Source organism: Xyrauchen texanus, chromosome 3, assembly GCF_025860055.1.
Source record: "Xyrauchen texanus isolate HMW12.3.18 chromosome 3, RBS_HiC_50CHRs, whole genome shotgun sequence".
Lineage (NCBI taxonomy): Eukaryota > Metazoa > Chordata > Actinopteri > Cypriniformes > Catostomidae > Xyrauchen > Xyrauchen texanus.
In genome coordinates, this window is record NC_068278.1 from 51,119,227 (window position 1) to 51,247,299 (window position 128,073).

At 38.9% G+C, this 128,073-nt stretch overlaps 3 protein-coding genes across 3 annotated transcripts; 1 reads left to right on the forward strand and 2 right to left on the reverse strand.

Moving 5' to 3' along the window:
- Positions 1 to 14,925: 14,925 nt before the first annotated feature.
- On the forward strand, positions 14,926 to 22,440 carry si:dkey-1k23.3 (heat shock protein 67B1). The gene is made up of 4 exons (XM_052100004.1): positions 14,926 to 15,310; positions 18,875 to 18,938; positions 19,058 to 19,241; positions 21,856 to 22,440. The coding sequence occupies exons 1-4, from the start codon at positions 14,926 to 14,928 to the stop codon at positions 22,438 to 22,440; spliced, it is 1,218 nt and encodes a 405-aa protein (XP_051955964.1).
- Positions 22,441 to 23,766: 1,326 nt separating this feature from the next.
- Positions 23,767 to 35,482, reverse strand: LOC127632393 (heat shock protein beta-8-like). Its single transcript, XM_052110960.1, has 3 exons — positions 34,719 to 35,482; positions 32,151 to 32,214; positions 23,767 to 26,471 (listed from the first exon to the last, which is right to left on the reverse strand). The coding sequence occupies exons 1-3, from the start codon at positions 35,107 to 35,109 to the stop codon at positions 26,303 to 26,305; spliced, it is 624 nt and encodes a 207-aa protein (XP_051966920.1). The 5' UTR covers positions 35,110 to 35,482; the 3' UTR covers positions 23,767 to 26,302.
- Positions 35,483 to 41,350: 5,868 nt separating this feature from the next.
- On the reverse strand, positions 41,351 to 120,866 carry srrm4 (serine/arginine repetitive matrix 4). Its single transcript, XM_052100019.1, has 13 exons — positions 120,736 to 120,866; positions 77,564 to 77,704; positions 71,535 to 71,624; positions 67,250 to 67,324; positions 67,108 to 67,134; positions 66,825 to 66,875; positions 62,953 to 63,027; positions 57,001 to 57,139; positions 50,561 to 50,889; positions 49,738 to 49,923; positions 46,980 to 47,084; positions 46,733 to 46,861; positions 41,351 to 41,627 (listed from the first exon to the last, which is right to left on the reverse strand). Exons 1-13 carry the CDS (start codon positions 120,864 to 120,866, stop codon positions 41,372 to 41,374), a joined length of 1,734 nt encoding a protein of 577 aa, XP_051955979.1. The 3' UTR covers positions 41,351 to 41,371.
- Positions 120,867 to 128,073: the final 7,207 nt, after the last annotated feature.

The window sequence follows — 128,073 nt, forward strand, 5'->3', positions numbered from 1 at the left end:
CTGGTTAAAAACCTAATGAACTTAATGAGTCAAAAGATTATTTGATGAGTCAGCCACTAAGCCATTTTTAAAATCTGAGCAATTTCTCATGAAACGCACCGCTGCCAAACTCATTGTACACTAATGCGTACTTCAGCACATTTTTTCCTTAAAAATCTTATATTTACTGTGCATTTATCACATTGAGAATCAATGGGTTCATCCAAAAGGCTTTATATGGAGTTAGGATGAAAATAAGATGCATTTCGAATTGTTCTGAGATTCCAGTGTAGACAAACAGCACACTGGAGATCAAGTCATTCACTAAATAGGGAGCAAAGGAGCATCCTATAACATTCCTATGCAGCCAAATGCATTCATTTCTAAAGTTCAATTTCAGGCTGCAGATGATGTTTGGACCACTCAACATATTTGGCAGACATGGGACAATGGTAATCAGTACATAGATTAAGAATTTATTATTTATTTTTATGGTTGGCAGGGATATGATGATGCTGGCCAATACTTTGAATCAGAATTAATTATGCTATTTTCTGATGTAATGTCTGTTACGTCTCAAAAACATGAATAACCAACACTCCTGGAAACATAAACAATTTGATAAAAAAAATAAAAAAAATCTGAATGTCTATAACTTGGTATTATTTAAAATGTTAAAACATGGTCCCTTTGTCCACATATGTTGCCATCAATTTTTAGGATTTTTTTTTCTTGCATGTTTATTAGGTGCTATTATTTACAAATCAAAAACATTTTCTTAAGACAACGAGAGTTGTGTTTGGCTGTTCAAAACTTGCCGAAATGTTGTTGTGGTGTTGTTTGTTTTTTGTTTCCAGGACATTGCTGTGTATTTGAAACTGAGTGGTTATTAGTGTGTTGCTATGCAGTTGCCAGGGGGTTCTGGGGTCGGAGTGGGTTCGGAAAATCTTCCTAGAAAACAAATTTAGAAAGTTCTAAAGATAAATTACAAGAATTTCTTGTAATTTCAAGTAATGTTTCTTACGTTAGAAAATAATGAGATAAAAGGAGTTAAGAGTGTCATTCTTAAGAATGTTTTGTGAATCCGGCCCCTAGTTGGTTACTTACTGGTCCAAGTCAAAAGAGGCCACTTCCAAATATCTATGATATTCTGGTCCCTAGATATGCAGTAGCTGAAATCCCTCCTTCAGTGTAAGTCAATGGTATTTTTTGGCCTGTTATATCATTCAACAAAAGTCTGAAAGTGAAAAGACAATAAATAAAATGAAAGACATCTCTTTTGCAATCATCTCATAGTTTACTGCACCTCTCTGTATCACTGTCCTCATCTGAACCAGACACAGTGGGAGGTCGAAGCTCAGTGCATCTCAACACCTCCCTCTTCTCTATTTCTCTCCTCTGCTCCTCCTGTTCCTCCTGGAGAAGATGAAAGTAGCCACACCCATGTTTCACAGCAGCAATGTGTAACTTTGAATACAACAAAAGAGAGCAATTGATTAGCTGAGATGATTCTATCACTGAAACATTTATAGTTAAGACTTTGAACATTTAATTTGAATAATATTTGAATTAAAAAAGTTAATAAAAAAACTTTTATGTTTTAAATTCTCTCATCATGCCATCCCAGATGTGCCTGACTTTCTTTCTTCTTTTGAACACAAATTAAGATTTTTAGAAGAATATCTCAGCTCTGTAGGTCCATACAATGCAAGTGAATGGTGGCCAGAACTTTGAAGGTCCAAAAAGCACATTAAGGCAGCATAAAAGTAGTCTATACGACACCAGTGGTTAAATCCATATCTTCCGAAGTGAAATGATAGGTGTGGGTGAGAAACAGAGAAATTTTGAAGTAATTTTGTACTACAAATTCTCCTCCTAGTCCAGAAGTGTGAGATATACACAAAGAGGTCAAATCGTAAAAAATCAAAAGAAGAAGAATATGAAAGAATTTAATTTAATTTAACTTTTATGCTGCCTTTATGTGATTTTTGAACCTTCAAACTTCTGGCCACCAATTCAATTGCATTGTATAGACTTACAGACCTGAAATATTCTTTTAAATATCTTAATTTGTGTTCAGCAGAAGAAAGAAAGTCACACATCTGGGATGGAAGTAAATGATGCGAGAATTTTCATTTTTGGGTGAACTATCTCACCATCATGCCATCTCAAAAATGTATGACTTTTCTTTTTTTTTTTACACATATAAAGATTTTTTTGAGGGATAAATTATGTGTTTTTGTCCGTATGTATATGGACAAGGATTAAACCACTTGAGTCCACTTTATGTCCTTTTTGGAGCTTGATAGTTTTGGACCCCATTGACTTAAATTGTATGGACAAAAACACACAAAAGTCATCCTTCAAAATATCTTTACTTGTGTTCCACAGAAGAAAGAATGTCAAACGAGTTTGAGATGCCATGAAGGTGAGTATATGATGAGAAAACTTTAATTTTAGGTGATCTATTCCTTTAATTTTGGGGAGAACATGGAAAGGTGGATAGCTATTGTCACCATGTTGGCCTCTCAATGCTATTTTGTATAATAAAAAGTGCATTGTTATTGGGTAGGTGAACGTGCCACCACGTAGCATTATTGTGGTAACATATATGCCTTTCTAGTGGCACTGTTAGCTATGACAACCTTTTTTAATTTTAAATTTTTATACATCAGTTGCATATTTAATCAAGGCCCAAAGTAAAGGTAAAAAAATAAAAATAAATAAAAAGAGCAAAAAACTCTTGTCATGTACACGACAACAATAGTTGTCTCAGCCCCTAGGCAGCCACAATGATTGCATTTTTCCTTTCAAAAATGCCAGTCTTCATGAGCCAGGGTATGAATATTTCAGCACACTTGGCTATTGCTATGTCTGTCATAAATGTCAACCATTTTGTGGCACAGAGAAAGAGAAAGTGTGAAAGAGGAAGAGAAAGTGCCCTCTTGCCTGTGGTGACACTATGTTAAATTCCCCCACAAACAAAATGTCATCGTTGATGCCTGCCAGGTTTTAAAGCCATAGCCACTGGGCAGGACACAAAAAGGGAGGGTGGGGTGGGGGAGAGAGAGACAAAGACAACAGATAATAACAGTTCCTGAAGCAAAAATATGCAGTTTATGAACATTTAAATGATTAGTTACATATACATTAAACAGCACTGTGATGGTATCTACAGGGTGCGCTGTCAGGAAAATAATTCAAACATTACATTAAAATGCCAGGACTGGTATTATTATCTTAGATGACACATTGACAGTCCGTTTACTGACCGTCTGATGCATAAAGCACACAAAATTGACTAGAGCTGGCTGAAATCAGCAGTTCCAATCTGATTGGCTGGCTTTACACAATTTCTTGGGGTAGAGCGCACAGGTTTGAATCAGTCTGTCTGGAAACAAATTTGTGTTTACAAAAGTTGATACAGTGAGCGAACAAATCAGTTCTGGATTTGGCAAAGTTTTTGAGTTTTTTTTTTGGCATCAAAAATTTAACAGATGTTTATGAGTTTTGTTTGAGGCACGTAAGTGCAAGTAAACTAGATATCCAAAAGCAGAATATTCAGCTTTGTTTTCTGAGATGTATCAGTGCATTGATTGGTATGTATTACTACTGGGCAGAGTTTTTGCACACAGTCTTTTATTGTGAAATCTATGTGGTAATATTTCAGATTAATGTGCCCCTATATAGCACTTAAAAACAACTGTGTTTAGTTGTGTGATAGGGTGATAGTGCGATCACAGGGAGAATCACACCAGAGAGAAGGAATGGTGTTCCAAAAATATGTTTAATCCATTAGAGGTGCAAAATGTGCAAATAAATAGTGTTTAAAAGCAATAATAAAAACAAGTTTACATAAAAACATTCTAACCTACCCACCTCCCTAAACAATTGAGGCCAGAGTATATTTGGAGACTTATATATCAGCAGAACAAAAATGGGCTTTCCAAATCAGTGGGTATTTTTAAACCATTGAGATTCCCTACTTTCATTGGTTAGTTTAGAAATGCTAAGTGGTTGAGGCTCAGGGTTACTGACCAGAAGGTCAGGGGTTCAAGCCCCACTACCACCAAGATGTCACTGTTGGGCCCTTGACCCTATCTGCTCCAGGGGCGCTGTTTCATGGCTGACCCTGCACTCTGACCCCAGCTAGTTGGGATATGCTAAAACAACTGCATTTCATTGGCTCTGTATGTTTACATTGCACAATGAAAATAACGTTGAATCTTATCTTATCCTGTGATGGAGACCGACTCGCAGGCTCTTCATCACAAGTTGCTTTAAATGTCAGTCAATTGGTTTCTGTCAAACCAAAGTAAGTGCTCTAGGTCAGAATAAGTTGCAAAGAATTTATACTGATAATCAAAAGTCTAGCTATAGGAGACTACTGGCATTATAACTGTTAGTACTGTATTTTTCCCGGCTCTCTATTGTGCTGGTTTGAATTTCCACGTTTCTGTTTATTAACTGATCGATGGTTTTGAGGTTGCACACACAACATTAAATGCAAACTTAAAGGAACCTTCTGGGTTCAATACAAGTTAAGCTCAATCGACAGCATTTGCAGCAAATTGGCCCCATTCACTCGATTTTTGCATTTTGTTTTTTTCAAAGAAAAGGAAGGACGAGTTGAAATGATTTTTTGTGGTATTTGATATTTATGTGTTTAGTTCCTTAGCGGTAAACTGCCTGTACCAAGGCTAATGAACTTTATCACTTGGTGGAAGAATTGTTCATTGTTATCTCACTAATGTGTTTCAAATCATGTAAAACATCGTAAGTGTTGCAAGAGTTAAACAAAAAACATGAATATTATTTGGGGATTTACAAAGTCATTAAACTAAGAAAAAAAAGCATATTGAAAACATGCATATTCATACTGTGTATTGCAAGCAATCCACTGATTTTGTAGGGCTTAACTACAGCACCTAAAAATGTAGGCAGATTCCACCAGCATCCTGATGCAGTCGCACAGAAGGAAACCTAACCTTGTGCGACACAAATGTTTGCGAAGAAACGTGTCCTCTGTTTTCCGAAACCGTGGACACTTAAGTGGCAATTTCTGAAAGATTCAGAAAGATCTTTCAGTTAAGGGTGTGGAAACATCTAATCCCATGACCATGAGTTAATGCAACCTTACTGGCTAGAGATGGGCCTAATTCTCAGAATGTGACATTCCACACAGAACTTGCACCTATTCACGATGAATCTGCTGACTTTAATTAACAAGTTTTTTTGCACCTATGCCGTGCTTTGTCTCAAACATTTCACTCAGCTGCCGAAAGAGGACCAGTGTGTGGAGATATTACATTGGGAACGTGTCAGAGCTCATTTTCCCATGAAGAATGTTGAGGGGTTTTGCGAACAAGATCGTCATCAACTTCAGAGATCTCCTCCTTTGGTGCCTATTAAAAAAAACAAACATCTACAAGTCATTTCAGGATAATTCTACTGCAGTCACAGTTGCATGGGAGTGAGAATTAAAGAGTCATGAGGCAGCCCGCAAAATTGAAAAAGTAAAGCCACAGATTCTTTCATTACAGCACAAAGAAATCTTTCATTGCAATGTTTTTATACTTATTGAATATAGAAATTCAACCAAAAATTTTAATTCTGCTGTTTCAAGGTCATATGACTTTCTTTCTTCTGTGGAACTCAAAAAGGTGACATTCTGAAGACTGTGCTGGGCGCACTTCTCAAAGCAATGATAACGAATGGGGTCTGAAGCTTTCAAGCTTCAAAAATCGCAATGCAAAATTGTGTGATATATTCCAAATCTTCTAAAGCCATATGGTAGCAGTTTAAAATTAAGATGTTATTCACAGAATAATCTGCATGTCCGCGCTAGCAGTCCTTGGCGAGTTAGCAATTGTCCAATTTGTGAATGAATAGTGTTTTTTGAGTCAGCTCCTTTAAAGGGATCATTATAATTTTTCCCTTGAGGTTCACTTTTTACACACTGATGAGCCAAAATATTATGACCACTCACAGGGGAAGCGATTAATGTTGATCATCTCCTAACAAGGCCACATGTCAAGATCTGAGTGGATTAGATGGTAAGCGAAAAATCAGTTCTCAAAGTCAACGTGTTGAATGCAGGAGAAATAGGCAGGAGTAAAGACCTGAGTGACTTTGACATGGGCCAAATTGTTATGGCAGAAGACTGGGCCAGAGCATTTCTGAAACAGCAAGGCTTGTGGGGTTCTCCGGGGCAGCAGTGGTGAGTTCCTATTGACAGTGGTCCGAGGTGGGACAAACCACAAACCGTTGACAGGGTATTGGGTGCCCAAGGCTCATCAATGCACGAGGGCAACGAAGGCTATCCCATCTAGTCTGAACCGACAGAAGGCCAACTGTGGCACAAATCACTGAAAATTTGTATGATGGTTATGGGAGGAATTTATCACACAGAGCATTGTACCCTGCTGCGCATGGGGCTGCGTAGCCGCAGACTGGTCAGAGTGCCCATGATGACCCCTGTCCATCATCGAAAGAGCCACCCCCAGTGCTGAACCTTCTTCCCATGGGTATGAGGCCGACCTGCCTGGTGATTTGGGGAGTTCAATGGGCGCAGTCTCGCCCGGTAAATCCCTGCGGACCTCCCGTTCCCCAGTACGCTCGTTTGCCACCGTTGAGTTCCGAAATAAGACCAGCTCACCTAATGGCCAGCTTAATGCCTCTTTAGGGGCTCACGAGCAGAATGAGTTCTTGATCGCTGCATTGGAGAATACAATGGCGATGTTGTACTCTGAGGACTCAACTGGGCTGCCACCTTTGGGTCTGCACGCCCAGTCTGAGGCAGATGCAGAGCTGACCGCTATGCTTACCCGTGCCGCCGCGAGTGTTGGGTTAGACTGGAACATTCTGTCCTCTCCTGAGCCTTCGCAGCTAGATGATTGGTTCCTGGGTTCAGGGCGCACGGCCATTGTTGCAGGTCCAGGTACTCCCCTTCATGGCAATGGTATTCCATCTATGGCAGTGGTCTCTTTCAGCAGGATAATTCACCCTGTCACACTGCACGCACTGTTCGGGAATGGTTTTACGAACATGATGAAGAGTTCAAGATGTTGCCCTGGCCCCCAAATTCCCCAGACCAACAAGTCTGATCCAAAGTGGCTCCACCTTAAAACTAACTGGATCTGCTACTAATGTCTTGGTGCCAGATTCCATAGAATGCTTTCAGGGGTCTCGCAGAGTCCATGCCTCGGTGGGTCTAACTGAATATTAGGTATTTGGTCAAAATGTTTTGGCTCATCAATGTATATTAGTAAAGTGTTATGCACACAAAACATATATTTGTAAAACATGATAATTTTCTACCCTAGTTCTGTCCCCCTATCAGAAATGCTCGGTGTTGTTGCTGCTTCTCCATTAAGACTTAATAGTAAATGTTGTTGTGTTGGCGGTCAGATGCACATATCTACCACAATGTGACATCACAATGTGGATGCTTGTTTTCAACAAATGCTCTTTTTGCAGTTAGGAGGAAGTTTTGATTTCTGAAACTTATAGTATGTTTTTATAGTACAATGATGTGGCATGGGGGGTGTGGTCGTGTGTCGGTCTGCGGGCGAGAGAGAGAGTGGTAAGGCTTGTCACCTGGGTTTTAATAACCTCTAACACCTGTGTCTTGTTATAGTGATACGGAGAGAGACATTTAAGGAACGCCAAATGTCGAGAGGGGGAGAGAGTGAATGCATGAAACACGACAGCCAGAGAGTGGAGACCTGTGCCCTGTTGTGTACAATTATAACGACGGTTACCGTTGTATCTGTGTCGAAGTACGGAAATTAAAGATACTAACCTTGAACCTGCCTCATTGTCTTTTCCCCCTGAATCGTATCTCAATGGTAACCACTGGATATTTGTGAATGTCACCATGCACACACCTCACCCTCACCAATTTATCTCTATCCAATGCCCCGCCTTGCACCAAGCGTTGGTGGATCGAGGTTTGAGAGCAACCTGTATCCACCAAAGCTTGATGTGTATCCCCTTCACCCTTACCGGTATCGCGATACATTCCTGCCCGATCGAGGCGGCCTGTGGAGCGTCGGGGATTCGAACCAGTGTCCCCACCTCCATCACTGGACACCGCTCCTGGCTATGTCCGGCTTCCCGCAGCTCCAACAGACCGGCCCAGGTCTTCCTTCCGCACTCGTGGGGCGGGCTCGCCAGCCTGGGTAGAATAGCAGGAGAGAGACAGGGGGGTTTGAAGGGGCAGAAAAGGGAAAGGGTCCTCTGGACCGGGGTCGGGGTCTAGGTGGGCCTCCCCACCTCACGAAGAGCGGAACTGGGCGGGATTGAGGGGAGCGGGGAGAAGGGGAGGGAACAGTATGCACAGGGGGTGGAGAGAGGGAGAGAGAGGGAGGTGATACTGCCTCGCCGTCTCCTGGGAGCGCCGCCATGTAGTCCTCTGCCAGCTGGACGGCTCCATCCAACGGCGCCGGGCGGTGGCACTGGACCCACTCCGACATGCCTCGGGAAGCTGGGAGGCGAACTGCTCCAGTACGACCATGTCGACCACTTCCACGGCGTCGCGGGTTCCCCCACCAGCAGCCATTTCCGGCAGGCGTCACGTAGCTGTTGCGCAAAGCGCAAGCGGGCGCCGTCCTTCCCAGCTTAACAAGCGGAACAACTGTCGATTCTGCTCGAGGTGCGACCGACCCGTTGCTGGATGGCTTTTTCAGGTGGCTATAGTCCAGGAGGCTGGCGGGAAGTTGTTGTGCTGCCAGCTGCACCTCCCGAAAGTAGGGGCAGTAGGCGGACCGCCCACTGCTCGGGAGGCCACCTCCATACCTCCGCCGTTTTTCGAACAGGTCGAGGAAGGCCTCCGGATCATCGCTGGCCCCATTTTCGCGAGGGCAAGCGGTGGGGTGGGCACCGAGGAGGACGCAGCACCAGCCCCTCTCCGGTGATCAGGCTCCATGGCGCTTGCCGGTCTTCGGCTTGTGCCTGGAGCAAGACTTGGAAGCGTTGCTCTTGCTCCTGGCGAACCTCCAAGAGGGCATGGTGTTGTGTCTGCTGGATGCTGGTGAGGGCGTTGATGACTTCGGCCAGTGGTGAAGGCTCCATAGCGGCACTCTCCTCCAAACCCGGGTTCTCGGCACCACTGTAAACTGGTTTGGTTGGGGCGATGAGGAGTCAGGAGACAATGAGGCAGGTTCAAGTTTAGTATCTTTAATTTCCGTACTTCGACACAGATACAACAGTAACCGTCGTTATAATTGTACACAACAGGGCACAGGTCTCCACTCTCTGGCTGTCGTGTTTCATGCATTCACTCTCTCCCCCTCTCGACATTTGGCGTTCCTTAAATGTCTCTCTCCGTATCACTATAACAAGACACAGGTGTTAGAGGTAATTAAAACCCAGGTGACAAGCCTTACCGCTCTCTCTCTCGCCCGCAGACCGACACACGACCACGCCCCCCATGCCACAAATGACCTCAAAATATCAAGGAAAATTGTATTCTTCAACTCATGACCCCTTTAAATGAATCAGTTGAATTGGTTCACAAAACCGTCTAAATTATTTGTTCACAAATCAGTTTTGTTCACAAATATCTTTTCCACTTGGATGGTTGTAATTTATTCACATGTACAAATACTGCTCTTAAGTTTGACTTATTACACAAAACTTTTGTCTGCCATGTCCTGACCCCCTTCCCTCTTCTATCTCTCTCTATTTTGGTCTGTATTATCCTGTCAAATAACAGCAAAAAGTAAAAAAAATACTATAAAAATAAATCACAATTCACTGTAAAAGTGCATGGATGTCTAAAAGCCATATTCCCTGCCATATGAAATACCACAGGTTGGTTTCATCCCATAATTTTGGAACAGAGGTAGACAGAGAGAAAAAGCCAAGAGTCAGAGGCTGAAAGAATGTGTCCTTTCGTGGGTGGAGGTCCCTGCTCCAGCCGCCCCCTCACTCCTCTCCACCGTGCCCTTGTTCACATCATATCTGTCCCCTGCTGATAGATGATCTCATTTGCAGTAAATCTGTTTGTGTTTGAGACAGAAATGCCAGAGCTCTCTCTCTCTCCACTGACTGCACACTGCTCCACCCCTACTGTGCCTAAAGCCATAAAATATGAACCGCATTTAAACGCAGTTTAAGGAAGCATTACTATAATGCACAAAAGTACTGCACATTGACCTTACAATCATACTAAAATCTAAAAATATGACAAACTGTTCCTCAACTGGACCATAATGACAATCCACAGAAATACTATTTGGTCAATCTTTCACGAAAACATGTGCAGATTACAAAAAATAGACTTCATTGTCTTAAAGCAAAATATAATTTGGATTAAAGTATGAATTTGAAATATATTCTTGAGAGGTCTCCCAATAATGCACAAAACAAATGCCCATAAACGTTTACATTTAATGTGAAGTTCCTCATGTTACTAAGAATTGCATCATGTAAGACATGCAATAAAGAACAACATGGTGCACCCTCTGGAATACATCAGAATTTTCCATCAGTGATTACAAATGTTGTGCATATGTGCACTGCAATGCTGGTAAGAGAACAGCATGCACCACTGGAGCACACAGGAGCGCGAAGCGCTCACGGTTACTCTGTTTCAACGCAACAGGAATGTGTACAACACCCAGTATCCATGCAGCCTCAGAAAATGCTGCCGCCCTGGTCGCCTCTCTCATTTAATATGAATTGTGATCTTGTGAAGGACTTTTGAGCAGCTCCATGTGCTTAACCCTTTAAGCTCTACCCTTTTTTCCCCCTGATTTTTCAGATTTGACATGATTTATCTCATTAAAATTAGGTTATTCTGGAAAACTTTTTTCCCAATCATGTGTTGATATGACAAAGCAATCAAAAGTTGTAGCATTACAAAAATTATTTATCCTATTGGGGTGTGCAGTGGAGCCAGTCTGTTCATATGACAAAATTATCTGTATCTTTATCTGTATTCGGATAGAACCGGGTGTGGAGTATTACTCATATTAATCAAATATGCCTTGTACGTGCATTTTAATAATAATATCCTAATAATATTAATAATAATAATAATAATAATAATAATAATATACAATTATCATTTAAAAATTTTTCTTATTTTTTATGTATTTGTTCTTACCAGATGAAGATGAAGTTATAGGCTACGTTAACTGTGGAATTTGTTATGGTTTCTCCTGGTATTTCAGATATTAATATCTGCATGAGACAGATATTTTGTTTGTCTCTGCATGTATAACAACATTATTCAGGAGGCAAGAGGTGTCAAGCAAAATGTGAAATGTCAAGCACAAATTTTTGCAGTGAATAATAAATAGAATTTCAAACATTAAAAGAAATTAAAATAAAATCAATATAGCCTACAAACAGGTGAAAGTTCCACAGGTCTATCAGGAATTTTTAAAATAGGACACCATTATTTAGATAATAATAATAACAATAACAATAATACAGTTATATTTATATAGCGCCTTACCAGATTTAAAGAACACGTAACATTTTCAAATTTAGCACAGTTTAAAGAAGAAGAAGTAGTTTAACTTAAGGGACGAATAGATGATGTGAAATCATCTATTCAGGTCAGGAGTTAAACATCACGCTAAGGTTTAGACTATAAATAAATAAATGGGAATCATGTGTGAAATATTAACATAGACATTTCAAGACGTGGAAAGTGTATATGATGTTGTATCTTAGTTAATGTTACACTTAAGCTCCAGAAGCGCACAATTTCATCGAGAGCGCCCCATCTCATCTGAAATAACAACATGCGCATTTTCGTTCATAAGGTTTACACTTTAGTAATATTGGCAGCACATATTCATAAATTTGTTGTAATTTTAGATATGTTTATATAAAATGTCACTTTATACTTGTGCTTTTTGGATAATCAGTCAAATGAATATTTTTTTATATTATTCGGATGAATCCGTTATTTGTATATAAGTCATTATCTGTACCTTTCCAAATAAGGTATTTTTTGGGCACATTCCTATTATCCTATTTTTCAAAAACGTCTCCAAGTGTCCAAAAGCCTCTCCAAATAAATGAAAAATAATAATTGTACATAAGAACTAATAGCATAACAACTAAAGGTATGCTCTCTCTCCAAAGCATGCAGGCATGAGATCTCATTCAGTTCCATTCTGAGTCATTTGAGCCATCATTGAGTCTATATTATGTACTGGGCACCATCTCCTGGTGGCCATATGAACGATCCTCTCTGCCCATATTTGTATGACTCCCACCTCTGGTTGCAGCAATCTGAATCCTAATACGGTTGGTTTAGCATTCCATGATGCTGGACAATGTACTACATAACCTCAGATGAAGTCATCTGATCTAGGAAAGCGAACATGTTTTTAGCCAGATAGCCCATTATGTGCCATGTGCACACTGTGCTACATGTGGATTGTCTAATGATCTCTACATCCAAATAAATTGTTGTTGAATGTTTTAACAGGAATCCCCTCCTCTAAGTAACAGTATGAGATATTTTATGTTCTGTTTACTTTTCGTGAAGTTATAAGCTGAAATGTGGCTTATAAGCAACACCTGTTTATATATGGCATGTACTGTATGACAAAGACATTTATATTTCTCGCTACATTTTTGTCTGTGAGGAAAAACAAATAGGCTTGTTGTATTCTACTCTTTGAGAGCTTTCCAAAAACATTTTGATCAGTTTGATGTGTTTATCGATTACAATAATAGGTACAGTGCAAAGTTTTTAATAAATTATCAAAATGGAACACTTCTGATTTATCTACAGTTTTCAAAGCAATTGTTCAGTTTTGGTCATAATGCCTATATGCATTGTAAAGTACAGCTTCTAAGCTTTAAAATGTTACCTTTATTGTGTTGGTCAAGACTGTAGTTATTCATATTTTGATAATCGTTTTTTTTCTTGGTGGGGCCACTTAAAGTGATAATGAAACCTCATTACAATAATCTTAATGTCACAGTGTAAAAATGGCAGACTGATACTGTATATTCTCTAACTTTTTTAGTCCCCATTAATTCATGATGAGTCTCTCTGGTTCCAGGTGAAGTGGCTCCAACACATCTTCAGTGTAGTGTAGCCTCTACGGGTCAATGACTTCTGTCTTCAGCGAAATCTCTCCCAAAACATCTCAGATTCATATGCTTTTCTTACAGGAAGAGCCATGTATAGTCTGGGAACTAAAGATAAATGGCTTTCAACTGCCACTTTCACTGCTTTATGTTAAGAGTAATTAATACAGTCCATTGAAACTGCAATACATATATCAAATAAAAATCTACTGTTGAGTGCTCACAATAATCTATTGATCATCAAGAATCCTTTTTGCTCCTTATTTAGATATTATAGACAAAACTGCAACACAAAGTTATGCAGTGCAACTGGTGTCCAGTGGTAACAAGACCAATCATAAACCAGTCAGAACCTGCCTTAGGAATAAAGTACTTAAAACAATGCTGGATGGATTGTAAGCTCAGCGGAGTATCACATGTATTTCTAAAGCCATAGGTTTCAAATAACAAGCATCTTGATGAGTTAAGTCAAATAGTATTAAATTATATTGTGACAGGGCAGAGGGCGGGGCCGGGTCGTGATTATACACACCTGGTCCCTTATCAAGCTAATTAAGCCTCCGAGAGGGATAAAGGACGATTGCGGACAGTGGTGCGACGAGAGAGAGATCGTTTACGGACATGTCCGTCATGTTTGTATGTGTGTGTGTGTGTGTGTGTGTGTGTGTGTGTGTGTGTGTGAGTGTGTGTGCCGTCTGCAGGGGGACGGAGGAGCCCAGCTGCCTGGAAATGTAGGAACGGCCACCGACCGCGAGAGGGGAGGGGCTCGCTGCCGACTGCCTGGAGTGGGAGAACCGCTGCCAGGGGCGGGGGAGACCCCTTCTGTTCCCCGAGAATGCGGCAGGGCATTCCGTCCGCCAGCTTAGGGCATGCACTCCCCCAGGGAAAGAGGGGGTGGGTGGGGGGGGGGGGGGGTGTACGTCATGCTGGAGGCTCCCCTGCCTGAGAGAACGAGGGAGGAATGTGACAGGGCTGAGGGCGGGGCCGGGTCGTGATTATACACCCCCGGTCCCTTATCAGGCTAATAAAGGCCGATTGCGGACGGTGGTGCGATGAGAGAGAGATCGTTTACAGACATGTCCGTCATGTGTGTGTGTTTGTCTTTTGTTTAAGTTAATCATTAATATATTGTTTATATCGCCAGGCCGGCTCTCGCCTCCTCCTTTTCATTGAACTCCTTTACATATATGTATATTTTTTAAATTATAGTGCACACCAGGTGCATTTTCCAATATTCAGAATATTAAATAGAACCTGAAAAAAAAACAAATTAATTGTGCAATCAGGAGTTATAAGGGTGTGTTGGCTACACTGGGCCCATTTCAAAGAAGTCCCCTATGCACACTTTTATTCTGATTCCTGGAAATAAAGTTAACAAGCATTTAAAGCCTGTATAGACACTTCAACACAATTAAAGTTTCTACAACACCATTAATGATCACTTCAATGAAACAAAGTTATCTTTGCCTTTCAGGGTCTGAGCAGAACTTCACACAGGGCTGTCCATTCTCAACATTCTTATTTGTCATTAGTTGCTTCCCTTTTAGAACTATAAATATCCTTAATTAGCATCTCCCATAGATCCCCCCTCCCCATCACCAGCAGACTAAACCACCAAGCCATCACTTCATCCCTACATTCTCTTCTTGTAGCATCATGGTTACTGCTTAGTAAGTGCTAAAACACAAGGCACTATATAAACTGAGGCTCGGCTGTCTACTAGCCACATTCTACCTTTTTGCAGTGGTTTCTACAGCATCTTATCTTTTGTATTTTTTGCATTTCTAATTATGTAATTGGCTGGAACATTCAATACCTATCAAATACTCTTCAGAGGTTCTTCTTTTTCGTCTTTAGATTTTATTTTTCAATTTTCTCGCAATGGCAGATGCTATGAAGTCCTCATCTAGGCCCCAATATTGTCAAGAAGTTTCCTGGTATCCTCAGAGCTACAGATGGCCCAGTGTAATCTTTAACCAACACTTTGGCCTAGCACCCTTATTGAACCCCAGAGACCTTAGCTGGATTGAAGACATCATCAGAAGGCTGGGGACATCTGCCTGGCCTGGGTACTTGCGAACAACTGTTCTCAGTCCCTTTACTCAGGCCCCAGGACAGAAAATCTCCAAGCTGCACAGAGAAATGAGTGGAGGGATGTCGGAAGTGGCTGGTGAGACCTGCAAGTGGAAAATAAGTTTGGATGTCAATCACTTTGCTCCCTCCGAAATTACGGCAAAAATACAGGGTGGATTCTTGGAAATTGCAGGTATGAGTGACATTTTTTTTTTTTTTTTTGGTGACTACTAATAAAATAGTATGCAGTAATGAGGGCATGCATTTATAATTGTAATAATTAAATGTTCCATCCATCCATCCATCCATCCATCCATCCATCCATCCATCCATCGTCAACCGCTTATCCTGTGTACAAGGTCACGGGGGGCTGGAGCCTATCCCAGCTAACATTGGGCGAAAGGCGGGGGACACCCTGGACAGGTCGCCAGTCCATCGCAGGGCCACACATAGACAGACATCCACTCACACTCACCTCCACATCCACACCCAGGGCAATTTTTTTGGAGACACCAATTAACCTAGCCTGCATGTCTTTTGGATGGTGGGAGGAAGCCAGAGTACCCGGAGAGAACCCAAGCAGACACGGGGAGAACATGCAAACTCCACACAGAAAGGCCGGGGCAACCGTCCTTCTTGCTGTGAGGCGACAGTGCTAACCGCTGCACCACCGTGCCGCGTATTATTTAAACTAAATAAAATTTAATATCTTTGAGTTATTGATCTAAATACATATACTCTCTCTATATATGTATATTAAGGACGTATAAATAAATATGGTATTTTATTGTATCGCCCACTATACAATACCATATGTATCGTATGATACATAAACAAACACATTATATTGTAATTAATAACAAGCAACGCAACACTGAGAGCTGCAAAAGCAGTCTCCGCCCCGGAGAGGCTGAACTGAGCGCTCACAGGACAACAGATCTGCAGTACAGAGGTGAGAAGATCGATGGCAAATGCCAAGTAGATTGTAATGGTACAGCTTGTCAAATTTATCTTATTCAAAAATCTGAGAATGGAAGAAACATGAGACTTAATATTCTTCTGGGGTTGACATCGAAATGTAAATAGTTATAAGTAAAACACTTGCACAAATGCTATAAGCCGGTAATAACAGCGGTAAAGTTTACATGCAAAGTTAAACAGGATAAGAGGGTAAAAAATTACGTGTGCCGATCGGTTTTTGCTAAAGCCGCTAAATAATATTGGATTATGTACATATTCGTAAAACCAGAGGTCAGGTTCCTCTCTAGTTTTTTTTTTTCACTACTAAATAACATTGAAAGAATTTTTCTTGCTTCAGTCACTTTAGCTCGCTCTCTGGGGGTTTTAAGATATTAAGGTACTCAAGTGACATTTCACCCCACGCTTCCTGAAGCACTTGCCATAGATGTGGCTGTCTTGTCGGCCACTTCTCATGCACCTTACAGTCTAGCTGATCCCACAAAAGCTCAATGGGGATAAGATCCATAACACTCTTTTCCAGTTATCTGTTGTCCAATGCCTGTGTTTCTTTGCCCACTCTAACCATTTCTGTTTAATTTTCTGTTTCAAATGTGGCTTTTTCTTTGCAATTCTCATCATAAGGCCTGCACCCCTGAGTCTTCTCTTTACTGTTGTACATGAAACGTGTTGAGCGGGTAGAATTCAATGAAGCTGTCAGCTGAGGACATGTGAGGCATCAATTTCTCAAACTAGAGACTCTGATGAACTTGTCCTCTTGATTAGTTGTACATCTGGCCTTCCACATCTCTTTCTATCCTTATTGGAGCCAGTTATCCTTTGTTTTTGAAGACTGTAGTGTACAAATCTTCAGGTTATTGGCAATTCCAAGCATTGTATAGCCTTTTTTTGTGTGTGCAATTTATGACCTAATATTGAGTTGAATATTAAGACATGCCAGTCTATTGCATACAGTGGCTCAAAAACAAAAACTCAAAAACAAACACAAAGACAATGTTAAGCTTCATTTAATTAACCAAATAGCTTTCAACTGTGTTTAATATAATGGCAAGTGATTTTCTAGTACCAAATTAACAAGATATCATGATTACTCAAGGATAAGTGTGTCAAATATGTCTATATTTGATCAAAAATTACTTTTTTCATTGGTGTTGTTTTTTACATCAGTAATGTCCTGACTATACTTTGTGATCAGTTGAATGCCACTTTGGTGAATTAAAGGACCAATTTCCATCCGAAACAGTAAAATCTGTACATTATTCCAAACTTTTGGCCACCAGTGTATAAAAATGCTGTATATATATATATACACACCGATCAGCCACAACATTAAAACCACCTGCCGCCAACACAGCACAACCCGCATTTATTATATAGATATATAATATCTATAGCATGCTATTCTTCTCACCACAATTGTACCGAGTGGTTATCAGAGTTACCGTACACTTCGTCAGTTCAAACTAGTCTGGCCATTCTCTGCTGATCTCTCTCATCAACAAGGCATTTACATCCACAGAACTGCCTCTCACTGAATGTTTTTTGTTTTTGGAACATTCTGGGTAAATTCTAGAGAATGTTGTGTGAGAAAATCCCAGGAGATCAGCAGTTACAGAAATACTCAAATCAGCATATCTGTGACTCCAGTCCGGTCTCCTAAGCAACCAAATTGGCCTGGTTGCTAGGGTAGGGTAGAGTCACATGGGGTAACCTCCTCATGGTCGCGATTAGTGGTTCTCGCTCTCAATGGTTTGTGTGTTAATTTGTGGGTGGATCGCGGAGAGTAGCATGTGGAGACTCTACATGCGGAGTCTCCACGGTTTCATGCACAACGAGCCATGTGATAAGAAGCGGAGGCAACTGAGACTTGTCCTCCACCCGCTGGATTGAGGTGAGTAACCGCGCCACCACGAGAACCTACTAAGTACTGGGAATTGGGCATTCTAAATTGGGAGAAAAAGGGATAAAAAAAATATCAGCCTATCTGGCACCAACAATCATCCTTGCGATTATCCAATCAGCCAATCGTGTGGCAGCAGTGCAGTGCATAACATCATGCAGACACACACACACACACACACACACACACACACACACACACACACACACACACACACACACATATTTACATATATATTGTTAAAGGAATAGTTCACCCAAAAATAATATTGGCATAATTTATTTACCCTATCCACATATTTCCTGAGCGATTCAGACTTATTTAAGTGTTATTTGGAATAAAAATTAATTTCACGCTCAACTTGTGAAGTAATTGGCTGTCATAACAACTCATAACAAATGTTGGACCATCGCTTCATTTCATATCCATACTCAGGTGAGACACTGTAAAAAAAAAGATCAACTCAACTCTGTGAAGTATTGGCACTATAGCGCTACATGTTTTTTTTTGGACAATTTCTACAAATACAATACTTTATCCGCTATAAATGCTAGAATATATGCAGGTGAAAACACTGGAGACCAGAAATTGAAAACAGGTGAATAATGGAACACTTCCACATTCAGGGAAAATGAGGATTGTTGTTCCAGTTCTCTTTCTTCCACACAAAGGGTGATTTTAGGCAGAATGTTGGGGATTGACAGCCTGAGTTACCATTTACTTACAATGAAAGTTACAAAGTTGTAAATTTACTTATAACGAAAATAATAAAATTGAATGGTGACATGCTGCCTGGTTTGGAACAACATACAGGTGAGCAAATTATGACAGAATGTTCATTTTAAAGTGAACTATCCTTTTAATCTCTTTGATCAATAGGAAAGCATGAGGAGAGACAAGATGAGCATGGCTACATTGCTAGATGTTTTACAAGAAAATACAGGTAAGTGCAATGTAACATTTTTTTGGGAGTTGTTTGTTACATTTAGCAGCATAAAATTGTGACAAATTGTCATGCAGCTACCATTCAATAAAACTGATGTTTTTTTGCCATTTCCTAAGGCTTCCAGTTGGCGTAGATGCTGAAAATGTCCAGTCACTTGTTTCTGTGGATGGCATTCTTACTGTGGAAGCACCATTAATCAGCATTCCCTTCCCTGCTGATGTCATTATCCCCATCCAGGTATTGATTGGTCCTGGCAGCAGTTTCATTTTTAAACATAGAATAAACTTATTAAGAAAAAGAGCTCAAAATGATATACTGATATACTAAATGCCGATACTGCACTATAGGCTTTTAGGCTTCCAAGGCTCACCGTAAAAGAAATAGAAGAGGGCGGCATTGATTGCACTTGCTTATCGTTTATTAAAGGACATTTTAGAGGGATTTTCATGGTTACAATTAAAGGGCTGGACAATATATTGAATATTAACAATATAGTCACGATGATTTTGCTGACGATATAAAATTCAGGACAAAAAGGCAAAAGCTGTGTCCCAAATGACACACTATACACTTACAAAAAGTACTATGCACTCAGCAATGTAGTGTGTGAATTTTCAAAGTGTAGTTTTGTCCCAAATGGAACACTTAACATTTTTGTACTACACAGAAGCATTTGCCATTTAAAAACGATTTGCCGATATAAAACTATTGCTTTTAGGTTGTTCAATATAAGTATAGAAACAATGTATTTTACATTTATTGCAAAATAGCCTGATATGTACAAATATCTAAGTAGTTTAAGGGTGAAGGAAGACCTACTTGTGGTCGCTCCGAGCCAAGTTTCACGGGTTTTGTTGGATGCCGTTCCCTGATTGGTCGAACTTTCTCTGCTGTACCTTGGGTAATGTAGTTGTTTACCCTGAATTCCAATATCAAACTCGATTTTTAAACAATGAAGTTGAGATAACGTAGACGGATGGCTTCAACTGAAGCATATACCATTGATGAACAACCTCGGAACTCATGATAGGTCTGTGTTATATTTGTATGTTTTTGTTTATATTTTTTTGGTGGGATCCCCCCCTTTCACCCAATTTGGAATGCCCAATTCCCAATGTGCTTTTAAGTTTTCGTGGTCGCATAGTGACTCAACTCAATCCGGGTGGTGGAGGATGAATCCCAGCTGTCTCCGCGATCTTATCACGTGGCTTGTTGAGTGCGTTGCCACAGAGACATATTATGTGTGGAGGCTTCACGCCATCCACCACGGCATCCACACTCAACTCACCACACACACCCACTGAGTATGAACCACATTATAGCGACCATGAGGAGATTACCCCATGTGACTCTACCTTCCCTAGCAATTTGGTTGCTTAGGAGACCTGGCTGGAGTAACTCAGCACACTCTGGGATTTGAACTAGTGAACTAGCGAACTCCAGGGGTGGTAGCCAGCATCTTTACCCCTGAGCTGAAATCAGTTTTTCTATGGGATAAATGAATGGGATTTTTACTTCCGGAACCAGACTGTTACGGTCTATTCCAAACATTAGTAACCGCTACAAGTTATTATTTGAATCTACAAACATGCACAATATAACAGAGTAGATGAAACCTTTTCACCTGATGCGGGACATTGTGAAGGACACGCAACACTTGCCGAGTCAAAATAAAAGCTCCAGATGAAAGTGACATGTCAAAATTAAAGCTCCACCTTGTTCACTCACAAAAAAGTTTTCAGTAAAAAATGCTTTTTATTAAGCAACAATGTATCATTGTAAATAAAATATAAATGTGCATATAATTGTAAATGATTAGATCTAATTATCCCTTGTGTTAATTTAGTGAAAAACTGTAAGAAAACATGCCTTTGTTTTTAAATAGATTTTTATTCGTTGCCCTTAATACATTAAATCTGCTAGGCTACAATGGCTGTTTGGATGAAACGATGGTTCCTCTGATTAAAAAACAAACAAACTTTTGAGATATTTCAGAACAAATACATAATTATCAAGATATATATCGAATATCGTCATTAGGTTGAACACTGTCCATCAAAGACAATGTCAAACGTCACTCTGGTGCATGATTACAATGGAAAACAATTCAAAATAAAAAACAACGTTGATGTAAATACATGTTCAGTGTGAACGTTCCCTTATTCACATGACACAGCACTAGCTGAAGTTAGTTGAAGTTAGTTTTTGCGACCAGCACTTTGTTTGTTCTCTGTATTCTAATGTATCCTGATACTGTTTTACTGAGGGAGAAACTGCTCCAAATGATTCAGTGAGTCGAATTGGATGAATCGGACTGAACTGTTTGCTAATCCGTTTGGCCAAATTCACTGTAAAAATACGAAATCAAAAGAATAATTTATTCACAAATTGGGCATCGGCACGTCTAATTTAACACTGCCGACAAAAAAATGTGTGACTCGCCATACAATATAAGATGTACACATAGTGTGTACAGTTGTACAGCTGCTGGCACCATTGATTAAAATATGTGATGCTTACTGTCAGTCATAGTAAAATGGCACCATTATTATCATTATTGAAACCGATAAATAGATACTTTTGTAGGAAATCCAAAGGTAAACATTGCCCATACATCCAGCAGTTCCTAATTGGTTTTCCATTAAATACGAGCTAGCTATGCCCTGTAAACGTCAGCTGCCGAAGTCAGTTTATAAATTAATCACCCTGCAATTCCAATTACTAGGCTCATAATTGTTCAAATAACCAACAGAGATTAAGTACAAGTACTTATTCTCCCTCAGGGGATGTGTGGCCTTTTTGCACAACCCAGAAAATGTATAATTTTGTGTATAGTGGCCCTGGCATTTTAGGGTCTTGATGTGGCATTTTAAGCTCTTGACTTCGTTTGAAAATAGTTTCACATTTGCCACAGGTGGAGGCACACACCATTGGTGGAAAACAACAGAATGGTGACAAGCCCCAAGATAGTGTTGAAGCCGAGGAGAAACCAGAGTCATTTGAGACCTCAACTGTACCTGGAGAACATCTCGAAGATGCTCAGGAACCTGAGGGATGTCCTGCAGACCAGAAAACTGTATCTGATTCTACCAATCATGAAGCAGACCCATCTGGAGAACCACCAGCTCAATCCATCACAGAGCCAGCACCAGGTACATTGGAGTCTGGAAGACTTGAGGTTGAAGAATCCAGAGATATCATTGAAGAAGGAGTATTTCAAGAGGAAGTTGAAGACATCGAGAAAGCCAGAGAGGAAGTCCATGAGTTTGCAGACAAGCCCCAGGCTCAAGAAACTCCAGATACAGTCATCTCGGAGCAAGCAGAGCAGGCAGAGATTATCCAGAATGAGCAGCCCCTGGAGCTGAAGGGTGAAGGTTATACAGACCCTGCTGTGACAGAAGATGAGCAGTCAACCTTTGGGCAAACCCAAGAGGTGTTCGACCCTCAGCTGGTGCTCCAAAAGGAAATGGATGTAGCGCACATGAAAGTGACCAAGTAGGATTCTGGCCACAAAACAACAACATCCCCTGCTTATTGTTTAGCTAATTAAAGGTAAAGTGTGTTTTGGATTGTCTTATTTAAAATACTTTCGCCTATCCAAGCTTATAAATCTATAATATAAGTAAGCCATTTGAAGGTTAATGCCCCTGAAATGTGTAAACACTATGGCTCCATGGCAGGGTTTCTATCTAAATGTTTCGAATTAAAAAAAAACATTATTTGCAGGATTAGAGCAATTGTACCTCGTATTATTAAATGCTGCCAGGAGACACTGAGTGTAATATCTCATATAACGAGGACTGATATGGCTACGATGCCCGTACATAACCAGCCATGCTCAAAACTGCTCAGGTGAAATTGTGAGGAACCATTATAACAATCAGCTGTGGGTTAACTTGTGCATTTTATCTATGCAAAAAATCCTCCTCCTCCTAGCGCATTAAATTTTAGGAGAGTTTTGAGAATTTATTTGCATGTCAAGCATTTCCATTCAGGATTTCTTATATGCAATTTCAAACTGAGCATAAAAATAATTAGATAGAAACACAGCTTATGGTGCTATCGATCGAGGCTATCTGTTTTTGGTTTACTGGTGATGATGGTTGTGCAAAAATGACTATGATTCTCATAGTTTGTTTTGGAATTTACTGTAATATGCATTCTTTTAGCACTAATAAAAATGTCAGCAAGGTTTTGTGAAGCTGCTTTGTGTGTTGATTTACTTAGATGAGTATATCAGTGAAATATGATAAATGTTCTAATTTATGCATAATTAATTCCAGACAGGGGTCTGTCACACCTACTTGTTATTATGCTAGATGTCTACAAAGAGTTTTAAACGGGAGTTGTATGCAGTGCATATGGTTGCACATTATATACCTTGAACTGTAGTAAATATTGTCTAATTCTGGTCTAACTCGAACGGTTATAATTCCAGTTCCCTTTAGGCATGGTTCTATTGGCAATTCATTAACCCTGAAACTTGAAAATTAGATGAGAAATGCAGAGCTTTGATCGATTTGATGAGAAAAAAATCCAATGGGCAAACAGGCTAGTTAATCAGTTGTGGAAGTCCATTTTCTTCAATATATTCTCTCCACATCCACGTTGAGGAGATTGAAAGTGATCCAAACTGCTCAGAATATTCTCCACACTAATCTGTCACCCAATTACTGCCACCGTGCAGAGACAACTCCCAATGGAGTCACTCCCATAAGCAGCCTGATCGCTTCTAAACACAACCAATCTGCCAAGCGAACACCCAGATGTGATCGAGGACAGAGAATTGAGAAAAAGAGAGAGTGGGAGAGCCCAATGCATGATTTATTACCAGGCCCATACTGATTATGTTTACTTTTTCACATTTTCTCTTCCGATTTTGGGGGGAAATCTGTGGAATTCTGTGGTACAGATTTAAACATGGTAATAGTAAAACAGAGCTCAGAGTACTACACTTTTATTGGTAGCTGAAAACATAATCATATTAGAGAAAATATTTATTAAATAAACACACAAGCGTTGCGGGATGTAGTTGTTCCAATTCTGCGTACATTTCTACAGGCACAGATTCCGTGTGGAATTTAAAATATTTTATATGGGTGAATAGAAACACACAGGTACAACAGTAGAGAACATGACATACTATATGTGTAATGCATTTCATTTACTAACTGCAGAGAAAATAAAAGGCTTGCGTTTGTAAATGTCATTTATTATAAAAAAGCGTAGCATACATACCTACACAAAAAGAAAACGAGAACACGCAAAAAAGAAAACAGAAAAGAGTCAATCCATAACCCTTGAGAAAGAGCTCCAGTACTCAGGCCCAGTTTTCAGAGAAGACCTTTAAGTCCAGCAGGACAAATATTTAGATGACTTAAATAGAGTCTTCTACATTTGTACTCAGGGGCCGAAACAAATTTATTTTAACTGAAAAACTTCAGAAGAAGGCCTTAGGCCTGAAACAATACCTATGCAAGTATGTGATCACAAAAATGTATATCTATGAAAGCTTGATTTAATTTGTTGTTGTTGTATCAGAAAGCAATTCATAACACAAATTTGTGTTGTATTCACAGTGGTGCAACAATAGCAGGCAATTGCATACATTGTCTTGTTTTACAGTCTTTTTTCTCCTTCAGGCCAGCTACTGTCATGGCAGAGCAACAATTGTGAGAATTTTGCTGAGCAAGTTTAAGTTAGTAAAACTGTCAACACGTTACGTAAATAATAATACACCTAGTTACACTTAAAGTCTAATTTTAGACCCTTGAGCCCCTTGAGTACTGAGGTATGTTAACGGCACAGTAATGCACATAGGTACAAAATGCATGTGCTCTGGCAATATGTTGTCCAAGCATTTGTGCCTACATTCACATACTTCTGTAGAGTATGTTCGTGGCCAATTTTGGGCCTTAAAGGGTTAGTTCACAATAACATTTTAATTCTCTCATAATTTATTCACCCTCATGCCATCCCAGATATGTGTGACTTTCTTTCTTTTGTTGAACACAAACAAATATTTTTAGAATAATATCTCAGCTCTGTAGGTCCATACAATGCAAGTGAATGGTGGCCAGAACTTTGAAGGTCCTAAAAGCATATAAAGGCAGCATAAAAGTAATCAATTTGACGCCAGTGGTTTAATCCATGTCTTCTTAAGCGATATGATTGGTGTGGGTGAGAAACAGATCAATATTTAAGTCTTTTTTTAATAAATAATTATCCTCCTTGCCCAGTTGGTGGCGATATGCACAAAGAATGCGAATCACCAAAAAAAAGAAAGTGGAGATTTACAGTAAAAAATTACTTTAGTGATTTGCGGCCTTAAAATGCTTTTTGGACCTTCAAAGTTCTGGCCACCATTCACTTGCATTCTATAGACCTACATAGCTGAAATATCTTTCTAAAAATCTTCTAAAAATGTGTGTTCAGCGGAAGAAAGAAAGTCATACCAGATGTGTCATACAAGGATGGCATGAGGGTGGGTAAATGATGAGAGAATTTTCATTTTTGGGTGAATTATCCTTTTAAACTTATGGGACTGTGGCAACATTTTTGCAAAATTATCTTACATGGCTCCTTACAAGTATCACAGTAGTTCAAGTGTGAAATGTCCACTATGAGGCGCTAAAAGCGAGTTACATTTTCTCCATAATCGATGCTCTGTCAAGTTTTAAATGAGCAAAACCTACCCCCATCCCCTTAACCTAACCGATAGTGTAATAAAAAGCAATTGTGACACGAAAAACGTAATTGCTGAAGCAACCATGTAATTTTGTGGTTCTTATATGACACTTAAGTGTTGACTCGTGCGCTCATCAGGACTCGCAGCACTCTATCAGTTGAGCTACGACACTATTTGATCACTCTCGAATAAGATTGTATATGTAGTTTGATATGTAATACGTTAAAATGTATCACTTTACAACATCATGTAGTATAGTAAAAGTGTCTGTGTGAGGAACAGGGCTATTTTACTTTTGATTTGTGTTTTTGGGCATAAAGGTAATTGTTTTTCACGCCTCTAGCGTTGATTTCAAAGGAAAATTCTGTGATGTGTAAAACGAGCCTCGTAGCAATCATTTTGCAAAAATGTATGTTTTTATGAGACCTGATTGTATTTAATGTATTGACTGGAAGCTCGATTCCATTCGTTTTTTCAACAACAAACCATTTAGTATAACAACTGATATATGGACTGTGGAGCTCATTTAACTAGTTTTGGAGCAAATTAATGACTTTTTGTTTAAGAAAATGTATGAAACTGATCAAACTATGGCACTTGCTTGGAACAAATAACCATGGGCATGCGAGCCACTGTTTGCTCCATGACAGTGCTGCGATTCAAAGAATGGGGTTTAGGCCATGCTGGGTTCCTGAGGTTTAGCCTCTGGTTCTTCCATGGATTCTGCGGGTGTTTCATTGCAGTAGAGGTAGTATGGAGGGGTCTGTCGTGCTTCAATGATGAGAACTCCCTCCGGAGACAGAGAGGCAAACACAGTAAGAGGGTCTACGTCAGTTGGGATCCTGAGAAGATGAGGAGGAATTAAAAACTATGAGAATGCGGACTTCAAAGTAAAAAGCTTTTGGTTTAATTTCTGCAGTTACACCAAAAAACAAAACAAAACATGAAACAAATTCTGACAGAAATCAGAAAAGGTCAGTGAGATGTTAAATTTTAATGCAAAATGTTCTGGATCAATACAGGTTGATGGGCAGCAATATCAACAGCTGTTATTCATCACATTTTCACTTATCCCTCAATTTGTGAAAACAAACAAAAATCATGTTACAGTAAAGCACTGACAATGGAAATCTATGGAGCAAAACATTGCATACATAAATGTAAATAAAGACTGTTTTGGAAACATACTGTCGCCACAAAACTTGGGCCTACATGGGCCCAATTTTAAGAGTGCTAGGGCTAAGCACAGTGCTAAGACATAAGTCATACATGCAAAGTCAATAGACATGGCCATTAACTTTTGGTATTTTAAGTTAAGTCTAGGTGCAAGTGGATTTGGCGAAATTGCACGCTCAAAGCAATAATGGGCTGGGTCAAGTGGAATTTAATTAGGAGGTTCTTCTACGGCACCATCTGAGTCCTATTATATAGTCCATTTCCTGTCAAGCACTAGCGATATAAACAAAGAGAGCACATTCATAAGAAGTTGGTAGTGTTAATGGACTGTATGCAATGAATTAGAAGAATATAAATATGGACTTGTGTTCTTTTGTGCATTAACTACATTCCTGTTGAATGTCAGGCATATTTATAAGACAGTAACACACTCGTTTTATATGCATGAAAAATATGGTTCTCGTCAAGATTTGGCATTATAACTAACGCTCCATTTAGTTATAATGTAAGTATTATTAATAATTTGTATCTACTGACACACAAATCATGGCTAGTAGTAACAGTGATTGTTCGGAACGCATTTCACTTCTACCGGTCGATTTTTATTTGGAAAAATTATAATCATATATAATAAAATAAATCAAATATAATCAAAATAATTAATAATATGAATAATACCAAATCCAAACATTTTACTCTCTCCAACTACTTCCAGTAGCCCTTTTTGCAGTGACATAAAAATCACTCTACGACAACAGGTGGAAAAATAACAATACAAATTAGATCATAAATATAATTGTAAATATAACCATAATAATAATAATAATAATAATAATAATAATAATAATAATAAAATATGAATTAAAGATAGTTTAACACAAATATCATAAATATTTGTTTCATAAAACGGCTACAACAGTGATCGTCATGGGCGGAATTTTATGTTCCACTTTATTTTCAGGGTTTGGACATGAACTTTATTACCATCTGCTGGTGGAATCTCCAAATACAAATTTAGATTTTACAAATTGAGTTTAGATTTTGCTCTGAAAACAATCCTGTTTTATAACGTCTTAGCATAATGACCTACAGTATTTCACATGAAAATACAAAATTGTGCTTTGCACCACAGTTTGCGTGCATACACCCACAGATAACGCAAACACTCATACCCACACTCACTTGCGCTTTACGCTGGCACGATAATTGCCCTTAGAATTAGTGCTCTAACACAAAGCAGATAAGACATTGCGCACTCACAATAGAGCCCAAAATGTGATAACGTGAGACCAGTGTGATAAAATCGCTTACCTCTATATGGCAATTTTTTAATGATACTACTTTTTAAAGCCACTATGAAATGATAAATATTGTAAAAAGTGCTATGCAGACAAAATGAAAATTTTATAAAATGGAGAGGAAAATCAACCACAGTAACAAATATCAAGACGTTCATCTGCCGAGATATAGTCGTCCCACTGCTTAACATTTCTACATTTAACACTTACCTTAACAAGCTTTACATTTCTGCTTTTAAACCCATAGACTTCCTTTCTAAGTGCATACATGTGTAGTTTGTTTATAGAACTCCTGAACAAGTCCAAATTATTTTTATTGTCTATTTTTATTGTGTCCTTAGTACTTAACTTTTGAGACCACAACGTTCCTTTAAGAACCACACGCAGTATAGGCTACTTGTCCAAACTAAACATGACCCAAACTGATTACGGTTACATCTAAGGTTAATATTTACTCAGAATTATGTGAACTGCACACACATGTTCAGTTTTTTCTCACTTTGGTTTAATTTTTAACAAACTTAATTATCTCTCTGGCAGCTTGTGGCTAGTAGTTAACTGTAAGTGCATTTTGTGGTTTTAATTTAAATGTTCTGCCTGCCATCACTTGCAATAAGAGAGAGGTGGGTGCGGGTGGGGGTGGGGGGTGAAGAGTAAAAGGAACCTTGCTCCAGGTGCAGGGCTCAGAAATAGAGTCTGTTGCCAATTATTACAAATCGCCTCCTGATGCAAAGTTTATCACCACAAATTTCAATCCACACACTAGTCTAATCATCCAGCAGGCAGACAGTCTGCAGTATTTTTAATGAGACAAGTTCTCACTTTCTTTCTCTCTCTGTTTTGAATGTGATGCCTTGAAGGCTGGATTACCATAAATTCACATCTACTCTCCAGAGAAAGGGTGGAACTTTTCTGACATGAATGAATATGATGCACAGTCACTCCCTACTGGTCTTCTATTGCAACAAAGTAGAGGTGAAGAACCTTATCCAGTGTTTTGGTGATGCTAGCTTTAAATAATAGAACTTTAACACAGTATTTGGAAATTATTAAAATTAACAATTTCCAAATGCTGTGTTAAAGTTCTATTGCTGGTACTGATAATTTTATCAGTACCAGCAACTGGAGCATTGGACCGCGTGGAATTGTGGACCTGAGTAATAGGGGCCCTCACTTGGGTGGGGGGGTGGGGGGCTCATCAGCAATATATTACAAAATGTTACACTTTTTTTTAAGCACTGGTAATAGATCTGCATTCACTAAAATTTTGCTGTAGTAAATTTGAAGTAAAATTAGGGTTATCAATAGATACATTTTTTTTTTATTAATTTGAAATAATTTGGTTAATTAATATTCAAATATATTAACCAAATTTATCCCAATTAATTGCATTTATAAATATTTGGGCTTCTCAATATACACGAATGTCTGGCGGACGCTTTTGTAGCATCTCCCTTTGGATGCGTTGCATCATAAACACAGCGTTTTAAGGTTGCTGAGTCAAATTAAATGTAGTTGGAAACTTGCATTCTGTATTGCTCTGTTCAGCTGTGTTTGGACAACAGAATGCATTCTGATCTTGTGCTATTGCGAGTGTCAAGCAAGCCTGAGTGTGGTTTGTGGTCTAACCGGGCTATTTTCAGTGCATTTAAGCACTTTGCCAATTCAATGTTAAATTTACATTTATGCATTTGGCAGACGCTTTTATCCAAAGCGACTTACAGTGCACTTATTACAGGGACAATCCCCCAGAGCAACCTGGAGTAAAGTGCCTTGCTCAAGGACACAATGGTGGTGGCTGTGGGGATCAAACCAGCGACCTTCTGATCAACAGTTATGTGCTTTAGCCCACTACGCCACCACCACTCAATGTGGGATACAATGTGGGATACAATGTTTTTAATAGAAGACATGAGACTGTCGTATGGGAAGTCTTCATAATTGCCAAAATACTTGATGGCCCAGCTAATATGGGATGGTTGGCAACCCTACCTAAGGCAGCATCTTAACTCAAGCCCTAATTTAGAATGCCCTGCATAGATAGCAACTCCATGTGTCACACAAATAGTGTAAAAATGAAGTGCGTGAGAGACTCGACTTTAGAGTTAGCATGTTAGCATGATGCTAATTTAATGACACAATACTCTAATGGGCGTAAAAGAAACGAAGCACACATAGTGAGCAGCCTACCTAGAAATCATGCTGGGGTTTGGAACCAAGCTGTTTATGAACAAATTGTACCTTGGGAAAGACAGTCAGAGGACAGAGAGAGAGAAAAAGAGAGTGAGTCCTTGAACTCTGTCTGTCATCATGGCCAAATAAGGTTGGACTTAAGGTTCCACACTTGTTGCCAAGATTCTGTGTTTATATAAACCTAAGCGCATAGCCAGAGCCGACTTCAGTGGCCTGACGCTATTAAATTAGCATGGCAATGCTACAGACCTGCGCTACCATGTGTATTCCAGGGTGTCAAATAGGGTGTAAAAATGAGGGCTGAAACTGCACTCCCCTCTCTGTGCAGTATTTCTGAAAGCAGTGACTCAGACTTCGCAGCTCTGTTACTGAGGAGTGAAAGGCAAAACTTAATTACAAGCAACCATGGTATTGTCATGGTTTTTAGACATGGTACTACAGTAATACCATGTTTTTTTTTTTAATACATGTACCATGATTAAAGTATGCTGTAAATCTTGGTTAGTTCTAAGTGGGGCCAAAACATGATTAGGGGGGTCAACTCATGCGAAATTATTAAGGAGAATCATCCCGACCCGACACCCTAAATTTCAAAATGCCCCCCCCCCTCGAAAGATCACATCCTAGTACCGGCCCTGCTATAAACACTATGATAAATGATTACAGTCGTCATTAACTCTGCTCCAAAATCTAGTGCGCTGCCTACATAGACGCCTACATAGACTGCCTTTTTAGGTAACTAGTTTTAGCTTAATTCAAATGTAATGAAATGTTGACAATCAATATACTTGTTATCATTCAATGCCAAAAATTATCAATAAAAATGTAATTCAAATTTGACTATTTGTGTGTTATGTATTTTCTATGGTTATTAGAGTCTTTGTATCTTTATTTTAGCAACATGCTAACATCAAGCTCTAAGGCTACGTCCACATTAATCCGGATACATTTGAAAACAGCGTTTTCATTTTCGAACCCTTTATACACTGCCATTTTCAAACGTTTTTCAAAAGTAGCTTGTCCATACAATAGAAGATCAAAACTCTTAAAACCCCTTACTACACATGCAAAATATTGCTGTTCCATGTAAAGTCTGAAAGACAATTGTCCTCTTGTTCTGTCGCTGAGAGCAATTCCAAGTAAACATTTTGGCGCCTTAGAAGGAATGCAATGAGTATGCTGTACAAAGTAACATTTACCTTGTAACAACACTATCAAAGTGGATAGCAAGCACAACATTACCGCTACAACATGGGCAGCCATCTTGATTATTTTTGGGTTGAATGGATCACATGACTGTCACATGACAACAAATACATCATTGTTTTGAGATATCTCCATTTCATATCTCCAAGATGACATAGTATTACCATCTGATACCATAACTGTACCATGCTCTAATTCTAAGGGCATTAAACATTCATTGGAAATGTGTAATATTACTGCTATCTCTAAAGCTAGAATACTAAAATGGTCTTGAATTTGTTAAATTAAACTCTCTCTCTCTCTCTCTCTCTCTCTCTCTCTCTATCTCTGTGTCTGAGAAGCAGCATGACAATAAAAATCAAATCACTTTGTCTCTTAATTACTGCAGATATCAGAGCCACATGAAGTCTGACTGTAGCAAGAGTTTTCTCTTTTTAACATTGATTCTTCTCCACTGCCAGACAAAATCCAATTTGATTCTCTAAAGAGCCAGAAGAACAAGCAGAGGTGGGGGTAGGTGGGTCTAGGGAACGATTTGTGCTGCTTGTAATAACTCCAAGTGACATTCCTCACGAAGTTGCTTCATCATTCTGGAAGGTTCCAAATCAGAAAGTTCTGGAAACTTTTGATAAAATTTGTAATACTCACTGAATTTTCTTTGTGAAGTTTTTGGTAACAACTCCACCCTCGTCTTGCTTTTCCTCATGTTTCCCTGGTGAAAAGATAATGGCAGTTGTTAACAAACAGATCGATACTGATCATTTCACCATGCTACACTACATTCTGACATTCTCAGCTTTTTAATAAGATCTGCAGATTTGGAAAATTATTTTGTTTTAAATGCATGTCAGTATTTTAGGTGGTTGAACAAGTACAGTATGGCTTTATCTTGAAATAAAAGTAAGCCCAATTTGCTTGTGAAAATCTATAACATTTGGCACAGAACTGTAACCCTAACTGTAAACCTGAACAGGTTTATTGTATCAGACTTTCTGGCCATGTAAGGGTTTTTGACATTATTGGCCAATTATTTTTGTTCAAAAACAACCCAGAATACTACAATTACTATTATATATATATATATATATATATATATATATATATATATATATATATATATATATATATAATATACAGAATATAGCATGCTATTTGCATGTGTGTGTGTGTGTGTGTGTGTGTGTGTGTGTATAAATATATGTATATATTTTTCTATCAAGAAGGCCTATATAGAAGCTTCTAGGCCTCATTCACTGCAGCTGTTGGTCACTAAATGCCAGTCATGCCATAATGTGTCTTGGCATGGCCCACATATCTACAACAACTGGCTTTTCAGAGCACACCAGGAACACACACACCACACTCTTGATGAATTACTTACAATCAATATGTTCACAATCTGTGGTTTCAACAACAGGCATAATTCTAGCTAACAACTCATTGCCTTAAAAAGACCTCTGACGCATGCTTTTTCCAGCATGTTCTAAGAGCGAACTAAATCCATAACCACATAAATAGCCATTTATCTACTGACATACTGTGCAACAGCCTTTCCCTATTAATCAAAAAAATCTCAAAATATGCCACACCTTTGGGTATAGAGTATGACACCTGTGTCTTTGTGTAAGACACATACATTTATTTGACTATGCTTTCCCTCAGAAAAAAAGATGAACTTAAAGGAATCATTCACCAACAAATTAACTCATTTTCTTACCCTCATTTCATTCCAAACCCACATGACTTTCTTTCTTCCATGGAAAACAAAAGGAGGTGTTAGGCAAAATGTTAGCCTCAGTCACCATTCACTTTCATTGCATCTTTAATCCATAAAATGAAAGTGAATGGTAACTGAGGCTGTCAGTCTGCCAAACATCTTCTTTTGTGTTCCATGGAAGAAATTGTTTTGGAAAGACATGAGGGTGAGTAAATGATGACCGAATTTTCCCTATAATGATTTTCCAGGTGTTCCACATTTTGAAGGACATTGAGAATTCTGTGACAAGGTCTATGTTAAAACAGAGCTTAAAATCACTTTCTCTGTGCGAACACTTTTAGAATGAGGTTGTGTGACGTTACCAAAGTCTTGCTGCCCTCCTTCCCCCTCCCTCTGTGACTGAGTGACCCAGCTGGCATACCAGCAGAGTGCTTATAAAAATCCCGACGCACAGGGCCTCTGCTCTCTCCTGAACCCTGAACTTTTGTCCTGCTATCACAGTCAACAAATATAATTCTGGGGCAGGCAGCAACTGTTCTCTGCCCTTCCACTTTAAAAATGCATAAGCAATTGATGTTTGAGTAATATTACAGAGGTTGCACTGAGATCAATAACCTTTAGACATTTGGAAAAAATAAATAAATAATATATATAGTAATACTTTACAATAAGGTCCCATTTGTTAACATTACTTAAGATTAGTTAACATGAACTAACAACTATACTTTAACAGCATTTATTAATCTTTGTTAATGTTAGAAAATGTATTGTTGTAATAATTGTTAGTTCATGATACCTAATGCATTAACTAATGTTAACGAATGGAACCTTATTGTAAAGTGTCATCAAAATATTTTGGAAAGGAAAAATGGTATAATGCAGAAAGTTGTATACTATGGGATTCTCCATTTGAAGTCTAATTTTGCAGGTTGTTTACGACAGTGTAAGTGATTCTTAGGGCATCTCAGCAGGTAGGTGATTAAATGAGCTCTGGTGGTAATGTGCAAGTCATGTCAAATGCCTTCTGTCCTAAGAGTTTCTGAATTATAGACAGACATACACTATTTTGAGGAGTGACTAGCTGGTATATGAGTACATTATTTGAGATATAAAACTGATACTGAATCAGTTTTGTGTGCTCTATGCTAAAAAAGCATATATACACGGCAGCAGGCTGGTGGTATTAGTTGTCAGTATGGACTTACCAGCTAACGTGTATAAAAAATACTTAATTTACTTAATTTAAAATACATTAATAATACATTTACTTCAAAGAATCCCATGGTAGTCCATGTAAATACCCTGGTTATTCAGTACCATGGCATAGGCAACATAAAGTGCCATTATGTTAACCATCAGATATCACTGTGCCATGGTACTGCCACAGTACAAATGAATGAACATAACACATTTTCTGACATATGAGCATTATATAAGGTCATGATGTTTAAACGTTATTAATTAAACAAATTTAAGTGGAACAAATTTATTTTCCTCACCTGACACCTCTACAAAGCCGTCTTTAGTTTTGATATTAAGCTCCTCTGGTTTGAAGCTCTGCACGTTCACGCACACTTTCCACGGCTCGTCTGGGTTGTTCTGTGGAGTGCTGACCCTGCGAGGGGTCTCGCTGTACATGGAGCTGAAGCCCTGCGGCGCGCCCATGCTCGTCCGCGGGAAGCCCGTGCGCAACGAGCCCGTCCACGGCGCGTCGAGCCGGGTGCTCATTCGAGGTCGAGCCCAGCCGGGCCAGTCCATGGATAAGTCGTCGGGAAAGGGTGACATTCCAAACTCATCGTTCATAAATTGCGACGCGAGCGACTGTTCCCTAAAGGGATCCCGTGGGTTTCTCTGTCGGTTGCCCATAGTGTAGAAATCCCCCTCTGCCATGGTGCAACTTGGGTTCAGATAAGTTTGTGGTCCAAAAACTTTTTTTGTTAGATATCCGAGTACGTGTAATTATTAAAAGGCGCGCACAACTGATTCCGTTATAATTTCACAGCAAAAGCAAAAAACAAAAAAAAAACAACAAAAAACACAAAAACAAAACCCCCAGAAAAAGTTGTCTAATTAAGTTTCCAGTAGCGTAATTACGCACTAAACTATACGCGTATCACAGTGGTAATGTGCGTTTTCTCGAACTTTCCTGACGCTGTAAGTGCTCTTTCCACTGGTTTATATGCGTTTTACCGTGGAGCTGCCGGTCTACAAAGTCCAGAAAGTGCGCGGCGGCACATAACAGCTGACTGAAGACACTCCCTGTCCAAGTTTAGACCCCGGGCTGTGAGTGGATCCACCGGACAGCGATGGGTCCAATCTCACCCTCCCCCAGATGACTCATTCACTTCATAATAGAAAACTACTCACTCCTCAAGGCCAGAGAGGAGTCACACAATTCTATCAAGAACGCTAATAACGTTCTAAACAAAATATGACGAAATACAGCATAGCCTTGCGGCATCTCCTTTCAAACTTGAGATAAGTCGGTGTATTCCGTCATCTTGGGGTTAAGTAGGGTAAAATGAGAGAGGTAACCTAAAGCAACATAGTCTATTTTAGGATGACAAAATCATCAATTGAAAATTACCCAATCTTTAAGAGTCATTGAAATGTTTGTTGAAGCAGAATAAGCTATTTTTAGCATGGCAATTTTACAAGTGCTGAAATTTGACTCCTAAAGTATTCTTTTTCTGCCAAAATTAATTTATTTCCATCTAAGGAAAGAAGCCAAAACAATAAGTAACAATATAATGTTTTATTAAAATTTTTCCAAACAAAGACTTCCAGAGTATAAAGATAGAAAACACTAAAATAGCACCAATACAAGTAATATTAACTGTTTCCCAAAGTCTAGGTGGGAGTTTGACTAATTTAAAGAACTAGTCCCAGCGTAGGCTGCATTTACATAGCAATGGGCAGTAAATATCCACTTTGTTACAGCAATTGTGAGGCTGCATTCATGATTCGCATCAGGGCCTCAGTGCCAGCTTCAAGCACCGCTGTGACCTCCATGTGAAAAGCGTTTGTAGATAGATTTGGTGTGCTTCTGTGGTTATTAAAATGTGCCTTACTTAGGCTGAAAAATGCTTGATTTCTGTCACAAGTTCCCTCTAGGTTGCTTTGTACAACAAATAGCATTTAGAGCTCCTTTCTCCATCATTTTATCACTGACATGGAAGTGCTGATGTGTGTGTGTTGTGAAATGTGCATCAGTGTAATGACTTCATGTGGACACATCGCAAAGGTTCTGCCCTTCCAACAAGTGTTATTGCTGGTTTATGCTGTTTTAATGGTAATTGTATTAATGGCAATTAAGAAAAATGAACGCGTTAAACTTTTTAAATTAATCGCATGCATTAACACGTTAATTCTGACAGCTCTAATAAAAATAGTTAGCAAATTTCCCATGTACTCATAGATATAGACAGCTGGAAAATTCCACTTACTGAATATCTGGTCACATAAAAATCGTGCAGTTGTCTAGATACAGGTGGTGGCTTAGCTTACCCCACTTACCCCTATTTACTATTCAAGACACAAAGGCAAAAAAAATTATAGAAAGAGATAAATAAGGATAAATACAGTCTAAGTAATTACATTTTTAAAGAAGCGAATAATTAAATTATTAGATGAATAATTTATTTAGGATTCTTTGAATATTATTACAGATTCAGATCACAGAGAACCATTAATTTTGAAGAGCAAAGGAGACATTGATATTCTTGTACACATAGACATCATTGTATACATACTCTACTGCAGAATTGGGGAATATTAGGGGATTTAACATTTGCTAAAACAAATACATTTACCTCAATCATATCTTTATCTTTCATTCTGTACAAAAACATGTGAATGCCTAGTCAAAACCCTAGCAGGATATTGCAACAATCCAAAGGACTTTTGTAATTGCAAGAGCCTACAGTAATTAGCATCTTTCTTTTGGAATCATGGCAAAATGTCAACATGTTATGTAATTTATTTATTTATTTTTTAGCGGGAATGAACAGCAAAGCAAATTATGTAAATCAGAAAGCCAGCTTTGTAAACAGTCAGTACCAATACTCCATCTCAATAAATAAAGCCCATGCCTCATTTTGCCGCACTAAATGTTTGCATATTTACACGACAGATTTACATAATCATTTACTAAACTCATTTATGGTTCGAGATGAGAGAACAAGATGAATTCGAGAAGATAAAACATTGTGATACACTTCAAGTTTTCCCCCCATCATCTGCAACTAATAATCTGTACAAGTGTCAGGATTCACAACAGTCAGACAGCTAATAATGTACAGTGCATAGAGATTACCATGCCTTCGGTTAACAAGCACTCCAATAGACTATAGGACAGAAACAAAGAACTTGTCAACATCTGTCATAACGAAGGTGTGATGACTTTTACATGCAATTTCATCAAGCTGTATCGCACACCAAATATACATCTTTGATCCTTTCAATAAGCCTTGATCTAGCCTTTTTGACTGATTTGTTATGACAACCATCTTAATTTCTCTCAGTCTGTAATAGTTTCTTGATTTATCTGCACTGATGTGCAACCAATAAAGAATAGCGAGGCGTTATGAAACATTCACCTTTATAAACAGCACTGTAATTTATGTGAAGTGTGTGATTTAGAGTGTGTGTGACTTAATTAGCGTAGAACTGGATGTGTGTTTTAACTGTGGCGTTTCGAGGAAAATAAATGAATAGAACTAAAATTAAAAAAAAAAAATTCTACATAAATATCAAAGGATTCACCTTATAAATAATTCAAATGATCTGAATAAAAGAAAATTGCAGACCCTGCAAAAATTATAACAGATAAAAATTCTAACGACTAGGACTTAAAAAGAATAAATAATTTAAGATGACTCACGGTTCCTGAAATGATGTAATGGCATACTAATAGTAACAATCAGGGATGCCCAGATACCATTTCTTTGAGAACGAGTACGAGTACCGACACTTTCTTTTTGGTACTCGCCGATACCGCGTCTGATGCCTGCTTTTTGTTTGATTTTTTCTGAAATTCCATATCAACAGTTTATTTACTGTAAATTGTATCATCAAAATGGTGTTTAAATAAATGAATTAATGAACACTTTAATCAAATTTAAATATAACAATTCATTTTAACCATAATATTGTATAATTTTTTATCAAATTACGTGCTTTTATACAGAACCTCTCAGAACAATTCAAAATAAAACTTTAGAGTTATATTTTGTCAGATACAGTGCTGCATAACAGAGCATCACATACAGTATCTCACAAAAGTGAGTACACCCCTCACGTTTTTGTAAATATTTGATTATATCTTTTCATGTGACAACACTCAAACACAAACCTCATGGCAAAGAACTCTCTGAGGATCTGAAAAAAAGAATTGTTGCTCTACATAAAGATGGCCTAGGCTATAAGAAGATTGCCAAGACCCTGACACTGAGCTGCAGCACGGTGGCCAAGATAAAGCGGTTTAACAGGACAGGTTCCACTCAGAGCAGGCCTCGCCATGGTCGACCAAAGAAGTTGAGTGCACGTGCTCAGCATCATTTCCAGAGGTTGTCTTTGGGAAATAGACGTATGAGTGCTGCCAGCATTGCTGCAGAGGTTGAAGGGGTGGGGGGTCAGCCTGTCAGTGCTCAGACCATAAGGCGCACACTACATCAAATTGGTCTGCATGGCTGTCGACCCAGAAGGAGGCCTCTTCTAAAGATGATGCACAAGAAAGCCTGCAAACAGTTTGCTGAAGACAAGCAGACTAAGGACATGGATTACTGGAACCATGTCCTGTGGTCTGATGAGACCAAGATAAACTTATTTGGTTCAGATGGTGTCAAGCGTGTGTGGTGGAAACCAGGTGAGGAGTACAAAGACAAGTGTGTCTTGCCTACAGTCAAGCATGGTGGTGGGAGTGTCATGTATGGGGCTGCATGAGTGCTGCCAGCACTGGGGAGCTACAGTTCATTGAGGGAACCATGAATGCCAACATGTACTGTGACATACTGAAGCAGAGCATGATCCCCTCCCTTCGGAGACTGGGCCGCAGGGCAGTATTCCAGCATGATAACGACCCCAAACACACCTCCAAGATGACCACTGCCTTGCCAAAGAAGCTGAGGGTGAAGGTGATGGACTGGCCAAGCATGTCTCCAGACCTAAACCCTATTGAGCATCTGTGGGGCATCCTCAAACGGAAGGTGGAGGAGCACAAGGTCTCTAACATCCACCAGCTCTGTGATGTCATCATGGAGGAGTGGAAGAGGACTCCAGTGGCAACCTGTGAAGCTCTGGTGAACTCCATGCCCAAGAGGGTTAAAGCAGTGCTGGAAAATAATGGTGGCCACACAAAATATTGACACTTTGGGCCCAGTTTGGACATTTTCACTTTTGTTGTCAGCGGTTTCGACATTAATGGTTGTGTGTGGCAAAAATGTGAGGGGTGTACTCACTTTTGTGAGATGCTGTATGTAAGATATAAATCGATTACTATTGATTTATTATAATATAGTATTATTATTATTATTATTATTAGTGTTACAGTGAATATTACATAGCTATACAGTAGTGATCTATTTCTGTCATACATTCTTTCATTTATATCAAATCAAATCACTTTATTGTGGCAAATCTTTAATTTTGAAGTGTTTCTGTGTGTTGTTGTTTTGACCAAGGAGCTCTGACATTATGACGTTATGACGGTAGCTTCTAATCTGGAAAAGCCAGTCACGATGTGACTCAAAATTATTAATAAACCGCAAAAGGCTGCTATTTAATTAAATAAATATGTATGTGCCTCACTCTACAAAGTGAATTAGCGCTCTACCTGTTGTCATCTGATACAAACAAAATGTGTGATGCTCATGATGGCGTTTTCCGTGTATGAGCCAAGGAGCTCTAAAAAGGTATGAGCACTTTGTGTCTATATGTCAGCACAGCACTTGCTTCACACATTCAGAAGCACTCAAAGTTGAAGTGCACAGCACATGCAAACTATATATTTATCAAATTAAATTGCAGCTTTTGCAGTTAAATGATCTCACTAGGACATTTTAATCAGTGGACTGAATGTTTACATAATAACATTTGTACAGATGGTATCGGAGCATTTTTTCGAGCAGGAGTTCAAGTACATGAGCACGGTATCGGACATCCCTTGTAATAATAAAAATAATATTTAATTGCCTACAAAATATTAAATACGCCAGTACTTTAATCTTGGAATCAGTTGGCCAAAGTCCAAAAATGTCCACTCTTCTTTTGCTCACTCAAAAGAACCTTGAATTCCAAGGATGAAAATCACTTAATCTTGTCTTTTGAGGTTTGCAAGATTCATATGCAATTAATTACAAGATTAAACGTATTTAGAAACACAGTATGGACAGCTGGGCCACAAAGGCCTTCCAACCACTGGAGCACATCCGTCGCATTTTAATTTGTCCACCTTCATCGACATCCCATCATGGCCAATGACATTTGAATTGTTTTCCAGTTCAACAGAAGATAAATAAAGCTGGCATTTAGGCTGAAGGGGTATGTATTTGCCAGTGGGACCAATTCGGACGGCACATTTTTCAAAGTGAAGGTGTGAAACACAGAAGTGGCTGCTCTCAGTAAAAGCTGTTATGGAAGCAATAAATCTTTCTCCTCAAGCACTTTTGACATATCCTATAAACAGAAAACACTACAAAAATACAATAGATTCATTCATCGGATTTCACAGTTAAGGTAATAAGCGCCTTGTGATTGACCCTGCACATGGAGACACTTCCTTTTATCTCCCACAATTGATAAAGGAACAATAACTTCAAGCCTTTGTGCAAACAAGGTATAGCAGAAACTCACTGTTTAGAATATTTCAAAAGAGCCTCTATGATACCTCTGGTTTGGTCCTTTCTACAACAGCAGGCTTTGTGATTGATAGACAAGTTTTCTTTTGAGCGGGGCGGATGAAAGCACACAGTTTAGTACACAACAATATGGAAAGCTTCGGTCTTATCTGACACTGAACAGATGATCCTGTCACTGCCTGGTGTTCCATATCCAAGCACAGAATGTTCTCAGTGCTGGTCCATTTCACTTTCAGTTGCAGTAAGTCCAAGCTTGCGCTGGAGCTCAGCATTCCGGCATCTGGTTCTTCCATAAATTAGCGACGAGCCCTGCTATAGCTCACCATTGAGTCATAGCTTCTGCTACGACTGCGACTGCATCTGCTATATAAAGAGTTCCATGATGAGCTGCGACTGTAGCTCCTGTATGAAGAATAAGTGCGACTGCGACTTTTACTTCGACTGCGCGATCGACTGCGACTGAGAGAAAACAGGCGCCAGGAGAGGAGGCTGGAGGATCGGCTGCTGACGGAAGGGCTGGGACGGTAGTATGGGATAGGTCTCTTTCTGGCACTGTGCAAGAAGGAAGGCATGTAGAGAGAGAATACAAATAATTACTTATTAATGAACGGCAATAAGTTAAAGGAATATTTCGGGTTCAGTACAAGTTAAGCTCAATCGACAGCATTTGTGGCATAATACTGAGTGCCACAAAATAATAATAATAACAATATATATATATATATATATATATATATATATATATATATATATATTGAAAAAAGCAACAAAACTGTTACTGTACAGTAAGGCAATTAAAATGGAAATGAAAGGGGCCAGACCATAAAACTTTAAAATGCACAATAATTCAGAAGTATCCACTTTTTTCATGTATGCGGAAGTGTTCCACGATTCACCTGTTTTCAATTTATGGTCTCCAGTATTTTCACTCACATATGCCTAGATTGTTAGTGTGTAATGTGATGTTTAAAGTATTAAAAAAAAAATGTACATATTTTTTAAAGTGCCTCACCTGAGTGTGTTGATGTCATGAAGTGAGGTTGGGATTCTTTTTTTAGAAATAAGTCTTGTTTTTCTTTGAATGTTAGACAAAAACTTGTTGCTGCTTTTTTTTTAACCTGTATTAGATTATGGTGATCATTCATGCAGAAATGTTTCAGAGTCCGAATAAATCTGTTCATGAATTTGAAAAAAATTTTAACTGTAAAGTCAAGATCAATATTTTAATCTAATTTAACCTTCACAACTAAGAAAAACGTCTAGGTTACGTAGGTAACCTCCGTTCCCTGATGGAGGGAACAAGACGTTGTGTCGAAGAAGCGACACTAGGGGTCTCTCTTGAGCGCCGAATATGCCTCTGCTCTATGAAAAAAGGCCAATGGGAATTAGGCCGACAGTATTTGCGTACCCCGCAAATACGGGTATAAAAGTGGGCAAATACATCGAGTTCATTCAGGATTTTTCTGAGGAGCCGGAAATGGTCCGGCCACTACAGGCCACTACAGGCCATTCTTTTGACGTTGTGTCGAAGAAGCAACACTAGGGGTCCAATTCAAATCACGCCATGCACTGAGCCGTGTACGTGTACTGCTGACACAAGAGCGGGCAGGTTTTTCACGTGCAAAGGCGACCAGTTGTGTCAGACTGCACGTACCCTTCCCCAATGCCCCATAAAAAGCGCCTCTTGCCAATCTGGGAACTGGCCGAGCCTAGCCGGGCCTCTTTTCTCTCTATGTTTCTCTCTATGTTTCCAAAGCGGCTGGGGCCCTTACACGCATCGAGGGAAGGGGGTCTTACCCAATTTCCAATTCTTTCAGGGGGAAAAGACCCTGCGGAGACCACACCTGCCCAGAGAGGGGGAGGTATGTGGCAAATACATCACATGGCCATTCAGGTCACATGTGGAAACATGGTGCGGTGGTAGATCCAGCCTCAGGGAGGGGGGAGTTGCTACAACACGGCGACCGGGGGGCAGCTGGAACTGCCCAAGGGAGATGCGGATCCACTCACAAGGGGACTGTACCGCGGAAAATACACACAGGAGTGCACGCAGGAGTCCCGTCCTGCGGAGCACCTATTCCAGTACAGGGTAGATTGAGTACCCACAGTGGATTGGGTCAGCGAATTCCTCCGCTGAATTGCGGACCCACAAGGCTAGGGAGGAATCGTCCAGGGATCCGAATGTACGGAGTCTCCTGGGAGAGAAAGCGCACCATTTTACCTCAATTGAGGGAAAGGGCGCTAGGTGCAAGTGATCCACCCGGCCAGTCCATCAGCGTGTTACCGAGTTCTACTGGCTTGGACCTGAGAAAACACGGGATGATACTGACTCAACCCTGAGACTGTAAAATCTCGCAAAGGTATTGGGTGTTGCCCAACCCTCTGCTCTACATTTGTCTGCCAGGGAGATCCCCATGGCCAGTGCCCACGAGGACGCAACACTCCTTGTTGAGTGTGCTCGGACCCGCAAGGGGGGGGGGGGGGGCACGGCCTGGGTGTGATAGGCCAATGAAATGGCATCCACTACCCAGTGGGAAAGCCTCTGTTGGGAGACAGCTTTCCCTTTCCGCTGTCCACCAAAGCAGACAAAGAGTTGCTCAGAACGTATAAAGCTCTGCGTGCGGTCCAAGTAGGTACGCAAAGCACGTACCGGACACAGCAACGAAGGGGCTGGGTCTGCCTCCTCCCGGGGCAGTGCTTGCAGGTTCACTAACTGGTCTCTGAAGGCCATGGTATGAACCTTGAGCACATAGCCCTTTCACGGTCTTAGGATCACATGCGTGTCTGCCGGACCGAACTCCAGGAAAGTGTCGCTAACAGAGAACGCTTGTAGGTCCCTGACCCTCTTGATGGAGGTGAGCACGATCAACAGGGCAATCTTTAGAGAGAGGGCCCTGAGTCCAACTGATTCTAGCGGCTCGAAGGGGGGTCTCTGAAGGCCCGTTAGGACCACTGAGAGGTCCCAGGAGGGGAACAGGCTTGGGCGGGAAGGATTTAACCTCCGGGCGCCTCTTCGGAACAATTAAGTCAATGCAGTAGTAATTAGCACTCTCTAAAAAGTTATTTCTCAATATTTTACTGCTAATACTATATCCAAAAACACTGGAAAAGTCCACTGCTAATATTAGGGCTATTCAGTTCTGTGCTCTGCTCTTGCACCTAAAACCCTGATGCATTCGTGTGTCTCGCAGCAGCTGATGACGAATATAAAAAAGATTTGAAATTTGCTTGAGCGGCAGATGCGTTGGTATGCAATCATTATGACATTTTTAAATACCAAAGAAAATAACACTGAGTCATTTAACAGAATTATCCTTAAAAGTGTCAGAGATATAGGCTAAAAAAGTTACTAGGTGGTTTACAATAAAAATAAAAACTTTACAAAAAAAACATCATAACCAGCTAAATTCAACTCGTTACATGAAGCACAGCTTCATACACAAATTCTACCATTGAATAATAGATTTTATAGTCTATAATTTAATTATAACCAAACATTTCCTTAAATCCTAATATTTTATTGTGCATATTTGGATAATGAGAATGGTGGACAAATGCTGTAAAAGAACATACAGTATTTTAAGCAGCTCTTGAATTCTTTGAAAATAGTAAATCAATAATAAATTGGTGCTGTTAATGTGTTTAATGTTGCTCTCTGCTTTAGCAGAAAAAAAAAATGTCTCTATATAATAGGCTTTAGAAGTGTGTTAAACGTGTGAGGATGTGTATTCATCATCCTGTTACATGTCCGACATGTTTTGCTGATATTTGCTGATATTTCTGAAAAGAACCCACATAATTTCCTCACTGTAAACCTTAGATATTCCTTTATAATAACTTTTATTAACATTAACAGACATTATTACACACTATAAAGCTGATAAGATGATTAAAACTGCAGCGCTGCCTATTTCCACCATTGAAATCTGCTGTTCGAACGAACCCGGAAGCGTGGTTTCCTGCGGTGTGACGTCAAAGTAATTTAATCTATACAGTAGTCTCCATAGGGACATTCAATCGTTGACTGATGAGTGTGTGTGTGCTTGCTTAAACACGGTTGGCTACATCTACAACATCAAGGGGTGCTACAGCTGCATGCAGACAGAGATGTGTTTATTTGTGTTTCAATATTTCGTCATTTCACCCCATGCCACTGCAGCAACACTGGGGTTGCAGTTTGTTGTCAATTTCTGTATTTCGATCAGACTATTGGAGTGCATACATCCGTGCTGTGTGGCAGGTGCTATTTACACCTACTGCAAATCGTTTTTTAGGAAACGAGGGACAAGTTAAAAATAGTTTTTGTAGTAATCAATATTATTAAAATACAAATGCTTATAATTGAGCTTAAATTGTATTGAACCAGGAATATTCATTTACTACTGTGTTAATTGGCATTATCTTATTTTTCTGTTTGACTATTGGCTTTTATTAAGTCAAGTCACTGATTTCAGGCCCATAGAAAGAAAACAATAAATCACAAAGAAGATCTCTATAATTTCTCAATTGTTTCTCTTAGACAGTAATGAGATTAAATTGAGAAATTATAGAGATCTTCTTTGTGATTTATTTATTGTTAATTTATTGATTAAATTGAGAGCAATTGTAGACATTTACTAAAGTCTCCTGCTTCTCAGATTTTTCACCAAAGGAAAAGACTCCTGTGTGTTTCCTCTAGAGATTTTAAAGTCTCAAACTGTGCTCAGATTTGCAAAGATACCAAAGTTTGCAATCAAGTCTGAGATTTCAATATTAACTTTTCATGAAATTCCTCCAAAGCCAAATTATCTGATCAAAGTTATTTAGTAAATATTTTGGCTAAATTGAAAATGCTTTCAGCTCAGTTTAAGACAATTTACACTATTTAAACCCATTCTGCATATTTCCCACCACAATCAGCTCAGAAAATTTGAAAAAAGTCCACAGTTTCCATTTGGGCCTTTTGATAAAAAAAATAAAAAATAAAAAAAAGATCAGTGAAGGGATCAGTTACTTCCCACTATCAAAAATCATAGATTATTGCAGGGGTGCCCACACTTTTTTGTGTGATGATCTACTTTTAAATGACCAACTCAATAAGATCTACCAACTAAAAAAACACAGTTTCATTTAAAATAAGAAAATGCTTGTTGGGACTACTGCATGTATCCCTACATGGAATTCATCTTCTAATTAAATAAATAAAATATATAATAATGTTCAATGTTGATATCATTCAGTTTTAACACTAAACCCAAAACACCTACAGCACAATAGATTACAATAGCCATGGCATTTACCTTATTCTGATGACTTGCACTGAATGGAATCAGACAGTTTTGCCTAATCCGGACAGTAGCATCGCAATTTCGGCTCTGTTCTCAGAAATCTTTGGAAGGCGCATATATGCGCAAACCTAGTTGTCATGACAACTGAATAAACAAAACCACGCCTGGTCAATATTTACTCGTCAAGTGCAAGTCAGACAGAAACTAAAAGGAGGAAAGACATTATATTTATTTTTATTAAAATTTAACGAAAGTACATTTAAATTTTGTGCGATCTACCAGCATTGCCTCTGTGATCGACTGGTAGATCGCGATCGACGTATTGGGCACCCCTGGATTATTGGTTGTGTGGTTTGTGCTGTAGTGCTATATAGTTCCGTAAGAACAGACCTTGTAATTCTCCGAGCTTCAAGATGGCTTGGGGAATCTCTTCTTCTCTTCCTCATTGGGGAACACGGTCTTCTCCTGCTGTGTTTTCTACTCTCACAGGAACTGCAGTCTCTTTTTCGCTCCCGGAACCTTTTCATGCACACATGAAAGAGTTGTGAGCATGCATGCACTCAGTTAAAGCTTTTATGAACTTTAGAGTCATTCGATGTTATTGCTGATTTAATTACACATTTCAGCTGAAATTCACCTGTCTTGTGTGCACCGTGAGTAATTTAGACTGCGGCAACTGCTTGCACTTGAAAGACTGTCTCTCTGTGAATCCAGAGAGTAACTGGATGAGCGGGAATATGATCTGCAAATTAATTGAGGCAGATGGTATTGTCAGAAATCAAATCAAAATGTACAGTACCTTCAAATGAGAGATCTGGCTTCTTTTCTTTCTTTTTTTTTTTGTGTCACTTAATTTAAATTTTGTTTTGAAGGGGTTAAAATACATTGCAAAAAGTGGTAACCAGTTATTTTTTACTTTAAGGAGCTATTTCTACTTGATTTTACCTTACAAAAATCAGCTTTGTTGATGTAACAATTTAGTCAGATTTATTCAGTCATGTTAATTAATATTTTTTTTAGATTAACATTTTTTCAGAAAGTTGCACCACTCTTACAAATTCACACACACACACACACACACACACACACACACACACACACACACACACACACACACACGTTGTGTTTCCATGTTTTATGGGGACTTTCCATAGACATAATGGTTTTTATACTGTACAAACTTTATATTCTATCCCCTAAACCTAACCCTACCCCTAAACCTAAACCTCACAGAAAACGTTCTGCATTTTTACATTTTCAAAAAACATCATTTAGTATGATTTATAAGCTGTTTTCCTCATGGGGACCGACAAAATGTCCCCACAAGGTCAAAAATTTCGGGTTTTACTATCCTTATGGGGACATTTGGTCCCCACAAAGTGATAAATACACGCTCACACACACACACACACACACACACACACACACACACACACACACACACACACACACACACACACACACACACACCAGTCAATGTGGGACATATAAAAGAGTCAAAACAAAATATTACCAATGTCAAGTACAGTATATCATAATACAGACACTTAAAGGGGTCATGGCATGAGGAATCAAATTTCCATAGACATAGAAGAGGTCATTGTACTATGAAAACATACTGTAAGTTACAGAACTGAAAACTTCCTCTTTAATAGAAAAAGAGCATTTAATTAAACCAAGCTGCAAAAACGGCTTGTTTGGAATTAGTGAAACATGTGACTTCACAAGGACCAAATACATCTGCATATGCAATGCCTATTTTTCCATTGTTGCACCCTTGGCCCCGACCACTGGTTCTCAGTCAGTCACACAGGTGAAGAGCAGAGAGATGGGGCCTGTCATGGGAGATTCATCCAAAGTAGACTTACACAGGACACCTTCATGTGCCCGTCTGGATTAAATTTTTTTCTACATAAACATGTACAGACAAATGCCTTTGACTGCTTCATACATATCTTGGGCTGTGTCAAGTTACAATTCTGAAGAGGAGAAGCTCCCTGTCATTCAGCTGCTGCCCTGTAGTTTTGAGCACAAATGCGTCATGGACACTTTTTTCCCATCTGCGCTATTTTTAGTTTTTGGTAGGATTCAAGCTTTGCAAAGGAACTGTTATTGAAGGATGGGGCACAAAAAAAGATGAGTAAACATTTTCTCTTATGAATATTTCATATATATGCCACGGTTTGAGTCTGTCTACACTGGCCGCATCGATGCAAACTTTCTAAACCGTTTATTTATGTAGTTGGCAGTAGTAGTACCAGCATGTGCAGTGCAAAATGGAACAGGACATCCGTTTACTTCCGCCACAATGTGAAGCGCCGCAACGGACGCTTCCATGGTAGACAGCATAATTGATTATAATGGGTTCTATTGCTTTTGACGCGACTCTCGCATCTGGTATAGACAGGGTGTGAGTGTTAACAGTTTAATATATTTGGATGCAAAGTGTTGGATGTGCATTAGGGGTAAACCCTGACATTTAGTTTTGTAATATTTTGGTGCTTATTCGGTTTCTTCCAATTTAATAAAAAAAATGGCTCTATTTGAGGGGCTGCAGGAGGAATCATAACAGTGGGTGTTTACATTTAAGTTTTAAGGAAGTGAACAGGCAAAACCAAGCGTTTCAGACAGAGGGCCAGAGACAGGGTGCAAAATGATCATATATTACTAAATTATGATAATTAATTAATTCCTTACATGTATATAGTGCTTGTCTAGGCACTCAAAACACTTTACATAGTATAGGGGGACTCTCCTCACCCACCACCAGTGTGCAGCATTTACCTGGATGATGCAACGGCCAGTACGCTCACCACACACCAGCTATTGGTGGAGAGGAGAGTAGAGTGATGTAGCCATTTCAGGGTTGGAGATTATTAGGAGGACATGATAAATAAGGGCCAATGGGGGGAATTTGGACAGGACACCAGGATACTTGCCTGCAAGAAGTGCCCTGGGACTTTTAAGGACAGTGCCTTTTTACAGTGTGGTGTCCACATAAATATACTGGGGCATTAGGACCCACACAGACTGCAGGGAGAGCACCCCCTGCTGGCCTCCCTAACACCCCTTCCAGCAGCAACCTTAGTTTTCCCCATGAGGTCTCCCATCCAGGTACTGACCAGGCTCAACTATGTTTAGCTTTAGTGGGCAACCAGGAGAGAGCTGCGGGGTGATATGGCTGCTGGCCATAAAAAAAAAACTTTCATGCAAAAAAAAAACTTTACTAACATTATCAGAGGACCACAGGGAAGATACTAAAACTATATTTATAAAGAGCATTTTGTGACCTCTTTAAAATAGTGAAATAAGACAAATGAATACAATAAAACAAACATTTAAATATTCCATGACAAAGACTTCTGGTTTCATAATAAAGCAGCTCTGTGACCCACCTTCTCCCTGAGGATAGGGATCGGCTTCTGGAAGAGCGCCCTGAGTATCTGCTTTGGGATGATGTGCTTCTGCTGCGTGGTCTTGTTCGGTTTTGATATCTATCACAAGAAAGACTCCGATTCCTATCAGTGCCAAGAAGACCCAGAGTTGTCTTCTCAAAATCTGAGTATCTGCTTGTTTCCGCACTGCAGTTATAAAAGGGAAATTATTTGAGTTCTCTACTTTAACATTTTACAATGTGAGTGAAAGAACTTGTCCAGGAAATATGCATATTTGAAGAAATATTTGACGTAAAACATATTATAAACTCATAAAGACATTGCAGATGATAAGCCTTTTTTCGCAGAAAGAAGAAAGAAATATCAAATAAAGTGGGTTCAAATGTCTGAGACCACTTGTTAGTGTTTTCTAATTTATTATAAGATTAACAATAAAACATTTACATGAATGTCCCCATTTTGCTTCAGTGACAGTATGCAATTGAGCTGTTATGGATTTCTCAATTTTTGGCAAAACCTGATAATGCGTGTTATCCCAGCATGATTTGAGAATGTTCCAAAGAGCATCTTTCCTGCTTCAGTTCAAAGCATGGAAATTTGATCTTTTGTACAAAGGATTTCACATGGTCAATGTCAAAAATGTGCTTACATTTGATTAGCAACTGAGACAGAATTTTTCATTAAAAATTTCTTTAACTTTTTTCAAAATCATTAAAGGATGTGTATTTCCAGATTTAAAATGAAGAGCCACATTGAGATTTCAATGTGGATTCAGACTTTTGAACTCTACTGAATGCCAAAGCATAACAATACACAGCCTCACCCTTTGAGCTTGTTGAAGATAGAGCTTTGTAAGTTATTCTCTCTCAGCACCGGTTTACCAAGAGAGTCATAGCTGGTTAGCGAATTGCCTGAATCGGAGGCATTGTCCCCATCACTTAGTCTGAGCTTCTCTGGAGATTTCAACTGTTGACATGAGACCTTTCCATTTCCAGCAACCTTTGACCTTGTGATGCCAGTTTTAATTAATGGCGGAGAGGAAGTGTCATTCCCTGAATCGTATTCTGCATGTCCTTTGCCTTTATTGGACAGTGACTCCTGGACGATCACCATTTTGTTTAAAACCTCAACCCCAGGACGTGACAGTGAGACCTGCAAGCAGAAAAAACAAAGCTGTTGTTTTTCTAAAAAAGAAACACAACATTATTAATCTGCTTCCTGCAGTTTGAGTACTCTTTAAAAGGCACGTATGTCCCTACAGAGCACAGAGAGGAAATTAATCAAGTTTTTTTGGGACAGAAACAAAAAAGATTTAAAAACGCCATGCAAATCTGTCACATGCGAGAAATTCTAAAAGAAAGGAGAAGAACAAAGCAAGAACTCTTACAAAGAAACTAAAGAAATAGAGGCTGAAGAAAGAAAATTAAACAATGAACCAATGCTAATGAAATAGGCAAATGAAAGAAAAGTCCAGATCAAAAAAGGGAGAAAAAGAGCCTACTATAAGAAGAGAGATAGACAGATAGATAGAGAGAGAGAGAGGGAGAAAGAAAGAGAAAGAGTATGAAAACAGAAGCAAATCCCCCAATTTCAAAGTATTTTTCCTTTATAGAACATTGAACAAACATCACAGAATGGGCGAAGTTAAAATAATAATAGTAATATATGAAATATCTCCATCACTCTAACTAGGTAAAATCCTTGAGAAAACAATTAGAACATTTTTCTGCTTTAGTCCCCTGTCGGAAGAGATTTTACAGTCCACCAGCGGCCTACAGTAAGTCCCTAAATCTGCGGATAGCATCGACTTACCAATCAAGACTTCCTCCTTAAGTAGGTAAGGTGTAAGAAAAAAGGAAGAGCGGGTGACATAAGTGCATCGTTAGAGTTGTAAAGTGCAAGAAAAAGACAATAACCCTCTCTTCTTTAAATCCAAATCTTTTTTTTCTTTACCTTTGTTGAGCACCTGTCATATAATTATGTCTAATTTTCTTTTGTGGGACTGAATTTAAATAAATCTACTTTCCTTTACTATAGAACATGTAAAGTGTCTTCTATGTTTTAATACAATTATTACAATAATGGCACAAACAACAATACAATTTAGATTTTGGTGGAATACAAACTCTGGATAGCCCATTGGTTATTTAAAATGATCTGACTGTGGTGTGTGAGATTCATATATTTATGTGAAAGGTTATATGCAGGTTATGAAGATCTTATCAGCTTTTTGCAAGCCTTTCAAAATGAATAAAACAACTCAAAGCAATGCAAAGCATGATTTACTTAACATGATGGTTCACCCAAAAATGAAAATGCTCTCATCATTTACTCACCTCCATGACATCCTAAATGTGTATGACTTCCTTACTTCTACTGAACACAAACACTGTTTGTCCTTTCAATGCAAGTGAATGGTGGCCAGAAATCGTGAGGTCCAAAAAACAGATAAAGGCAGCATGAAAGGAATCAATAAGACTCAAGTGGTTAAACCCATATCTTCATAAGTAATATGATAGGTGTGGGTGAGAAACAGATCAATATTTAAGTCCTCTTTCCTAATCTCCACTTTCAATTTCATATCTGAAAGTCACATGTGGCACCTTGTTTAGCTTCACGTTCACATCTAAAAGTGAAAGTGAAAGTGGAGATTTAAAAAAATGACTTACTATTGATCTGTTCAATCTTAAGTTAACCAATGGAGTCTTGTAGATTACTTTTATGCTACTTTTATCTGCTTTTTGGACCTTCAGATTTCTGGCCACAATTCACATGCATTGAAATGATCAACAGAGCAGAGATATTCTTCTAAAATGTTTCATTTATGTTCTGCAGAAGAAAAACTCATACACATCTGGGATGGCATGAGAGTGAGTAAATGATGAGAGAATTTCTGGGGGAACTATCCCTTTAAACAGAAATAGGCTGTTAACCAAAGTCACGGTCAACACAGAAATAAAGCATACCTCAAAAAATACATTTTTTTCTAGAAATATGTACAACATTATAATTGAAAGGAATCTTCCAAACATTTTAAATCAGTAAAAGCATTGCAGAATAATGTCTAACACATATTGATATCTTGTTTAGATGTTAAGAATCTTTTTTCTTGTAGACAGTCTTTAGAATCTTTAGATATGCCCTTAGATATGACAACAAAAGAAAAAAGGGCAGTCCATGCATATGCTCATAAAATCTTTGGTTTTACAACATGAAAAGTGATGTTTACCTCATGCTTTGGTGGTTAATTTGGAATTGTTTATATTTCATTTTTAATTTGACCAAAGTAGGTCTTAAATCATTTCAAATTTTAGCACTGGAGAATGTAATTAGTACATTCTTTAATTAACTTTAAAGTAGAGTTGGGGTACTCGAGTCTGAGTAACAAGTCCAATTTTAATGGACTTGGACTCGACTTGGACTCAAGCCTTTCGGACTTGGTCCGAGTCCGGACGAGTCCATGGCATTGGTGATGCAATGAAAAACAAAAACAAACAAACAAATAATTACGTAACATAGGGTGACCATATGTCCTCTTTTCCTCAGACATGTCCTCTTTTTCAGACCTGAAATCCCGGCTGGGATTTCAAAATTGCCTCTAAATGTCTGGGATTTGGCTTTGTCTTCATATTGATTAGCTCTCTACAATTAATACTATCATACATTCTGTGTATTTGATACTGCGCATCAGTTTCCGCGTGTATATGTCCTTATATGTTATTATTCTGGTTGAGAGCAGCATTTTTAAGTACTTTTTTTGCTCTCTCTCGCCCACACGCCCATGCTGTATGTGTGTGCAGGAAAGAGATCGCCATTCGCGAGACGTGCTCTGCAGCTCTGATCCAGAAATATCTATAATGTAAGTACACTTTAAAAAGTACATTCCACAACTCTGCAAATTATTAAATAGAACACGTTTTACCAGACACTTACTACGCAAAGTCATTTCTAACTGAAAATGTAGACTATATTGAGACAAAATCAAATTTATTAAGTGTCAGGGACATTTAAACTAATATGACGGATGAAATAGACCATGATGGAAACTCGGTCAGTCACATATTTGTAGCGCAACCTCTGTGTGTTACCTATAAAGCTGGCACTTGCGTTTCAATGGCAAAAAAGTCCGAAAATACAATGAAGAACACAAGTAAGGTGAGAAGTCTCTATTCACCTATTATCCATACTAAATAAAATGTGAAATGAAACATCAGCCCAAGGTAAGTTTGTCTACAATTTTATCTTGACTTTAGGGAAGTAGGCTACACCTAGCAGGAGGACTGAAAAGTGTGAAGTGAAGTACTGTAGTATTTAAATATGTTTTTAATGGTATCTGATCCCTTCTGTTTTTATTTTATGTTGTTGTATTTAATTTTATGGGCATTATTAAATGTTTTAATATTACCATTTAATTAATAATACCAAATTATAAAATAAATAAAATAATTACCAAATTTAATACATTTCATTAAATATATTTCACCAATCATTTTAGATAAAACGAAACTAAATTGAATGGACAAATTGAAAATGAAGTAGAAATAAAAACTAAATTAAAATTGTAAATAATAATAACTGGTTTTAATGACTAACACAGATTTCACTTTCTTTGGTCTATGTTTGAGTTGAGTGGAAACTCACCAAATAATTGAAATGTCAACAGAAAGAAGTGTGATGAAGGACAGTTTTGTCTTCATATACCTAAAGCATATGCTTTCATTCTGAAACTAATTTGAAATTTGTTCAGCAGGTTACTAATCATTTGCTATTTGACAGATTGTTTTTCTTAGTTGTTAAGGTTAAAATAAGCTTAAAATATTGATGTCTAGTTTACGGTTACAATTTTTATTCAGATTCTTTAACAGACTCATTCGGACTAGAACTCATCTCGGACTTGGCCTGTTATAGACTCGGCCTTGAGTCTGACTCGGCCCCTTTAGGACTCGGACTCGACATGGACTCGATTGTTTAAAGACTTGACTCGGAATTGATTAAGGTGGACTCAAACCCAACACTACTTTAAAGATTACTTGAAGGAAATTCTGAGTGTTTAATTATAAGTGTTTAATATTTAAGTGACCCGGTGCTGTGCACATGGACAAGTGATATATCTGCTGGGACACAATGTTACTTTGCTGAATATGAATAATCCCCAAAGACTTAATTTTTATAATTAATTATTAATTATATCCTTTAATTGAAAGCTATGTTACAAGAGTTTTACCATTCTCCCTTTTTAAGTACCGTAATTTCCGGACTATAAGCCGCAACTTTTTTTCCCAGCTTTGAACCTCGCGGCTTAAACAACGACACGGCTAATATATGGATTTTTCCTGCTTTCTAATTTTATTTAAAAAAAAAAAAAAAAAAACATTCTTTGACGTGCTCAGTTTTTTGGCGGCATGAAGCTTTCATTAGACCGATGAAATTGCCGAACGGGTTAAGGTCAAACTACTTTTTTGTTTACTGTTTAGATTAAATCGAGCGCGCTCAAACTTCCCATCATTCCGATTACGGTAGTCATTTTGTCACCCTCAAGACACGGAGAAATGCATATGATGCAGCTTTCAAGTTGAAGGCGATTGATCTGGCTGTTGGAAAAGGAAATAGAGCTGCTGCACGGGCGACGTTGGAAACAGCAGTGTGATGAATTGACTCAGTGCAAAAAGACAACTAAAGCTGAGGCTATTCAACTCCGACACCGAAGGAGATGACTTCAGTGGTTTCATGTGCACAAGAGGAGGAAGATAGTGACCAATGACTTTCTTGCTAGGCTACTGTTTACTGCTAATTTTTTATTTTTTGTTACAAGCCGTGTGTGGCAGCGGGGGCGTGGTCAAGCGCCCGTCCGGGAGAGAAAAGCGGTAAGGGCGCTTACACCTGAGCTAATGTCTAACACCTGTGTCTAATTTCAGTAAGCGTGGGGAGAGCGGCTTAAAAAGGCAGTAGAGAGAGAGAGTGAGTGAGTGAGTGAGTGACAGACACACGTCAGACTAGTGTTGGCGCATAAAAGACCAAGAATTGAGAAACTTTATCAAATTGATTGTAAACATTGCTGTGGCCATTAAAAGATTTATCTGGAACGTCAAGTGCCCTGCTTCACGTGTCCTTCTTGGGAAAACTGTCACACTGGCACCATTGTGACAGTTTTCTACACTTGATGTAAGCGCCCTTACCGCTTTTCTCTTCCGGACGGGCGCTTGACCACGCCTCCGCTGCCACACCGTGTTTCGTTAAAGCCTATTTATTTTTGTTACAAGCCGTGTTTCGTTAAAGCCTGTGTAAAGTTCATTTGTTTCAATGTACCGGTAGGCACCTGCGGCTTATTTATGTTCAAAATAATATTTTTTTTTAAATTCAGCGGGTGCGGCTTATATTCAGGTGCGCTCAATAGTCCGGAAATTACGGTAACAGACTTCTGGTAAATGCATTATTTTGCATATACAGTAGGAGCAGGTGGAGGTAGAGTAATTAACTGATGATATAAAAAAAAAATATATATTATTAGTCTATATTATATGACATTTTTAAGACTAGGCAAGATAACATTCACTCGTTATGTAGGAAAATGCCAATTAGACACTGTAAATATTCATGTTTTGAATTATGCTAGTTATATCTGAGTAGAAGTGGATGTATTTAGAGTGTAGCAGTAGGTTGCATGTCAGTTTTCACAAGTATGTGTTTATAATAACAAGTATTATAATTACTTGGAAGCGAAAAGCACTTGAAAAGAACTCTCATTAAAATGTAATTAACTTAAGTTTAAATTGTGTGTCAAGTATGTGTGCAAAATGTAAATCTTATGTTATTTAAAAATGCTTCTCACAAACGCCTCACGCAAAGGTGCTACAATGATGATTCTTGTTCTTAATAAATTGAGGAGTCAATGCAATATTTACCTATTTATAAAACAAAATAAGAGACAGAAAAACATAATCGCAGAGGATTAAAAATGTTATGGGTTTACGTTTAACTATAGCTAACTTCAATCCAAATCCTACTCACAGTTATTGTAAAAGAGGCTATTGTTAAATTCAGCAACAAACAAAATGTCCCAATTCACAATAAATGTTTCTCCATGGGGAAAAGATGTGCACTGGCTGACTTTCAAATGCATTAACCTGAAAGATAAGTGTAAAATAACCCTTTTTGTCCTGACACCCATCAGTGGCAAAAATAAATCAATGGTTTCACAAGGGCCTTTAACAGAGCAGGAGTTTGGCACTGTAAATGCATCAGATAGTCATCAAAAACACTTACGGTGCATTCAGAGAGGTGGCAGCAGCACTTAGAGGAGATTTGATTGGTCAGCTTGATTGCCGACCTGCATGCATGGCCTTTGTTATCAGCTGATGAATGCCCACCATCGTGTAAGCCAGCTTTTTCACAATCTTTATATCTATAAACACAAAGCATGTGAAATTAAAATGATAGGCCTCTCAACCTTAAGCAGAATAAAGTCAAGGAAGAATTAATATTTTCATATTTACATTAAATATACATACTTCTGTAATACCATTTCACTTAATCAAGGTTCACAGCATTTTTAGAACAATAGCAATAAAACCGCAATGCAGAACGAAAAAAGTGTGACTACAAAAGGTAGAATCTAGAAACGTCAAGCCTCATGATTTTCTATCCTTTGATCTTTGTCTGATGAATTACTGCTGCTATGATCGATACAACATTTACACAAACATCTCTTTTAAATAAAATTACATTTTACTCCCCGCTGCCCCGATTCTCCGGCCAACCTCCCGCTCCATTGTCCCCTCACTCGTGAACAAGACCCCGAGGTACTTGAACTCCTTCACTTGGGGCAAAACCTCATTCCCTACCTGGAGTACGCACTCCATCGGTTTCCTGCTGAGAACCATGGCCTCAGATTTAGAGGTGCTAATCCTCATCCCAGCTGCTTCACACTCGACTGCCAAGCGATCCAGTGAGAGCTGAAGGTCACGGACCGATGATGACATGAAGACAACATCATCTGCAAAAAGCAGCGATGAGATCCCCAGCCCACCGAAACGCACACCTTCCCCACCCCGACTACGCCTAGATATCCTGTCCATGAATATCACATACAGGATTGGTGACAAAGCGCAGCCTTGGCGGAGACCAACCCCCACATGGAATGAACTCGACTTCGAGCCAAAGTCACGAATATTGCATTTGCTCTATTGCACCATTATCACGAAAAGAGAGCTGAGCCGAAAGGCAAAGCTCTCGATCTACCGGTCAATTTTTGTTCCTACCCTCACCTATGGTCATGAAGGTTGGGTCATGACCGAAAGAACTAGGTCGCGAGTACAAGCGGCCGAAATGGGCTTCCTCAGAAGGGTGGCGGGCTTCTCCCTTAGAGATAGGGTGAGGAGCTCAGTCATCCGTGAGGAGCTCGGAGTAGAGCCGCTGCTCCTTTGCGTCGAAAGGAGTCAGTTGAGGTGGTTTGGGCATCTGGTAAGGATGCCCACTGGCCGCCTCCCTAGGGAGGTGTTTCAGGCACGTCCAGCTGGGAGGAGGCTTCGGGGAAGACCCAGGACTAGGTGGAGAGATTACCTCTCCACACTGGCCTGGGAACGCCTCGGGGTCCCCCAGTCAGAGCTGGTAAATGTGGCTCGGGATAGGGAAGTTTGGGGCCCCCTGCTGGAGTAGCTGCCCCCGTGACCCGACTTCGGATAAGCGGTTGAAGATGGATGGATGGATGGATGGACATTTTACTCTGAAAAACAACTGGAGTGAGGTTTAGTTAAAAAAAAAAAAACCTAGGAAATAATTTCCCCGCAGAAATTGCAAATAAATTTAACAGAACATATTTTCCAGTAAAGGCTACACACAATTCTTGGTGGCTTTAATTAGAAATTCTCTAGTAGATTTTACTTTGAAAAACTGGTTTCAAGTAAATTTTCTAGCTTTTTGTTTGTACATTTTACTAAAGCAATGAAGCACTGAATTAAGCCATGCTTTTAAAAGTGTACATACTTTTTTATTTGACATCGCTGTCACTCACGCGATGTTGTGTCAATGAGTTGATACTAGGGGTCACGGTTGGGAGCCCAGACATCTCTGATCTTTGAGAAAAGGCCAATGAGAATGGGCATGTGGGATTTGCAAGTCACTACCCCAGACATACGGGTATAAAAGGAGTGTCACTTGCAAACACACAGTCATATTTCTTCTTAGGAGCCGAGCGGACATATTCACAGAGTTGAATTCCTCCTGCTGTTCCATTCATCTCTCTTTCTGAAAGGCTGTTGGATCTACGGCGCATTACAGCGGTTCTCCCCCTCACACACAATGGTTGTGCTGAGTAAACACCCCTAGGTGCTTCGACAGCTGAGCAGAGTTTCTTATATATATATACACACACACACATATATATATATATATATATATATATATATATATATATATATATATATATATATATATATATACACAAATAAAAGAGTAGATTTTCCTGTAAAAGACTGGTGCAAACGAAAGTGTCTTTTTCAAGACGCCTCTTCGTTTGTGTGTGTTTTCCAGGTTGCAATCATTACACTCCACTTCCCACGACAACTATCGCTGCCTCAACGTTTTGGAAACGTTGTGGTTACACTCCAGCGGCTCCCTGACTCGGTCCTCCTATTCACAGGTATGAGGCAGGGTCGGTTAGCACTGGGGGCGATTTGGGGACTTCAATGGGAGCTTCTCTGCAAGGAAATCCCCCACGGATCTCCCATTCCCCAGCACGCTTGTTTGCCCAGCGAGTTCCGCGATGATATTTGGGGAAGCATGACTTGATCATAGAGAGGTGCTAGGGGGTTAAACCCCCCCCACCCCACCCCAGGTCATGCCTAGCTGCCTCGTGGGACCTCTCCGTGGTCCTTCAGGGCCTTCGGGGATCTCCCTTCGAGCCCCTTAAGTCAGTTAAAGGTGCTCTCCTTAAAGACCGCCCTCCTGACGGCGCTCACCTCCATCAAGAGGGTAGGGGACCTGCAGGCGTTCACTGTCAGTGAACCGTGCCTGGAATTCGGTCCGGTTTACTCTCACGTCATCCTGAGACCCCAACCGGGCTGTGTGCCCAAGGTTCCCACGACCCCTCTCAGGGATCATGTGGTAAACCTGCAAGCGCTGCCCCAGGAGTAGGCAGACCCAGCCTTAGTGTTAATGTGCCGGTTCGTGCTCTTCACATCTACTTGGATCGCACAGAGAGCTTTAGAAGGTCCGAGCAGCTCTTTGTCTGCTTCGGTGGACAGCGGAAAGGAAGCGCTGTCTCCAAACAGAGGATCGCTCACTGGGTTATCGATGCCATCACCATGGCATACCATGCCCAGCATGTGCCGCCCCCTGCTGGCCTGTGAGCCCACACTATCAGGGGTGTTGCGGCTTCTTGGGATGTTGTCCTGTGGCACCTCTCTAGCAGACATCAGTAGAGCTGCGGGCTGGGCAACACCTAATACCTTTTCAAGGTTTTATAACTTCAGGGTTGAGCCAGTTTCATCACGTGTGTTATCAAGTGACATAAACAGGTAAGTTCGGGTCAGCTGGCTGGGTGTACTGCTTGTGCATAGCACCTTTCCCTCCCTTGAGGTGAAGACGTGTGCTGCGTTCGCAAAAAAGTGTGAACCCTGGACGAGTCTTCAGAGAGGCTGGCCCCCGCTCCAGTATGTGCATCACTTAGGCCCCCGTACTGAGGTAAGTCCTCCACATGTGCTGGTTGTCTCCTTAGGTAAACCTGTGTGATGTATATTCCACAAAATGGTTTCCCCACTGGTAAATTGCGTCTTCCTTAGGCAGAGGGCCCTCTGTCCTTGGTCACCGTGTTTGTAGTAACCCCTCCCCTTCTTGGGTTGGATCTACCTCGGTGCCACTCTGCACGACATGCTTCCACTCCGATCTGGTAAGACTGTGTGTTGTATTCCACTTAGAAGTCCCTCCCCCTTCTCGTCTCGCACTGCCAGTCTGCGTAACCAGATTCAGCTCTTGTGGCATTTTCCTTTTGGACCCCTAGTGTTAACTCATCGACACAACTTCGAGTGAGTGACAGATAGGGAACGTCTCGGTTACTGATGTAACCTCTGTTACCTGATAGAGGGAACGAGACGTTTTGTCCCTCTTGCCACAACACGGAACCAACCGCTGAAATGGCCGGGTCTTTGGCTCGGCTCAGTGCAAAACCTGAGTGTGTGTTTTCAAGCGACATTTTATACACGTATGTCCAGAGAAGTGGCATGCAAATCCCACACGCCAATTCTCATTGGCATTTTCTCAAAGATCAGAGATGTCTGAGCTCCCAAGGGTGACCCCTAGTGTCAACTCATCAACACAATGTCTCGATCCCTCCATCAGGCAACGGAGGTTACATCAGTAACCGAGACAATTTTAATATACTTAATTATGTGCCACATGAGGAAGCTTAATGCAAAATATGTTGTCATAGTATGTAACAAGTAACATAGCTTTGCTACAGGAGATAGAAACAAGATCCAGAGCAGAGCTGAGCACACAGACCTCAGCGCTAGGTGCATAAAACACGATGACGGTAACAGTCAACAGATAATTATTATTATTTATTTTTTATCATGAACAGGTAATTCTGAGTAGAAAATAAATTTAAGACTTCACAAAACAAAAAGGTATCAAACGTAACAACAAAATCAACAGTAAAATGGTGTAAACTTGCAAACAATGACACTAAGCAAGCTCGTTAATTATTCAAGCCCAGTGCATGCTGGAAAAAACAGTTTCGAAAAGTTAAGTAAAATGTACTTATTTTATTTACTTGTGAAATTTACTCAAATTAGCAAGTAAATATGACATGGGTTTCTCCTTTAGAATTCATACATTACATGATGACTCATTGTAAAGATGACAAACAATCATAAATATTATTTACTTATAAGCTAGAGTATTAGTTTTTACATGTTTATATTGAGTTTAAATATAGCATTTCCTTTATATGTATTCAATATTTATTATATTTATTCAATGCAAAAAGTACTTAATCTTTTCTGCTATATTTTCATCACCACAATTTTCAGTGCCGTCTGCTTTCATCTGGTGGTAATAGTGCAAAATAAATTGCAACAGTCAGTTTTTGTGAATGAAGCTCAATCTATAATTCGAATTAATCACAGAAAGGAGGAGTATTTGTGCATAAAGAAATGCCTACTTAACATGAGGGTGAGTAAATTATGAGAGAATTTTTTGTTTTAAGTGAACTATCCCTTTAACATTTTTATGCATTACAGGGAGTCTTCACTTACACCTACTTTCAAAGATAAAAGATTTAAACCTGAAACATAATTTCATCTTTCCCTGTCACTCCTGCCTACAGTGTTCCATCTCTACCTCAACCCCTTCACCCCACAACCCACTCCAAAGAGGCGCTACTGTCCATGGGGGTGAGGTCTCAAATTTCATTCCCCTTCCAGTTTTCATTGATCTGCACACCAAATGTTGGGCATCAGCTGTGAGAGGTAGATAAAAGAGTTTCTTCTGTGTCACCTCTACCTTTATCAGTCATCGCCACAGCAGCACCAGGCGCTCAATGCAGATAAGATAAAAACCTGACTGGCCAGCATGAAGCCAGAATACCCCTGACCCAAAACATTTTCGGCAAAACGGCATCACTTTGAAGCAGGAATTCAAAATCTAATTAAAAAAATGAATCCATTTGAAAGCTGGATATCTTCATATCCATTTGTTGGAACAACCCAACAAATGTTGAATCTTAAAACATATCTTAAAAAAGTGAATGTGTTGAAATTTGTTTTAGTGAGAAGCAAGGCTTATTTGAATAAGTGATGAGCAAGCTTTCTTCTGTGTACTAACACCTCTGTAGTGCTAATTTGAATTGCCCTGTGGGGAAAAACAAATTTGTAAACTTAAATCGATTGTTTGTTAAAAAAAAATGCTTCTCACAGAGCAGTTGAAAAAGTAAACTAAATTATAGATATCCAGTTCTTTTCTACTGAGAAACATTATTTCTAGTGAGAAACATGACTACATTAAATATTTGAATATCATAATCTGAATCAGAATTTTAAACTACTTGATTATTAGATGTCATTTTATAAGGCCCTGAAAGGCCCTCTTTCGGAGATACCCTCATAAAAAACACTGCCTGTTAAGTCACTGCTAGCAAGGCAAATGCCTTTGGTTTCGGACACAGAGATTGAGTTACACTGGTCTTCTCCCAATTATTCAGTCATAGGGTTACACCTATACCTGTTTTCCATGCAGGAGGAACTCCTAATTTCTGCTTTCCGGTGCCGATGTTTACGATGAGAGTGGCTCCTTGACCTGAAAGGTAAGCAATAGACATTCAAGAAAAGCGTTTTCTCAACCTCTTTTTCTGCTTTTGTGCACTCAGACAGCAGCACAAGGCTTAGTATTAATATTACACATACTGTATCTTCTCTTAACTTACTGTATATTATAATGGAAGTGACAGAGAGATGAAGAAGGATTAGGGAGAGTAATTATGGCGCCATAAGACAATTAAAAACATGACATAACACCCCCACAAGAGTCAGAGCTTTTTATGTGAGTGTCTCTGAAGTGTTATAATTTAATGTGGCACATGATAAATTGTGTTAATTGAGTCTGAAATTGAGACAGTTTAGTCACAGAGTACAGATTCACATGAGATTGCTGAGCGATTTCAATTAAAGTTCAAAATTGAATTCAGTTGCCCAACAAGCTAAACAAACAGTAGAACATGTATAATGGACTGAGTTTAATTAATACACTTTATACAGCAGATTTTTTTATCTGTACATTCTCATAGAGATCAATTTATTGTGCAAGGTAGTCAACATGAATTTTACACAACCCATTTTACAACATTCAATTAAATAAAATATATAGGATGGGACTTTATTCATTGGGAATTGATTGGATGGCAAATGGGCCTTCCAGATCAGCAGGCCCCTTATCAGTATAAAGCGATTATTGGAAAGGAGGAGGCGAGAACTGGCTTGACAATATAAATTATATTTTTAATAAAAAATTAAAACCAATAGACACAAACACATACATAGGATGGACAGCTGCCCGCTCCCTCTCTGTCGCACCACCATCCGCAGTTGGCCTTTATCCCTCTCGGAGGCTAGATTAGCCTGAGAAGGGGCCGGGTATGTAAAATCACAACCCGGCCCCGCCCTCCACCTTGTCACACAGACATTAATGCAAATTTACAGTTGATTGTGGAGAGGGTGAAAATGTTGTCTCAGGAATTAGATCTTTTATTTATTTAAGCCTTTTCTCCTGCTGGGAACCAAGTTGGTGTCTTAAGGGGGTTGCATACCGGATGTGTCTCTCGAACGAAACGTTCTAAAATTTGAAACAGTTGTTCAATGAAGGCACGCACACCGACACTACCACTCGGCGTCTGTCAGTAGCGCCTAGCTACGACTCCGGAGGCTGCTCAAATTTCTGCTGCACCACGGAGCGCAACTTGCTTATTTTCCATTAAATTCAGCCCAAATCATTATCAAAGGACATAGATTATTTACATTAGCATTCTTCATTTTTTAAGAAGGGAACATCCATGGTAGTGTGTACTGTCTGCACCGCAACGACGTGCCCTGTGTTTGATACATGTGCTGTGTCCAAGCCGCAATGCGGCGTGGCGTTTCTCGTCCGGTGTGCAATGGCCTTAAGATGTAGAAGCAGAAGGTGAAGTTCACCCTCAAAAGCATCTTGACGTATTGGTCATTATTTTCTTTTATCGCAGTAACCTTTATTACATTAATATTAACCGCCCTTAAATTACTGCATTAACTTTACATAGGTGATGTCAACTGAAAGGTAATGTCATTTCAGAAGTGGAGCAAGTTTTGAAAGATTACGTAGACATTTTCTTTCTGTAATAACATTGGTTAAGAACAAAAAAAAAACATAAATATGGTAAAAAAAAATTTGACTAACTTTATTTATGGAAGTAACTGGTTGAAAATGTGTTCTATGAGCATTAACAGTTATAACACTTACTCAAATTATGTTAAGGGAAATGAAGCATAAAAGTTTATAAGCATCACCACTCCCTATATGGATAGAATCCAAATAACAGTATTATCATTAACAGTAATATCAGCTTTTTAAACAGTATTGAAGGAGTTCCCATCTATATGCTGCGCAATTAGTGGTTTCTTTTCTTAAATATTCTGTCCAAGTCATCAGTTTCAAAAACTTTTTTTTTTTATAGAATTTTAGTTTTGTAATTAAATAAATGAATATGGTGGCACAATTATATTTTATTCTACAAACTAATATGAAACATTTAAGCATATGCCTTCAGATCAAAAGGTTTAGATCATGAGAAACATTTCAGGTGTTAGATGCTGTACTGCCATCTATCGATGTGGATCAGCATGATCGTCTCTGCTGCCCCCGCCAGTTCTGGAATATCATTTACATCTGGAAAGTTTTTTGAGGTCATTTCAGAAGTTATTTATTACTACTATAATATAATTGCTTTACCTAAAAACAAATGTCAGAATTTAAGCAAACAGACTTCTACAGTTAAGGACAGATTATTATTGTCCCTATCAATAATCTTTGGAGACCTTCTATGTTTCACGTTATTTCTAAAGAGAGTTATTATCTTTATTAGAGAATTGTTTAGCATAAAATAAACCTCAATTATCTAGCGATACAGAATATCAAGATGAAGGAAAGATTAGAATTGTTTTTGATGATAAAATTTATCATGTCCATGAATACTGTATTTGAAGAACTTGTTTTGTTTCCAAGCAAACCAATTTCATGGTTTTCTCGAAATCCACAGCAGTCGCTGTGCCAAGCTATTAAACGAATGAAGAAGTATGCCGTTTCATAGAGGTGTAGGTAGATGGGCCCCGCTTACTATAGCTGTGATAACAAATAAAATTAAAATACATGTTGCTTTCCAGTTGCATTTGTAAACACTGCTGAGAACTGTCCATTACTAACATAGGTTGACTACACATGTCATTTTTAAAAGTTTGAGGGAAACTTGTATGTGTTTTCTGTAAATTCCTTTGATACTATTTTAGATAATGGTCTAAACAATTAATAATTTCGTACCTGTCCAACAAACAAAAAAAGCAACATTGGCATCACTACACTAGGTTTTTATCCATCATCAAATCTTTCTAACTTGTGTATGCTGTAGCGATGTTTACTCTAGTTTTTTGACTTTGCTGGTCTTTCTGTCTTCTTGCTTCTGACCTTTTTTGCTTCTTCGGCAGTACATCTACTGAATCTCCTGTTGTCTCCACTTCAAAAGCATGATAATAAGTATGTTCCACTGTGTTCTTTTCACTCTTCACATCACCAAACAACACTGCGCTAACCATAGACACGCGTATCTACATAGGCGGCAGCGAATGAGCGCAAGGATTTTCTTCTTCGACGTTTAGGGAAACACAGTGGACCATGTCATTTCAACATGGTGAATTACCCACACCATGTATAACAAAAACACTTTTTATAGAAAACTATTATGAGTACATGTGAGTGTACACCATTCAGATCACTCTTCACAAAAACACAATTCATTTGTTAATGTGTAAAACATTTTAAATGAACCCCAAATTACTGAATGAGCCTTTAACTGCAATTCAGTTACACAGGACAAGGAATTCAGAGCAATTTTCAAATAAGTACTGCACATTCTGGAAGATCAAAAGCCAAGTAAGGCTTTTCTTTTCTGGCTGTGTGTGTAGCAGTCTAGCTCCATGAAATTAGTTTATGTTTCTGTCTCTCTGGCTGTTTGCCTGTTTCAGTGAGGAGCTGCTCTTACAAAACACCGGCCCTCCTTCAGTCTGATAGACCACTCGGCAAAAGCAGCCAAACAGCACTCTCTGAAAGGAGCTGAGGTGCACCACAGAGTGGCTGTCAATACAAAGTAATCTAATATACAAAATTTGATTCTTGTGCATGAGAGGTTGTGTAGGTGCTTTATGGTGTAGCATGCATTGCGCTTTTGAGAATAAAGGATAAATCACAGAGGTACAGTACCTGAATATAACTACATAAACTGTCAGTGCTTGAATACTTTCAACTGAAGTGTAAATGTGTTTTAAATTATTATAACACATTTTGAAATTACTGACCTCTTTTTATGTTTTTTGTCCTCCTTCCTTTTACGCCTGGGACTCGAGCCACTGTAAAGGGGAAAAAAAACAAGAAAATTATTGATTTTGTTTCAATTAAAGAGAGGTATAAACAACATACAATAAATAGCACTTTTGGGACTTATTATAAAATCATTAGCAATAATGTGTAGATACTGTATTATCTTTACTGGGTGAAAAGCATTGTAGCACACTAGAAAGCCACTATATCCTTGGAAAGAGTATTCAAAACAACAATATATTATATAAATATATCATATACCTGTGCCTCCCCTTCCTTGAGGCAGACCTGGAGGCAAAAAAGAGCTGATTTTAGAGGTAACAGAGACAAAACTAACACATCACAACAAAGCATATTCAAAACAATCATCTAAACATGACCTGAAGTGAAAATCAGTCACTACCTATGTTGCTTCCTTTTCTTTGAGCTCTTCTTTTTCTTTTTCTTCCTCACAGGAGAAAGACTGCAGGAGGGAGACCTGTAAGATCAAGCATAGCCACGTTTAGCGAAAACACATACAGCACTTTGCTTTGAGAAGAACCATTAAAGGGATAGTTCACCCATAAATTAAAATTCTGAAATTTTCTTGGAATATGTTTCAAAGACTTAGACAAAGAATATAGCACACAAGTTGTATGGATTACTTTCATGGTACTTTTTCCCCCTCCTTTTTGTTCATGTAATTATTTTTCTTACAGTTAGAAATAATAATGCATGAAAATAAATAGCTACATATGTACATTTGACATAGGTTTTGAAAATAGGAGAGGTTTTTAAACAGAATAGGATCATAGAATCTACCAGCATGGGAAACCCAAACGCCAGCAAAAAAAAAAGCAAGTGTCTAAAATTAAAGAAATGCAAATGCATTCCCATTGAAGCGTAACGAGAGCTGAGAACAGTTCTTCTGTTCAATGGCTCTTGTCATTACATTCATCATGCACTTGGATTCTTTATGACACTTAACACATTTTATATCATTCACTAATGTACTCATGAAAATGAAAAGTTGTTGTTGGATATAAATTGTAGACACACCATAAAATACAGTGCTTTAACCTTTTAAGCTCTGAGTGTGTTTTTAAAGATTTTCTTTTTCAGTGGCATACCCAAAATTGAAGGCTTATAACAAAAAAAAAAGGGTTTTTGTTATAATTTTTTTTTATGATATACATTTCTATGATATACATATGATATACAATTCTGAGACTCTCAGCCTAAGAAACTGCTGCAAAAAAAAAAGAAAAAGAAATTAACTTGTTGTCTTATTTTTCTGATTTGACATTATATGTCTTAGGGTATAAATAAGGTAGTTTAACTGAGTAAAGGTTTTTTTTTATTCAACAAGGCAATCAAAAAATATAGCATTACAAATATAATTTATCCGTGTGTCCAAAAACATCTCCAAACAAATAAAACATAATAATTCAGTAGTTCACAAGTTAATATAATCCTGTAGTGCAGATAGTGTAAACGAGTTGACTCGCAGTCCCTGGAGGAGGTAGGTCTGCCCGTGGCGAGAGCAGGCCCCTGTCGCATTGGCGGGCAGGCCCGCCCCACCCCAGACCCAAACTTATGCCACCTCCAGATGCAAGTCTTGGGCCGTGCTGTGAACAGGTTTCCTCAACGAGTGCGATCAAACAGGGGCCCTCACTGCATTCAAACGGGGGAGTCTTCAAAGCGGTACCAACAGGAGAGCCCATGATACAAATAAAAATGAGTTACCTCACACAGCATTCGCACGGGAGGGCCCTCCATATATATTGGCGAGACTGTTTGTAGCTTTGTGGGCTTTTTTTATGCAAAGATGGTTGGTAAGGATGTAGCTATTGTACGCGTTGGATGACCATCGGCCAAATGAATGGATTTGCTGTTCAGGTAGACCTTTTTGAGCTGCGGTGGTTGCGGCACAGATGCAAAATGAATGGGTTGAGTATACATTTTCTGGGATGCCAGATTTGAGAACAACTAATTTTAGGTGTTTTTGAAACCAAAATCGCAATGCTGACTGGTTGTTTTCATCCACAAAGAGCGGGTCGAGAGGGGCTTTGACTTGGAAAACTCTGTAATGCAGGTAGTGGGCGAGTGATTGAAAGGACTAGATGGGGGTTGGCAGGTTGAAAATATAAATTGAATGCCCTCTTATGGTTTGATCTGTTTTGCTCTATTTAATATGGCATCTGATGGTATCGTTGTCGAGGATGTGCAAATCGGAGATAGTGGGTGAATTCTGGAATCGAATTTAGCTGTGGTGGTGAATTCAGAGAAATGAAGGAGACTGAAAAAAGTGAGAATATACATGGCATCAAGGGTTTTGGAAGTGTTTTCTGAAATGCATCCCGACAGAGTGTGGTTAGTAATCTGGTTAAGAGATCAATGTCTAGTGTCGATTCTGGTGGGTTGGGCTTTTTGGATACCATTGATTAGCTGTGGGTGGTTTATTGAAGAGGAGCTTTTGCCAAAAATTATTTTGTGGAAAAAATGGATGCCGGTCAGGTACCCCTTGATAGTACCAGCATAAAGACTTTTGGATTGGTTGAGATGTGAGATGAAGGATGAGACAGAAAATAGAAAGAAATCTGTGAAGGAGAGTTTTAGGTTTCGTGACATTTTTTAAAAACATTTCCAGGCTTTCCAGTATGTTTGGAGGGTTTGTGTAGAGATGGCTTGAAGAATGGAGTCCAGAGATGCTTGATGAAGGAGTTTGACTGTGTGGTTTAATGGAATTTCAGCTCTGAACAGGGAGAAACTGGGATTGGAGTTGAATCTGAAGCCAAGGTTCTTATTCTCTGGAAGAGATAGTGAGAGAAAGAGTCAGCTATCAGATTTTTTCAGATGCCATATGCCCCAGGAGCTTCCGAAAAAGTTTTAAAGGGACCGTTGTGCCTGGCCTGAAGGTGGCGAGGCATTTCAGCACTGACTGCGTGTGCTCGTTGGTGAGGTGCACTGACATTGAGACTGAGTCTAACTCCATGCAGAGAAAAGAGATGCTCTGAACCGGAGCGAGCTTGCTATTTTTCCATTTGACCTGAAGCCCTAAACAGCTGAGGTGCCTGAGCACCTGGTCCCTGTGGGTGCATAGTAACTCTCGGGAGTGGGCCAGGATGAGCCAGTCGTCGAAGTAGTTGAGTATGTGAATGCCGGCTTCTTGGAGCGGGGCAAGGGCTACCTCTGCAACCTTCATAAAGACGCGAGCGGACAGGGACATGCCGAAGGGGAGGACCTTGTACTTATATGCCTGGCCGTCGAACGCGAACCGTATAAAGGGTCAATGTCGAGGCAGTATTGAGACGTGGAAGTACGCGTCCTTCAGGTCTACCGCTGTGAACCAATCTAGATGCCGGACACAAGTTAAAATATGTTTTTACGTGAGCATTTTGAACGGGAGTTTGTGTAAGGCCCAGTTGTAAGGCCTGGTGGACTTGCAGGAGGGCCATGGCATGCAGGGCCAGATCACCTCCATCGCCAGCTGCGTCGTCCTCAATCCTGTGGAAGAAGGAGGGACGTGGGGGGCGGCTGGAGTGGCGTTCCTTCGGTTGAAGGAAACCCGCGACCGCAACGTTGCCATAGTCATGTTCTTGCAATGAGAACATGAACCTTCCACAAACGCTGCCTCGTGTGATCACAGCCCAGACACACAAGACAGCGCAAGTGGCCGTCTGAAGCGGAGAACACTCTACCGCATCCAGGAACTACACAGGGTCGGAAAGGCATCTTTACAAAGATGCGTCCTGAAAAGGACGTTCAACGCCGCTTTGTATTGCTCTTTTAAGAGGAAAATACTCTTTTAGAGAAAATCACTCTTTTATAAACTCTTTTAAGTTTGCGCTGTCGAAGCGCCCAGGGCCAAACTACTCTGCCGTGCAGAGAAGGAGAAAGCCGCTGAAGTGCGCCGTAGATCCAACAGCAGTAATCACTCAGAGGTAAGAGGAACAGGTGTGTGACTCGCAGCTCGCTGCATACACGACCATTGGCTCCGAAGAAAATTTCTGAATGAAACAGATGCATTTCCCCGCCTTTATACCTGCATGTCTGGGGGCGGGACATGCAAATTCTGTCCGCCAACTTCTCATTGGTCTTTTTTACTAGTGTCGCTTATTCAACACAACGTTGAAGTGAGCGACAGACGGGGAACTTCATTTGTACAAAAGAACTAATTACACATACAAATAAAACAATGACTAAAGGTATGCTCTCTTTCCAAACCATGCATGCATGAGTAACGAGATCTCATTCAGTTCCATTCTGTGTCATCTGAGCCTTCACTGAGCCTGTGTCATGTACTTGGCGCCATCTTTTGGTGGCCATATTTAATTTGAGTGAACAATCCTTACTGCCCATATTTGGATGACTTCCACCTCTGATTGCAGCAATCTGAATCCTAATATGATTGTTTTAGCATTACATAATGATGGACGACATAACGATGGATGAAGTCATCTGATCTATCTATCTATCTATCTATCTATCTATCTATCTATCTATCTATCTATCTATCTATCTATCTGTCTGTCTGTCTGTCTGTCTGTCTGTCTGTCTGTCTGTCTGTCTGTCTGTCTGTCTGTCTATATATTTATCTATCTATGTCTGTTTGTGTGTATTGCATGTCTTTCTCATTATTGTTGACGATTAAACATAATCAACCTCACACAACAGTCATGTAAAGATAATTTGTTTTCTGGGCTGACCTCTGTTTCCTCCTCTTCCTCTCCGACTTCTTCTTCTTCTTCTTTGCCTTAAACACTGGCCGAGGGGAAAGATCTGCTTCAAAAGACACGCTAAAAAAACAAAACAAAAGAGAAACAGAATACATTTGTCAGAATCGCTTTCTATTATTCTAATTTCTTTCAATGGATTCTTTCAATCCTCATACAATGACAATTATTCAATAGTAAGAAGGTGATTAATGACCACATTAGTAAAAGAGTTATTCATTTTATACAAAGGTCAGGGTTCAGTTAGAAAGACACGGATTGATTTCTAACATAACAACCTGACAGAATATAGACTTTTCTTAAGCAATGGATGTAAAAAAAAGGTAGACATTTATCTAATAGTAGGGCACTGAGCATGAAACACGACTCAAGTTCAACTTTAAGACATAACTACTGAACCACTGTAACTGAAAAAATTGTTGCACCAGTACCACCAATAGTACCACAATCAGAATCAGTTTTTACTGTCCAGGTACACAGAATTTAACTTGATGGTTGCAGACATTAAATAACAAAATATAGGAAATATAAGTCTGTTGATATATAATTAGCATTGTAAAAAGCAGCCATATGGTCTTCCCTAAATTGGTATAATTTAATTTGCGTATTACTATGGTGAGTGAGAGATGAAATTGAGAGAGTAAGAAAGCTTTAGGCCACATCTTGCTTCATAGAAAGCTGTTGATCTCCAACATTATCTTTCTTGCAGGGTTAACGTGGTTAAAATGCTCAACATATGCAGGTGACCAGATGGTGGTGTTTTCAAAAGGGAAAATCATGTTCACCATTCCAACAATGTGTCAGTCTGAAGCATCTAAATTCATGATCTGAAGACCAGAAATGGCAAAAAAAAATAGGGGATGAAGATGAAGGAGATAAGGGGCAGCGATAAGAATAAGAGCGAGAGAGAGAGAGAGAGAGAGAGAGAGAGAGAGAGAGAGCAAAGAGAGAGCAACATGTTCAGACAGGTAGATGACAGGCAGCTTTTAAAAATTTACTATTAATAGCATCAGACAGAATGGACGTGATGTCCTGTTTGAGCGGGACATGTGTGCCATTTCAAAAGCACTGAGGTGTCACCTCAAAAGTGTCTTTAAAATGCAATGACATTGAGGGGAGAGCAAGCTTGAAAGGATTTGAAGCTTAACAGAGAGATACCCCACTGCATCTACAAATGAGAGCCTTGAATGTGAGCTACAGTTGGCTAGAGAGAAAACTCCTCTGACAAGCAAATCAAGTGCCATCATCAACAGGGAAATATGAACAGAAAGGATGAACACAGGAACAAACATACACAAACATATTACACATTTTTTTATGTTTTCTAAAGCACAGGGTGCAACTGTTGTTATTTGATTGCAGCAATGACACACTATTCTCATTCTATCAGGGATTCACTGTCATCAAACAGATCCAATCAAAAGTGGGCGTGAAACCACCAATATACCTGGAAAAGAGGCCAGCAAAAATATTTTATAAACTAACTGAAGAGGTTAAAATCTCAATTCTCTGAACGAAGGCGATTTATCTTACATAAAGGTGGAAATGAGCAAATACAATTCCCGCTGTCGCTATCTTATTTAGCCACATCAAGTAATGTCCTTCCATCACTTTTAATCCTTTGATCCCAAAAAAAACATTAGACGCTTCAAAATCCCTCAATCTGTACCATTCAAACACTGATAAGGCCGATGAAACGGAAGAGCTGACCTCTATCATACTTTCAAAGGCAGATTTTCTGATATATATTCCAAAGACATTCATTTTAGCTCGCTGTATTAAGCTTAAATAGCTCTGTTGAATGAGTTAGTCTCATAAGAGTGACCACAATTTAAGGTATGAGGAATAAAACACTAAAACGAAGGCCAACATAGAGCCATCTGTTTGTACATTAACACTTTATACAGTATAGAAGGCACATAAAAACATACTGTCAGAATTACATTTATATGATAGCAAGTAATTGCAAATATAAAATCTGGGAGAATGTATATGGATATTCATGACAAATACACATGACTGGCACAGATCAAAGACACAGTGGAAGCAGCAATATTATTTTCCTTCTTGTTGCACATACAGCAGGATAACAATATTTCATAGACACAGGGGAATGCTGTCTTTGACAGTCGATGAATTACATACTGTCGTGTCTTTGGCTTAGCCCAGCCAGTCAGTGATTCAAAATAAACACTGAGAGGAGACCATTTAGATGGATCAAAACACAGACGGTGTTCCAGGCAAGCCATGTGGATGTGGTTAGGGGGGAGTGGGCCGCTTACTCTCTGAGGTAGGAAAAGGCTGTTTGGTCTGATAGAGGAAGGCAGTTCATCTAGCCCGCACCACATTAGCAAGTCTGAAATGCATTAGAAGCTGATTAAAGGCAAAGCAAGTGCCATTTGTACTTGATTAGGAACCTTTGTATCACACTACACTCCCGCAGCAAAAGTACTTACCCACAAGCATTGAGACTACAATAGTCCAATATATTTTGCAATTAATCTTAGATCTACTGAAAGGCCGTTTTTTGCAGAGTTAAGAACAATTTGCCAGTGTCACTAATCCTGACAAGCAATCATGCGACACTACAATACATATATATGTACAGGGCCACCACTGGCCAAATTGATGCCTGGTGTTTCTGGTGGGGGGGTGGTGTTGCATGATATGAGTGTGCCCTCCTAGGGTAAGATGGTGCCCCCCTAGGGATTTGGTGCCCTACGCAGACTGCACAGTCTGCTTATAGGGAGTGGCGGTACTGCATGATTCTTGCTTTTGGCCAGGGCTCAACTGTCAAATATTTTTATGCTGGCTCGATCAGGGGTACATTTCCTGTACAATTGCGTATCTCATTGCTTAACCATCATAGTATGATGCATCATAGGATAAATTTACAAGCTAGTCAAGATAGTTTCCTGCAACTATAGTAACTATGATGCACATCCAGCATTCGAACAACACTGGTTTAACAATATAGAGCTGTCATTAATGACATTACGCAGGGGGTGGGGTAATAACTTCTGCGGAGATCGAATTACAATAACTAATTTACACGTACTCCATAAAGATGTTTAATGTGCAACAGCTGCTGAAGACACAAAAGCTGCATATACTATGTAAATGTGTCAGATACATTGGCTGCAATAGTGGGGTTTCCCTTTATATCATACTTTGGGGTTCCACCGATACCCTTCAAAAACCTATAAAAAAAGCCACTTATGCGTTAACAAGGACACATAAGCTGTGTTCTCAGACAAAAGCTGTGTAAGTTAAAGTGCTCTCTTAAAAGCCTTTAATCCCTTCAAAGCCTGCATTCCTGTTAACGTGACATTTTAATGCCGCTTTCTGAATGTAATAAGCAGTTTTCTTATGTGATTGTAAATGTGGTCTAAATCTTGACAGAATATTAAATATATATGGAATGCATGGTATAGAAGCCTCTGCCAAGTCAAAAGATGTCCACACAGAAAATCATAAATTAACTTTGCTTCAAACCACAGGTGGAGAGCTGTAGTTCCAACCACATAACTTTGTGATGCTATTTGTGAATGTTCATTGGAACTACGGATTCAAATTTTCACCAAATTTTTGAACTATGTTGGTAACTATGGAACTTGCGACCATAGTTGGCTAACGATGCTTTTGAGAAATGCAACCAGGCTAGTAGTTCAGATTTTTATTTGTCCTGACAATATTTTCACTTGCCCCACCATAAAAAAAGTTAAATGTAATTTTTTATCATATATCCTATAAATGTGCAAAGAATAACATTTATATTTTTCATTAAATGTTATGATTTCTTTAAAAAATCACCAGTTTTGCTGTAAAACAATGAAAGATTATGCAAAAGTAGATTATTTTCCTAATTTTGCCAAAACCTCATCTATGCTGGCTAGATAATGTATAGCTATGCAGTGAATGTATTCATTTCAAAGGTGATTAGATGCGGGTTCATTTATGGTTTCAGAAATACAATTTCCCACTTTATTTCAAACTGAACTGGTCTTTTTTCACACTCATAAATGGACCTTTATGCTGGTGTTATGGTTCTGTTGTATGTTCCCAAACTGTAGATGGCATTAAAATACAATATCACATCATATGCTATTCAACAACTATCACTTACAGCAGAGTGTTGGCAAGTTTATTCAGTGTGTGTTTTTGTGCTCCGGCTTTAAAAGGCTTTCCGTCAATTTCGGTTGACCTTGAAGGCACAAAGGTGACGAACACGCCCCTAATGGCCACCATCACTTCAGCTGTCTGAAGGAACAGCGCAGAGAGGCTCATCTTGTGAGTAGACAGCGTTGACACACTCAGGAGTATACTCAAGGTTGGAGAGTTAAAAGGCTGTCAACATTGATAATGGACATCTCACCGAGGGCTTCAGAGCTGTTTACACTGGCAGCACTGCTGTACGTACCGTGCTTCTTCGACAAAAAGCAACATGATACTTTTCCAGATGACAAACGAAATCAAGATGCTTAAGGTTGTTTGTCCAGTGGTTAACTTTCTATTGCATGAGAAAAATCTTGCAGAAAGTCTTGCATTGGAAAGACCGTGCAGAGGGCTTTTGAGGGAGTACTGATATCAAACCTGAACAGCAAAAGAGCGGTCAGTATTAATAACATAATTTTAATTTTGGCTCTTAGCCAAAGGACAGAAGCCCCATATTTAAAATGTCACTTTATTGAGACTAAAATTGATACCAAAAATATACCTTATCATATATGAGATTTTTCTTTTATTTGAATAAGCAAGCATGTCAAAACTAATGTCTATGTACATGCCTATGTCTAAGTACATGATTTAGGATTCTTCAGTTGAATGAATAAAAGCTGCTTGTGAATTTCTGAGGTTTAGCTTGATCTGACAATCATAATCTGCTATTGTTTCGCCACAGTTGTGTTTGTCTATAAAATCGCCACTGTTTGAAACTAGATGATGCCTTTGTATGTGCCTCTGTCTGGCAGAAAAACTCAGCATGAAGTCACCAAGAAATTAACATGTTTGAGATAACAATCAAGCTGGAGTCCTCCCTGTTTTACATACTGATGCACAGCTTTTCCACAGTGTTATCACATACACTTTGAAGGTATCTGAGGAATTATGCTGTTACGAATCCAGTGCTGAATCAATTTCTTTCACAGAGTGGAGTTTGAATTTTGGTAGAGATGAAGCAAGAGGACCCCATAAAAGACACACATGTTAACATTTCAGGCAATACCTTAATGTTTACACTGTTGCAAAGAGATAAGAGTGTTTGTGACTGCGCCGCTTTAAAGTTTCTTATTCATGCCTGTAGAGTGAGGCTGAAGCTTAGAAGTGGATTCGGTGCATCATATTTTCATTTGTTTGATCTTCTCTGGAGTTAAAATAAGATTCACATTTGAATAGATTTATCTATGCAAAGGTTCTATGGTTCAGTTGTACGATGCCTTCAACAACACTTTGTTCTAAGGTGGTGAAAAAAGGCTATTTTACAGTCAAAGACACAATGGCCCTTTACACCTTGCATTAACATTCTTTTCATATCCGGTTAGTATATATTCTTTAGCTGGATTGCATTTACTCCTTGCAGTCAAATGCGTCTCAGCTGTGATCAGATAGAGATCCGATCAAAGTTACCAGAACAAAATGGAAAACCCTACATATTACATATGACTGTGGTAACTGAGAATTCTCCATCTTATAGAAAATTAAAAAAACACTGATGGATAATTCAAATGCTTTCCATCACTTTTACAGTCAGGGTTTTTTTTATCACAATCCAATCAAAATGCTTCTTGGGTGCATTTATACCTCTACGGGTAGCGATCCAATCACCAAAAGGCCCCGTTTACACCCTTCACTAAATGCACACATTTAGTGAAGGGTGTAAACAGGGCCTTTGAATTGTTTCTATTCAAGAACAGTTTAGATATATTTTGTGAAGTGCTTGCTCCAAAGCGCTGAAATGTTTTTGAAGATGTACGTATGAGGCAGAGGTTTCAGAAGATACAGACCTGCAAGCTCTGCGGTGGCTGCGACGTTTGCGTCCTCTGTGTTTGATGTGTGTGTTTTTCTCATGAGTTTTTGCAACTGTGTCTTTTGTTTCCACTTTATTCTTGTCCTCTTTAGGTGCTAGTGTAACTGCTGTCTCCAACCTGGAAGGACAGAGAAACACGATAACTGTTTAGAATAAATCATTCAGGAAATCTAGTCAACATTTTGCCGAGACATTCTGAAGGGATGCCAATAGAAAGTCCAGGAAAAGCACTATAGTGTGAAAATCAACCTCCAGACAATTATAAAATTGGGTACTGGGTAATGAAATAGTGTCACAATGCAACAGAACTAAATGGTCTTAAAAATAGGCTTTATTTTCTTAATAGAAAATATACTGTAATTTCTAATCTCTCATTTAATTGTGAGATTCCCCCATAATTTCCATCCACATTTCCCTTGGTAATATTGGACAGATGGGAATAGTAATAACTCAATAATGAAACTGAAATAGACTGAAAGGCATTATAAAATATGCCAATGGTTTCATTGTTCAATTTTAAAGGGCACTAATGTTTGGGCTCATTGAAGTGGTTGAACGCGTTCTTGCGCTCAAACACAGCTTGATGGAGTGCAAATCCGAAAGCAGGGATCTTAAGTTGTGTTTTTCTAAGTTTAAGTAATTACGTTACCTAGAAACTGTATGTTTATGACACGACACAACCAAAGTGATGGGCTCCAAAAGCGTCAGTCTGATGCAGGTGTACATTGACACGTCCTTAGAAAAGGCCTTATAATAGGACTACCTTGGACAGATTGACGAATTCAATTGCAAAATGGATTGCCTTGAACTGTAGGCCAATATCAGGATTAAGTTCAATAATATGGAAATAAACAATGTATTGGATTCTAAAGTTAATTTTTGTCTTATCAATGTTTACTTGACTGCCACAATAATGTATTGCATTGTAATATGCAAAATATATATATATATTGTATCACCTAACGATTACAGCCCCATTGACTCCCTGTGCCAATGCATTGATGAAGTAAACAGTTGGCTGTGCCAAAACTTTCTTCACTTAAACAAAGACAAAACTGAAGTCATTGCATTTGGAAACAAAGATGAAGTTCTCAAGGTGAATACATATCTTGACGCTAGGGGTCAAACAACTAAAAATCAAGTCAGGAATCTTGGTGTGTCTCTAGTGTCAGACCTTAGTTTCAGTAGTCATGTCAAAGCAATAACTAAATCAGCATACTATCATCTGAAAAATATTGCAAGAATTAGATGCTTTGTTTCCAGTCAAGACCTAGAGAAACTTGTGCATGCTTTCATCACCAGCAGGGTGGATTATCGTAATGGACTCCTCACTGGCCTTCCCAAAAAGACCAGACAGTTGCAGCTCATACAGAACGCTGCTGCCAGGATTCTGAGCAGAACCAGAAAATATGAACATATCACACCAGTCCTCAGGTCTTTACACTGGCTCCCAGTTACATTTAAGATTAATTTTAAAGTATTATTACTGGTATATAAATCACTCAATGGGCTAGGACCTCAATATATTGCAGATATGCTCACTGAATATAAACCCAACAGACCACTCAGATCATTAGGATCACATCAGCTAGAAATACCAAGGGTTCACTCTAAGCAAGGAGAGTCTGCTTTTAGCTATTATGCCAGCCGCAGCTGGAACCAGCTTCCAGAAGAGATCAGATGTGCTCCTACAGTAGTCACATTCAAATCCAGACTCAAAACACATCTGTTTAGCTGTGCATTTACTGAATGAGCACTGTGCCACTGTGTGTCCGACTGTTTGTACTGTATTTTATTTTATTTTATATTCTAAACTGTTTCAATTATTCTTATTTTTTTTTTATTCTTATTTTAATCTCTTCTATGTAAAGCACTTTGAATTACCATTGTGTATGAAATGTGCTATATAAATAAACTTGCCTTGCCTTGCCTTGTAATAATCTGAATTATTTTATAATATACTGTACGTATTTTATTGTTATATGAGGGGCTTTCTCAGCAAATATTTACATATGCTATTAATTAATCGGCATACCATGTAATTAATTAGATTAAAAAATGTAATCTATTGACAGCCCTACTTATTAAACATTGCCATATATTTTCATGTTGTCTGATGATTCAGTAATTCCATTCAGTAATGATGAAAATAAAAAAAAAATCACCTAACATGACAATTGAACATATCTGTCTGTGCAAGCTTTTAACACACTGCTTGTAAAAGAGGTATACATTACTATAAACATTTCACTTTACTTATTATTTCATTATAAAACAACTGGTAATAAACAGACAGACAGAAAGACAGACAGGCAGACAGGCGGACAGATAGACAGGCAGACATTTTCATCATTTCATGGTTTAGTTTTTCCTTTTTTTCTTAATTTATTTTTAACTAAAACTGCTGCTACCCTTAACTGAATGCTCTCTACTCTTGACCACTATTCACAATGAAATGTGCCTGATTAAAGCTGTACTCGAGCAGAAAGGTAAACCCAGGTGATTCAGCAAAGATTGCGACATGACACTTGAGCCTTTCTTTGCTGGTCAGTGGTGTTACTTACAAAAATTCTGAAAATAAATGCAAAAATACAACTGATTGCTATAGCAGAGTGAGTAGGCCTGGCTTGATCTCCAAGCTATAATTACAGATGCTCCTCTAGAGTGTGAGATTATGTGTGTATGTGTGTGTGTGTGTGTGTGTGCCCCATACAATTGAGCATGAATTTGTGTGTCTGAGTGCCTGCATGTGTGTGTGTGTGTATGTGTGTCCTTATTGTAATGAGAAGTTAATCAGTCTTGCAGATTAAATGCTGATTGCCTCTCTCTCTCTCAGCAGCAGGAGGAGGCCTGCCCTCTGCCACCACTGGATAAGAGAGGGCAAAGCACAATCACATTATTAATGTCAACCTTCCGGCAGTTCAGCACTACATGACCCTCCAATGTGTCAGTATGTGAATGGAAAATACACTGTCCTGCTGGGCATAATAGGGAAAGGATTACTGATGGTGAATCAATGAAAACATGTTGGTGTGAGGACTGATGAATGACCCAAACATCTTCACATTCACATCTGAGTTAGATCACATGTGTTAGTGACAGTGGCATTTCAACTTTAGGGGCAGGTGGGGCTATGCCCCACCAGATATGGCACTGTTGAGCAAAATGTGTGGCATAAAAATATATATTTTTTTAAGAAATAATATATTTTCTGCTTCTTATTTTTGATTGATGTCCATTATGCATGACAGCAGTGGATGTTCTTTGTACAATTTGTATCATTTTTTAGGTCTCTTGCATTAAAGCCATTAAATCTTTCTCATTTGCTATGCGTCGTCCGTCGTCCTTAGTGTTAATCAACTGAGATCTGGAGATTGTCATGCGCATGTGCAACAAGCATTCAATGACAGCCTGAGGGGCATGTTTGCCTTTGTCCTTTAGCCAATTAAATATTTTTTATCATATGCATGTCAAGCTGACATGTTTCTCTGAAGTTACCACTCTTGAGTGAAGACATGCATAGTGAACTTCATTGGTACGTTTTAAAAGTTCATTTTATTCTAATGTGTTGCTGGCAAGATTAGTTAAAGTGCATCGCTCATCATTTCATTGAAGTGTTTGTCATTGCTTTAAGGTGTTGTTGATGGATTGGTTTGTATTAAAACAAAATAGTAGGTGACTCAGTGGGTAGCACTGTCACCTCACAGCAAGAAGGTCTACAGGTTCAAGACCTGGCTCACCAAGGGCCTTTTTGAGTGGAGTTTCCATGGGTTTCCTTCTGGTTTCCCCCACAGTCCAAAAACATGCAGGTGGAAACATTAAATTACCCATAGGATTGAGTAAGAATGTATATGACTGTGAGTTAGCCCTGTGATTGGCTGGCCACCTGTCCAGGGTGTTTCCCTAACTTTGACCCGAGACAGCTGGGATAGGCTCCAGCACTACCTGTGACCCTGTATAGGACAAGTGGCTATAGAAGATGGATGGGGAATACAATAATAGTAAAATATTGAGAGTCTTTTGTTTTGATCAGTTTTATTATGATGTTCATGCAAATTAAAAAGATAATATGCACTGCACTGAATTTGCCTATATCTGGTTTGCTTTCACAGTCCCTTGAGATTTTTGGATGTGGAAGTGCACATTTTTGTACTGAGATAAAATTATTAGGGATGTTTGTGCATGGCATCGTGTTCAGAGGCTGCACTAGAAAAAAAAAATCTAAATCCATCACTCTAATGTTGTTACATTTCCATAATTGTCTTTTTTGGTCTGTCATACTTGTTTTCATTTAATAATAATTAGGGCTACATTAGGGGTGTAGCATCCATTATAATGGCAAAAACATTACAGTGTATAGGCCTATATGATTTCTTTTTATTTCTCATGTTTGAGACTGGTGAATCCAAGGAGTTTTAGGGTGAAAATTCTACCTGTTACTCAACCGCTGCGCTAAAACAAGTTCCCTATCTTTCACTCACTCAACGTTGTGTCGATTTAGTGACACTAGGGGTCGCACTTGGGAGCCCCAAACACCTCTGATCTTTGAGAAAAGGCCAATGGGAATTGGCGAGTGGAATTTGCATGCCACTCCCTCGGACATACGGGTATAAAAGGGGCTGACTCGCAACCACTCACTCAGATTTTTTCTTCGGAGCCGAGCGGTTGTGTGTAGTGGCGCACCACGATGCAGTTGATGGTAAGTCTCTCGGAAAGCACAACCAGAATATCAGGTTCCTTAGAGGCACGAGGAGGTTGAATCCTTCCAGACCGCGCCTCATTCCCTCATGGGATCTCTTCGTGGTCCTGCGGGGAGCCCCGTTTGAGGCCCTGGAGTCAGTTGAGTTAAAGGCGGTCTCTTTGAAGACTGCCCTCCTGACTGCGCTCACATCCATCAAGAGGGTAGGGGACCTGCAAGCATTCTCTGTCAGTGACACGTGCCTGGAGAATACTCTCACGTGGTCCAGAGACCAAGTTTTCCACGGCCCCATTTCAGGATCAGGTGGTGAACCTGCAAGCACTGCCCCAGGTGGAGGCAGACCCAGCCTTGTCATTGCTGTGTCTGGTGTGTGCTTTGCGCATCTATTTGGAGCGCACGCAGAGCTTTAGACGCTCTGAGCAACTCTTTGTCTACTTCAGAGGACAACGGGAGTACTGTCACCAAACAGAGGATCACCCACTGGGTCATTGATGCCATAGCTTTGGCCTATTATGCCCAGGGCTTTCTACCCCCCTTGGGGCTACGAGCACACTCTACCAGGTGTGTGGCGGCCGCCTGGGCCCTGACCAATGGAGACTCTTTAGCAGACATCTGCAGAGCAGTGGTCTGGGCAACACCCAATACCTTTGCGAGGTTCTAGAATCTCCAGGTGAGTCAGTTTTGTCCCGTGTGTTGTCACGTACAAACAGGTATGTTTGTGGGACAACTGGCCGGGTGTACCGCTTGCATTTAGCGCCTTTCCCCTCCTGGAGGGGGAGACGTGCACTTTTTACCCCCCAGCCATGTTCACGAGGTTGTGGACCCTGGATGTCATTCCTCTTTAGCCCTGTGGCAGGCAAGTTCACGGAGAAATTCGATGTCCACCCAGTATGTGTGCTATTAGGCCTTGAACTTGGGTAGGTGCTCCACATGCGCCGGTTACCTTTTTATAACCCTGTGTGATGTAACTTCAACGAGACGGTTTCCCCATTGGTAAACCTGCATCTTCCTTGGGCAGAGTTCTCCTCTGCCACCAGTCGCCGTGTTTGTAGAAGAATACCCTCTGGGTAGGACCTACAATGGGGACTTCTCCACATGCGACACTGCCGGCAAGACTCTGTAAGACCATGTGACATATTTCCACACAATTGTCTCCCCTTTCAGGTAAGCTGTGTTCTCCGCGTTGTCTTCCACGGTGTCTTACTACTCAACACCCTGCTGCCTCCCAATACTCACCTGGCCTAGTCAAACACCTAACCCAGTATGACTCAAAAATTTACAAAGCTGCATCAGTCACTTATTATTATGGAACTCAGTTATGCTATACTTTTGCTATATTTAAATATACATATACATATAATTATGCTAGAATTATTGCTGCTACACTACAAAATAGTTTACAGTCTACAGTTCATGTTCTGTGAATTTATTGTCCTGTGTATCTATTGTTCTGTTCTGTGTATTTATTGTCCTGCACTCATCTCACACTGTTGTGTATTGCACGTTTTATAGCCTTGCATACTGTTCTGTGTTGCAACATGGTCCTGGAGTAATAACATTTCGTTCCAATGTACAGTGGGTACGGAAAGTATTCAGACCCCCTTAAATTTTTCACTCTTTGTTATATTGCAGCCATTTGCTAAAATCATTTAAGTTCATTTTTTTTCCTCATTATTGTACACACAGCACCCCATATTGACAGAAAAACACAGAATTGTTGACATTTTTGCACATTTATTAAAAAAGAAAAACTGAAATATCACATGGTCCTAAGTATTCAGACCCTTAGTTCAGTATTTAGTAGAAGCACCCTTTTGATCTAATACAGCCATGAGTCTTTTTGGGAAAGATGCAACAAGTTATTCACATCTGGATTTGGGTATCCTCTGCCATTCCAGTTCATGTGTCTGTGATGGTTGACTTACTGCAACTTTCTCCCATCTCCCGACTGCATCTCTGGAGCTCAGCCAGAGTGATCTTTGGGTTCTTCTTTACCTCTCTCACCAAGGCTCTTCTCCCCCGATAGCTCAGTATGGCCGGACGGCCAGCTCTAGGAAGGGTTCTGGTCATCCCAAATGTCTTCCATTTAAGGATTATGGAGGCGACTGTGCTCTTATGAACCTTAAGGGCAGCAGAATTTTTTTTGTAACCTTGGCCAAATCTGTGCCTTGCCACAATTCTGTCTCTGAGCTCTTCAGGCAGTTCCTTTGACCTCATGATTCTCATTTGCTCTGATATGCACTGTGAGCTGTAAGGTCTTATATAGACAGGTGTGTGGCTTTCTTAATCAAGTCCAATCAGTATAAACACAGCTGGACTCAATTGAAGGTGTAGAACCATCTCAAGGATGATCAGAAGAAATGGACAGCACCTGAGTTAAATATATGAGTGTCACAGCAAAGGGTCTGAATACTTAGGACCATGTGATATTTCAGTTTTTATTTTTTAATAAATGTGCAAAAATGTCAACAATTCTGTGTTTTTCTGTCAATATGGGGTGCTGTGTGTACAATAATGAGGTAAAAAAATGAACTTAAATGATTTTAGCAAATGGCTGCAATATAACAAAGAGTGAAAAATTTAAGGGGGTCTGAATACTTTCCATACCCACTGTATATAAGCTATATAGAGGAATGACAGTATAAAACAACTTGACACTTGGCTCGATAAACACACAGACAAAGTCATTGGTCATGAAATCACCTCGAGTTTCTCACCTCGAAATCCGAACAAAATTGGTCAATAGAGAAGAAGCATTTATTATACCATATTTATTTATGGTTTATTACCAAGAATAAATGCCGATTGCGCAAAAAAAAAATGTACGCAAATAATCGCATGCCCCCGGACCATAATAAGGAAGATTCCTGAGAAATGCAAGCTTGTAGTACCACCTGTTTACTCCAGCGGGCAGTAAGTGAAATTTTATCTGTATGAGCAACGCGCAGTATATACAGCGTAGAAAACACTTCAGTAGACATGCAAACATGTTATGTTCTTGTGTCAAACTTACTTAGATTAATCATTTTAAACCACGAGTTTAACTATACATAAGTAATATTTACATTATATTCATGATGTTAGCCAGAGGGGAACTGGCCCCCACAGTGAGTCTAGTTTCTCCCAAGGTTATTTTTCTCCATTAATCAACATCTTTTTCAGTCGCTTATTATTAATTAATAATAGTTAACCTAAGCTTACAATCTGATGATAGAAGATGCAGTGTTGTTCCATGAACAGACAAGGGTGTTGATCCAAGAAATATCTGATGTCCTACTTGACAGTAAGCATGGTTCATAGGTCAGAACCACAGCTCTAGCAAGGTAAAGCTCTGTATAAATCAAAGGTGGAAAAACTGAACAAATTACTTTCTGAAGCATCGGGCCAATGGTGAGTATAAAGAATAAACGTTAGAATGCTTACAGCAACACCTCCATAAATAATGCATGATAACACACTCTGTAGAAAGAAGTATTACAGCCTTGCAACCTAATAGAAGCTTTCACTTAATTTTGAACAGGCTCCGTTTAACCCAGCCCCTTGACTCTTTCTTACTGGCTGTGAGCTGGAGAGGCCACTGATGAGAGCTTTAAATAAAATCGATTTCCCCATCCTGGAATGACTTTCCTCTGATCGGCTCCAATTTATGGGTGAACTTTTCCGCAGGGGTCAGATTTATGACGTGCTGTTTATATCTGTCACAAACATGTGGATGCACACAAACACTTGCTTTGGCTTGGGCTTGCTAAATTTAAAAGCGGTCTTGTGTGTTTGTAATTCATTTCTGTGGATAGCACAGACTTTTAAGAGTCTAAATAAGACTATTCAAAATTAACAGCGGTATAAGCTAATAAAAGGGTGAGATAGATTTGTTTGATCTTAGCTGAAGAACATTTATTGTTGCACTGAAAGAGATGTGAGCCTTTGTGTTTGTTAGCATCATGGAATGGAGCAGTGACTTCAACATGAAGGTTTATTTTATTCCAAAAATAAATATCTTAATATTATAAAAATAACTGTGATTACAAGTCTTCTAAAGAGATATAATCACTTTAAATAATGATGGAATTTTCAATTTGGACAAGCTATTTTTGTAATGTCATGCATCCACGGTGCAAACCAATGCATTCTGTTGTAACACCAAGATTTAGGTGAGAGAAGCGGTTTCATTGATGCCCAGAGCAGGCAAAGTTACATAGAAAAATTGAATTGCAATATCCCTAATGCATACCATTTTCTCATATTCCAAGTGCTCACAATTATTCAATAGTAGGCTATATTAATTTCTAATAATATAAAAATATATTAAGCTATTAATTTAAATGAATATAAGGTGTTTTTAATCGTAAAAAAAAAATGCTTTTAAAATGAATAAGCCTGTATGCTCTTGTTGCCAACCAACAGTATATGAATTCACTTACTCGTTGACATGGTAGCTATTTTTTTACATCTTTATCATATCCAGATAAATTTTTTTTCACTTCTCTCTTTTTCTCTTGAGCTCTCGTGGCAGCAGTGGTGTTTGTTTTTGCTATGTAAATGTGTTTCCCCTTCTGTCACTCACTCGACGTAGTGTCGAATGAAGTGACACAAGGGGTCTTCCTTGGGAGCCTCGCGTACCTCTGAACTTGAAAAAAGGCCAATAAGAAAATGGCAGACAGAATTTGCGCCCTCGGACATATGGGTACAAGGGGAAGAGAGAGCGTGCATCTGTTAGTCAGATTTTTTCTTTGGAGCCAAGCGGTTGTGCAACAGCAAGCTGAAGTTCACCACTGTTCCACTCACCTCTGTTGGCAAGAAGCACTGCTGTTGGATCTTATGGCGCGTTTCCAGCGGCGTTCTCTCTCTCTGCACGCTGTGCTGTCCACGCCCCTGGGTGCTTCGACAGAGCTTTCACTGCCTGAAAGATTGTTTTCCCCTTCTTATAAGAGTTTGTATTCTCTAAAAGAGTTTGAGTTTTCACTCACAAAAGAGCGTGAACGAGAGAAAGCCACTTCATCGCTCCTTCTTCATACGGGATTGAGGATGACCCGGCTGGCAATGAAGGCTATATGGGGATGACGACGGGCTCAGTTTCACTGGGTAAATCCCCACGAACCACCTGCCCCCCACCATGCTCGCTTACTTCCGTCCAAGCTCGGGATGAGTGCAGCTTGGCTCGTGGGCAACCGGCATTCTCCCTAGAGCCCCCAGAATTGGATGACGTCATCACCGCTGCACTGAAGATTGTCACTATGGCGTCTGATGCGTACAACAGCTAGATTTGTTCGGTGCGATAGACCTGAAGGGCACGTACTTCCACATCTCTACCTTTCCTTGACACCGACCCTTTCTACGGATCACATTCGACGGCCAGGCGTATCAGTACAAGGTCCTCCCCTTCGGCCTTTCCATGTCCCCTTGCATCTTCACCAAGGTCGCAGAGGCAGCCCTTGCCCCGCTACGGCAAGCATACTCAATTACCTCGACGACTGGCTCATTCTGGCTCACAGAGTTACTATGTGCTAACAGGGACCATGTGCTCAGACACCTCAGCCGCCTAGGGCTTCAGGTCAACTGGGAAAAGAGCAAGCTTGCCCCGGTTCAGAACATCTCTTTTCTCGGCATGGAGTTAGACTCAGTCTCAATGACAGCGCACCTCACCAACGAGCACATGCAGTCAGTGATCAGGTGCCTCACTCTCTTCGAGCCTGGCACAGCGGTTCCTCTAAAACAATTCCAGTGGATCCTGGGGCATATGGCATCCTCAGCATGGTTCACCGCTCCTCTCGTCACATGTCACAATCTCCTCCTTTGGAGTCAGCAGCAGACTCAGGTCACTGCGCGCCACTCATATCCCTGGCAACCGCAACACGGAGGAGGACGTGCTGTTGCGGCAGGTTTCACCCAGCGGAGAGTGGAGGCTCCACCCCCAGGTGGTCCAGATGATTTGGGGCTGATTCAGCATGGCACAGGTAGATTTCTTTGCCTCCCAGGACAACACTCAATGCCCGCTCTGGTACTCCCTGACAGAAGCCTCTCGGGACAGACGCGTTGGCACACAGCTGGCCCCGGGGGCTGCACAAGTACGCATTTTCCCCAGTGATCCTTCTTGCACTGGTGCTGTGCAAGATCAGGGAGGACGAGGAACAAATCACCTTGGTGGCTCCTTAATGGCCCACCCGGACTTGGTTCTCGGATATCACGCTCCTTGTGACAGCACCACCCTGGCAAATTCCCCAGAGGAAGGACCTTCTTTCTCAGGGATGGGGCACCCTCTGGCATTCGTGCCCAGACCTCTGGAACCTCCATGTCTGGCCCCTATATGGGATGCGGAAGATCTGAGTGACCTACCACCTGCAGTCGTAGACACTATCAACCAAGCCAGAGCTCCCTCCACCAGGCAACTTTACGTCCTGAAGTGGCGCTTGTTCATGAATTGGTGTTGTTCCCGATCTGAAGATCCGCAGAGGGGTGCAGTTCGGTCAGTGCACTCATTCCTGCAAGAGAAGCTGGAGGGGAGGCTGTCCCCCTTCATCTTGAAGGTGCATGTAACCGCTACTGCGGCCCACCACAACGCAGTGGATGGCAAGTCCTTGGGTAAGCACGACTTGATTATCAGGTCTCTTAGAGGCACCGGAGGCTGAATCCTCCCCTTCCAAGCCTGTTCCCCTCCTGGGATCTCTCAGTGGGCCTCTCGGGCCCTCAGAGACCCCCCTTCGAGCCGCTTAACTCAGTTAAGCTCAAGGCGCTCTCCTTGAAGACAGCCCTACTGATAGCACTAGCTTCCATCAATAGGGTTGGGGACCTGCAAGCGTTCTTTGTCAGCGACACTTGCCTGGAGCTCGGTCCAGCACATACTCACATTGTTCTGAGACCGAGAACAGGTTATGTGTTCCATTGGTCCTATGACCCCCTTCAGGGACCAGGTTGTGAACCTGCAAGCAAGCTGCCTCTGGAGGAGGTATACGCAGCCTTCTCGTTACTGTGTCCGGTATGTGCTTTGCGTATCTATTTGGACTGCACGCAGAGCTCTAGATGTTCTGAGCATCTCTTTGTCTGCTTCGGCGGATGGTGGAAAGGGAATGCCAACTCCAAAATGAGACTGTCCACTGAGTCGTTGACCCCATTTCTTTGGTCTTCCAGACTCTTCCAAACCCTTGCGGGATCGAGCACACTCGACGAGATGTGTGGCATCCTCGTGGACACTGGCCAACGGCACCTCCCTATCAGAAATCTACAGAGCAGCAGGCTGGGCAACACCCAATACATTTGCAAGATTTTACAATCTCAGGGTTGAGTCAGTCTGTGTTTTGTCAGGTCCGAGCCGGTAGCACTCGGTAATGCAGAACAACTGACCGGGTGTTCCGCTTGCACCCTGCACCAAGTTGATCCAGTATGCTTTCTCTCCCAGGTTAGCCACTAAGCGTTGCTTCCTGGATGTTCTTCAGTCGCCGTGTTTGTAGAGCTCCTCCCTCATCAGGCAGTACCTACCACTGCGCCGCTCCCATGTGCGGCTTCACAACCAATGTGGTTTATTTGCCACATGTCACCTCCCCTAGTCTGGGTAGGATGTGGACTCCGCAGGGTCTTTTCCCCCTGAAAGAATAGGATCGGGAAAGACCACCACAGCCGCTTCACACTCTATGCGAGAGACATAGAGAGAGAAAAGGCCACGGCTGCCGGGCTTGCTCCCATGCTAGTCATGTAGCACCTGTTCCCCCCTCAGGGGTTCTGGGAACCTAAGGTCTGTATATGACACCTTTTTCTGGGGGCATTGGGGAAGGTTATGTGCAGCCGATACAGTTGCTTCTTGCAGCCTGCTCGCACCTGTGTCAGAAGTTCAAGTAACACAGTCTAGTGCATAACGCTTTTGAATGGAACCCCTTGTGTCACTTCATTCGACACAACGTTGAGTGAGTGACAGAAGGGGAACATCACGGTTACTGTTGTAACCTCCATTCCCTGAGGGAGGGAGCGAGACATTGTGTCCCTTCTACCACGACACTAGACCTACCACTGTAAACGGCCGTACCTTATTCTCAGCTCCTCAGTGCAAAAACCTGACTGACAGACGCATGCCTGCTTCCCCTTGTACCCGTATGTCCGGGGCGGGACATTAAAATTCTGTCTGCCTATTTCTCATTGGGCTTTTCTCAAGTTCAGAGGTGTGCAAGGCTCCCAAGGAAGACCCCTTGTAGAAATTTTATCAGTATTAGTGAAGTATCAATTTTACTTGCTGTCACTAAGATACGTCACCTAGTTGTGTGCTGGGCTGGTGAAAAAAGATACTTGTCTGACACACAATGCATTAGTAGATGCAGTTTTTTTAACTGAAAAAGACAGAGTTATTTCATTTTATTTCATACTTTTATTCGCGTGCACCTATTTTCACTTCACGTACCCCAAGGGGTACACACACCCCAGTTTGGGAAACATTGTTGTAGAGAAACACATAACATAAAAAAATCTTCGTCTAAATTTAGGATGTCAGCAAAATAGAGAGTAATGAACTAATTTTTCTACAGTAAACAAATACTGAATATATAATGAAACTAGTGTCAATGCACACCCACGCATGCATGCACGCACATGCAAGCAGCAGTGACTGTGCCTTGTCTCTACTCTGTATTTGAATGAATGATTTCTAAATCAAATGTTTGGTTGAGTACTGATAACAAATTGCTTAGTGTTTCACTTTCCATTATAGCTCTTAAATTCTAAGGCCACTCTTAGCTCACTCTGAATCATCCTGGGAATTGTTATTTGAGGATGCTGCTAGTTACCATGGCAGCCAGATATGAACAAGTATGTTTCATGCAAGTTAACTTATGACCCACAATTACGTTTTAACACTCAAACTAATTAGCGCCATTAACCCTCAACAAGAGGACTTGTCATAGGACTTGAAGGTAAAAATCTAACTTTTTTGTATTGTTTTGATTTAGATGGACTCCAAATGGTCCTTTTATCTTTGCATGTTTCACTCTTGTAGTAATGGATAAACTCTAAAATCAGAGCTAGGCTTCACCCCTGGTACTAAAAGCCTCACAGTTACATGTCATCTCTAAGCTATGGGTCTACGAGAGGACAACTCGTAGACCCATATCGCAATAAAATGAGACACCATCCTCCCAATGCGGACACATCTGATATGTGAGTCCCCAGTCCATTCTGTAGTCCCTGTCATATCCACAGTCAAACAACTTATAATCGCTTTCATAAAATAAGATGATGGCAAAAATCTGATTAAAGAGAGAGAGAGAGAGAGAGAGAGAGAGAGAGAGAGAGAGAGAGAGAGAGAGAGAGAGAGAGAGAGACATGATTGCACAAGCGTGGATAACGATTAACTGACTCCAAAACTCCATCTATCAAAATGAAAAGTGATGATATTGTTAGTCTAATATTTGGGGTTAAAGGTAGCCTATTTCCATCATGAATTTGATACTAATTATGGTATAATAAGGTATGCTGAGGCAATAAATCAATTAAACAATTTTTTGTCATTAAGACCATGCTGATCCAAAAGGGGGCAAACTGGCCTTTCTATGTGACTTTAGATAAGGAAGATTCATATCAATTTAATTATTTAAAAAATGACAAAATTTCAATGATCTTCTACATGATTCATTATTGACCTGAGTGTTAAAAGTTAAGGACATTTTAGATTGTGAATCTAGGATTTTAATGAGATAATACTTTTAATGCAGTGTCCTCCTTTCATTTAAATCTTTAACAGTAGGTAAACAGCAGTATCACATTGCTTTTAAATCAGGAACAATGAAATAGAGCAACACAGTGCTAATTATAGAGGTTTTAGAATGATGCACACTCTCCTAACAATAGCAGATGTGCAGAATAATCCTGTGGGCACCCTGCAAACGCATGGCAAGAGCCAGTACTATAGGCTGGGCAGCATTTCCTGTCTCCTTGTGAAAGTAATTCCAAATTGAAGCTTTCCAGAGGGATGTTTGTAGGATCTGCACCCCTCCTAAAGTAGATGTATCTATCAGCAAAGTGAATGTCAAACTAAAACAGATTAGCAGACAGTTTGAGCAAACACAGCAGGTTAAACATGTACTTATGTAAATGTAAAACTTTGTATGTGCTATAGAAAAATTATTTTAGTATATTCATGCCTTCGGCTGTTAATATAGGCCAATGAACACATCCAAAAACTGAATCCACTGTCAAAACCAATTTCGCCGGAATGTGTCTGAACATATCACTGGCTATCAAATCACTAGTAGTCTGCGTCCAGCATCAACGTTCACTAGACAAAACAATGTTGTACTTTTCGACTTCATGGCTACTCAGTGTAAGGCTGAGCCGGTGCTTCTTATATGATAAAATGGGAAGACAATAACACCAGACTAAATTTCTGCAACATGAGGCCTGCTGCATCTACTAAGAAAATAACCTGCATGGTATCATGGAGTAAGAAAATCACAGCACCGGACCTCATTATCGGCCACAGACAATGTCCTCACTAAGTCCCAAATGATTCAGGGAAGGTAATTGATTTGTAGAGACACTTTTAAAATGAGAGGAAAATGAAAAGTGAGTAAGTGAAGCAGGGGATGTGGGCAGCAAGAAGAAAATCCGCAAACAGCTGAGCCAAATCGAGAATTGGCTGCCCTATTTTCAACTCTGCATGAAGGCTCCGCTGCATGATACAAGTGGACATGAAGGATTTAAAAACAATCAGACTGATTTAACAGCTTATTCCAGCCCTCCCATCAATACCAATTTTGTTCTGCTCGGTTTGAGGCACACAAGAACGACATAACAACAGAAAGCTACAAACGCACTGTGCATGTGAATAGTTTAGAGACTAGCCTTCCAGGATTTCTTCCAACGTGAGTGAAACTGTGCATACTGTAGCTTGCATTAGAGTTGGATGCTAGAGCTGCACAGAAAAAGATGCTGACAAATAGCAGATATGAGGATGAACAGACAGATGGACAGATGGAATGATTCAAAAAGGTATCATTTATTTTTTTTATCCCCTTTTCTCCCCAAATTGGAATACCTAATTCCCACTACTTAGCAGGTCCTCGTGGTGGCATGGCTACTCACCTCAATTAGGGTGTCGGAAGACAAGTCCCAGATGCCTCCACTTCTGAGACTGTCAATCAGCGCATCTTATCACATGGCTCATTGTGCATGCCAAAATTTCGAGGCTCGTGCTACCCTCCATGCACAATTTACCACGTGCCCCATTGAAAGCGAGAACCCCTAATCGCGACCATGAGGAGGTTACCCCAAGTGACTGTACCCTCCCTAGCAGGGCTGGACTAGCGGCACCGTTTTGTGGTCCGTTCTGCATAACATGGTGGCTCATTTTAGCTTATCGCGGCCCATTTGGCATGTTTTACGGCTGACCCCCACGGTCCGCTCGGTTCTCCCGATTGCCAGTCCGCCCCTGATCTGCCCCAAAGTGTGATGGCCCACCGGGAAAATGCCAGGTATGCCAGATGACCAGTCCAGCCCTGCTCCCTAGCAACTGGGCCAATCTGGTTGCTTAGGACACTTGGCTAGAGTCACTCAGCACATACTGGATTCAAACTCGTGACTCCAGGGGTGGGAGTTATTGTCAATACTTGCTGAGCTACCCAGGCCCCCACAAAAAGGACATTTATAAAAAAACAAAAAAAAAAAACAAAAGGAAAATGCTTCTCCTATTAAGATGTAATGCAAACATTTCCAATCTTCTGTGCAAAAGATAGCACACGTAGAGGGGAAAGTCATTCTGAAGACGTGAGGTGAAGTTGGTTTATTCAATTATTGCTACCTGATGATAAAATGGAGCAACATAATGGTTTGATTAATTTCCTTATCACAACCAGCACAAAGAATAATTATGGCCCGGTCCACTACTCTACGAAACACCCATCAATCAATTGAAGCACTCTTCGGTCCTTACCATCCCCTCTGCTCAAACAAAATAATTACCTCTCTCTCTCTCACTCACTCACTTACTCTGAAAGACTTTTGCCCCAGGCCATGGAAATAATGCCAGGCAAATGCCAGATGTTCTCACACACATGGACACAAGCATTTACTCAAGGCAAAGACTCAATACAACAGTCTGACAATTATTGTGTAGAGATGCATTGTGGGAAAAGGGCACTGTTCACAGCTTGCCACTCCAACTTTGCCCAGTGCAATGGCGGGTGAAACATGTTGAGCCATTTGCTAATGACTAACTGGGTATATATAGAGCGTGCCTTCTCAGTTTATCATATTTTCTCCTGGCTGAATTAACTCAGTGTATTGACTGTATAGGTCCACTTCCAAGAGTCTTATTTTAACTTATCAAGCAAGATCAGTGGAAATATTTGAATCTTCTAATTTTTGTTCACTTTTACAAAATCATCTTATCAACTGTGCCAATTGGCTTTAATATGGTGCCTTCAAGTCATGTTGGAATGATCATATTTATGAGATAAGAGCACAGTCACCACAAAGTTGTAATTATTGGTGAGAAATTTGGGATTTTCTTTGAGCCCTGATTAGAGCATCATGGTGGAAGCTAAGCTGTATTGATGATAAGTTTGAATTTAATTTTATAATTTATTTTTGCGACCATTTTGTGTAGAAAATTCTACTCATTTAGCCAGTTTATGAGCTGAAAGGCTTGCGTGACCAAACTACATTTCACATTACTGTCTGTGACGGGTTTTCTCTCTCTCTCTCTCTCTCTCTCTCTCTCTCTCTCTCTCGCTCTCTCATTTTGTTTTGTTTTGTAGCACTAGTGCTAAAAGGCTTCCTGTGTTTTATTTTGTTGTTTTTTGAGAAATTAAAAACATAGAATTTTTAATGCGTCCATTTTATTCGGACCAATACAACTTGAAGGCACATCATAATTATGATTTCTGAACTCCCAAGTAGGAACTTTCCAGGATAATTGAAAGGAAACATTAATAGAACTATCATCATCCATAAATGGAAACCGATTTTCTCTTTATCCTTCTCTCTCTGTGTTCAATAATGCCTCAGGAGCTTTCAGAATGTGTGGAGTCTGCTGGGAAAGCTTTGGTTTTTCTCTGATCAATCTCTCTAACTCACTCAGAGTGACAGATTAAAATAGCACATTGTAATAACAACAAATATAACAAAACTCTTTAAAAGCAGTATAGAAATATGGGGTCAGGAAAATAAATGAAATCCAGACTTCACAAAGAAACAGGTACCGGTATATTCATTTTGTTTGTACACTCACTAAGCAATTTATTAGGAACACCTGTACACCTACTTATTCACGTGATTATCTAATCAGCCAATTGTGTAGCAGCAGTGCAATGCATAAAATCATGACGATAAGTGACAGGAGCTTCAGTTAATGTTCACATCAACCATCAGAATGGGGAAAACAATATTTTGACCTTGGCGTGATTGTTGGTGTTAGCCGGGCTGGTTTGAGTATTTCTGTAACTGTTGATATCCTGGGATTTTCACACACAATAGTCTCTAGAGTATACTCAGAATGGTGCAAAAAACAAAAACCATCCAGTGAGCAGCGGGTTCTGCAGATGGAAATGCCATGTTTATGAGCGAGGTAAGTGGACATGGCCAGACTGGTTTGAGCTGACAGAAAGGCTACGGTAACTCAGTTAACCCCCCCTGTACAATTATAGTGAGCAGAATACCATTTCAGAATGCATCAAACCTTGAGGCGGATGTGTTCAACAGCAAAAGACCACGTTGGGCAATTTATTAGAACCATAGTGTTCCTAATAAAGTGCTAAGTCAGTGTATACTGTATATAAAAGTATGACTGTGTTTGTGTGTGGACTCTACCTGTCTTACAGTTTCTACTGTAGATGCTTTGAGATTTTTACCTGTAATGAAAGACCCGAGGAAGGCATAAATGTGTACCTGACAATCTTGGCACCTTTTTGTCTTCTCCATGTCACCGCTGCCATATTTATGGCCCTCGGGACACAGACCTCAATCAGTCCCCACCCCAATTCTTCATTCCCGCAGACATTCCTCAAATTCCATTAGCTTTACAGCCTCCCATGCATTACAAGCCAATTTATTTCATTTCATTAATTTTTTTTAAAAGCCTTTATGATTGCTGGGAGACAGAAACAGGAGAATGCGACAAGGGTTCATCTCCGTGATGAAAATAAATTAGTTAACCTAAATAACAATTTCCAGGACGAAAAAAGGGGTTAATCAAAGGTGTTTTTTACTCATCGCCTTAAGTTGAGCAATACCAACTGTTTCTACTATGCTCTGGCTTTGTTTCGAGATAATGTTGCCTGTAGAATGACGATTAGCAGTGTTGTAGAACCTCACTTAAGGTCATTATTAACAATGCAAATCACACCCTTGTCATGAACAGATATTTTTGGATTGTGAACAACCACAAAAACACATCTTGGATATGTGAGCCACATCATCTAGTCTGTAAATTACCCTCGAAATCAAGTTTGAGAAGATGAGGTGTTCTTTGTTGTGCTGTGATAGAGGCAAAATGTTCCTTATTTAGCGTTTTGTGATAAGCCCAATCTTCATTATACTTCCTGTCTGCCTCCTGGGGAGAGAAAAGATGCCTCTTCATACACAGCTAATAGACAAAGAGAATAAGGGGCCCAATCAGTAGGCACACTGTAGCTAATTACTGTGAAAGAGATGCACGGAAGAAGAAGAGTCAGCTGGGGTTGACAATTGGAGTGTGGCATTTCTGAGTGAGCAAAGGGTCTGCCATTAACACATCAGGCATGGTTCACTGCAACAGATTTAGCTTCTTAGCACAGAGAATCTCCATCTAGCGCCAAGTGTAGATGTGGGCCAGTTGCCACTTAGAAGTAGTGGGCCAGGGAATTTGATTGAAAAGATGATAGGGCTGGTCCAAACCCATGGGCTCCATTTTATACACAAAAGAAGACAGATGGCTCGACTTGAGATGAGAAACTTCTCATTTGTAATTCTTTCCTTAGTTTGATTTATTTGGGAATACTTTTTCCGTGCTCAGGAGAAGGACAGGAACTTAGCAGGAAGTCTTCATGAAGGAGGGCAATTCATTTCACGTATGCTGTTTTTGACAATGTTATAGGGCAAAAACCAAAGACAGCTAATTACATTTCTCACTTAATTAATTTAATTGCATTAAAAAACAACAAATACAACACAGTTTTTTTATTATTTTTATTTTTTTATAGCTACTGTTTGGCAAGTTGAAATGAATATTTATTAGCAACAATACTGTGTAATAGTAATAGTGAACTGGTAATTTTAAAATCCTACTTTTAAAGTCTATATTGCTTTTTATAAGATGGATATTTGTAGTCCTGGATGCTGATTGGTCAACAGAGCGTTCCAGCCATGCTAAAAAATGCAATATAGTAACAGCTATAAAGCAAAACACACAACTATTAAGTTTAGTTACTGTTTAGTTTAGTCTGATTTATTTGATTATATTTCTGTTATAATATAAATTTTGTTTACGTATGAAAACAATTATCTCTCAGTTAATGCTGTTAAAGTTGCTGCAAGTGATTTTAGCACTCTGAAGCTTTCACATGACTGAGCCATTGAATTAGCCATGCCCCTCATTCCAAAACCACACCCTCCAAAGATAACTTTGAGACCAAAACCGAGCAAAAGAGCAGCATTTTTTTTATTTTTTTATTTTGCTGTTTACAAAGTCTACAGCTGTCACAGAGACCAGTGAGATATCTCAGGACACTTATTTAATTAATATCTTTAAGGGAGTAGGGATATTTTGTGCATCATTTTCCATTAAAACAAAAATGTTGCCTTCTTCCAGTATAAGCCACTTCCAGCTAATTTAGAGATACATACTACATTATGCTGCTTTATATTACAGGCTGGCAATATATGTTGTCATATTATTATCATTTTTTACTACTTTCATAAACACATTGGTTTTGAGCACATATAGTTTTACCGTTTATTGTATTTTGCCATCATTTCATCACACTGTTACACAGGCAGAATGAATGAGATCAGGCACTGTCACAAACTTTACACAACCAGCAGAAAGCCACTGGGAAAATGCAGCTTCAACTTTCCCGGCACCAAAACTGTATCTTGTTTCATCTTGGTAAAAGTAATAAAAGCATTATTCTCTCTATTCTTGTCAGAAAGCATTCTTAGCGGTGTATAGAATTAAATCCATGTGATTAGAATGTAATTATTTTTGTTTATGATCCACAACTGACTGTAATGAACAGAAAAGTATCTTAAAAGTTTAAAGAAAATATTTTCACCATAAACATACAGTATATTTTACTGTTGAAAAAATATTAAAATATTTTTCAATGACAAATGAATTGTGTGGATCTCGTCTTTGGAGACAAATTATAAAGAACAAGTAAAAAAAAAAACTTTTACTCTCAATGCGCAGTAAAAGGATCTCTTTGCTGAACTTCTTCGCCACTATACTACTAAATAACTGCTGTGTAAAACCTGAACAATTGACAGCCAGTGGCTTATCGCAGACATTTTTGCCAAATAGTGCAACATTTGGAAGCATATGCAAGTGATTTACTTGCATTATCGGGTATTGCACATAGATTGATCTTCAGATTTAAGAATCAATTACGAGAATGTAAATTGCGATGCATCAGAAAACATTTGTTTACACAGCCCTAGTTTATATGTTTACATATCTTCCAGGCATTTCATAAATTTGCTGAATAAAATAACGTTTTCATGTACATGTCTTTAAAATTTGCAATACTTTATAACCATTGTATAAAAGAAATGTGTCACTCAAGGCTGTGCTATATATTGACAAACCTCTTCAGCAATGACTGTTCACAATAGATTGTGGCCTCTTATGCCTTATTGGTTTAATTAATATGTAACTGATAAAACTGTGACTTGGTTTACAATAGACACAAAATGTTGTTTCTTATCAAGAAGTATGCAAAAGTTATTCAAGAAAGATATTTTAAAGAAAGAAAATATAATGTAAAAACAATGCAATTTAAAACTGCTCTGAGTTAGTTAGTGTAGCTGAGGTGAACGAAGAGCAAACAGAGAACGCAGTACAATCTGTGCTGTCTGATAGGGCTTGCAAATGGAAGAGCTTATTATCTTTAAATAGAGCTTATTATCTTTAAATTGCACTTGACTAAAACAGAAATCACAAGCAATGGATCCTGCAAGCTCCCTCCTTATTCCAGAAACAGGTGACGAATACAAAACAGGAGTTCTAAAAAAAAAAAAAACATGAGTGGTGTGTCATTCTTCAAAGAGGCCATTTAATAAGGTAGTTCAGTGGCAAAAGGTTTAGCAAATCGCTAGAATTATCAAGACAGAAGATTAAGGTTTTCTGGAAGCACTATACTCTACTTATGCCAGTGGTGTGCCAATATATTGAGCATATGTGATCATTATGAGCAAACTTCGGTGTAACCTGCTGTAGCTGTATTACGGTGATGACAAAACTTCCATATTTCTAAATCAATTATCAAACCCTAATTCAAATTTCTGTAAATACTATTGTAGACAAGTTATAAAATAGACTCATGTTGTGTTTAATTACAATCTATGTTTTTCTTTGGATTATCAAGAGTTTTTCTTAGATTTAAAATATTTAAAACATCCATTACTATCCTTTTGACTGTGTAACAATGTGTTGTTGAGAAACTCTACTCTATTTTCCTCTTGTATAGAGATAATCCATGACTCTGCTTCAGTAATGAGTGTGTGGTGACGTCTCATAGTCAGAGAGGAAGGATGACTACAACGGCGATGAACCAAACGGCTAACGCATTGTGCAGTGGAGCAGGACTAAGCAGCTTCACACTGAGATTCAAAATGGAAACCACAAATTATTGATTGTTTTCAGTCCTGACTGAGTCCCTTACTCAGTAGAGTGCCATTTGTGGAGCATAGATTCTGCGTCGTTAAACCAAACCCCAACAGTTCCTACGGTAATTATTCCAGCCCATCAACAATACACTATTTGTGAGGGGGGGGGGGAGGTAAACTTGCAGAAATAAATAAAGAACAAACCCAACAGCAACCATCCTGCTTATGTATGCCTCCCTCTGATTACATGATTAAATTATCAAATTAATAATTAAGAGAAAAAACAGAAGTGTCCATGTTGAGGTGTATTGAATGACTTTAGATTAACTCTGAGTCCAATAAGTCATACACAGCTACAAGTGTTATATTTAAATGAAGATGCTAAATCTAAAACAAATTTTATTCATATATGTCCTGCTCATTATTTACTATTATTCTTCATAGATATTCTGGAAATCAAGTTCTCAAGTCCCCAGGATTTACATTTGAATCCCTCCATATTTAAAGTTATTTATTGATCACTATGGCAATTAGTAACTAAACACATCAATACCTCCCTGAAAAACTAAGACAAATATCCTTTCTTCCCACTAGCAAGTCGTCTTCGTGTGGCTGTGACTCGAGAGGTAGTGCGGCCCTGACGAGAGCCAGATACGGTAATTAACGTGATGAGAAGCTGAGAGTAGAAACACACTGTCATTCCACGACTCGAGATTCACCCCATTTCATAGCCCCCCTCCTCTCTGCCAGCCTTTGCTATGCAAAACAGCTCACTGAATAATTCACAAAGCGCACTTTTTACGAGCAACCAACACACTTCACACATCACAGAAATAATGAAACCGAATAAAATATAGATCTTTTTTTTTTTTTGGAGGAAGGAGAGGGGTTTTTGTTTCAAATTTACAGTCCCTCAAAAGAGAAAGTGCAGATGTAGCGATGAAACATAGGTTCACTCCATTGACTTTCCTGGAGGAATTTCATCTATATCACTTGGAGATTGATCAGCAAATCAGTGCTCTTCGTAAATACTCAATTCAATTTAGGTACCCTACAGTGCTTTTACTGTTTAATGAATGCAACATATTCTGATTTATAAATGCCAAAGAGGCAGTATCATCTGTAAATGTCTCTCAAAATCTGGCTCAGTATATTTTATGCATACAACTTTGTTTTTTACTGTACTGCCCTACAAAGGTAAAATGCAGTATGTACACTTTCACAAAATCTGAATAGTTTGTAGTTACTGCAATGTTCACACCCCATTTTCTTTGAATCTGAGCATTCATAGGATAGATCAATAGTCTAAGACACCAAATTTTGGACATAACTCAAAACTCATAACAAAATTTTTTGACAAAATGTGTACTACAGTATTTTCCCTTTGCAGGAGAGTGTGTGCTCTACCCACAAGAACACCACCTTGAGAGAAAGACAGGGACATTATCCTGCTGCTAGGGCTTGGTATCGACACATATTATCCAATTTGATTAAATTACGATTCACAAGCCCTAAGTTGTATTTGATTTCAATTTGATTAAATTCTGATTCATTTGGGTATATTTTAGTTATAATGTCCGTTTTGCTTACATATGAAAGAAATACAGTATATTGTAAATGTTAAAGGGAACATACTAAATTCTAACTTTGTACATTATGAAAATATACATTTTAATAATTAACAACAGGACTCAATCTATACAGTTCAATTTCTATTTAAGATACATAATAATCCACACATCCACAATGTAAGTAAACTTTAAAGTAAAGTTGAAAATCAATCTTGGTATTTTTAGAATCAATATTAAAACTGATCAAATGAAGATTGCGATTAATCTGAAAATCAATATTTTTACCCAGCACAAGCTATTGTAGTTTTCAAACACTGATGTTAGTTGAACGTACAGCTGGGACAATCCATTTTTGTAGGTTAGGCTAAATTACTTAAAGGAATATTCAGAGGGTTCAATACAAGTTAAGCTCAATCGACAGCAATTGGGGTATTATGTTGATCACCACAACAAATTTGACTCGTCCCTCTTTTTCCGAAAACAAATAAAAAGGGACAAATCTGGGTTACATTGAGTTAATTAGAATGGAAGTGAATGGGGTCTAGTCAGTAAACGTTTTTAAAAGTAAAGCTACAAGACGTAAACAATATGCATTTTAACATGATTTTAGAGTGATAAAATCACTTACTAACCTTTTTCAGTGTAAATTCATTTGCAAATTTACAACTTTGTTGCCATGACAACATTAACCCTAAAACGCCTGTTAAACATTAACCTTGTTAAAAACAAAGATTTAAACAACTTTGCAGCTAAAATAACACACTAGTTTTAATATAAGTATTAATGTAATTGTTTTTTATAAAATTATAAGACTTTAAACCCTCCAAAAATAGGCCCCATTCACTTACAATCTAAGTGCCTCACTGTAACCATGATATCTGCTTTTGTTTTGTTTGGTTTTAATGAACATTATGTCACAAATGCTGACAATTGAGCTTAACTTGTATCGAACCCAGAACATTCCTTAAAATACGATCACATGGGGTTGCACTACTGTCCACCACTATATAAACGAGAGACGGTAACAAGTCTAAAGTCCGACTTTTTCACAGAACACTTAAAAAGCACATCTTGACTTTAGTGAACAGCTAAATGTCTTGTATAATGATAAAGAAGTGAATTGTCCACCATCATTGGATCATAAAGATCAAATGCTGCTAATGCAAGCTTTCTCAAGAGTCTTACAGCCTGATATATTTAATACCTGCTTTTCAGCATTACTCAACAACCACCTCAAAACGCACACACATAAACTCCTTGGACCCTGCTCATTAATTCGCAACACAAAGGTAGCTGATATGTCCTCTCCACCTGTGCTCTGTAACAGGGGCAGATGGAGTGAGGGCCCCACTCTGAGCAGAACTCATCTGTCTACTTTGTGAGTTACAGTACCCAACCCAGCCCTCTGCTCTGCCAGAGACTGAAACCGACCGTGCAAACGCTGCACGAGGAGCTATTTTGGAGTTGGATGCTACTGACAGTGGCTCTTGTAATGGCTGCCTGCTGACACTGTTCTGCTTGAAAGGATGGGAGGCTGCTGGGAAATACACACAGACAGCATACACACAGAGACAGCTCTTTGCCACCTACAAGTTCTTTAGTCTTTTATCTGCGATTTCCAATTAGGAATTAATAATTTATTTTATTTTAATAATTTCTTTATGTCTTGAAATAAACAAAGCATTTCATGACGCCTGGGAGTACAACTTGATCATAATAAATAATTTTGTCCTCTAAAATGTCTTGCTCTGTTAAAAGCTCACCTGTTTGGGCAATAAAATGCAGAGCCTACTTCTTAAGAGTGTAATAAAAAAAACGTAAATTATCAAACCTGGTCAGTGGTAATTGGCCCCTGTAAGTATTCTTAATCTGCGTGTCTTCATTAAAGAGAAGTGAACTCCCTTCTAACAAGCAGGTGTAGGAAGAAAAAAAAAAAAAGCTCTCATCATTTTCTCTAACCTTCCGTATTATTTAGCACCTCATCACATAGAAGCTATTTTCATTTTACATGAGGGAGGTTAATTCGATTTACAGAGTCTCCTTAAGAATACTTTATCCCAAGGACAAGTGGATTATTCTATAGTCCTTAATATGTCACAGGAAGAGCCCTCAAGGTCTTGATATTTTGTGTCTTTGATGGCTCATATCCAACAAGAGAGTTTCAGACAAAATGCTACATGGAAAATAGAGTTTAAGTAAGTACTGCAACTTTATAACCACAATATTTCAGTCAAAATTATTTTAAAATTAAAAATGTTAATAACTCTTAAAAAAAAAAAAGATACACCAAAGTCAAACAAGGACTCTAATAATGTGTTTAAAATGATCACCAAGAAAAAGTGCTTAATCTATTTTAGTAATGAAAGATGGAACAAAACTGTTAAGCTATTAATGTCTAATTGAATTATTTTGTTGGTGTTGTTATCCGCTTTGTAAGATTAAAACCCAGCCGAGGTAATAAAAGTAAAAAAAAAATATAAACTTGCATGATCTTAATTAAACTCTGTCCTTTCAATTTACAGGCAGCTCAAGGAAATGACCAAATATTGCAACACATGCTTCTGTATGCTTTAATTACATTATGTGGAGGCTAATGAGAAAAATTATGGCATTAATATAAGGATATAATTGCAAATTATAAGAAGCTAATGAGCAGTTGCCTAAACTAACATATTTTGCTTTCATTTTTTGTGCAAGTTTGGACAGATTAAACAAGGTATTCTACCCTATGGTTACATTTCTGTGAAACCAAAGAAGAATGTATTATTATGGGTTCTCTAGAAAAGTCAGAGGAAAAATAATTGGATGAAATTCTAGGATAATCTAGCATTATGAATGTTTTGTTTCCTATCTTATTGTGGTGGCTGTGGCTCAGGTGGTAGAATTGAACCCCAAGTTGATCCCAATGACAGGCTAGCGACTTGCATGGCAGCTCTGCCATCATTGGTGTGTGAATGTGTGTGTGAATGGGTGAATGAGATGCAGTGTAAAGCGCTTTGAATACCACTAATGTTAAAAAGGCACTATATAAGTGCAGACCATTTGCCATATGCAGAAAATATTAAACAGCATAAGCTATTTTTTTTTCAACCTTCCAAAATATATTCTATGAGTATTCTAGAAAGGGAGCATCTAATTAAGATCTTGAGCACAAAATAGATGAATGTTGGTCCCAAAAGACCCCACTTGTATTTTCCAAGTTTATGACATTATTTTGCCCTGTACTTGACAGCTATTATATGCTAAGTCATTCAAAAGAGTCAGTCGAATTTCTAACATCATACTCCCACTCATGTCAGCTCTTATACCTTTTCTCTTGTAACTCTGATACTTTAAAGTAGAGAGGGAGAGAGAGGATGAAAGAATAATGAATGTGATTAGTCATACAATTTCCCTACAGATTTTGACACAAAGAGAAAATTTTATATCAAAGCACAATAACTTTTAGCATACTGTAGATCAGGACAACCAGTCTCCTGAATTATTCCACAAGTATATCGTAGAGGACATCTATATGTTTACACAAATACTTTGTAAACTATGAGAAGAAATACAGTAGAATGTCACTGAAACAGGCAAGACAGGGGAAATGCATTCAGAGCATTTAAATCATTAAATAGCATCAGATTCACACTGAAAATCTTATTATAATGGTAATGGAAACATGAGCAAATCACTATACCTTGATCAAAGACTTACTCATTGATTTGGGCCTTTGTAATAGGCCAGTTGCACTGTAGTGTTAGCACATTATTTCCTTTAAAACTTTTAACAGGAGAATGAGAACAAGCCACTTTTATCAACTCTATGAAGCCTTTTTAATTTTACTTGAAAAACAACTATTTAATTGCTCACCTATCTACAGGTCTTTCATGTTTTGCATATGAATAGAACAATTGAAATAGATATGTGAAAGTATTTCTTGCTTTTCTTTCCTATCACAACTGAAAAACCATTCAGAAAGTGATTTTGAAGTTAGTCTCAAAAACTTTATTCAAAGGCTGTGTAGATACAATCTTTTAATAGCTTAATCTTCACTTAGGAAGAATTAAACCTAAAATGTTTGTGGAATGTAAAATACTTTTTTTCATCATTTTGATTGGGTTATTGTGAAGAGGTTTGTTGAGTGCAGAGTGGGGTTAGCAGAAGAGAGTGGTTAATGAGTTAGCGCAAGAGGAGAACACTCAAAAAAAAAAAAAAAAGAAGAAATCTTGCTGTGGGAGAAAATCTCTCTAATGCACTTCAAAATGCGCCACGGCAGCCAGAAAACGACAGCAAACTTGTCAGCTTTGTTTTTTGTAATAACTATTCAGCTGAATCTGTCGGCTACAGAAATGTCAGTAGCAAAATTGCTCATTCCAAGAGACCATCGCAATTTATGGAGCACCTCCACAGACTGCCTCCTCTTTGTGACTGCCTGGCCTGTCAAATGCTACAACTCTTATGGGTTCCAATGGCTAACGTCGCTTATGATTTCTCTTTAAAATGTATAACAAATCTGACAAACAGATATGGTGGAATGTAGGAAGACACTGATTTGATATTCTTAATACATTTTGAACACTGAATTTACTCGAGATTTTTAATTTTAATTTAAATTTTAATATAAAATAAACAACACAAGAAAATGAAGAGTAAAAAACATTAATAGTTTAGAGAGCATATGGAAGCAAATAGAATATTCAGTGTCATCTTCTTTTCCTTTCTTAAAAGTTCTGTCTTGTATATTGAATAAGTCCTTTCATGATTTGCTTTGAGGCAGTGCTATCAGAGTATTGCAGACAAGCCTGAACATCTGCTCAGTCAGAGGGTGAAGGAAAGGACATGTCAACCCAAGAAACACTTGTCCTTGACTGCAAGATTGACCCCTAAATTGAGAGGTGGGAGAGTTTCATTCACTTGTTATTGCTGTCACTGCCTCACCATTGTGCAGTGCCATCGCCACAGAACCAGTCCCGGCCCAAATGAAGCATCAGTTATGCAAATGGAAGCAATTTTGCATGAGTGGCAGATCGTCTTCCTGAAATGAGGATGGGCAAGGGATGGAAATTAAAAATGAAGGGGAGGCAGAGAAGAGGAAAGCCAGCCAAGCTTGAAATGATTTAATTTAAGTGATGAAGGTTTGACTTTGATAAGTTTGCATTTTAATAATAGCCTTTGATCACTCCAGGGGTCCAGTGGGTAGGAAAATAACACTGAAGCAGGAGTATCACGACTCGACAGGCTGATGGACAGTTACCTCTGAAAAATGTGAGTCATAGCTTGTAGTAAGATATGCTTGCCTACTTGTTTCATGTTCTGTTCGACACAACATAACGCAAATCTCAGAAGATTGAATGTGTTATTGAGTAAGTGGTGTTCACTTTGACGGAGCGGTGCAACACTATGAAAAATTAAGGAAAAACAATTAGAGGAGGCATGTACGTTTATGGAAATCAGAAAAATTTTTGAATGGCAAATTTCCTACATTTTTCTACATGCATGTTTTGATGCCTAAATGTACTTGGAAAATGTACAATTCTAGACTGAAGTTATTGGACATAATATAAAAAGTCTACACTACTGGTCAAAACTTTTGAAACACTTGACTGAAATGTTTCTCATGGTCTTAAAGATCTTTGATCCGAAGGCATATGCTTAAATGTTTGAAATTAGCTTTTAGACTAAAATATAATTGTGCCACCAGATTAATTTATTTCATTATAAAACTTACATTTAATAATAATAATAAAAATGTTTTTGAAATTGATGGCTTGGACCAAATAATAAAGAAAAGCAGTCAATAAGTGTCCAACATAGATATTCCATGGTTTTGATGACTTTACTATTATTCTAAAATGTAAAAAAAAAAAAAGAACTCTATATATATATATTATTTTTGTGAGCAATTGAACTATTTAAATTCTGAATAAAGTATTTTGAATGAAGTCAAAAAATCTCTAAAGTCTCTTATGGTTTTGAAATTACAGTGTTAGGTTACACGTCTGCCATTTTGAGAATGACTGACTGCATTTTGGCTATTGCAGATTTTATTATTTCTGTAGTGTTATTATTATTTTTTTGGTGTGTTGTTTTGTTTTTTCCTCATTATACTGAAGTTAAAGCTAACCTGCCTTTTTTTCCTAAAGAAAGAAAAAAAGGTCTTGAAATCACAAATAATCAGCTTTCTGCTGCCTACACATTGTGCATATATTGCCAGTGGAAGAACTTATGTACTTGAGTAAACATTCACATTGACATTTCCTGCTCTTTCTCTCTATCTCTATCTCTCTCTCTCTCTCTCTCTCTTGAAATCTTTCCAACCTGCTTTACCATTTGCATATGGCAATTGTGATTAATTGTGATTGTGAGTTAAAAGGAACTATAAAGCAACTTGCTTATTCAGATGCAGGATGCTGTGAATTATGACAATTAATTCAAAGTGAATAAATCTATATCTATTAAACACATTTTGCATGATTTGTAATAAAATAATAGCAAATGTGACCTCTTTTGGGATAATATATAAAATTATAAAGCATTCAAAATAAGACATTCTTATTTTTAATTTGCAAAGGTGACAGCATACTAAAGTCTATAGCCAAATACAAACAGAATGTGAGAATCTTTACATGGCATATTTTCACAACACACAAACAGAAATGCCATCAGTTCTGCTCTCCACATTTTTAAACTCTGCAGTTTCCAAACTGCATAAACTAATATATTTTTTGGTTTTATTCAATTAATTATCAAGGTGTAACAAAAGTGTGTAAGTTGATTTATTCTCATTAAATATGGCTATTAATATTTAATGGATCGGTATTACTTCTATAAATGTATGCAGTACTGTGCTAACACTTTATGGATTATTCATCCCAGTAAAATTACTACGACATAACCCCAGGTTGTGCCTCATTCTCATTTTCCATAATCTCACCATCTTTTCAGTGATTCACTGAGGATTCAAAGTGCCTCTGTAGGGGACACCGGGGTTGGTTGGCACACTTCAAATATTTGTTAAACATCTCTAGTGGAACAAGCACTAAGATAATGGCTTGTGTAATAGACCTAATGATAATAATAATAATAATAATTATTATTATTATACATGATTTTATGTTATATATATATGTGTGTGTGTGTTTTTAAGGGTATTAAGTTGGAAAAATAGTGTGTATGAAGGTTATGCATTATAATCAATAATTTTTTTTTCACCCAGTGTGATAACCCACCCCCCCAAAAATATGATAACCAATCCCACTCATTATTATGTTCACATAATAATCACAATAAATTATGTTGGCCAGCTAGCATATCTTATCACATGCTTTTCAAAATATAGCTGATAACTATCACTAAAATTAATATATTTATTGGTGTTATTGCCATGACAGAATCAATCAGTGTAGGTCAAGAAAGTGAACATTTAAGCACGTTTGTGAAAATAATTTGAAACTTTAAATAAAATCTGTGAGGACGAAATACACTGGTTTGCATCTTGATTTAACAATGTGCACCACAGAATTGAAAAATTCTGGAAGAGAGCACTCTATTTCATCAAGCCTTATTAACTGAAATGGATGTGGCAGCTCTTATCTTGTAAACAATGTTAGCTGTGCACACACAATTCATACTGTTAACATGAGTGGTGTTAAACGGTTGAATACATTATTTGATGTTTGCATCAATAATTACTTCTGGACTTGCTACATATTCCTTCCATTTTCATTCAACACAGCTGTCAAGGACATAAAAATGTCTGCAAAATATACAAACAAACTCTCTCCCACTCCTACATAAGATGACCACTTCATACTTAAAATACATTTGTGCAAATTGTCAACATGACCTCTCTAAAATCTTCCCTATCAAGACAGCATATTGCATTTTAAAATCTCCCTGGTGTTTCACAGCTGTGCCTTTCATCTTGCTGGACTCACTCCCGGCCAAATAAAATAAGAAGCCCAGTACCATTTAGATGATGTGCTGGAATGTAGCAGTAGCTAGATTTAAGAAGAATTATAGCTGAACCCTGCAGGCCTGGCAACCATATCAGCATTTCTACAGCTCTGTAGCCATCTCTGAGACAGAGCTCAGCTCCAGGGGTTACAGTCCCTTCAGAGTTCCTACTGTGCCAGAGTAACAGAAAGAGAGACCAAGAAAAAGCAGGACAGGAGAACAAGAGAAAGAGAGATAGTCTTCTAAAAACAAAATAAGTGAAGAACTTGTAACAACTCTATTTGTGACCACAGCCACAGCTTATTTAAATCAACTGAAATGGAACTAAATGGAACTGAGAGTTCTGATTTGCTTCTAGATTAGACCCTGATACACACAACCTTTGAACAATGCCGTTTCCTTCTGTTTTTAGAGAAAAATCAAAAGAAAGGCAGTGTGCTCTAGACCTAACAGATGAAGATCATTGTCCTTTCTGCTCATTTTATTCCCTTAGCAGTAGCCTGGGTGTGGGGCAACTACTCAGTTAGGAGATCAAATTACAGAGTAAACAATAATGACTTGAATCAACTTACATGAACATTGAAAAACTAAAATACCAAAAAACACATAATATACTTAGAATAGCTCTCTGCACTTTCGGTAAAATCTCGGTAGTTCATTTATGAAATTACAACTTATGTTAACTTTTCAGCCGGTTCAAGCTTCGTCCTTGCCCACCTTACCCCATACATTGGTGCCGAAACCCAGGAAGGATGATTGATGTGCTGTCGCGGAGTCCTCGCCACTGCCATCCGCCAGGTGAGCAGCTGCGGTTGTCTGCCTGAGGACAGAGGGGTTGATCCTGGCCGCTGAGAGTCGGAGGAACCACAATCATCTGCCGAGAAAGAGGAGGAGCCGTTCCGTCTACCAGGGGTCAGAGGACTCGCTGCTGTCCACCAGGGGATGAGCAAACTGTCGTACGCCAGAGGTCGGAGGAGTGGCAGAGGACCAGGCTACGACATGTCCGGTGACCGGCGAGCCAGTTCCCTATCTTTCACTCACTCAAAATTATGTCGATGTAGTAACACAAGTGGTCACCCTTGGGAGCCCTAAACACCTCTGATCTTTGAGAAAAGACCAATGGGAATTGTCGAGTGGAATTTGCATGCCACTCTCCGGGACCTACGGGTATAAAAGGAGCTGGCTCGCAACCACTCATTCAAAAATGTATTTTGACTTGTCGCTCTTGTTCTTTATCCTGTTGATGTGCATGCCCCCACCCCCCATTTGTCAACATTATGAACAATTTTGAACAGCACACTGTATATTAAATGTGAACTAATTTAAGCAAAGTAAAGTCAGACCCATGAGCAGGCCCATGATGTCAATGAGCATCAACAGATCTGGGCAAAGTGAGGCCAATTTTTAAAAGTTATAACAATAATTGTTACAGATATTTAGCCACCAGAAGTAAAAAATGTGTGTGTTAACATGTGTAACGAGCAATAGCAAGCAAAACAGACCCAAATGCAGAGTTCAAACAGTTCAAAGGATTAATTTACAATAAATGTGAGTAGTCATTATGGATGTTAAGGATCCCCAGCGGGGAAAAATGACAGAGATGTGTGCGCACTGTGACCACACCCGGAGCAATCCGTGAAGAGTGTTTTCGTAGAAAGAGTGTTTGCATTGTGAAAGTCAGGAACAGATAAGTGGAATCCTCCATTGAAGCTTTAGTGAGGTGCAGAACGACGGCCAGCAGGGTAGGGCGATCTAGCTGATGACACACGGGCAAAAATGTGGTATCCTCCGTTAAACCCAGCTGATACGCAGCAAACTGGAAGGCAACCACACACCCGACACACGGGCAACCAACAGATACACGAGACAGGACCAACTACGCACAGAGAGTAAGGTTAGTTACTTCACACCAAACAACAATCTAGCAAAGATACTGAGAACACGAAGGGCTTAAGAAGGGAGAGAATTAGAGAAGAAAAGGAGTTGCTGCACGCTAAACAGTGACATGATCAGCATTCCCCGGGAACAATCAATGTTCCCTTGGAAATGGCGATCATGCATGCCGGCCACGCCTATGAGACACGAGGGAGAGAAAATTACAAAACATACAAAACAAACTGGCAAACATGATTTTATTGTGATAAAATGTATTGTGAGAAATCGCAAACTAATTTTTTCTGTGTAATGTTATATCCAATATTACTTAGTTGACATGACAACGTAACACAGTAAATCCTAAAAGGAACTTAAAAATTACGATTAAAACAATTTTACACCTCAATAATACACAAGTTTTAACCAAAGAATTAAATTAAGTAAATTTTATAAAATTATAAGCTTCACATTTCAGCCATTAAACCTTCCAAAAATGTGCCATATTCACTTTCAGTGCCTCACTGTAACTTTTCTTTCTTTTTTTTTTTTTAAACATGGGATGGGTCAAAATTTTTCTTTGCGGTAATCAACTTTAAGTCACAAATGCTTTCAACTGAGGTTAACTTGTATTGAACCTGGAATAGTCCTTTAACTTTACACTTATTTTCCCCATGTCAAATCAATACCAGTGCAACAATCAGTCTTTGAAACAAGAGAATCAATAAACTTAATTCCTTTTCAAAGCAGCAAACAAGTTCACATCTTTTGACTTTTTTCCAGGAAAATTTTACTTTCCAGAAGATAATTATAGAGAACAACTTTACAAGGCTTAGAACACAATATTAAGCATTTATTATTCACACATTCTTTCACTGGAACCCTACGGTTAGTTTTCATCTACTTGCCCAAAAATTCACCCTTGTGTATCTTCATAAGGAGTCATAGTTTTATATTCTCTGAATTGACAGAGGCTGATTTGGATATATATAGTTGGTTTAAAAATGACAAGTGTGAACCTTAGGAAAACACTTACCAACAGTAAAAAAATAAATAAAAAAAAGCATGGGTACAAAGTAATTTCTCTTTCTCTTGCATTTGAGTACTGTTCTCTTCCCAGGTTCCTCTAATCTCTTTTTTTTTTCCCCTCGTTAAACTAGCATCTGCTGGGGTAAGAGATTCTCCCCCTTACCCTTTTTTCCCATTGGCCATCTGCTTCCTAACCCACACACAAACACACTTACTCTTAGTCCAACTAAAACCCTCTGCATTTTTAATTAGGTTTTCTACTGAGAAGGAGCTTGCGTGGCTGCAGTGGCCTGGGGCAGGACCTTCCAGCTGCATATGAGTGAACTCCTCTCTCCAGCCACGCCAGAAAACACTAGGGATATGGAGGAGGATCAGCAACACCCCTCCTAATTGCCCTGCACTGTGGGCCTCTTTAAAGCTCAGTGACACAGAGAAAAATAAGAGAAAAAACCCAATATGGTCGATTAAGTTGGGAGAAAAAGAATGTCTAAATCAGAGCGAGCACATACATTTGATGTAAATGCGGACAGGGCTAAATGTACGCATAGGTGACCAGCATTTTTCAGCCGACAAAACCAATAATGATGTTTCTCAAGCCATGCAGGAGAGAGCTGACTTAAGCTAATGAGTCTTATTGGGCACAACTTCTGAGATTCATTATTGCAAACATAAAGAAATTATTTTATTATATAATGGTTTTCAGACAAATGTTAAAGTCATGAATATGTACACAGTGAGATAGTTAAAGGCATAGTTCACCCAAAAATGACAATTTTTATTATTTTCTCTAATTTCATTCTAAACCTGTAAGCACTGACGTGCGGTCTGGGTAGGCAAACTAGGCACTGCCTACCCTGCCAAAATTCAAAAATAAAATGTTTATTAAATAATAAACTTGTATTTATATTTTTACTTTTTATTCTTGTGATTTATATATGCAATATGTGTGTTATTCCAATTGTTTAGACGTTATGATGACAAATGTAGCAGTTACGCATAATCAACTAAAAACAAATGGTAGAATAAGCAGTGCTTTTACGGTCCATTCATTGCAGACGACAAGCGGAAAACCCATGTTGCGCATGCGCACTTCGATCCTGTATTCTTTAACACGTACGGCAAAAAGCACAAATCTGCTGTGCCTTTTGACGTAAATATGTTATGCCCGTAATCATCTCCGTTACGTATCAGACATGGACCAATTAAAATCAAGATATTCCTGGACATTTGCGTAGCTGACGTCATTACATCACAGCTAGCGTAGCCTACATGCCTAATCCCCGCCAAATTCAAAATCAAAATGACAGCACCGGCTGTAATCACGGAATTAAGAAATTTTTCCAAGCTCGATTTTAATTCCAAATATGAGTTAATTGCAAGAGGGAGGTCTACGCCAGCCTTAGATGGACCAGTACAGCAAAAGGGCCCAAAAATTATCCGATCATTTCAAACTGATTGGTATGTAAGAAAAGATTGGCTATGTGGCTGTGCGCTTGTGTGTGTGTGTGTGTGTGTGTGTGTGTGTGTGTGTGTGTGTGTGTGCGTGAGAGAGAGAGCGAGAGAGAGAGAGAGTACACTATATACATCCTGATTTGTACATTTCTTGATATGCCGCGCTTGTGCGTAACGTTCACTGTTTACGCGCTTTTGTGTGTGTGTGTGTGTGTGTGTGCGTGAGAGAGAGAGAGAGTAAACTATATACATCCTGATTTGTACATTTCTTGATATGCTACGCTTGTGCGTAATGTTCACTGTTATTACGTATTATTAGCTTAAACAATAAATCAGGTAATCTGGCTTTCATAACTCAGTGCCTAGCCTCTTTAAGACATCACCGCACGTCACTGCCTGTAAGGCTTCTTTTTCTTTTGTGTTAGGGACAGCGTCCGAAATTAACACATGCCAAGTGGCAAATGTGGGAACGTTTTCTATTTGGCTGGTGAATATGACAGAATGGCTCTTATTATTATTGGCTGCTCATCAATAGTCTCAATGCTGTGTGTTCACTGGCGCATGATGAGCAAAGGTGAATTCAGTGCTTTAATCATATCATTATATTTAAGCTAAAGTTTAATAGATCAACATGTTTGTATATTTTGGGCATTTGAAAATGAAGTTGTCATATTTCCAACTGTAATCGTGCATATTTAAGATGATAGCGTTGCTCGTGTGCTGAAAGCTAATAGACAATAGATAGCAGCTCTGACGTTGTGAGCTGGGCTAAGCGGAGTTCTACCGCATCACTTGACATACTATTAACAGTAAATCTTTATGCACGATGAAAGCAATAGGAGTGTTCATGCCATCGGGAAAAAGTAAGAATATGTTTTAATTACCCACCACCACACATTACAAGTTCTCTGGTACTGACAGGGGTGAAAATTTCATCAAAATGTTGGGGAGGGGGGGACAATAAACATAACAATTCTCAAGAGCAATTTTTGAAGGGGACACCAAGGTTGTTTTTGTTGTTGCCCCGTTTGCATTTGTATTATTTTATTTCTTAAACAATTATTTTAAGAATATATCATTATATTATTTACAATACACATATTTTAATGATTTTAGAGGGGACAACCCTCAGATGGGGGGCGACCCCCCGCAATTTCCGCCTATGTGTACTGACCATGTTATAATTTAAACCAACTGATTTTCATGACGTCCAGTTTCGTTAACGGCTCTATAACATTCATTCTTCCGGCGATGCGGACAGAAAACCAGACTAAAATAATTTTAGTGTTTCCTGTATTACTATTAAGCAGCGCAGCAAGCCTCATTGCTACTGTATCTACAGCTCGAGATGAGACATAAATCGTTACCAGAAGACAGTTTCTCAAACAAATTATTCTTTTGAAACGGTTCATTTTAGTGAATCAAAAAGAATTATGAATCAGTTGGAGCTGACTAAATTAATTTACTCATTCCAAGTAAACCAAGAACTGTTACTGTTATGTGTAATTGAGACTTACTCGTTCATATCACAAAAGTGATGTAGTTTAAAATAAAAATTTAGTTTTTGTTGTAGTAAGTGAATAATCTAAAAAATAAGACTATATAGCTATTAAATATTTCATAAATAATAAAAACATTAAAATCATTTTTTTAAGTTAATTTTTTAACATGCATACACTATTTTTGTATTTGTCTCTCATGTCTATAAAATCCACTTATAAAATGCAATAAAATAAAATTGGTCAGTAAGAAATTTGATTGGCCGGTAATTTTTTAATCCACCAGCCACCTTGGCAAAATGTTAATTTCAGACCCTGATTAGGGACTGAGAGCCTCAATCATTCACTTTCATTAAATCCTTTTTTTTTAATACAATGAAAGTAAATGGTGACTGGAGCTGTAATTATGCCTAACATATCCTTTTTTGTTTACAGTGAAACCCTTTAAAGGGAAGCCAAGAGAGACAGGGACTGAAAAAAATTAAAGACAGAATTATGAAAGCAAAATGAAGAACCTAAACCTATAATATTTAGGGATGGATAAAAATCAGTGGTAGGCCAACTCGACTCATACTCTACCTAAAATTACTTCAGACTTGACTCGTCACAAAAGACTTGTTTAAACACACAAGATGAATGTTTAAAAAATTACTCAAGTCTTTTAACCTTAAATATTGATGTCTTAAAGATAGAATTTGTGTTTTATTTTTATGGTTTTATAACATCTGCTTCCACTGGCGGGCCGTGCATTAAAAGTCTAGGCCTTCAGTGTGATTCATGTCATTAAGAAAACACAATTTCACAATGAATAAGACACCCTATGTCTTTGGGCATCATACATTATGTCGCAGCTAACTAATAATTCCATTTGACATTTTATAAACACGTCCACGCACGAAATGACACTTAATGCTCAAGCCAGTCTCATTTTAACTGCAGCATGACTGTTTTTTTAAATGAACTTCTCCTGAACAGACATTCAAAAGTCATAATTTTTCATATTAATATACCAAGGAGGTCTAATACCTAGAAAAATCTATCTAATAATATTTACGATTAAAATGTTGCTTGCGAAAAATTTAATTTCTTCAGGGTACACGGGTCTGCTATTCCTACTTGATATATCTGATCTCTGACCATAAATGCATTCCATTCCCCGATAATCGGAACTGCAATGCTCCTGTTAGCTTAGCAGGGGTTTGACTCTCATTCGAGATGTCTCCTAGCAACCCAACTAATAAACAATGCTGCAGCGCTAGAATTTCTGCACCAGCCAACAAGTTGTAATTCTGACTTAAGTATGCATTCAATTCCACTTTTCCTTGTAGGAAGTTGTCAAATCTGACTTTGAGTTGAATGGAACTTTTCAAAACTTGATCAGACACTGAATGCTCAAGCAGCCTAATTTATACTTATAAAACTCCTGATGTTGCTATAACAATGCAAAAAGCACTTACCAATTTACTTGAGGTGAAAATAAGTCCTCCTTTCCTGTTTAATAAATTAAGCAATCACAGACTTCGTGCAGAACATCTCGTGTTCTGCAGAACATCTTGTGTTCTGTAAATCCATAAGGATCTCTTTCTCAATGTTTATACCAGCAGTGATGACAGCCGACTGTCAGACAGCTTGATCTTACGCTCTTCGCTTTCAAATTATGTACTTAAAGCATGATTGCGTCACTCAAGGCCAGCAAGAATATATATATATATATATAATGGTTTAAGTACCAAAAGTGTATAGGGTCATCATAGACCCTATGTGTGTAATCCTGTCGTTTTTTGTTTTGGTTTTTGCACTTCCATAAATGATAATTTTATGATTATTTCATATTTACAGTACACATATACTATATTTTCACAAGATAACTATTTATTTGCTTATTACAAGATAAATTATTACTATATTCATAAACATAAATAATATAGCATGTTGATTGTCAGTGTGACAATGGAGAATTATCAGTATTCCATATGCGTGTACACATAAACATTATTCATGCAATTTCTTACTCAAAATGGTGTTGATGTTTGAGTGATTGACTTGATTTACATTTGACATTGCTATTTGAAGAAGAAACATCATGGAAGTAAACTATAGCAAGTGTAACACATGAACAGTATGATTTGGCTGTAGTCATTTGGGTGCACTACTGCGTCTAATTAGACTCAAAATGTGCCTGAGAAAATTTTCTAAATTAAGTATATATTTATATATCAAATCATCAAAATATATTAAAATATATTTATTTTATTATTTTATAATTTTCTTGAAAATATTTTGAAACTTTTACACTATTTGGGCATTTTGTAGATCCATTTGTGATAGATATATGTGCCGGGTCTCTTTATATATATATGAGTGTTTGGTGGAATATATTTAAGGGTTAAAGGAATTGACGTCTTTGTTCCTTGAAAATATCCGGTTAGTTGTTAAACTTATTCAAAACAACAGCGGGAAGCCCTTCATTCATAGTGACTTTAAGTGATTCATGTTTGTTATGTTAACACGACTGCAATGAAATGTCATTATTCATTTTGAACCATGTTCGGTCACTGGATGCCTGGAACTAATAGAAATTACATTTTCGGAAGATTTTCGAAAAAGCACACACAAATGGACACATGAACTGCAACAGTGAAGGGAGACAGCTGGTTACAAGCAGTACTAACAACTGACCAAAATCAGAAGCTGGTCCAAAACTCTATTATCTAATATTTGAACAAATAATCATTAATTATTATCACTCTGTCAAAATTTATTTTTTAGAGAACAAGAAAACAGCAGTTTTGCTGTGGTAGATTTTGACTATTGATAGAGCAGCTATGCACTAATAGACACCATTATAATGTTTTTCCTAATGCAGTAAATGTCACAGTCACAATCCACCAATATAAAGATGTTCAGGGTTTGACAAACAGCTTTGTCAGGCTAGTGCGTTTATAAAGGATAACATTGTCACATCTGTGTGAAGCTCCATAGTTTCCTTAGTCTAGACTAAGCAGGATGGAAACAAATAATAAATGCACACGGCAGGAGAATGAATCACAAATCAGTTATGCTCTCTTAACCGGAGTAACGAGTAAGGCTTGATCCTGATTAACAGGAAAAGAAGAAAAGGGAAGCAAAGCATTGGAACCCTGCAGAGCACCATGTGCTCTCTATCCATCGGTTTCTCTCATCCTCTTTTTCCTTTGCTCTCTCTTCGACACACTGCCATGCTTCCTAATTCATGGGTGAGGGAGAAGGCACTGAGATCCTCTTCATGTCCAAACTTAAGGGCATGATGAAGGGCTGTATGCTGACTTGATTCATTAGGACTCTGTGTAGCCTCTCGCTCTGCTGTGCACTTGTGTGTGCACAAGTGAAACTGACTGGCCTCCAGTGAAGGACAACCAATGATGAATGAAGTGAATAGACACAATTCACACTGACTGTGAGGCTGTCACATGTTTCTTATGTGACATAAAATTCCATAAAAATGTGGCTTTAGTACAAATGAAGGTAAATGAACAAGAGAAAATTAGGGAAACTTGAGAAACCTTAACCCTCATGTTCTGTTGAGGTTTTTATGTGTTGCTTAGGCTACATTTGGTGTCTCATACACCCCAATGATGTAAAAGTAGTAATTTAAGAATAATAAAAAGAATACATTCAAATTATTTTGAAATGTTCCTCTGACCTAATTAAAACCCATCAGCAAGATGATACCATTAACTCGCCTGTTGTATGAAAAATTAGACATGCACTTTTCAGAAAAGAGACTGTTATCCAATACAGTAAGGTTGTTTCAGTTTGGCGTCAATTGGATAACAGTGTATAAAAAATACAACAAATCCAAATGTACAACTGACAGGCATCAACTGCTACAAAATGGTCAAAAATCAGATATTGGTACTCATGTGAAAATTCATTGCATGTAGCATATTAATTTTCATATCCCCTGACAGAAAGGAAATATTTTTATATAAAACATTTAGAAAAAAGTCATGAAGTATTATCCTGATACTTCAATGTTATGTATGTGTTTCAAGCCATTACAATCAAAACAGAACATGCACTGTAAACCCTAAAGTTGTCATTGCCTGGAAATATCAAGTTGTCTTAATTTTGTATTACTTGAAATGTCAGGTTGTGAGCTCATAACTCAACTATTGAAGTTCCTTGAACTTGTTTATCTTAAAAATCCATAGACTTAAGATTTTAAGTGTTAATAACAAAGTTGAGGCTATGGGGAATATCTATAATGATTTGCGCTTTCATTATTTACTTATTCTTCCTTGGTCAAAGGGAAATTATGAAGCAATTTAAATAGATGTAATTAAGAATGTACAGAGGTTTTAGCTGTTTTATAGTATTATTCATATTGTTTTGTTGCAAATAGTTGTTTCGTGGGTGATCTGTGCCCCCTTTGGACAAGTTAGACCCTGTTGACTATTTCTCTTTGTGCATGTGCAGTTAAAGAACAGATATATGCATTTCTTTGGAGAATTAAGATTATTTAATGACTGACCTAGAATCAGTCATGATCTTTATGTGAGCTCTGTTATTGTTTGACCTAAAATGGAATCAATTCAATTAACAATAACAACACTAGAAACAACAATATTTTAATAGCAAATCTGAGTTAAGTCTACCTGCATCTAGTTAACCTAAATAGCTAAGTTCATTCTATATGAACACCAAGTTAATTGAACTTAATTACATACGTTTTGGAGATGCCATTATTCAATTCAATTAAGGGAACGTGTTTATTTAATCAAATGAGTAGTCAACTTATTAGGGTTTTCAGTGTGAGGGTTCCAGAAATACGGGAACATTTTACAATATGGTTCCATTTGTTAAAATTAGATAATGCATTAAGTATCATGAACTAACAATGAACAAACAGACACACACACACACACACACACACACACACACACACACACACACATATATATATATATATATATATATATATATTACAGTATTTAGCCTATTAATTTGTGTTGATGTTAGTTAATCAAAAATACCATTTATTAATTTATTGTTAGTTCATGTTAGTTCATAATGCAATAACCGATGTTATGTACAGCTTTTGATTTAAAAAAAATGTATGCTGTTGAAATTAACATTAAACAAGATTAACAAATGCTGTAAAAGTAATGTTCATTGTTAGTTCATGTGAACTAATGTTGTTAACTAATGTTAAGAAATTGAACCTTATTGTAAAGCATTACCGAAATATGATAGCTAAAAAAAATATTACAATTGTCAAGATAAAGACAGTTGAATAACGACACAAGAAGCCTCAGGCTCAAGAACTCACTTTGTCACGGCTCTCCGTGCGGTTATGCTGGCCACGATGATGCTCTCGGGTCGCGGCATGGCCACGGCTTTGAACGTGCCCTCCCAGAACTTCTCAAAAAGCTGTTTCTCTCCCTGAAGTACACCGGCCATGACACCACGATATTCGGGGGGAGAATCCCTAGAAGACCTGGGACCGAACCGAAGTCTCGCAAACACGGGTTTGTGCTGGAGCTTCGATGAAGCCTCACACAGTTAGCACTGTGTGTAGGCGGCAGCAGCAGGGAGCTGTCCAAGTTCTGAAACCAACCTTTTGTTTGAGTTGCAAGAGCTTCTTTTCGTTGTGTTTTCCTAACTTTACATTACATATAAACGTTTGCGAGTCCGTTTTAAACTTCTTTTAAGAGTCCCTTTTTAACGTCTTCTTAGCGTTCCATGACGGACACTACGGCGACGGTAACAGCGGCAGCTTCTATTTATTGACTCGGCTTCCCCTCTCGCGCTTCATTCAACGCTCGCGCCTCCCGCCTTTTAAATCAATTTGAGCGTCGTAGCTCGCGACCCAAACCCATCCTTTGTGTAAGTCGTGATGTGGCAAGAGGAAAAAGATGAATAGTGCGGCGAGTTGAAGTATGCAAGCCTCTGAGAGTCTTGTGCCAATGTGTGTGTTAGTATTCAGAGTAGGACTTGTGTATAAAGCTCAGCTGGAGCGATGTGAAGAGCTCAGTTGATGGTGGCTCGTTTTCTTGCACGCACCTTGTGACGTTAAAGATAGAGGAGAATAGGGGGGCTATAGGTCACAGTGAGTGGGACCATCCCTCCCCTTTCACTCTCTTTCTCTCTCTCTCGCTCGTTCCCCGGCTTCTACAAAAGACTGCGCCTGTTGCCTTAATCAGCATAACAAAAGAGCCATGGGTCGGCGCAGAGGCAGCAGACGGAGCATGTGTCAGGCACAATACCCCCGAGGCAAAGCAATTCCCCCCCATCAGCCCTGGAGGCCCCAGAGCAAACCCGCCCCCTCCCTCCCTCCCTCTCACTCACACAACAACCACCTGTCACTACACACCCACCTACACCTGCACAGTGCAACGGTGATAGTAGTACAAACAAAACAAGCCACCTCACAAAGCTTTGTGCCACCAACGCAGACTAGACTCCTCTTTTGTAAGTCATTCTTTCAATGTTAAATAGCACAGTCATTCTTGTTAACCCTAGAATGCATAGCTAACTTTTCCACCCTTAAAGACAATGATACAATTAAGATTATTTAGATTATGATTAATATTAGAGTGTCTTTACACAGCCGAGTTGAATAGTTCACCAAAAAAAAAATGTCATTCTCTTATCATTAACTCACCCTCATGCCATCTCAGACATGTATAACTTTCTTTCTTCAGAGATTTTTAGAAGAATATCTCAGCTCTGAATGGTGACCAACATTTTTAAGATCCAAAAAGCACAACAAGGCAGCATAAAAGTAATCCATATGACTGCAGTGGTTTAATCCATGTCTTCTGAAGTGATCCAATCAGTTTTGGGTGAGAACTGACCAAAATGTGACTCCTTTTTCGCTATACAGTTCATCTTAATCATGTTTTTCAAGCTCGGGGTAATCCAAGGGACAGCCAATAATCAACACAGGCAGGCAGTAGATAAAGATAAGGTGAATTGGCAACACTTCCCAGTGCAGTGAAGTTTGAGCGGAGATTATACACTGAGAGTTGATGAATGGCAATCGGGTGTGAGAGTCAATGGCGGGAAGAAGGAGGTTCTGGGAAATGTAGTCCGGATATGGGTTAATACTAATGGGAAGGAGATCTTATGTGAAGAGTTCGGGAAGATGTGACAGTACAGCATGTGTAAGTGTTCTTTTTTCCCCTTTATATTTAGTGTATTGTGATTCAAAACGTTGAAATATTGTGATATTTTACTCGCTTGTTTCTCATTCATCTGCACTGGGCTCCAGCCTCGTCGTAAGCAAAGATTGTGATGTGCTGTGTGCGTTTGTGGGCTGGTTTTGGATCAGATTGTCAGTTAGATCACTGTTCGGTTCTCAAGTCAATGGAAAAGCTGTAATGAGTTTGCTTCTTAATTTTCCTGGCTCTGGCATATGCAACATGAAAGGGTGTGTGTATGTCTGCGTGTCAACTGCAAACTAACATTCAGATCTCCTTTCATTCCAGTATGCACCGGCCAATAAAATCAAGTCACCCCCCCAAAAAATGTTTTCTTGTTTCAATAAACCATTTACGACACAATACTGAAGAAAAGTCGGTCGCAACTTCTGTTTCATGCTGAATTAAAAATTTGTTTGATGCATTTGAAATGTGTTTACGCCCCCTATCAGCAGCATTAAACACCTAAATGCCCCTTCAGATGCAGCTTCTGTGACACCTTATTGTCAAAAGGTGATAAAGAGCGACATGAACAACGGAAACTGGTAGAACAAGAAAGAATATGAAGGAGTATACAGAATGGAAAATGATAGATAAGTAAAGCATCTGAGCTCTCATCATAAGCATATTTAAGAAATGTGGAGACAGATATTCTAGCTTTCGTTCATTAGTTCTGCTTAATTTGACCACTAGCATGATTTTAGCAGGAGTGGAAGAGTACTGAAAAATAATTCTCAAGTAAAACTACTGTTACATCTTAAAAATGTAGTATAAGTAGAGTAAAAGTACCTGTCCTAAAAAATACTCGAGTAAGAGTAAAAGAGTAGCTCATTTAAAAGTACTCATGAGTAGTGAATATTGAGAACTGAGTTGCGAAATCTAAGCCCCATTATAAAAAAAAAAACTCTATACTGCAATTTAAAAATGTTGCACACATAATATAATTTATACCCTTTTATGGCTGTTTGCCAGAAAGAATAAAAAATATAGGTATTTTATAGGCGTTTGTGATTGACAGCTTTTAACATAACTTATCTATAATACTGTAAACACTACATGTATCTGATGGAAAAAATAAATAAATGGTAAATACATGATTAGAGAAATGAAAAGATGAAAGTTATTTTCAATATCATAATGTATGAAACAATTAGATTAAAATCAGTTTATGTGTAGGGTCTAAATTTCCCTTAATGCTGACAGAGCATTATTGTTTTGCATAAAACGTGTTCAACAATGCAAGGAATGCAAAAACAATATATGAAAATGCACTAAAAAAGCAGGGTCACTTGGTGCGTTATGTCCCGCACAATAGAGGGGGTAGAGCAGTGGTTTGGTACAGGGGCCACATCAGGCTTCAAAGGAATAATTCACACAAACATGTAACTTATCTCATCATTTACTCACCCTCATGCCATTTCGGATGTGTATGACTTTTTCTTCAGCAGAACATAAAAACAATTTAAGTGAATGGGTGCCAAATCTTTGAAGTTTCAAAATTCACAAGTCAACGTAAAAGTAGCCTAATCCTCCAGTGGTTAAATTCATGTGTTCAGAAGAAATATGATAGGTTGGTTGAGAAACAGATCTATATTTAAGTTATTTTTTTAATTATAAATACTCCTCCCTGCTCAGTCAATCTCCACTTTAACTTTCACATTCTTCTTTTGTTTTTGGTAATTCACATTCTTCATGCATATCGCCATCTACTGGGCAGGGTGAAGAATTTCTAGCAAAAATTGACTTAAATATTGATCTTTTTCTCACCCACACCTATCATAACACTTCTGAAGACATGGATTTAGCCACTGGAGTCATATGGATTACTTTTATGCTGCATTTATGTGCTTTGTGTAGCGTCAACATGTTGGCATCCATTCACTTGTATTGTATGGACCTACAGAGCTAAAATAGTCTTCTAAAAATCTTAATTTGTGTTCTGCAGAAGAAAGAAAGTCATAGACATCTGGGATGGCATGAGGGTCTTTAAGTAGCACATGGGGGGCCACATTGTTCTCCTTTTGAGATACAATGTTTCACATTGATTTTGTTCTTGTATCTTTTAAGCCCAGAAATAGTTGTGTTCTCATTCTAATGTTAATATTATTCATTTTCTGAAGTTTGTGACTGGTGGAAGTATCTGCCTGAAGTATTGCTATACAAATGATCCTTTTCTATCAGGCATTAGAAAAAAACATGATAAAGGCTAAGCATAATTAAAACATTATTTTATCATCTCTAGTTTCCTGGTAATTTATTATACAAATTAACACACTACATCAAGGGTCGGTATTATTAAAAAAAAAAACTAACAATATTATTTAAAAAAATATCACTGTTTTATTCTATTACATTAATACTTTTAAAGCTACTCAAGTTAATCAGCCAAAAGTAGTGAGTGGTTTTTTCGTTTCCTTGTTATTGTTGTTTGACTAATAGCCTTTATATGACGTACTAGACAGTTCTCATATAAAGCACTGTCTTTTGATCCAAATGCCAAACCAACTGCGTTCACATTAATCTCTCATCAAGACGGGCATTGGCGTAATTATATAGTGTATTTGATCATTTAGGCACGAACCTGCATTAGCGCACAAACATTAGCCGCATGTCAATCAAACAGCATGCAGATACAGATGCAAGGAAATAATAGGTCAATCTTTTATATTTTATCTAGATCAACCAACCAGTGGTTGTCTTGCTATAGTGATCTTGCTATCGCGATTTGTAAAATTATAAGCTTCACATTTCAGCCTTTAAACCCTCAAAAAATGGGCCCCATTCACTTCCACTGTAAGTGCCTCACTGTAACCTCAATTTTTAAAAGAAAATGATGGACAAGCCAAAATAATTTTTTTGTGGTTATCATATGCCACAAATGCTCTTGACTGAGCTTAACTTGTATTGATCCCAGAATATGCCTTTAAATATCTCCACATTTTGTAAAGTCCTATGTGCTTGTTATATACACCTTGTATGTGCCTTTTCTCAATTAAAATAATAAACAAGGAATGCTAGCATACTGTGTCTAAAGAGCTTAATATCTTTAAGATGCAGCTCTATCCTTCACAAAGAAGGCCATTGTCCTACATTGAAAGGATGATCTGTTTATCCTGTTTGTTTCATCCATTTTTAAAGAGTCGTTTTATCCCACACATTACTTTATGCACATTGATGTTACAATGTACAGTAAGAACTGTTCCATTCTTGAATGGTAGCCTCTTATGTCATCAAATCATCCTGAAATATTTTATGTGATAGAAATTGTCACATTGTTATAGGGAATGCTCAAAGTAGAAGTTAAATGTATTTCTTAAATGGAAAAAATATAACTCATACAATATGAAAATATTATGTTCATTTAAAAATGTCTTAAGGAAACATTTATTTTTTACCATAAAATCACATATGGTGTCACAGAACCCATTTACTTTCTTATATTAATTGGCAAGGAGATAATAGAAATTTTGGCTGTCATAGCATCTCTATTTCCTACATGCCATCATGTCCATTACTACTGAAGCCAGGCTCTATTCCTGTCACCACATGAAGCAGAATTGCGGGTAACTGCTCAATCATGTCAGCTTTTGTTTAATTCCAGTAGTCAACATGTCAGGAGATGGGATGCTCCATTCACTGCATCAAGAGGGGGAGAAAAGAAACACAAATCACTGACAAAAAAGAAGTAGCATGAAATGTCTTTCTGGATACTAACTGCCAGGGAAAGATGTTGATTTATATTTAATTTCCTTTGAGTGCATCCAATTCCTGCATTAAAAGTTGCACATGAGCAAATGCATTTCGATAACTTTATAATCATGACTAAGAGAATGCCCCGACATCGCTGCTATCTCTAAAAACACTTTTGTTAACCAATAATAATTTAATTTTGTACATTAATTTGAAAGTCAAACAAATTGTCAAGAAAAAGTATGTGGACCCTTTGGAATTACCTGCACTGATGTATAATTTTCTCATAAAATTTGGTTTGATCTTAATCTAAGTTACATTAATGAACACACAGTGTAAACTAATAACTCACAAATTATTGCATTGTCCTTGTACATATTGAATACATCATTCAAACATTCACAGGGTAGGTTGGAAAAAGTATTTGCACCCCTGGGCTAATGACGCCAACAAATGCTAATTAGAGTCAGGTGCTAACCAATTCATGAAATTAGATTGAAGGTGTGGGTTGGAGCTACTTTGAATTGTAAAAAGCACTCAAAAATGTTGAGTTTTAATTCACTAGAAGCATCTGCTGACATGGACCATGCCTCACAAAAAAGTGATCTCAGAAAACCTACGATCAAGAATAGTTGCTTTGCATAAAACTGGAAAGGGTTACAAAGTTATCTCGAAGAGTTTAGATATGTATCTGTCCACAGTTAGACAAACTGTCTTAAAATTGAGACTATTTAGTGGCTACTCTCCCTAGAAGTGGTCATCCATCAAAGATAACTCAAAGGCCAAACTGCAGAATGCTCATTGAGGTAAAAAAACCCCAAAAAAAACCATTATTGACAGCTGAAGATTTTAAGCAATCAATGCAATTGGTTAACATCTCTGTTCATGAGTCTACTATACAAAAAACATTAAACAGGCATGGTGTCCATGGCAGGACACCATGAAGGAAGCTGCTGCTTTCAAACAAAAACATTGCTGTGCACCTGATGTTTGCCAAAGATCACATTGACACTCCCCAATTCTACTGGGAAAATGCTTTGTGGACTGAAGGTTGAATAATTTAGGAAGAACACGCAGCAATAAATATGGCATAAGCATTCATTTAGAATGTTGTGCAGGTCTAATCCGCCGCTCAGGAAAGCTTGGATGAGGTTAATGCTGCCAAAGTAGGATCAACCAGTTATTAAATTTAAGGATTCACTGCTTTTTCAAGTCAAGTCAAGTGGTTTTTATTGTCGTTTCAACCATATACAGTTAGTACAGTACACAGCAAAACGAGACAACGTTCCTCCAGGACCATGGTGCTACATAAAAACAACAAAGGACCAACATAGGACCATATGAGACTACACAACGAAATAAAATACCTATATAAACTACCTATATATACCTATATAAAGTGCACGTGCAAACATGTGCAAAAAGTACAGGACAGTACAACAAATTACTGACAATGAACAGGACAATAGACAGTGCAGCGCCGACCAGTACTCAGTAGTGCAAAAAGATGACAGTTTCTAAAAATGTAAACATAACATACTATGAGATAGTGTTCTATGCACATAGCAGTTATTGAGGTAGCAGACAGTTATAAAGTGACAGTAATTAAAGTGCAACTCAGGACACGTGTGTGTCGCTGAGTATTGAGGAGTCTGATGGCTTGGGGGAAGAAGCTGTTACACAGTCTGGCCGTGAGGGCCCGAATGCTTCGGTACCTCCTGCCAGAAGGGAGGAGGGTAAAGAGTTTGTGTGAGGGGTGTGTGGGGTCGTCCACA

Excerpts from the sequence above, each read along its gene's own strand:
- si:dkey-1k23.3 (XM_052100004.1), top strand. The coding sequence starts at position 14,926 with ATGGCAGATGCTATGAAGTCCTCATCTAGGCCCCAATATTGTCAAGAA. Across the intron at positions 18,939-19,057 it reads TGTTTTACAAGAAAATACAG|GCTTCCAGTTGGCGTAGATG; the intron begins GTAAGTGCAATG and ends CCATTTCCTAAG. Across the intron at positions 19,242-21,855 it reads TAAACTTATTAAGAAAAAGA|GTGGAGGCACACACCATTGG; the intron begins GCTCAAAATGAT and ends CATTTGCCACAG.
- LOC127632393 (XM_052110960.1), bottom strand. The coding sequence starts at position 35,109 with ATGGCAGAGGGGGATTTCTACACTATGGGCAACCGACAGAGAAACCCA. Across the intron at positions 32,215-34,718 it reads CGGCTTTGTAGAGGTGTCAG|GGAAACATGAGGAAAAGCAA; the intron begins GTGAGGAAAATA and ends TCTTTTCACCAG. Across the intron at positions 26,472-32,150 it reads AACTTCACAAAGAAAATTCA|GATCCCAACTGACGTAGACC; the intron begins GTGAGTATTACA and ends TCATCTTCTCAG.
- srrm4 (XM_052100019.1), bottom strand. The coding sequence starts at position 120,866 with ATGGCCGGTGTACTTCAGGGAGAGAAACAGCTTTTTGAGAAGTTCTGG. Across the intron at positions 49,924-50,560 it reads ATCTTCAACAAGCTCAAAGG|TGCGGAAACAAGCAGATACT; the intron begins GTGAGGCTGTGT and ends TTATAACTGCAG. Across the intron at positions 46,862-46,979 it reads TCACGGTGCACACAAGACAG|GTTCCGGGAGCGAAAAAGAG; the intron begins GTGAATTTCAGC and ends GTGCATGAAAAG.